Raw genomic sequence first — 107044 nt, forward strand, 5'->3', positions numbered from 1 at the left:
AGAGACCCAGAGAAGGGCCGCAGGCTGTTTCCCGGTTCCTCCTCTTTGAACACTCATCCCTGTTACCCTTCAGGGCCTGGAAATTACACAGCGTCCTCTTCTCAGGGAGTGGATTGTGCCTGGATGGGGGGGAGTGTCAAGAGGTCACAGAGGTGACGGGAATGGTACGTCATTCAGACTGGGAAGTGGCCCTTTCCCCACCTCCAGTAAACAACTGGAGCCGCCCTCTGTGTTGCCTTGGCTGCCATGGGACAGAGAGGGGAACACCCTAATCCGGGGACACCCTTCCTGCCACCTTGCCATGCTATATTTAGGCTGAGGGAGGGGTGCCTGATGACCCCCACAAGGCAGGTGTCGGCTTTCTTTCTAAAAATAGCTCAGAGAAGGGGAGCAGAGTCCCAGGATGGAGGTGTGGTAGGGTGAAGGCCCAGCCACCCATAGGACCGTCCCGGACTAGCTAGCTCCTATCTCATCTCTTAAGGGCTCTCTCCGAGGCCCTGTCCCTCCCCGGGTCCCCTCCCCTTCTGTTGGGATGTCTGCCCCTCTGTCTTCTCTGCCCAGGTCTTTGTTCCCCATCCCTAGGTCTTTGCCAGCCTCTTTCCCTTAGTTTCTGTCCTTTTCCCTCTATTTCTGTGGCTTCTCCTCCCCTCTGCATCTGAATCATTTCAGTTTCTCTAGACAGGTCACCCTGTTCTTAAAACATTTTTGTCCCCGAGTCCTTTAATACCTTGAATTTTTCTTGACTGAGCTCAGGACAAGACCCTCTCCCCAGTCCCCACCCAGGAAATTCCAGGAGACAGGACTCTGTAGGAGAGCCCCCCACATCCACTGTCTCTGAGGCGTCGGGCCTTATCGCTGCCCAAGCCCAGCTGGTTAATGTCTGGCGGGGAGCTCCTGGGAAAGTGGGGGTGAGAGCAGAGGGTGGGAATCTGTCCCCAGATTGACACCGAATTGGCAAAAGACTGCATAGGATCTCAGGCCCATCTCCTGGGTGTGAGGGAGGAGGGCTGGGGCCTGGACCTCTGGATCTGAGCGGGGAGGGGCTGGAGGGCCGGTACCCCTGGATCTGAGGGAGGGCCTGAAAGAGGAGGGCCTGGACCCTGGATCCGAGGGAGGAGAACTGGGTCTAGACACACGAATCTGAGGGAGGAAGGCTGGGATCCAGGACCCTTGGTCTGAGGGAGGAGGGCTGGGGTTGGTACCCCGGGGTCTGGAGCGGGGGCGGGGGCCTGGTCTCCCGGGTCTGAGGGAGGAGGGGCTGGGCCCCGACTCCTGGGACCGCGGTGCGGGGGCTGCGCGAGCCAGGCCGGGCTTCCGAGGTCCCGGCACGCGCGTGCAAGGCGGGATCCCCCGCCCCTCCTCCGCCGTCGGGCGCCGCCCCGCCCCCGCCCCGACCCAGGCCCTCCCGAGCGCGAGCCGCGCGGAGCCGGCGGCCAGCGGGCGTCCCTGCAGCCAGCGAGCCGGAGGAGGAGCCGCCGCCGCACCCGGGGCAGCCGGGGAGCCGAGGAGGGCGCACCAGGTAAGAGCCTCGCGCCTCCTCCTCCGGGATCCCGGCGTCCGGGTCGCCCTGCCCTCGGGTAGGGAGGGGCGGGGGCGGGGCGGGGCCGGGAGGGCGGGGCTTGGCGGAGGAAACTGAGGCACGAGGAAAGTGTCCCAGACGCCGAGCTGGTTGCCCCAGTCGCGACTCGGTCCGCGTCCCCAGCCCTAATCTCCTGGGGGAAGAGACAGGGACCCTGTTCGCACTTTTTTGTACCCGGAGGTTCTAAACTCTAGAACTCCGGGGTTGGAGGAGTGGCAGGCTGGGGCTTAGGAGGCGCCTGGACTCCTTGGTCCGAAGGAGGCAGCTGGGGACCAGGACGCTTAGTCTGAGGGTGGAGACAGCTGGGGACACACTCCCGGTCCTGGTTGGATCAACCTGCGCTCTTTTTCACACCCCAACCTTCCCATCTCCCCGTCTCCCAGCCAGGGCAGGCAGCCACTCCAGGTATGTGCAGTAGAAGTCTTGGGCGGGCCCTGGCCTGTCCCGTGAGGAGGGAACATTCCAGGAAGCAGCCTCGGGGACCCAGGGCTTCTTGAGTGTGGGCCCTCAGGACCTGGGTGTCCAGGCCAGGCCAGCCCCGCCCCCGCCCTGTCTGGGAGATGAATGGGAGGAGGGGAGATGTAATCTTTTCCAGTCTCCTTCATCTGCAGCCTCTCCCCTCCCCTCTTCTCCCCCATCTGCTTCCCATCCTGCCAGAAGCCATCACCTGGGCAGGGAGGGGGGATCTGGGAAGGGGCCTGGCGTTCACTGTCTGGGAAGGGGGTGCTCAGGGGCTCAAGCCCCTCCCCCACCTGCCTATATAATCTGTCTGTCCCCTTCTTCCCTCAGGTGGTTGCCCCCTCCCTCTCCTGAGATGTCAGGAAGGAGGGGGCCACCTGTGTCCTCCACAGGGTCCCCCAGCCCCGGAGCCTCAAGGTGGAGGAGGTGTTGACAGGTCTGGCAAACACCTGCTGCTTCCCAGATTTCTCCAGGCTTCCAGAATGTTGTAGACAAACAGCTATAACCACACCCCACCAGCCTCTCCCAGCCCAAGGTCAGTTTCATACTCAGGAAAAATGAGGACAGACATGAGATGGGAAGTTAGTGGTAATTTGGGGCTGAAAATGGGACTCCCTAGGATTCCAAATTCCAGGTTTCAAAGTTTTGGACTGTCCTCCAAGCTACAGGACTTAGGATTCCTGGGGGTTTTAGAGGCAGGAGGGCCAAGTGGAGTTGCTCAGAGTTCAAACCCCACCTCTGCCATTACTGGCTGTGAGACCTGGTGCAAGTCAATAACTTCTCTGAGCCTGCATTTCCCCATTTGATTGGCTATGAAGTAAAAGTAATTGAATAATTATTATTAATTTACAAGTTGGGCGTTACCCAAGTCTGAGAACATAGGGTTCCCCTAGGGCTTTCCTAGTTCTAGTATATAATCCCCCTGTGGTTCCCACCTTCCGCTCCTTGGAGATCTCTACCTCTTCTCTAACCCCAGCCTCCCTCTGTCTGTCCTCAGGTGCCCGAGAGATGCTCCCCCACCCCTCCTACTCCCTCCCCATCCTCCTGCTCTTCTTCCTCCCCAGTGTCCCAGCGGAGCTCCATCCTCCACCCTCAACACTGCCCCCATTTCTGGCCCCTGAGTGGGACCTTCTGTCTCCCCGAGTAGCCCTGTCCAGGGTTGCCCCTGCTGGACCCCCTCTGCTCTTCCTACTGGAGGCTGGGGCCTTTGGGGAGCCAGCGGGTGCCCCAGCCAACCGCAGTCGGCGTGGGGTGAGCGAGAAGGCACCAGCAAGTCGACGGGGTGAGCTGGCTGTTTGTGACGCAGTGAGCGGCTGGGTGACAGACCGTCGGACAGCTGTGGACTTACGTGGGCGAGAGGTGGAGGTGCTAGGTGAGGTGCCTGCAGCTGGTGGCAGCCCCCTCCGGCAGTACTTCTTCGAGACACGTTGCAAGACTGATGGTGCTGGGGAAGATGGTCCTGGTGCAGGTGGAGGAAGCTGCCGGGGCGTGGACCGGAAGCACTGGGTGTCCGAGTGCAAGGCCAAGCAGTCTTATGTGCGGGCATTGACTTCTGATGCCCAGGGCCGTGTGGGCTGGCGATGGATACGAATTGACACTGCCTGCGTCTGCACACTACTCAGCCGGAATGGCCGGGCATAAGGCCCATGCCCAGAAACTGATCAGGCAAAGAAGAGATCTGGATGCTCAGGGACTTCAAGGATGGCCTGGCTGCTCTAAGGGCCTCAGTTTGGGAACTTAAGTGATCACAAAATCAAAGCTCTCTAATTTTAAGATCTCAGTCCATGCAGGATGTACAACTAAAGCAAATGGGGTTTCAAAGAATAAATAGGACTTCTCCTGAAGGAGCTTGAAAGGTAATCATGGAAATAACAATAATAGCCAATATTTACTGAGTGCTTACTGTTTAATCAGCCCCAATACATTACTGCTCAGATTGGTTCTCATGGATTTGACCATCAGAGGCCCTTGTTTTTTTTTTTAATAACTTTATTTTCATGTGGTGCTCAGGATAGAACCCAGTGGCTCACATGTGCTAGGTGCTCTACCACTGATCCACAACCCCAACCAGAGGCCCTTGGTTTTAAGTTGCTGACCTCTCAAGCTCAGAGGACATTGCCTTACCCACTCTGGAGAGAGGGACAAGGAAGGAATGTGTCAAGAAGTGGGTGGTAGCTGAGTAGAAACTGGAACATGCAAGCAACTAGCCAGAGGACCTTGAGAAACATGGTCTATGGAAGGCTTTTAATTATCTGGGAGCATACTTTCAAATGAGAACTCCTTCTTGGTCAGAGGGCAAATGTTGGCTTAAAAAGGGTATTCTGTTTTGAGGTAGTAGGCCAGCTGCCCATCACAGTGGGAGCACACACGGGGTTGTATCATAAGAGGAACTATCAGGATGATGCGGGATCCTCCAACCCTGGCTGGGGAGTTGGATTCAGGTTTCTAGCTCCACTTTCCTGTACCAACCTCTACCCCACATTGGAAATGGAATATGTCTTAAAGTTGTCTAACTTGAGTAGGCTCTGACAGTTGGCCTGCCCTCACCTGGGATAAGGGCTCAGTGGACACTGAGAGGCTTTGAGTAGGACCAGGAAAATCCAACAGTGTCTTCGAGGTCTGGATGGTATGCGGGGGGCGGTGGCAATGAACCCTGGGCCAGGCTGCAGAAGGCAGCCTCAGTTTTCCCTGTCTGAAGATAGAACTGGTGGATGAAATGATGGGGGGCTGAGGAGGCAAAAGCCTTGACCAATAGCTCATTTTAGTGAGGAGGTGACAAGGGAAGTCCCCACACTCTCAAAATGCCCATGTATTACCACTGCATTGTCCCACACCTGTGTACATGTGTAGGCACTCACATGCATGCATGCATGCGCGCCCCCGCGCGCACACACACCCCCCCACACACCCACAAATTAGGTCCAGCTTTGTGCTAAGGACCTAGATAGCCCTGCCCCCCTCCATGGCCTGAGACTAGCCCCTGGACAGGACAGGGTTTGCTGCCTGTTTCTACATCTCCTTGATTCCTCTCTTTTTTGTCATCTCCCTCTGTCTCTCTAATTTCCTGTGTCTCTAGTCTCTTAGTAGCACATGCTTTCCCACCCCCCTTTTCCCCTCAAGTATTTCCCTGTGGATTTCTCTTGGGGTCTCTTCTCTGCGCTCCCTCCTCCTATACCCAGGTGGAAGTTTTCAGCCAAATCAAAGGCAGGCAGGATGGCTGGCGGCGCCGCTGCTCCTTCAGCACACATGGGTGGAGGGGAGCGACCCTGCGGTCTGGAATTCGTTACTCCGAGGTGGGCAGGCCTGGCAGAGGGGGAGGCATCTGGAGGGTTTGAACCCTATAGGAAAGGGGGTATTTCTGAAGGATTCCTTGATGTGCTAAGAGGTCTCTCTTTCCTCCTGCTTCTCTTGAGTCTGCTTTTTGGCGTCTGCCTCCCTTCTCCCCCTCCGAAACTCTCCGATCTCCTTCTCTCCTCCCCCCCCCCCCCGCCTCCGCCCCCTTCCCTCGTTTGGCCCGCCCCTCCCCTTCCCTCTCCCCCAGTCTCCACACCCTCCCCGTGTATCGGTTTCTATGCCCCTATTTGGGGCCCTGTCCACCTTTCTCAAAGTCTCTGTCTCTATCCCAAGTGTCTCCATCGATCCAGGAGCCGGCTGGTCCTTCATTGGCTGGGTTCAGGGTGGGCGGATTCTGTCACCTGGCAACAGCAACAACAAGCCAGCTCCAGCTAGGCCGCCGGCTGGGGGGTGGGACCATGGCGAGTAGGACCCTAGCCCTGCGCTATGGCCCCCCGTGGTCTCCCATTTCTGGAACCGAGGTGCCTGGATCCTGGCCGGATTGGCATCTAACCAGCAGTGGCGTTGCCCACCACATTATCCCCTCCGCGCCCTTTCCCCCGCCCTCTGTACAGGTGAGAGGACCATAGACGGGCTTAATGATACAGAGACCTGGGTGCTGAGAGAAAAGGGGATTGGGGGTTTGGACCCCTGGCTGTCGGAGGAGGGTCCTGGAGTCCTGGGCCTGAGAGAGAAGGGGTCCGGGAACCTGGATGCTGAAGGGACCACGGGCTGAAGGAACTGGGACAGGGGGCAGGGCGGACTCCTGAGTCTTTTTGGCTCATTTGCTGCGCCTTCTCCTCAGTCCACGGTCGCTGAGCCCCTACCCCCCGCCGCAAGGCATCATTTACACATCTGGGATTTCGACGAAGTCATCAGCAGATGGGAGACGACCTACAGTTCGGCCCATGTGCCCAAAAGCCTGGGTGGGCCCTACGCTCAGCCCAAAGCCCCAGAGCCTGCGGACCCCATGCGTACACTAGGGATTAAGACCTTAGGAGAAAAAGTAAGGTTCTGGGATTCTGGAGTCCATAGGAGGATAGGGTTGGGGACCACAATGGAGTCCCCTGTCCTCACCTTGGTTCTCTGGGTCACCTTCGTGCAGCTCAGACACCGAGGCTGGCGCCTCCCCTTGATCACAAAACACCACAGCAGCGAGACCAAGGCACAGTACAGGGGTTGGCCCAGCCAGGACCAGCGCGTCGTCTCCTACGTCGGGCCCCAGCCCTTGGAGCTGGCAGACCACCATCGCGGGGGCCCTTCCCAGGTAGCGTAGTGGCAGACGGTGCTGGTGCTACCACGCAGAGTTTGGAGCCTCTGGGGCAGGGTCGGAGGGGCTCTGAGGTTAGGGAGCAGGCTAGGGAATCCTGGGGCTGAGCCAAAAGGAATTTTGCTTTTCTGGCATGGTTAAAGGATGTAGAGCCAAAAACGGGATACAGAGGCTGGGGCGGGGCTTGGGCCTTTTGAGGCGGAGCCTAAAGGTGGTAGGGACGGCGAGGCTGGTGCAGAGCTAAATAGAAGCCTTAGGCTGGTGAGACCGGACCAGGTGGCTCTCTGTCCCTGGGGACGAGACTAGAGTATTCTGAGACCGGGTAGGGATGGGAGGTGAGATTAGGTTTAGCTGGCGAGGAAAAGGTAAAGTGGAATTGTTGCCTAAAATACTGCTGAGTTCCAGTAACAGAACCAAAAATGTTTGGTAGTGGAACTGGGGGGAAGGTATGTTTTACTTTGTTGTGGCTGCGGGTTTGGATTTAAATTCCTTGACTAGTAAGAAGTGTTTGGATTGGAGCAGGAGGGCTCATAAAGGTTCTGAATTAAGGAGCGAAGCTAAAGTAGTCTGGTGTGGGATTGGTCGGGAGGAATTCTGATCTAGGGCACAGTAGTAGGGCCTGGTCCAGCAGGGATGTTGAGACGGAAGAGCCTGTACCCCGGGCTTGGAACCGGGTACTTGGCATCTTTCTTGCCCATCCCCCACCCAATCTCCCTCAGGCCCTAATTCCCTGGACGAAGAGCTCTGAGCTGGCTGGCCGGCCTTTCGCAATATCCGACAAGGGAGTCCTGGACCACAATCAGCTCTATCTGACCACCTCTGCCCGAGACTTCCGCTTCTACACTAAGTGAGCCCACGTCCTTGCTAGGAACCACCCTGCAGCACATCCCTGTAGATGCCGGTGGGAGCCCAGTCCTCTTTTCTAACTCAACCTTCAACTCTTGCACACTCAAGAACCGAAGTTCGGACCCTAGCCTCTACCTCCATTAGCATCTAGGTGTTCTTAACTTGGTAGGTTAGGAAGCCTGCAGAGAGCTCGTGAGAGGGCTTTGGATTTGGGGGCGGGGTCCTGATGGCTTAGGGTGGAGCTTCTTTCGGTATTTGAGCCCCCAGATATTCCTTCCCAAGGATGAGAAAACACCAATTTCCAGGCCCTTAAGTACCTCAACGACCCAGGAATCCGGATTCCATGTCTCCGGGTCCCCTTCCTAAAGCTTCTACAAACGTGTCCCTCCCTCGAAAAGCAGAAAGTTCAGGTCTGCGGTCTCCTTCGGATCAGAGGTTTGAAGCTCAGCCTGGTCCCAAGGATGCAGCCCTCCCCATGCTGCCTCCCTCCCACAGGAAGGAGCTGTCCGGATACCCCTGCAAAGACACGCTGACCTACTGGAAGTTCCAGATGCCTCAGGTCCAGGGCCACGGCTCGCAGCGGACACAGTTTTCTCGCTTCTCACTGCCGCCCGGACCACCGCGGGCCCGCTTGCCCCACGTGCGCCCGGGGACTCCAGCCGTGCCGCACCGCGGGGCCCTGACTCTGGCTCAGGAGTCCTACAGCCCCCCGGCGCACCCACTTCACCGGCTTGACCGCTTCTGCCCAGTGGAGGCGCCTTGGGGTGGCCCCCACTGGAAGCCCTTGCCCGGCATCTACAGCGTGCCTAAAGCCTACCGCACCGAGAACTCTCGCTATGGCAGTTTGAAACCAGAGTTAGTCTGAGCTGGCCGGGCCAGTCCAGTCCCCGAACCCACCTGCTAAACTGTGAGGTGGAGCCAAGCTTAGGAGCCCCACCCATTAGGTGGGGCCGAGCCAGACACGCCCACTCCTTTTGGGACTCCAGGAAACTTGTATTGAAGCTGAGCAAAAGGGACAAGTCCTCTGTAGAAGAGGGGGTGGGTCCTAATGTAGTCGGATGAGTTAAATAACCTAAATCACACTCGTTTCTGGGGCCTTAACCTCTGAGAATGTGGGTGTGGGGGAGATGCTCAGCACAGAAATTTAGAAGCTTTCTTTGCATAGAATCTAATACTGAAGCTCCCCAACCCACTCCTGTAGGACTCTACCAGGGGAACCCTGTCTTTCAGCCTGTCCCAGTGCAGCAGAGTTGTGGCTTCAGCCAAGAACCTCTGGCTTAGAGTCTACAGCCTTCCTCCTGTGATGGGCCCAGGGATATTTTTTTGGGGGGCGGGGGTACGGGGAATTAAACTCAGGGGCATCCAACCACTGAGCCACATTCCCAGCCCTGTTTTGTATTTTATTTAGAGACAGGGTCACACTGAGTTCTTAGTGCCTCACTTTTGCTGAGGCTGGTGATTCTCCTGTCTCAGCCTAAAGAGCCCCCTGGATTAACAGGCATGCACAACCACACCCAGCTGGCCCACTTCTTGTGCTTCCAACAGGGACTAGGCTCAGGTCTGAGTCTGTGCCTTCACCATCACTGTGGTGACTCACCCCTGCAACCAGAGTCACCAAGGGGAGGAGCAGAGCACTCCTGTGCTTCCCTGACCTTGTCTGTCTCTCGCCCCCAGGGGGATTAGTGTCCAGGTTACCCCAGCTTGCTGCCACTGCTTAGTGGCCTTGCCGCCCCCACAACCTACAGGTATAAAGCCAGGTAGAGGAAGTAGGGGAGGCATCAAGAATGGAGATGCTCCAGGTAAGATTGTAGGGCCCTTGGGCACCTCCCAACTCCACCCAGGCCACAGTTGGCATAGAGGGAGTCTTGTGACCTGTGAAGGAAGCCTCTTTCTAGCAGGGTGACAACCAGCAGGCTTCCTGCAGGAGGGAAGTGGGTGGAGCACACCTGAGGGTAGGTATCTTAACAACTGGGGCATCTGGGGTCCCTTGGGATGTGGGGTGGACCCTGAGGGCCTGTGTCAGGGATAGAGGATCAAAGCAGAGAATGTTCTGAATGGAGACACTGGGCAGGACCCCTGGTCCTGAATGTGTGTGTTCAGGAGACTGGAGGGCAAGGGCTGAGGTCTCAGGCTGGGCCTGAGGCACTGGCCTTGTCCCAGGGGTTGCTGCTGTGGCTGCTGCTGAGCATGAGTGGGGTGTGGGCCTCTAGGGGGCCACTTCGGCCATTGTGTCGGCCTATCAACGCCACCCTGGCTGCTGAGCACGAGGCCTGCCCAGTCTGCATCACCTTCACCACCAGCATCTGTGCTGGCTACTGCCCCAGCATGGTGAGCTACCCAGCAGGCAGGACAGCACTTCTGGCCTGAGGAGGGGGCTGCCACTTCAGTTGCACACCCACACAAGACTGGAGGTGGCAGCAGGGTGGATGGATGGTCTGGCATCTGGGGCAGGGGGACGGGAGTTAGTGCTGGGTGTGTGGAAAGGTGGTGGGTGATTTCATGGTCATCTGAGACCAAGACTTGATGCCAAGCAGATGCTCATTGCCGCCCACATTCTGCCCCCAGGTTCGGGTACTGCCAGCTGCCTTGCCACCTGTGCCCCAGCCAGTGTGCACCTACCGTGAGCTGCGCTTCTCCTCCATCCGGCTCCCTGGCTGCCCGCCTGGTGTGGACCCCATAGTTTCCTTCCCAGTGGCCCTCAGCTGCCACTGTGGGCCCTGTCGCCTCAGCAGTTCTGACTGCGGAGGTCCCAGAGCTCAACCCTTGGCCTGTGACCTTCCCCAACTTCCAGGCCTCCTCTTCCTCTAAGGGCCTCCCCTCCCAACTCACTGCCCACCCCAGCTTCTGGAGCCCACCCGTGCTCCAGTCCTCCCCACCCAATAAAGGCTTCTCAATCTGCACTCCGTAGGTGTCCTTCTGTGGGCTCAGGGCGGCACACACACAGCACACCTTGGGTTCAGTTTTAAAACCATTTTATACAAAGTCACAGTGTCAGAACTCTGGTAGAAAACAGGGCGGGTACAGAGGCGGCATCCAGCTCAGGAGGTATCCATGGTTTCACCTTCTGTGGGGAGAAGGGAAGGAAGCCACCTGGTCAGTGTGGCCTGGAGACAGGGCCTGAGTTCTCCCACCAAGCTCCCCATGCTGCCCATCAAGAGCGACAGTGGGAGCACTGGGCATAGACTAGGGACACTCACTGAGCTCATTGAAGAGGAAGGCATCCTGGTACTCCTTCATGTACTGCGTGGAGCGGGACTCGTCCAGGAAGAGTGAGTAGACCCGCTTAATGTCGTCTACCTGCACCTCTGTGCCCTAAAAATGGAGGGCAAGTCCTCAGTGGGCCTTCCCCAAGAGGCCCAGGGCACACAGACCCCAGCTCAAGCCACTGCCACATCCCAGGCAACAGAGGCTGGCAGACAAGGGAGAGGATCCTGGGTCAGATCTCCTGGGTTCAAATCCGGCCTCATCCACCTTTTGATGAGCAGACCTGCCTCTCTGTCCTTCAAATTCTTCCTCTGTGAGATGAACTTAGGATCTACTTATAATTAGTATTTACTGAGCACCTACTATGTGCCTGGACAAGAGATAAAGAAACAAACACTAAGTGGGGCTGGGGATATAGCTCAGTTAGTACAGTGCCTGCCTTGCGTACATAAGGCCCTAGGTTCAATCCCCAGCTCTGCCAAAAAAAATAAAAAGAAAAATGAAATAAGCAAACACTAAGGCACTAAGGATAAAAGTTCCCTGCCTTTGAAAACATATACTCTGGGACTTAATATAAGTCCCCACTGAAAGCCCTTGAGGAGTGGGTCATTCATTCAATCTGGCCCCTGCTGGCTGACTCAGCTGGCTGACCTTGCGTTTCCGGCACACCAGGCTAGCAGCTGTGATGAGCTGGATAGCATAGCGCAGGGAAGTCTCCAATCCGATACGGGTTAGCACTGTATAGGCGTCTTCGCTCATCTCCACGTCTTCCTCTTCACACCTGCAGGCGGGTGGGCAGGGGACAGACACTCAGCCAGAGCTGGGCCTCTGACTGCAGGATCCCCCTGGCTCTTCACCCTTGGGGTACAAGTAGAGCATGAATCTCAGAACCACAGGTTGCTGAAGCTAGAAGAGCCACTGAGGCAGGGTGGGCCTGGACCTCCTGACCCTCAATCTAAGGCTTTCTTCCCCATATCAGTCACCAGTACCTCCTCTGGGTCAGATGTCACTGCCAGGATGCCCCACTTAGACTTCTCTCCACAGGCCCAGGCAGGCCCCGCCCAACCTTACTAAAACAGGGAGGGCACGGGGCCACCCAACTTACCGAATGCGGAGGATCTGCTTTGTGTCCTTCTCACTGTAGGGAGAGGTGGAGACGATAAGCAGCCGGTCCAGTAGGTCAATGGGGATGCCATGGGGGCTCTGGTAGCTGGTACCCCGGATCCTGGGGAAGACAGCAGGAAGGGCTGTCAGGTGATGTTCCCAGAACCCAGCTTTCTGTTCCCATTTCTCAAAATATTCCTACCTACCTATCCATCACAGCCCACTCTGTGGACTAAATACCACGTAACCTTCAGCTCCTCGCTTACATCACCTCCTCACTGCACAGCCTTCCCCAGCTGCGTCAATCCCCCGAGCACCCTCCTCAGCTGATCCTAGGTATCTACACCAGGGATTACTGGATCAAGGTCCCACTTCCTGCTCCACACAAAGCTCCAGAAAGAAAAGGACCATGCTATCTTGTTCCCTGCTACACCTGGGAAAGTACAGGCCTGGCTCATGATAAGTGACAGGAAATAAGGCAATTCTCAATACTCATGGCAGCTGCATTGTAAAGTCACTGGTAACATACAGAGCCACTGCTCCTGAGGAAAAAGGCAGGGTTAGGTCCCTGTGAGCCCTGGTCACCACACTATCACCAACCAATCATCACCAAGTCTCCGTGAGAACATGCTGTGGACCTCTCACACTGAGCTCCTAGCCAGCAGCACTGCCACTCATGTCTGCTTGAGGCCCAGTGCATACCTGCAAGGCTCATCCCAGCCTTCCCGTGCTTACGAACACTAAGTGCACCTTAGCACTAAGCTCGAGGGACTTTTTAACTGAAATCACCAAACCAAGCACAAAGTGACAAACATGGCACTAAATTGTTCAGGAAAATGGCACTGGTTTACAACATGGGAGCTGAAACAAGCAGGCAGAGTGACACCCAGCAGCTTTGGCTGAGATTGTGGCATCAGGAGGTTTTAATTTGCCACTCTGTGCACACCTGTGACAGCAAGTGGACCCTGAAAAATTGATTTGGGGATTATAGATAAGTGTTAGCAAGCAAACAGATGCATGCGTTGGGACTGTAGCTCAGTGGTAGAGCGCTTGCCTTGCTCATGTGAAGTACTGGATTCGATCCTCAGCACCACATAAAAATAAATAAAGATATTGTGTCCATCTACCACTTAAAAAAAATTAAAAGAAACAAAAAAATAGATTCATAAACACGGAATCTGCAAACTGGTCAGCATCCTCCCAATGCCCCGGAGGGTTTCAAACCCTGATCTGCAGCTACTGCAAACACAGGGCTCAGAGCACCTCTTCAGGCTCTGATACAATTAGATGCATCACCATAACAAGTCACTGCTGGTCTGGTCTGCAAATTGAGGTTGAGCTGATATCTACCTTCTGATTTTCTTTTGGAGTTAGAAATGGAATCTGGGGCCTTGCACACACTTAGCATATGTACAGCACTGAGCTAATTCCCAGCTTCCTCCTGAACTTCTCTGAAGGTTCAAGAAGTCCATCCAGGAATAGAGCCAGATAAAGCTGCCACTGCCTTGTGCAGCTGTGTCTCCCACTTCCCTTAGTGATACCACGCCCATATCCAGCTTCAGCTGGGCATGTGGCACTGGAGACAACACTCCCTGGGCTCCCTTGCAGCCAGGCACAGCCAGGCACAGCCAGGCACCCAAGCATGGAAGTGCTGGTACAGCCTCCAGACCAAATTCTCTTTCTTGCAGGCTGCCTGCTCGCCTCCTCCGTTCCTATTCCTGTGATTCCAAAGGTGGATGAGGTGGAGAGCAGAGCCAGCTGGGACCACAGTAGAATGCCAGTAACACCTTAGGGTAGAGGGTTTTACCCAAACGTTGTACCCTGTGTGTCTCAGGAATATTCCACAACTTCTTTAGGTAAAAAACAATACTAAGAATTTTGATGACTAAGTATTTAACTCTAAGTCACTTAATTGATTATAGAGGTTTATGCAGCATCTAAGGTATCACTGTTCTCCCCAAATTTAAAAAGCCCTTGGAGTACCCCAGTGAATGACCTGCAGCACTGGGCTATCTCTGCATGCAGCCCGGGAACTGAAGCCTAAGGGCTACAGGAGCAGCAAGGCCTCCTTGTGGGGCAGAGCTGCCTGTGGCCCTGAACCATGGCCTAACTAGAAGGAAAAGTTCACCTTTCATGTGTGACCACTGTGGTACTGAGGGCCACTGTGCTGCCTCCCTGAGACTACTCCCGCCTAGAGCACCCTGTCACCAACATAAGCATCTGCAAGCACTCACCTTGTGATGCCACGGTTGGTAGCCATGATAAGGACAGGCGCCATGTCACTCTCCAGGGCCCGGTTGAGGAAGGAGAAGCTCTCAATGTCCAGCATGTGTACCTCATCGATGAATAGCACCTGGAAGCCATTGGGCACGTGTCACACTCACCATCTGTTCACCATACCTGCCCAGGACCCTGGCCACTGCTCCGGCCACTCACCCCAGGGATGATCTCTGCCTTGCCTTCCTCACGCCACTCAGCCACCTTGGCATTGATCTGCTCACGGACTTCTGACTTGATCTCCCCTGTGTCACCTGCAGGAGACAGGTGGCATCATGGAAATCAGAGGAGACAGGTCCAAGGCTGACGGGTGGGCAAATAGAAAAAGATGGATGCCAGGGATGGACGAAGGTGAGAAAGACCAAGGTGGTAAAACAACCAAAGAACCAGGAAGTCTGAAATAGCACCAGTGAGGAAGGAAAGAGGACAGGGTCTGCCCATTTCATACCCCCTGAGAGAGGGACTTGGATGGCAATAACGGAGAAGAACGAACCAAACTCATTGAGAAAGAACAGCAGACAGCTAGTAGGGGCCGAAGGAGAGAAAGTCAAGGAGCAGAGGTGTCTGAGGAAAGATGCTGACCTGAGAAGAGAGCCAGGAAGCCCTGGGTGCGGGAGTTGATGACATCGATCTCATGCAGGGACACAGTGTGCACCACCTCTTTGCGTTTCTGGAGCTCTCCATCTGGGCACTGCACAAACTTGGTCTACAGGGCAAGGGTGGGGTGTGAGGGCAGAGAAGGGCATGGTGGGGGTCGTCTAAGGGAGACTAGGTCCTTGAAGAGTACTGATGGTTATGGGGTTCCCAAAGCTTTGGACACCATGGGCAGCCTGGGGCAATGCAGAGCTACAGTACTAGGCTGAGAGGTCCCAGCTACCCTAGGGTTAAGGGAACACCCAGGAGTACCAAAGGGATACAAGGTCAGGATGACAGCAGGGCTCCATGGGCTAAGGAGTGGGAGAGGAGAAGGAAACATCCGAGGGCCCCATTTGCACCTGGGAGCCCATGGCGTCATAGTCACGGGCACGTGTGAAGGAGCGACCCAGCTTGGAGATCTTGCCTGTGGCCTTGTCGATGGTGATCACATCCCTGCACCAGGAAGAACAGGAGTGAGGAAAGGAAAGGACCTAAACTTCCCCCCAAACTCCAGCTACTCAGTGCAGTCTCCAGCTGCTCACCCGGCCTGGACTTTGTCCTTGGTCAGTGACTCAATCATCTTGGTGCCCAGGTCGTAGATAGTTTCCATCTCTGTGGTCTTGAGGGTCAGCTTGCCCACCTTGGAACCCTGAGAAAGTGACAAGCCAGGGAAAGGGCTCAGAGGACTCTGATGTCACCATGAAGCTCCCTGCTCCTACTCCATTCACTATTTACCCAGCTCCAAACTAACTGGGCAGGCAGCTTTTGGGGAGAGGGATGTACCCACTGCCTTGACATGGGGACACACAGGTCTGAGCTCGCCATGCAGAACCCTTTTGATATGTACAGCTCACTGTATGTTAATTACAATTCAACGAAGCTGCTCATAAATACAATAAACATAAGTTACTGAAACCAGTACCACAGGCCTAAAGTGGATCATAAGCTAATGTTCACTTCTCAACTCAAAAAAGGGTGTCTTGATTTTGGTTCTTTTCAGATGCGGTCTCATTATGTTGCCCAAGCTAGTAGCAAACTTGTGAGCTCAAGTGATCCTCCAGCGGCATCCTGAGCAGCTGGGACTATAGGTGTGCCCAAGCCGGCTGGGAAAAAACCAGCTAAACAAAAAGGAGAAAAGAGAAATTTCACACCTCCTCCCCACAAGATAAGCTCAGTTAACACTGTCCCATCTTTCCCCAGGGATCCGGACTATCTCTGCAGTTTGGAATTAAGCTGCAAGCCTTTTGTAGGGACATGAGGCAGGATTAAAGGGGCCAGGATTAAAGGAGGGAATAAAAAGGAGTTCTGGGCTTACTTGTACACCGCCCCCCCCCCGCCCCCGCAGTGCTGGGGGTGGAAGCCAGGACCTCAAAAACCTCAAACCCGGGCCAGTGGCATCACCGCACTTCGCCCTCGACCACTGGGTTGACATTTTTCATGGGGAAGATACATCTGTGGACTTCTTTTATGACAAAAATCTGGTTTAAAGATTTATCTTGGAAATAGCTTTCCCCATATTTAAATATTTTGCCATATTTTTACCATTCAAAATTTAATTGGTAATACATGGAACTAATTTTAAAGGACTGTTTGTAGTTATTAAAACTGCAAGTTAATATAGTGATGTGTTTTAAGTCTCCATTAAAAATGAGGAGCATATGAAAAAAGAAGAGGATGTACATACAAAACCGAAGACAAAGGTGACCAAGGATTAGGTCAATGGCTTAAAGTATATTTGAAGTTTTCTTTTCCTAAGCATTTTATTAGCAGTAGAGACTTAATATAAAAGATAACCACAAAAACAGATGAACGTCAAAAACATCAGATAGAGTGGAAGCAGCCAGACACAAAGGGCCACAAACTGAACATGTCCATTTCCACGAAATGCCCAGAACAGGCAGTCCAGAGACAGGAGGCAGACCAATGGCTGCCAGGGCTGAGGGACAGGGAGAATGAGGACCCAATGCTTAGGGGACAGGTTCCTTTTAGGACTGTGGAAAAGCTCTAGAACTAGATGGAGGTGATGACAGTGTGAATGTACTAAGTGCCTCTGAATTTCCACTCTAAAATGGCTAATTTTGCATTTTGTGATTTTATCTCAAAAAAAAAAAAAAAAAAAAAGGAGAGAGAGAAAACCACAGGCAGGACAAACCATAACATCTAAGAACTCCCAGCTAGGTGCTGAAGACTCTTTTAAAAATATTGCAAGAAGGGCTGGGGATGTGGCTCAAGCGGTAGCGCGCTTGCCTGGCATGCGTGAAGCCGGGTTCGATCCTCAGCACCACATACAAAGATGTCGTGCCTGCCGAAAACTAAAAAATAAATATTAAAAAAAAAAATGCTGCAAGAAGCAAATACAGAGAAGGATGGCCACCTCTGTGGCAGCCTCGGTGACGGAAGGGTTCTGATGGGCTAGCAAATTTAAGTTTTTTCTTAGGAGTGGTTATAGGGTATTTGTTTCACAATGATTTATTAGAATTCACACTTTTTAAAACATGTTTCTTTATACATGTTTTATTTATAACAGAAAATTTTTAGTTTAAAGAAAAGGGAGTGAACCACCTCTGTCTCAGAGGCTAGATGGGCACACCTTTGGGCACTAAGCTGTTTAAATCCCACAGAGCAGGTTTTAAAGCCTAACTGGTAGAAGTGAACTGTGAGAAAATTCCAGAACTCCTCTCTCATCGTTCCACTAGCCCAGTCTTCACAGCTCACCAGGTCCCTGGACAAGGGATAAACCACGGCCAATTCAGCCGGTACTTGAATAGCTTTGACCTGTAGCTAGAATTTTCTATGGAATTCTGATCTCTGTACAGACCTGACAACCCTGCCCTCCAACCCCGGGGTGGAGGCGACCTCAGCCAGGAACACACTCGCAGACTCACCGTCCCTGTGGCTGGCCGATCAATCTGGATCTCCACCACCTCCCCTTCGATGATCTCAGTCTCCTCCCTGGCCAGAGAGCAGATCTGAGGGCTCAGTCCAACACTTGGGCCCTCAGAAATCACCAGCTCCCACAGGCACTTGGGCAAAGGACAGCACCATAAATGGGTTGTCCCTTGGCCACTGGGAGCTGGGACAACCCTCCCACCCTGACAAAGGGCCCAGCACTCACTTGATGCGAACACCAATAGACCGGCGGAAGGCCTGTGTCAGCGCCTCTGTCTTGCTCATTTCCAGGGAGAAGATCTCACTGCCAGCGATAGCTGTGAACGGGGTGTCCGGGCCCAGTGCCTGGGCCATGCCTGGGGGGAAGCAGGCGGGTAGGCAGGTGGCTTCTGGCACCAGGTCCCCCACATCTCCTCTGTGGCAAGTCTCTCCAGGGTCCACTTATTTGGGAAGCCACCCCTTCCACCTGCCACATTTCCCTTCCCCTTCTAATAGGGTCAAGAGCTTCTTCCATCTTATGCTACTTCTACCATAGCACACATCACCTAGAATGGGGCCATGTTAAAGCGACCTCCTTAGATTGGAAGCTCCCTTAAGTCCAAGCCTTGGAGCTATGGGTCCTCAAGGTCTAGTCAAGGCCAGGCACACCAGGACAGCTGAGTGACTCCTGCCTTTTCCTAACTGAAATCCTGGTTATCTGGATTCTCACTGCCTAGCTCCACAGTCTGAGCGCAGGTGGAATTGAATCAAAGAAAAGCGGGTCAAAGCAAGCCTAATAGAGCAGGTGGAGGCGCACTACAGTAACCCTGGCTGCTTGAGAGACCAAGATAGGAGGATCACAAGTTAAAGTCTGGCCTGAACAACTTAAGTAAGACTCTGCCTCAAAATAAGAAACAAAAAGGACTGGAGGCTGAGATAACTGAGTGGGTTTTTTGTTTGTTTGTTTTGGTACTAAGAATTGAACCCGGGGGTGCTTTACTACTGAGCTGCATCCCCAGTTCTTCTTTTACTTTTTGAGACAGGGTCTTGCTAAACTGCTGAGTCTCAATAAGATGCCCAGGCTGGCTTTAAATTCGCAGTCCTCCTTTCTCAGCCTCCCAAGTCCCTGGGATGACACGCATGCACCCCATGCCTGGCTGAGTAGGTTCTGAAGGATGAGGTTCAACAAAATGAGATGGCTACTGAGTAAAGAGATCATGAATCATTAGTGGGCTGCTATAGGGACTGCTAACTGTCTATTCAACGACCATCTTCCTTTTCTTCCTCAGTTCTAGAATCCTCATTAAGGCAACAATAATCCAAATTCAAAAATCTAAAAATTAAACTTCCTTAATGGCTCAGTCTCCTTTGCAGCAGAGGGTGACCATAGGACCAATTTCTAGTCAAAAGTACATGGGATTTCTAAGAAAGCTGCCTCAAGGGAGTTAACTGTAGGAAGGTACACCTTCATACAATTCTTTTTCTTCCTCTGCTTGGGGAATAGCTGGGAAGGCTGGAGCATAGGTAGCCTTCTTAGAACACGAGGTAACTTTAACACACAAGCAAGTACAGAGAATGTTGAGGTAGGAAGATAGAAGACCTCATGGAACTGCTCAAGAAGTCCTAAATGGCTACTTCAGGGCCTTCTATGTGAAAGAATGAACCCTGGATGTTTAAGCCACTGTGATTTTGGGTTGTCCATCAAATGCAGCTGAACCTGTCCCTGACTTACATAGGAGGAATTATTTCACAGAGATCAGGAAAACTGCCCCATGAGACCTTTTTTAAAATTTTTTTCCTTTAAAAAATTTTTTTTCTTAGTTGTTGATAGATCTTTATTTTATTTATTTATACGTGGTGCTGAGAATCAAACCCAGTGCCTCACACATGCCAGGCAAGTGCGCTACCGCTGAGCCACAGTCCCAGCCCCGCATGAAGCCTCTTACCCATGGCAATGGCTGTCTTCCCAGTTCCCGGCTGGCCGGCAATGAGGACCGCCCGCCCAGCAATCTTCCCTTCTCGGATCATCTCCAGCACCACTCCGGCTGCCCGCCTGGCTGCCAGTTGACCCACCATGCCCTGGGAAGCCTGTAGGTGGGAGGTGAGAGCGTGTGAGGTGACTTCCTACTGGGTCGCCACTGCATTTCTACTACATCCTGGTTAGTGAAATGAAAGCAGATGTTGGTGCCTGGGACTTCTGAAAAAAGAAAAATGGGGTTGTGGCTCACTGGTAGAGCACTTGCCTTGGAAGTGTGAGGCACTGGGTTCGATTCTCAGCACCATATATAAATAAAAAATAAAGGTTCATCAACAATTGAAAAAAAAAAGAAAAGAAAGACGTTTTCTCTACTCTAACTTAATAAAACTCCATGTGTGGCTGGGCACAGTGGCGCACACTTGTAATCCCAGAGGCTTGGGAGGCTAAGACAGGAGAATTGCAAGTTCAAAGCCAGCCTCAGCAACTGCGAGGCACTAAGAAACTCAGTGAGACCCTGTCTCTAAATAAATAAAATACAAAATAGGGCTGGGAATGTGACTCAGTGGTTGAGTACTCCTGAGTTCAATCCCCAGTACTCCCCAAAAAAACCCCCCATGTGTGATTGAATTTTATAAATATGTATTTAAAATCTTGAAAGACCAGAACACAGAACCTAACATCCCCAGAGCCCTGTTGCCCACTGCCCAAGGCAGTGATGAAGCAGCCCTCATACCCCAGTCCCCTTTGCTCTACCTGCCGTGGCTCCAAGGCATCATCCAGCCCCAGTCCCCGGATGTGGGAGTGAGCACCTGTATGTAGAGGCATAATCAGGAGACATGGTTACTGGCCAGCTTATGAGAACGCTTGGTGTGAGGTGAGGGGCTTCCCTCCAACCTCTGATATTCTTTTTGATCAAAAAGGGGACCCAAATCTCCACCCCACTAAGAGGATGGATGAACATAAATGCTCAATTAACTGGAGCTGCTTCTAGGATACACTGTGGTTGGACTAAAATCACTGAGTCCTGGTATAGCACATAATCAGCTCAAGAACCCAACCATGAGGGTGAACAATTATAATTACTTGGTATTTATGGCTGACTATAGCACTCGCAGTAGTTTCATTCCACATAACCCTGAGAAACAAGAGCTCCGGCTACTATCACCCAGGGAGCACTTCTGGAGATCAATGACAATAGCCCCAGGCCCTCCCACACAGGGGTGGTTGGAGTGAACACAGAGGTGTCAAGTTCTATACCCCAGACCACACAGCCAGTGAGAGTGAAGACAGAACTCCAGTGCTTCACACCAGAATAGGGCCCAGCAAACTACAGCCTATGGGCTTTGCAAATAAAGTTTTATTGGAACATAGTTACACTGACACATTCACCAACTATGCTGCTTTTGCACTGTGGAAGTGTTGAGTAAGTTTCATCAAAGATTTTTCATTTAGCCCTTTAAGAAAAGATTTGCCAACCGCTGTGGTAGACTATAAGCATTAAACCGAAGCTACAAGGTGGTGCTAGTCTTCACCAGGTCCTCAGCTCCCAGCAAGACCTGGTCCTTTGATGGGTAAAGTACTCTTGATACCTACACAAGTGCTTCATACAGATTATCTTATTGAATTTTATGTTTACCAAGGTGAACTATCTTAGCTCCATTTTGCAGACAAGGAAACTGAGGCACGGAGAGATGAAGTCCCTAGCCACAAGCTCAGAAGTGGCAGAAGTTGAGCTCAGACTCTAGCAATAAGCTTCCAGAAGCCAAGCTCAGAGCCATAATCCCTTCCTGCCTTTCTCAGAGGCTCTGAATGAATGAGTTCAGTTTCTTTCCTCCAAAAGAAGTCCATCTAGGGGCTGTACTTTGCTAGCCACTGTGCCTCAACTTTCTGCTCCTGGACCTGGCTGTTTGCTGTGTGAGGTGGGCCAGTTACGTGGAGACTCTGAGATTCAGTGAGCTCAGCTAAAAACAGGACAACAGATCATTATGCACCTCCTGGGTTATTGAGAAGATTCCAAAGCACAGAGGCTCATGCAATTGAGGTTGTCTGCTGAGCCTCTGCTCTGGAAACCCCGTGCTCGGACACAGGGAGGAATGAGCCAGACCTGGGCCCAACCCTCAAGGAGCACAGGCCCTGGTGTGTTCTTGGTGTGTGAGGCACATGGCTCAGGATCAACCCCAGAAAGCTACCAGTGGAGGGCCTCTTTTACGACTTCCAGGCAGGTACACCCAGGAGCCCACTGAGTAGCCAAGCATTAGCAACATAACCTGGGTTGGGGCCCCGTGTGGCCACCTATCTGACCCCACTCTGGAACTCAGGATCCTCCCTTAATGGACAGGAGCAGGACATGTGGCAGGCAGGGTCTAGGTCCTGTTCCTGAGCTCAATCACTCACCAATGCGCTCGATCCTCGTCACATCACGGATCTCTGGGACTTTGGTTGTGGCCGCCTGGGGGTGTAGGAAGTTGTTAGGAAGGAAACTTATAGTCCCAGCTTTCTTCAGCTCCTCCTCTGTCCCTCCCTCCTGCCTCCCAGCAGAAACACCCCTTTGTTCCTTTACCTCATAGATAGGCATCAGACCAAACACCAGTCATTCTCACCCTTGAGCTGTCACCAACCAGTAGGTGACTGACCCCACCTACACTGTTGAGTCCAAGAAGACAAGGACTGTCTGTCTCATTCACAGCTCTGTTCTCAGGGCCTATTATACATTCGGACCCCAGGAATTATCTGATGAATGAATGAAGTCGTCTCCATCCCCACTAATCATGCAGACGCCAGTGCAGAGCAGGCTCAGAGCTGGAGGTGATCTGGCCCCAGCTGACTGACCAGCACCCCTGTCCCATGATGTCCCAGCTCTCTGCCATCAGACTTTGCACATGCTGGTTCTCAGTCCAGCCGCCTATTCTCTCCCCCTACCTCCCATTGAATAAGATCAAGTATTACCCTCTAAGGGATGCCCTTCCTGACGACTGCCATTGCTGGACTAGTTTAAGGGCCTCTGGGTGCTCAGAAAGATGAAAGGACCTTGCTTGGGAATCCAATCACCCACTCACCCTATGTAAGCTCTCACTCATGAGGAAGACTCTTGGATCAATGTTTTAGACTCCACTGGATGTGAGTCCATGAAGGGCAGAGCCCACACCTCTCCTGTTCACCTCAGGCCTCAATGTTTGTGGCCTGAAGTATACCTCATTGAGCTCATGTAAAACCATGTATGATGGGCTGGGAAATAGCTCAGTGGCAAGAACACTTGCCCAGCACACATGAGGCCCCTGAGTTTAATCCCCAGCACTGCAAACAAAAAACAAAACAAACAAAAAAGAAAAACATGAGGCCTCCTGTGTCTCCAGTTTGAGAAACCAGCAACATCCTTTCTCATTCGGGGTGACATGGCTCACCCGGGACAATTCAAGACTCCCTGGAGAGCCACACAAAAAAACGTACATGAATGCTCATGGTAGCATTATTCACAACAGCCAAAAGGCAGACAGAATCCAAATGTCCATCAACTAATGAATGAAAAAAATATGGTCTACCCACAACAGAATACTATTCATTTATAAACAGGAACGATGTTTCAATACCTGCTATGATATTGATGAATTCTGAAAATACGTTAAATGAATGAAGTTCCCACAGAAAAGACCACATGTCGTAGTCAGAATAGGCAAATCCATAGAGTAGATCAGTGGTTTCCTAGGGCCAGCGTGGGAGGTACAAGAAGATCAGAGGGTGCTCAGAAAGAAGTAAGGGGTTCTTATTTAGAATGACGAAAATGTTCTAAAATTGATTGTGGAGATGGTTGCACAATTCTATCAATACACTAAAAGCCACAGCATAGTCTACTCCAAATGTGTGAATTGTATGCTATATGAACTATATCTCAATAAAGATGTTTAAAAAAAAGAAACTCAGGTGGTAGACCCATGATTGTCTGTTATATTATTTTCTGACACTTAAGGCTATTTCATAATTTCCAATAAGGAAAAGGAAGACTAAGTAGCCAGCATCCAACCCAGCCTGTCAGCACCTGCCCCAACTCCTTCCTTTCCACAGCTCTTCTCTTTTCCCACCAGAGACGGCAGACAGACATTATCTAGAGGAAGCTTCCTCTCTCAGGAACCCTGGGTTGAGGCTTCCTGACCACATGGTCATAAGCCTTCTTCCTTGCTACGTGATCTTTCCTACCTACTTTCTCCTCTAGCAGGTTGCAACCCAGGAGCATGAGACACACTCCCTATCCTCTCCCCAAGCTCCTACCAGAAGCCTGGGAACACCCCTCACCCAAACACACAGATCCTTTATGGGGGTTGTGAGGGGAAGACATGGATCTAGGAATGCTAAACTTTGCTGTCCTGATATAAACAGACCTCTTGAGAGAACCTGCTCCCTACAAGGTCTTTTCCTTTCACTATAAGCTTCTATACCCTGCTGCCTGCTGGCCCCAGTGGGATCCAAGATCATTTAGAAACTCAGGACTAGAATTGGGTGTGTTGGCGCATGTTTGTAATCCCAGTGACTCGGGAGGCTGAAGTTGTAGGTCCAAAAGTTTGAGACCAGCCTGGGCAACTTACTTCTCAAAATAAATAAAAAGGGCTGGGGATGTTGCTTTAGTGGTAGAAAAACCTCTGGGTTCAATCCCTGATACCAAAAAAAGGACTCAATCCCCAGCACTACACACACACACACACACACACACACACACACACACACACACATTAAAAAAAAAAAAAAGCCTAGTACCAAAACAAATACAATCACCAGTACTGGGCTAGGGTGTAGTTCAGAGGTAGAATACTTACCCAACAGGCCCTGGCTTTGATCCCAAGAATGCCCCCCAACACATACACACATGAAACTAACTCAGTAATCACCATCCAGTATTTCATCCGCAGGATTTCACTGTCCTTTCCTTCTTCCCTATGGACCTTCTCCTCCTTGCCATAGTAACAGCAACACACTTAACACACTCCCCTGCCCTTCCTTAATCTTGATTGGGGGTCACCACAGGAACTGAGGCATCTGGAAGCCAAGCCTAACCCCCAAGTTCAAGCCGTATTATTTCATCACTCAGTTGTTTCTCAGCTCCTTGGGGTTCACATGTTCACCAAAACATTCCAGTAACAGTTTATTGAGCATTCACACAGAAACAAGTCCTGTATGACTTGCTGGAAAACAGCCAAAACGGTTCCATGGAAAGATCTCAACCTCTGGGATCTTCCCCACGGACACACTTTTGGATCTCAACACTCGACCTGCCAATGACCCGCTGAATGAGTTCATGCTCACAAGGACATAGGACAGGTCCTCTTCTGCTCGTCCCCCTCCGAACACAAGGGCCACTCGCACCACAAATGGATTGGAACCCAAGATAACACAACCCTCAGCAGACACCGGGGCAAGAGACTGCAGAACCGGCCCTGATTGTGCCCAGAGGATCCTGGGAATTGGAGTTCCCACACGATGGGGGTCAGATCTGAGATTAAGTGTATCCCAACCTATTCTTTTCTCACTCCTTCAGACCCAGGAGCTTGAGAACTCGGCTGCTTCCTCCCTCTGACCCAGGGGTCCAGGCCCAGTCCTCCTCCCTCAGACGGAGTCCCAGAATCCAGACTCCAGCCCATCTCCCTCAGACCCGGGGGTCCAGGCCCAGCCCTCCTCCCTCAGACCAGGGTTCCGGGCCTCCCTGAGACTCGAGAGTGTGGGTTCGTGTCTCCCCTCTTCCACGCGCCAACACTTACCACGGTTGCCATGATGCTCACCAACCGCTACTGCCTTAGCGGAAACGGAAACGTGATCGGAGCGAGGGGTTTGGACGCTCTAGGCTAGCAAGTCCTCCAAAGGTCTCGATGGTTCCTCTTAAGTAAGTAAACTCCGCTCGGAGGGCGGGACGGCACTGTCAGGGCCCGCCCATCAAGCGAGGCTGAACCGTAAGCCGGGTGTCCGGAACTCCGGGGTCCCTCCCAACATCTCCTTGCTCCGCCTCCTCTACCCACCCACTTCTTGCAGAGGCCGATTGCAAAATTCTTCACACCGCTTTTAGCAACCACACGTCCTCCACGCTCCGGTTCCTCTTTATCCCACCCTTTTCCTCCCCACTTTAGGGCCTCCAGCTTCAGATTGACAGATCTAAAAGCCAATCGTTTCCATTCAGCGCAGCGACAAGCCCCTCCCCATGGAGCTCGCATCCACAGTTACAGCAGTGGAGGCGCTGAACGAACCTGATCCGCTCCACCAATCAGGAGACGCGGAAGCCCCCGCCCCCCGGGTGCGGGCCAATGGCGCTGACTGGGGGCGGGCACCGCCTCCTGGTGGCCGCAAGGTTTCACTGCAGGGCCACCACTAAGCTCAGTGACGCCGCGACCGCCTCCTGCCCAGGTCAGAACGCTGCCGGGCGGGGGTGCGGTCGTGCAATAGGAAGCTGGACGCGTTGCAAGCTTCCCGTCCGACACCCGCTACCCGGCCCCTCACTCTACCTAGTGCATTCCCTGGACACCTCCGGGGTCCCACCTGTGGTCCTCTGAGACCCCTTCTGGGCCAGCCATGCCTCTAAGTCGCACTTTGTCCATGTCCTCACTGCCAGGACTGGAGGATTGGGAGGATGAGTTCGACCTGGAGAACACGGTGCTCTTCGAGGTGGCCTGGGAGGTGGCCAACAAGGGTGAGCACATCAGGCTTCCGGGCCCTTGACTAGAAGGGCGATTGGGGATGGGGGCCCGAAACTCTGACTTGGGGGGGGGGCAGAACTACATGGGGGACTCTTGGGTTCTGGGCAAGGCGCCTATGACTCCTGTGTCCTTGGGGAGGGGCTGGAGTATGTCTCCTAGGCCCAGCGAGAGAAAGTGAAGAGAGACTTAAGATGGAAGGAGGCTTCCAGGTCCTAACTGTGTCTCAGAGGAGAAGGCACTAAAATGAAAGCTTCCTGTATCTGGAGGAAGGCTTCCCAAAGACCAGAGATCTGGGTCCTGAACAGGGAAGGAGTGGCTGGGGGGATGGGACTTCTGCATGCAAACCTGGGGAGCAGCTAGATTTCAGACCCATGGCCTTGGAGAAAGTGTTCTCTGGGTATAATTCTGGATTGGAGAGAGAGCCACTAGGAGATAGGATGCATGGTTTGTTGTGGGAGCATCTGGGAACCTGGCCACTTGAGAATAAAGATGGGCAGGGGTTGGAGACCCTAATTCTTAGGTGCTAAGGTGGGAGGGAGTTAGGGGCCTGAATACCTGGGCTTTGAAAGAATCTGGGGCCTGATACATGGGTTCCTAGGAGTAGTGGAACCCATGGCCTTGGACACATGCGTACTGGGATGGGGAAGGCTGGAAGTCCTAAGTTGGTCAGGGGCTGGGCTCTAGGATGGGAGTGGCTGGGAGCCTGCTTTTCTCTGTCCTTGGCTTCCAAGAGCCTGAGCTTCTACCTTGGGAGAAAGCTGAGGCTGGAATCTCCAGAAGCTAGGCAGTCTCAGTTTCACTCCTCAGAAGAGTGGGGTCTGAGGTTTGCTTTGCTGGGGCTTGGAGAAAAAGGGACAGGGCCTCCCAGCATGAGAGGGGGCTTATGGACATAGATCCATGTATTGGTAGGGCCTGGGCTCCAGGAGGTGAGGATGCCCCTAGGGGGCCCAGACTCCTGGGTTTGCGATGGGATCATGAGGACCAGCTGCATGCCTATGTCCCCAGTCAGGGAGGAGGGACTGGGAGACAGATCTGCAGGGCTCTTGGGGGATAGGGAATGAAAGTTCAGGCTTCTCTTAAGTAACTGGAAAGGTGAATAGGGTAATGAAAAAGGGTTCTTCCCACTGTGTCTTGAAGCTGACCAAGAATCTAAACCCAGCTCCTGAAAGCCAGGAGCCCACAAACTTGGGTCCCAGTGATTCTCAGCCTCTGCCATCCTCAAGCTCCTAGACCCTAATTCCCTCAGACCCAGGAGTCTAGCTCAAGGCCCCTCCTCCTCAGTGTCCTGATCCCAGCACCCTTCTCCTTAGACCCAGGAGGACTACCCTCTCGCCCCCTTTCCCCTTGATCCAAGCCTCCAACCCTTATTCCCTCTCCTCTGACTCCAAAGTATGGGCTCCCAGACCCCTCTTGCTCTGAGCTGGAGATCTGGGGTCCCACCCCCACCCCAGGTCCCAGACCTATAGACCACAGCTGGGGCCTGCCCTCATGCACTTGGGCCCACAGTGGGGGGCATCTACACGGTGCTCCAGACGAAGGCGAAGGTGACAGGGGATGAGTGGGGCGACAACTACTACCTGGTGGGACCGTACACGGAGCAGGGTGTGAGGACCCAGGTGGAGCTGCTGGAGCCCCCAACCCCGGCCCTGAAGAGGACGCTGGACTCCATGAACAGCAAGGGCTGCAAGGTGGGACATGGCATGGCTGAGGGCAGGAGCCCAGGGCCCTCCCCCAGGGTATAAGCAGAGGATGGAGAAGGAAGGGGCAGGGAGTGGAGAGCGGGAGGCACGGACAGCCAGGCTGATAGGCAGATCAGGATCCCGTGAAGTCCAAGCTGGTGGATCGAGGGTGTTGGTGAATGGATAGACAGATCAATTCAATAAGCCAAGATCCAACAGACCAGATAGAGAAAGAAAGCTAGACAGAAATTCAGCCAGAGGGAGCCCAGGGGAGGTCAGTTTGGGCTAAGGCAAGTGTGCTGGAGCAAGAACCTGGAAGTTGAAGTTCAAAGTCAGCCTCTGCTTGCTGCCTGGTGTGACCTTTGCTAATGAATGTGCTAATAGCATCTACCTTGTAGGGGTGCTGGGAGGGTGAAAAGTTAATAACCATAATGTCTTTGGCATGGTTCCTGCATGAAGGTGGCCCTCTGGTATGAACTATTATCATCATTATAACCACCACTGCCATCATCGTGACTTATAAATAGCCAACCTGGACAGCGAGGTAGACAGGCCGACAAGGGAGAGAGAGGTACACCTTCTAGGTATAGGAGAGAGGCTGCTGGATGCTTCAGAGAGAAAGATAGAATATTGATTAAGAAAGGAGAGGCAGGCAGATAGACCCAGGGGGCAGAGTCTGAGATGAGTAAATCCAGAGACTAAAGAGAGAGCGGGGAAGTTCCAGGGCCCTAAGTTGAAGACCAAAAGCGAGGCGGCTTCCATTCAGAAGCCCGTGAGGCAGCTGTCAGAAGGGACAGACAGGCGGGAGGCTGGGAGGCAGAGGTACAGTGGTTCCTCCACTCTTTAGTCTCTGTTTGGGGTGGGGTCTGGAGCCCAGTCAGGCAGGATTGTGTCCCTAAAGGACCCCAGCACAGCCCAGTCCCTCCTCCAGGGTAGTTGCTCCTAAGAATAGCCCCCCCAGCAAAAGGGCAGACAACAGCTGGGAGGAGGAGGGGCGTCCCAGGGAGGCTCCTGGCAGGGAAAAGCCAGGTTGGCGTTGTTGGGGGAGGATGATTCCTCATCCACTGGCTGGAGGTGTGGCAGCAGGCCCAGAACCAAGGCCACGGTCTCAAGAAAAATGTGGAAGGGCTGAAATGAGACAGCAAGACTCAGAAACATGGAGTGGGTAGAAAAATTCAGCCTTGGGGCAGAGAAAGAGGACAGGCAGGGCTAGAAATGTGGCTGCAGACTACAAAGTGGGCCTGTGGACAGAGAGAAGAAGTAATAGGTGGCAAATATATGGTGAAAGGGACAGAAACAAGGCAGGGAGGTGGGGTGGAGGTGGCGACAAGAACAGTAAGCAAAGCTTCCAGTGGAAGGAAGTAGTCACAGACAGAAGACAATGGGAGAAAGCACCAGGGTGATTGGTAAGAGAAATGTGGCAGCAGACCCCGAAACAAGGTGGCAGGTAGAGGAAACAAGGCAGCGGGGGCAGAGTCCTGAAGTGAAAGGAGGGAGTGGGGTGGGAGAATGGTAGCAGTTACAGAATCTAACCAAGGGTCCAGGAAATTTTGGAACAGAGGTGGCAAAAGAGTATGGTGGAAATAATTCACAGCAAACAGAAATAAGGCAACGAACGGGTGAGAAGTCAGCAGCAAATACAAAGGATGAGAGAACTGGGCTTGTGCCAGCAGATAGAAGAACTGCAAAAGCCCTGAGCTTTCCTGTACCCCATCCCAGGTGTATTTTGGACGCTGGCTGATCGAGGGGGGGCCCCTGGTGGTGCTCCTGGACGTGGGGGCCTCAGCTTGGGCCCTGGAACGCTGGAAGGGAGAGCTCTGGGACACCTGCAACATCGGGGTGCCCTGGTATGACCGCGAGGCCAATGATGCCGTCCTCTTTGGCTTCCTCACTACCTGGTTCCTGGGTGAGGTAGGCCCCACTACTGACCCCGGCTCATGCGGTTCCACCCACGCCCAAAACTACAATGACCATCAGCCCCTGGGCAGAGAATTGGCTTCTCCAGAGGCATTCTGGGAATTGTAGGGTTTGGGGTGTGTTTGTTTGTTTGTTTGTTTGTTTTGTAGTGCTGGGGATTGAACCCAGGGCCTTGTACATACAAGGCAAGCACTCTACCAACTGAACTGTATCCCCAACCCCTGTAGGTTCTTGAATCTAAGAATTAACTTTGACCTGTGGGGACATAGACATCCAGGGGCCCAGCCTCTTTCCTCAGAGACCCAAATTGCCAATCCTAGCGGCATTTACTCCAGTTTTCTCAGTAAGGGCTGGCCCTTAGGAGTTCTGGGAGTTGTAGTTCTCTAATCCAGTACTGTCAAAACTGAAGTACTCAGATGAGGACCTGGATGCTTATGGCTCCCCAGCCCACCTAAGAACCAGTAATCCTGGTTCTGTCTCCTGTCTAGTATTAAAAGCCTTAAGAAACTCAATTTCCCATGCCCAGGGACAAATAATTTAGGATCTGCCTACCTAAGGCATTCTGAGAGTTATAATCCTTTTGTTACTGTTGGGTGCTCATCCTTGATTGAGATAAGGGGTCTCCAGGAGTTGTGCCTAGAACTTGGAACACTAGAACTTTATTCTTCCTAATTCAGCCTTGTCAACCTTATAAACTGGCAAAAAAAAAAAAAAAAAGGAAAAAGAAAAAAGAAAAAAAAAAACCCAGCCCCCATCAGTCTCTGGGGGATGAGGCCAGCTGGTCTGACTGCCTTGAAGCTTGTAATTCCTTGTCCTGTAGGGATTGCAACCCACTCTGTGCGGTAGTGGTACTGGAGTTACCTTTCCCTTGCTTTTTTGTCCACGTTGGGAACTGCCAACTCCTTTCGTGATATACACAGAGACACAGTGACCCTATCCCTCTTGCCCCACAGTTCCTGGCCCAGAATGAGGAGAAGCCACATGTGGTTGCCCACTTCCATGAGTGGTTGGCAGGCATTGGGCTCTGCCTGTGTCGTGCCCGGCGGCTGCCCGTAGCCACCATCTTCACCACCCATGCCACTCTGCTGGGGCGCTACCTGTGTGCTGGTGCTGTGGACTTCTACAACAACCTGGAGAATGTGAGCTGGGGGTGTGACAGCAGGTGGGGACTGCAGGTATCTCAGGATGGCCCGAAGCTCTAAGAAGCCCAAGGGGATCAAGCTTCTTCCTCTCCCAGAACCTGAGTCCAAGTCCCCAGATCCCTCCTCCCTTAGACCCAGGAGTTCAGGTGCCAGCCCCACCCCCAAACCCCAGGACCCTGGAGTCTTAGACCTCAATCCTGTGCCTAACTTTCCTAGCCCATCTTCCTTCTTTTCCTGCCCAGTTCAACGTGGATAAGGAAGCAGGTGAGAGGCAAATCTATCACCGCTACTGCATGGAACGGGCAGCAGCCCATTGTGCTCATGTCTTCACTACTGTGTCTCAGATCACCGCCATCGAGGCTCAGCACCTTCTCAAGAGGAAACCAGGTAGGGCCTGGGTTGGGGTCCCTAGACATGAATGAGGTAGGCGACTCTCAATGCCAAGGCCAGTACCACTTTTAACAAAGAACTGAGAACTACAACTCCCAGAAGGCCTTGGGATTGGGGTGATGATATGTAAATGAAGCTGTCGGGCTCTGTATGCCCCAGAAGCTGGTGGGAGCTGTAGTGTCTCTGATAGTAATTTCTGAAATGATAAAATTCACCAATTGGCTTCTGAAAGGAAATGCAGGGTTAGTAGACTTCGTTTTGGGAAAAAAATTAAGTTGGAACTGAGCTTTCTTCCCAGATCTTAGTATCCATTCTCAATGAGTATGGAGTGAGAACTTCCATTCTCAGAAGGCCTTTGTCTGCCTAGCTCCACATGTTCCTGAAATTTTGTCCCAGGAGCTGATGGGGGTTGTAATTTTTCATTGACATGCTTTAATTTCTGAGGAGAGGAGATGGCTGGGTCCCTGAAAGATTTTTGAAGGTTGAGAGCGTATCCTGGAAGAAGCAAGCCATTGGGATACTGAATTATTCCCATTTCAGGGTGGGATAAGGAAAAAAAAAAAACCAAAAAACCTACAACTCCTAAGTATTAAAAAAAAAAAGAAAGAAAGAAAAAGAAAAGGAGGCTTTCATTTATTCATCCAAAGACATTAATCTGAATGAAAACAAATGAAGAAATGAAACATGGGACCTTCTCCCCTAATCCCAGATATTGTGACTCCCAACGGACTGAATGTGAAGAAATTCTCCGCCATGCATGAGTTCCAGAACCTCCATGCTCAGAGCAAAGCTCGGATCCAGGAGTTTGTACGAGGCCATTTTTATGGGTATGTGGGCAGGTACCTAGGTCTTAAGAGAACAGGAGCTAGGGTCAAGACTCCTGGATCTGAGGAATCCTGGGGCAGCTAGTTCCTGAGTTCTAGAACAATGGGCTGAGTCCTGTAGGGATTGCAACCCACTCTGTGCGGTAGTGGTAATGGAGTTACCTTTCCCCTGCTTTTTTCCCATCTTGGGGACTTAAAGGAGCTCCCTATCTAAAGCAAAAAACAGCCACATCTCCCAGGAGGCCATGGTGCTTCTGCATTGGTTAAAAAATTCTTTTCAGCCAGGTGCCTTAGCACATGCCTGTAATCCCAATGGCTCAGGAGGCTAACACAGGAAGATCACATGTTTGAGGACAGCCTCAGCAGCTTAGTGAGACCCTATCTTAAAATAAAAATAAAAGAGCCAGGTGCAGTAACATACATCTGTAATCCCAATGACTCAGGAGGCTGAGGCAGGAGGATCATGAGTTCAAAACCAGCCTCAACAACAGCGAGGCACTAAGCAACTCAGTGAGACCCTGTCATTAAATGAAATGTAAAAAATGGCTGAGGAGGTGGCTCAGTGGCTGAGTGGCCCTGAGTTCAATCCCTGGTACCCCACCAAAAATTAATTAAAGTAAAAGAGGGCTGGAATACAGGCACTGTGGTGCATGCTTGTAATCCCAGTGGTTTGGGAAGCCAGTGCAGGAGGATTACAAGTTCAAAACCAGCCTCAGCTACTTAGTGAGGCCCTAAGTAACTCAGCCAGACCCTGTCTCAAAATAAAAAATTAAAACGGCTGGGATGTGGCTCAGTGGTAGAGTACCTGGGTTCAGTCCTAGTACTAGGAAAAAAAAATTGCCTTTGCTCCTGTAGCTTCTGGGGTTTGCATGTTCAAGAACAGGACTAGAGGGTGAGAGTCCTGGGCTTTATCCTGCTATATGACTTCTCTAGGCACCTGGACTTCAACTTGGACAAGACCTTGTATTTCTTTATTGCCGGCCGCTACGAATTCTCTAACAAGGGGGCTGACGTCTTCCTGGAGGCATTGGCCCGGCTCAACTATCTGCTCAGAGTAAGGCCCCAGCTATGAGGGTGCAAAGGGAGGATGCGAAAATGATTAGAGAACAGAGACCAGGCAGATGGGCTTAGGGAAACCCATGTTGGGGGAAGCAGGGTGTAGAGACCCAGAAAGATCAAAGGCTCAGTGGGGACAATGTCCCTGTCCTGTAATTCTTAGCAGGAAGAGGCACGGAGGGTTGTAGAGGTGCTAGGGAGTGTGATCCCAGCCTTCCTCCTTTTCCTCATCTCAGGTGAATGGCAGTGAGCAGACAGTGGTCGCCTTCTTCATCATGCCAGCTCGGACCAACAACTTCAACGTGGAAACCCTCAAGGGCCAAGCCGTGCGCAAACAGCTTTGGTCAGCAGCCCTCTCTGCTGGGGAGCCCTGTCAGCTTCACTCCAAGCCCTGAACTTTAGGCCCAGTGTTTCTCCGGGAGTCTTAGTTTTGTTCTCTGTAACATGATCAACTTGCCCCACCAGTTACTAGTGAAGTCACTGCTTAAGACACCTCCAGGGAGCAGTGACTCACACCTGTAATCCCAGCAGCTCAGGAGGCTGAGGCAGGAGGATGATCATAAGTTCAAAGCCAGCCTCAGCAACTTAGGAAGGCCCTAAGCAACTCAAGTGAGACCCTGTCTCTAGATAAAATATTAAAAAGGGCTGGGGAGGTGGCTCAGTGGTTAAGTTCACTGGATTCAATCCCTAGTATAAGGGAAAAAATCTTCCAACTCAGAAAGAATAAGAAGTCATGGGATGCAAGAGTGTAACAGCATGAGCAGGGCACTGATATCAACCCGGCAAGGTTCCGCTCATACCACTGACCCTCACTGGCTTTGTGAATCCAGGCAAACCACTATCCCTCCCTGAGCCTGTTTCCTCCTCTGTAAACCCATTCATTCATTCACTGGCCATCAGATATTCACTAAGCATCTACAGGGTGCCAGGCCCTGTTCCTGCCAGTGACAGGGAACATAAGCTGTGAGCAACAGAGATGAAATCTCTGCCCTTATGGGGATCGTGTTCTAGAAAATCCTATGGAAAGTGTGCTATCAAAACAGTAAAGCAGGGGCTGGGGATACAGCTCAGTTGGTAGAGTACTTGCTTTGCATGCACAAGGCCCTGGGTTCAATCCCCGGCACCACAAAAACAAAACAAAAAACAGTAAAACAGGACTGGAATATGAAACAGGGTTGTGAGGACAGATGACACAGACTTTGCCACTGGGCAGAGACGATAAGCCTGTGTGTGTCTGGGGAACTGCATTTCAGGCATGGGAACAGCGAGTGCAAAGGCTCTGAGGACCTTTGAGAAATGGCAAGGAGGCCAGGGAGGCTGGAGCAGCATATCCTAGGGAGGCAGAGCTATCCAGTGGGGCTCTGTGCTGGCTTTGTTTGTGTGCCTGAACATACCTTTCTTAGAATCTTCTTCTTCTTTTTTTTTTTTTTTTATAAAATGGGGCTTAGCATTGCCTCCTCCAGGCAAGTACAAGTCCTAATAATAGCTGACATTTCTGGAAGGCTCAGAGTGTGCTGGGCACTGTGCACTTTTTGTCTTGACCTCCTCAAGTCTTCATTGCTAACCTCTGAGGTTGGTTCTATATTTATCCTCATCTGATAGATGAGTCACTGAAGTCAGAGAGGAAAGGCCACCTGTCCCTGGCCACACAGCTGATACAGGGCATAAGGAACCCGAGCCTTCCGGGGCCTGTTCCCTGGTCCCCATCCTCCATCCTGGAGCCCCAGGGCATGGCTTTTCTGCCCAGACTTCAGTTTCCCCCCTGCCCCTAAAGCCTGACAATAAATGGTCTCTGGTGCTATCTGATGTTGTTACTCTGCTCCTTCCAGGGACACTGCCAACACAGTGAAGGAGAAATTCGGGAGGAAGCTTTATGAATCCTTATTGGTGTGAGTACCAGGTCCTTGCTTTGTATCCCTCAGGGCCCTGACCCCATCTTGTCACCTCATTCCCATGTGCATGTCCCCACTCACCTTTCAGGGGGAGCCTCCCAGACATGAACAAGATGCTTGACAAGGAAGACTTCACCATGATGAAGAGGGCCATCTTCGCCACACAGGTATGGTCTGGACCCCTGAGCAGAGAGAGCCATTTTCCAGCAGCCCTGAAGGCCTTTTGCCATGTTATTTCTGACCGCGGAGATTGCCGGGAGTTCTTCTTTCTTCAGTGATTCTTTATTGAGGGATCAATTCTGAGGTCCACAGAAAGGTGTGAGGTGACAGGTAGAACTTCAATTCCCAGAGGCACTTTGGGAAGGCTATTTTCCTGTGACTTATTCTGCAGGGCGAGGAGCAGTTGGGAGTTGTGGGGTTTGTTTTAGTTTTGACTTCTGGGAATTGTGGTTCCTTTGGGCTCCTGTTAGGGATGAGGAGGGGATTCTCATAAGAAAACTACAATTCCTGTGGTTAGTGGATGAAGGGTAAAAGGGACATTCAGAGAGTCAAGATGGCTGCAGAAGAGAAATTACAACTGCCAGCTGCCTGTGGGCCTTACTGCATATGGTCTCCCCCTCTGTCCCTAGACATTGCTGGGAGTGGTGGTTTTGTTGGGCCTCTTTGGGATGGATCCCAGAGATCAGCTAAAACCCCTAGCATTCCCTGAAGAACATTGAAAGCTCAGGAACCACTGTTTCTTATCCCATTGTCTATAGCTTAGTCCCCACACACCCCCAAGAGTTGTATCTTCTTTCATACATGAACTTGATGGAATTAGGTGGATGGAAAACCCTGGAGAGCGTTATCAGTTACAAAATGAGAACTACAACTCCCAGCATCCCCTGGAACTTTTCTGCAACCTGGATTTCCCTCACCACAGAGGATTCTGGGAGTTAGAGTTCTTTAATTCCTAGAGTCAAGGGATTTTGATACCTGTGGTTAGGGTTAGTGAGTCTGGGGACTGGAACCTAGACAGTTACATTACACAAACAGATATGAACTGCTTTTGGCCAAATTATAATTTCCAATGTCCTTAAGGTAGCACACCTTACTCAGACATTGTTGCTTACAGAGGGATGCTGGGAGTTGTAGTTTGTTGGGGCCTCTGGAGTCAGTAAGCTGAAGGTGAGTAGAAACTTTAAATGAGACATTATTCAACAGTTGCAAAGAATTATCCATCCCAGCAACCTCTGGGGCTTCCTAGTCATTCTGACTTCTTTTTGATGCTGTGACTTCTGGGAATTGGGGTTCCTTTGGGCTCCTGTTAGGGATGAGGAGGGGATTCTCATAAGAAAACTACAACTCCCAGCTGTCCCAGAAGTTTGCTACATTATTGACACAGTCTTTGTCCCCATTGACTGGGAAAGTTATATTTCAGTTTCTTTTAACGTCAGAGCCAAGAGCACAGAACCAGATAGTGATAACTCTCCATAGTCCCTGGGCATATTGAGACTAACTCTGCCTCAAAAACAGCTGGGAATCACAGTTCTTTTGACTCATGGTAGTTAAGGAAAGACTCTTTACAGATAGAACCAAGAAGGAACCTACAAGTCTCTTGGGTGTGTTACCCCATGGCCTGCTGGACATTGTGGTTTCCTTGGATCCCTGGGGTCAACATGGCCCATAGAGAAGTAGGAAGCCCTCTGTTCCTTCCCTGATCCTCGCCCCCCTTGTGGCCTCTACAGCGGCAGTCTTTTCCCCCTGTGTGCACCCACAATATGCTGGACGACTCTTCGGACCCCATCCTGACCACCATCCGCCGAATTGGCCTCTTCAACAGTAGTGCCGACAGGGTGAAGGTGAAGGCACTATCTAGGGGTGGGTTTGCAGGGGGAGGGGGTTGCACCCCAGTTGTCAAACTCCCAGTCGTCTAGTTTATCAAAGGCATCACTGTGTTTAGAAAAAACCCCTGGCTTCTGAGGCAAACAGACTTAGGTTTAAATCTTTGTCTTGTCAACCACTTGCTCTGTGGCTTTGGACAAGTGTTTTACCCACTCTGGGTTCCCAGGAAGTATTTACATAAGATGCTTGGGCTAAGCCCTTCTTTTTCACTGCCAGGTGATTTTTCACCCAGAATTCCTCTCCTCCACAAGCCCCCTGCTCCCTGTGGATTATGAGGAGTTTGTCCGAGGCTGCCACCTTGGGGTCTTCCCTTCCTACTATGAGCCCTGGGGCTACACACCCGGTGAGTGCGGCAGGTAGTGGGCAGCATAGTTCTGGGGTCTTGTTCAGATCTGGCATGATCTTGGAGAAAGGCACCAGCCCTCTCTGAACTCATTCCCCTCCTTTGCAAAACAGGAACAATGGTAACAGTCTGTTCTGCTACAGCATGATTTTTCGTAATGCAGTAGTTCATGTGACTCAAAACTAGATGACAATGTTAGTTTCAAGTGGATGTCACTGCTCTGATTTCCCCCAATATGCCAAATAACAGCACTGAGTCACAACTGACTAACAACTAAGTGCAGTACAGTTTTCTCCTGAGTTGCCTGTTTTTCCAGCTTATGGAGGTTTTAGGAACACTTCTACATAAGAATTACAATACTCCTCAAATATATTAAGGTTGAGTTGTCAAACAAGGCATAGTAAGTGCTCTGCACAAGAGATATTAACAGTGAGAAACCTTTTACTGCTGTCAAAACAGACTATAAAGCTGCTGCCTATAATCCCAGTGGCTCAGGGGGCTGAGGCAGGAGGATGGCAAGTTCAAAGGCAGCCTCAGCAACTTAGGCTCTAAGCAACTTAGTGAGACCCTGTCTCTAAATAAAATATATGTGGCTCAATGGTAGAGCACCCCTGGGTTCAATCCCCAATACCAAAAAAAAAAAAAAAAAAAGAAGAAGAAGAAGAAGAAAAAAGAAAAGAAAGAAAATGATGGACTTTTGTCTAGAGTAAGTGTTCAATAAATCTTCATCTCTCAACTTAAGACTTTTCTGCATTCTGAGTCCTTGAGGCAAAAGAATTCCTTTTTCTGCGTTTCAGCTTCTGCACTGAGAAGCCGAGAGAGTATAGCCTACTGCCCAGCGCCCTTGTGCGGGTTCTGTGACTAGGCACTTGGTTTGGACGCCGGTAGAGGGCGCCATTGAGGCTTTTATTGCAATTGAGAGGGTAGGCGTGAGAGGGAAGCTAAGTGGACCTTTCTCACATCTTCTTGCAGCTGAGTGCACCGTTATGGGCATCCCCAGTATCTCTACCAACCTCTCCGGCTTCGGCTGCTTCATGGAAGAGCACATTGCAGATCCCTCAGCTTACGGTCAGCACCCAGGTCCCTGAGGATTAGAGAAGAGTGATGGAGAATTAGGATTTCTGGATCCCGGGCAGGAGGGAATGTGAACTCTTGGGTCCCCGGGGGAGGAGGGGTCCTAGTGTCACAGAATCCCACCTCTGTGGCACACACCTGTAATCCCAGCAGCTAGGGAGGCTGAGGCAGCAGGACTGTGAGTTCAAAGTCAGCCCCAGCAACTTAGTGAGACCCTTTCTCTTAAGGAGGGGGGGGCGGGAATACACACACACACACACACACACACTGGAGAAGATATGATTCAGTGGTTAAGAGCCTCTGAGTACAATCCCCAGTACAAGAAACGAAACAAAATAACAACAAAAACCCTGCCCTGGCCTCTGCAGGCATCTACATCCTGGACCGTAGGTTCCGAAGTCTGGACGATTCCTGTTCGCAGCTCACCTCCTTCCTCTACAGCTTCTGCCAGCAGAGCCGGCGACAGCGCATCATCCAACGGAATCGCACGGAACGTCTCTCTGACCTTCTGGATTGGAAATACCTAGGCCGGGTATGACCCCCCACACACACACACACCCTTTCCCTAAACACAGCTTTCCTTCTTTTCTAGTTGAATCAACCTCTCCTGACTTGATTCTTGGGTACTGCAGCCTCAAAAAGTTGGTGCAGGTGGTAGGATCTCCTACTCCTGCTTCTGACAATTGATGCCCCTTTAAGAAATTCGGGGCTGGGTTGTGGCTCAGTGGTAGAGCACTTGCCTAGCATGTGGGTTCGATTCTCAGCCCCGCATATAAATAAATGAATAAAATAAAGGTCCATCAACAACTAAAAATATATAAAAGAAAAAAAGACATTTGGGCTGGGGATGTAGCTCAGTGGTAGTGGAGTGTGTGCCTAGCTTGAGCAAGGCTCTGGGTTCAATCCCCCCACTTCAAAGAGAGACAGAGGGGTGGGGAGGGAAAGGAGAGGAAGGGGAAAGAGGGGGGAAAAAAAGAAAAAAATAAAGTCAGCCTAAGCAATTTAGCGAGACTCTGTCTCAAAATAAAAAATGAAGAGGGGCTGGGGATGTAGCATAGTGGCAGAGCGCCCCTGCGTTCAAGCCCCGGTACAGAATTTAAAATAATAATAATAATAATAATAATAATGAGCTTCAGGAGGAAGAACCTGGGTTCGGAGTCCCATTTGCATAGGGGTGTGGCCAAGCCAGAAAGATGGATATTTGCATAGAAGCATACTGGAAGGTGCGGACAAGTGTTCATCTACATTAAAAGGTGTCAGGATCTGCCAGGGGCGGGGTCTGGCTCCTGCGTCTCTTGACACCTCCTCCCCTTCTTTACCCCAAGTACTATATGTCTGCACGCCACATGGCGCTGGCCAAGGCCTTCCCAGATCACTTCACCTACGAACCCCACGAGGCGGATGCGGTGAGTGGATCCATGCTTTCTGCTGAGCCTGGAGCTGGAGAGCTGGGCCGGGAGGGGCTGGGGGTGGGGTGTCTTTCTGGGGCCTCTGCTCACTCTGGTCTGTTGTGCCCACACTCATGGGTATGCAGACCCAGGGGTACCGCTACCCACGGCCAGCCTCGGTGCCGCCATCGCCGTCACTATCACGACACTCAAGCCCACACCAGAGTGAGGATGAAGAAGAACCTCGAGACGGGCCCCTTGAGGAAGAGCGTTACGATGAGGATGAGGAGGCTGCTAAAGACCGCCGCAACATCCGCGCACCCGAGTGGCCTCGCCGGGCCTCCTGCACCTCCTCTACGGGCGGGAGCAAGCGCAGCAACTCAGTGGACACTGCGCCCTCCAGCTCAATCAGCACGCCCAGTGAACCCCTCAGCCCTGCCAGCTCACTGGGTGAGGAGCGCAACTAAGCCTCCACTCCACGCTCCCTGCCTGTCCTGTGTCCCTCCTCCGAGGAGTGGATGCAGGGGGCGTTGTTTCTGAACCCCACTCCAGATCCTGAGTGGTGTCCACCCTATGTGTGGACCACAGCCCAGTCCCTTCTGCCATACACTCCAGCCCCTCCAGCTCCATCCTCGGAGTCCCCACACTCCAAAATCCACAATGCTGTGCCTTTCTTGGGTTTCAGGATGCATTATCTGTACCCTGGAGTCCCTCAGGCTTGAGCTGGGTCCCAGAGCCTGGAATCTGCCATTATTCTGCCATGGTGCCAGAGGTTTTAGGAAAACTGGCCAGTTGCTTTCCAGGCCAAGTCTCCTAGTGCCCTTTGTGGCTTGCAAATTTTACAGCATACAGAGCATGCCATGCTCAGGCCTGGCCTGAGGACCACCAAGTGCTGTAAACAATATGGTATCCCTGCTAATGGGACCCTTTCAGGGACTTAAGGTAACTGAAAGCCAACTGTCCTCCATTTCAGCTCAGAACTTGGCTTCAGGGTGGACTCATGCTCTAGCCCTCTCTGGTGTCCAGTTCTGCCTCCACCCCTGCTCCTGTCAACCCCCACACTTTGGCCAAGCCAGGGATGGCAGAACCGCTCGGTTGGTTCCTCATTCTTTCTAGAGCACATGCTGATGTGGTCTAGATACCTTTCTGCCTTTCTGGTCTTTCCTGGACCAGATCCCACTCCTTCCCTGAGTCTGAGCTCTCCTCCGTGTATAGAGATTCTTTCTCTCCCCTCCAGAGAATCCCTCTGCTGAGCATAACCCTTACCCCCAGCTGCCCCAACTGCTCAGCCCACCATGAAACCACTGGGTTCTAGGTCCCCAGCTGCTGAATCTGGAGCCTTACCACTGTGCTGCATCCTGGTCCCTTTCCCCTGATCTATAACTGAGCCCACTGGGTTCTAGAAGCCCCACATTTACCTCAAGGCACTTCCATCCCCAAGCTGTGCCCTGCCCCCAGCTTTGGTGAAAGGGAGGGGCCCCTCACGTGTGCTGTGCTGTGTCTGAAGCACTACTTGGTTTGCAGTTGGGAGGGGGAAGCTGGAAGGGTGTGATTAGAGTGTGTCCAGAGATGAAAAAAATACATCTGTATTTAAGAATTCCAAGTATGGTCAGTCATCAGCACTTGGTAGACCTCACTCCTGACTCCCCCAGACCTCATGATCTTAGTCCCTGCTCTGCCCTCCTCCTTGGTCGCTTATCTCATGCTGTTGTAGCAATTTGGATTGCTGTTCTGAGATTCCAGTGTTGTTCAAGGAAGGCACATCTGACTGCTTAGCTGGGACTTAATTTGCAAGTGGCACAAATGGCAAGTGATCTTTGGCATGAAGGGGCTCTGTGACAGAAGATCCACAGGGCAGCCATGAGAACCATTCAGTTCTTTAAATTAAATCAAATATGGTTTATTAATAATACTGATCAGAGGCAAGTGTTCAATGGCCAAGTGTGTGGTCCATGGCTGTCCTAGTGGTCATCACAGATGGATGGATTGGCTTCGCATGTTTCCAGGACTCTGTGGTTTCTGTACTTTGGCCTCATTGTCCTCTGGATGGCTCTATTTAAAAACAAACTTCTTTTTTGTTCTAATCTTCACTAGGCCATATGTGCATCTCTGAGCCAATCACCTCTCGGGAAACTAGAAAACTCCAGTTGCTTTGGATTTGGATATGTCAGCATCTTTCCCGATAGCCTCTGTTACAGTCATGCAATTCCCTTCTCCCTCACGAGTGGCCTTGAAAGTGTGATGACAGCAGATAAAATACCACCCACTTAAGATGCCTCTTCTACCATGAAGGGTGGCAGAACTGACACAGCAGTTTTGTGGCTTGGCCCCAGCAAATGCCAAGTCCTCTTTTAAGCTTCTTCAGTTCCCACTTGGATAAGTGGACCCAAGTCTCACATTCTATATCAGTGCTGAGTCCGAAACCCCTAGCTCAACCTTTTAAGTATCATGTGTATCCAGCTGCTCAGATTCATCTGATAATTCTTATGTGTGCGGCCTTTTGGTTTTATTATCTCCAAGGGGTAGAAAATAGCCTTTGGAGATCACACCCAGGTAATGGCCTTAATTTGCCCATATAAAGGGGTCAATAAATACTTGTCTCCTATTTTTTTTTTAATCAGGGATTAAACCCAGGGGCCTTAACCACTGAGCCACATTCCCAGCCCTTTTTATTTTTTGATACAGAGTCTCAAAAAGTTGCTTGCAGCCTTGCTAAATTGCTAAGACTGACCTCAAACTTGTGATCCTCCTACTTCAGCCTCATTGGGATTTGTCTTCAATTTTTAAGATCTTGGTCTGATACCTAACCTCTATTACTCATTGAACAGAGCCATTCCAGGAACTGGGGGTATAGCTCAGAGGTAGAATTCATATCTAGGAGTGCCAGACACTAGAAAAAAGGCTGACTGAAGCAGTGCAGGCCAGTAATCCCAGCAACTCCTAGTTTGATTCAAGCCTGGAGGACTCAGCAAGACCCTATGTCCAATTCCTACTACGACACATGGTCAGGTGGCAGAGTTCTAGTAGTGTCTGCTTCCAGCTACCAACCCCAGGTCTGTATGTTAAGACTCCTTGGAGGCTGGCTTCACCTTCTGGCAGGGGCAGTTAACATTGAGCCAGACAAACTGAGAAGCCTTGACTGCAACATACCCAACAAATGGAATCCTGCCTCAGAATAGATAAGAAAAACAAGTTGTGGTCAAGGCCCTTGTTTGTTTGTTTTTATCTATTCTGTTGAGAACAGACACACACAAAACCATCAGATGCTGGAAAAAGCTTTAATTTTTATTTGGTCCAAGGCTTGGGAGGGGCTCCATGGTGGTTAAAAAGCTGCCTAGGGGTTAGAGGGAGAGAGTCAGGCCAAAGCCCTGATGCCAGGAGATGCAAAGGAGCCCCATCAAAGGCCACTGTACTCCAGGGCCTCTAGTCATGCTTGAGGGTGAGTCTTTCAAAGAGATACTCGCCCAGGCCAGCCTGGGGGCCCGCCAGACGGTGGAGGTTAGTCAAGTGGTCCCCCATCTTCTTGATGAGCTTCACCTCCTCATCAAGGAAGTGGTTCTCCAGAAAGTCACAGAGCTAAGAGAGAGGACAGGAGAAATTAGAAGTCCAATTTCTGGAGGAGAGGGAGAGCTGCCTCTGCTAGCAAAGGCAGATGTGGGAACGGGGCTTGGGAGTTCTTTGCCCAGGCAAAAGACAGGGGAGGACTTACATGTGGGTCTGTGCGGGTAGAACCCAAGGCATGAAGATCCAAAATGGCTTGGTTCAGGTTCTTCTCCAGAGCCAAGGCAGCTTCCATGGCGTCCAGGGTGTTGCCCCACTCATCTTGAGAAGGTTTCTGAAGAGAAGACGAACATTTCAGATTGGCCACCCGCCCCTCACCCCCACTACAACTCCCAGCAGTTGTTGAGGATCAGGGATCTGGCCCACAGAGCTTGGCATTCATCACCCCCCGTTTCTAACAGCTACAGGTCCCCAAAACCTGGACCTAGACCCCAAGCGGCCGGTACCGTGGCGTCTGGGGAGTTCTCCGCGCCTCCCGGTCCTCGACAATAAACCCGCACAAGACCCAACTCAACCTCCCATAAGCCCCCACAACCCCTCAAAGGGCGCGCACGGCCTCCAGGGAGTTGGAGTCCGCTGTCCACACGCGGTATTTACCTGCACGTCCTGGAAGAGGGCGCGGCCGCCGCGCTGGTTTTGCATCTTGAGGAGACGCTCGGAGGCCTCGCGCTTTTCCTCAGCCAACTCGCGGAAGAAGTGGCCCACGCCCTCCAGAGCCACATCGTCACGGTCGAAATAGTAGCCCTGCGGGAAGACATGGGGAAAGCTAGGGTCGCCACGAGGCGACACTAGCCGTGGGGACTCCGCCCTCCGAGTTCCAGCGGAACAAAGAAGGCTGGCGCATGCGCAGAGGCCAGAGGTACGCAGTTAGGGGAAACTTGGGCCGACGGCACCCCGGGACCCCTCACCAGAGACCCTTACCAGAGAGAGGTAGGTGTAGGAGGCGCACAAATGCAAATTAACCAGGCGGTTGACGGCAGCCTCCACCTCGGTGGAATAATTCTGACGAATCTGGGAGGTCATGGTTGGTCGTCAAGAAGGAGCTAACCACAAAAAACGGAGTTGGCTGGTCCTGGAAGCAGGCTCTGGGCGAGCAGATGGTCCCGGAGATTGCAAATGGAGATCAGATTGGAAGGCGGTGGGAAGCTGGAAGAAAAGGGAGTCCCCGGCTCTGTTCCGTCCAAACACTGTTGAAGCAAGAAGCAGATCCGTGGGACCTCCAGGCTCGTTGGTTGAGGCTGCGGGCAGGGCGGCTTGTTTTATAGTGCGCTGGCGCCGGGAGGTGGGGCGTTTAGGGCGGGAGGTCCGCCAATCTGCGCGGGCGGGAGGCGGGGCCTGAAGGCCGGGCCTGACCAATGACAAGCAGATAGGAGTTTAGGCCCCCGCCCCGGGGTGGGGAAGTCACGCGCCTGGAGCGCCAGGCTGTTGTGAAATGGGGGGGGAGGGGATCCTGGGAAATAAAGGGCTTCAGAGGGTCTTTCAGGAAAGAGGGAGATGAATGAAGTGATGACTGAAGTCTTGGGGTGTCTCAAGAAACAAGTCGGCTTCTAAGGTTGTTTCTGAGAAAGTGGTTCTTTGTGGTGTCCTGAAGAGGGGGTACCTCAGAGGTACCAGGGTACCTCCAGTTGCCTGGGGTTTGCTCTGCACAACAAAGGGTCTCCAAGTTTGGAAGGCAGTGAGGTGGTATTTTGGGGACCCTGGGGATCTTTGAGAAATGGGGTGGGAAGTACCTGGAACCCTTGGATTTTCACTGGGAGGGTCACATTCATAATAGAAGTCGGTGTTGCTACCAAGCCCTCCAGGGGACTTTAAGCCCTTTAAGTGATCTGCAAGACGGGAAGGGCAGGGTTTTTGTTTTTGTTTTGTGGGGGTCGTGTGCGTGTGTGCGCGTGTGTGTGTTTCTGGAATCCTAACGGGCGTTTGGGAAAGGTGGAGCAACACGTGGAAGGCTGGCCAGCCCTCTGGAGTCCTGAGCAGACTGGGCCTCTTGGAGCCATTTCCCCGGGCGCAGTATCTGAATTGGGATTAGAGATATGGAGAGGAAGGAAATGACTTGCTCTTTGGGGGGGTCTCTTTGGGACTGGCTTTCCTTGGGGACTGTTCTACAGGGAACTCCAGAGGCTCTGAGCATTCGTTGCCCTGGAACAGTGTCTCTGAAGTTGTCCAAGAGTCTTCCCTGGCACCTGCTCCTTCAGTCACAAAGCACAGCCCTGGGTCCTGGAGGAACAAGGTCTGAGGACCCACAGACAGGGTGTCTATCTTTGGTCAAACATACTTTTTGAAGTGTGCCCGGTCCGTGTTGATAGGACTGGTTCATACCAGGAGTAGAGAACTTGACCAGAATGCAGGAGCCCTGGGAGCTGAAGCCACTTGGCGCGTGGGAGAGCGCTCAGGGCCTGCTTTGCAGTCCTGAAGCAGTAGAAGCAGCCCAGGCAGGGGAGCTGACATTGGGATCCCCAGATATGGGGGCCTGGCAGGTATCGGGTCCTCAAGGGGCGTCTGGGCGGGCGGCCAGGCGAGAGCAGTGCTGAGTCACGCTGAGCTCAGCGCGGGAAGGGGCTCCGCGGCGCACGGGGCGGGGCGGCTCGCTGACCTCATCCCCTCCGCGGGTTCCGGCCTTGTGCTTGTGACCCTCTTGGAAAGGCCTGGCAGAACCAGGTCCGGCATTCAACACCACACTGATGGAAACCTGCTGCGTATGTACTGTCTCAAGGTCTTATTCTGTTCTCTTGATGCTCTTTCCTGGGGATCCTGCTTGTGGTTACCTTGTCCTGTCTCTCTGGTTGGTGGCTGTCTTCCCTCATATCTTTCCCCTGACTTGGTGTCTATGGGGAGAATCAGGGGAGGGGCAGGTGCCCAGGGCGCCAGCTTGATTGCTGGTTACTCATTGACCGCATTCAGACCTCAGCCTGATGACCTTTAGCCTCTGGCAGGCCCAGGCGTGACACCTGCAAGGGGCCTCCAGGTGGAAGAGGGGCTGAAACAAAGGTGCTGGGAGGAAGACAGAAAACTTGGGGTTCAGATCTTGGGGTGGGGAGACAGAGACCCAGAATACTGACTCCCCTAGGGTGGGTCCCACTCTCCTTACTCCCCAGTGCCTCTGCTGTTATTTGATGGCCATACTGGGGATCGAACCCTGGGGCACTCTACCACTGAGCTAATCCCCACTTCTTTTTGAGATAGTAGTTCTCCCAAGTTGCTGAGGCTGGCCTCAAACCTACAATCCTCCTACCACAGCCTCCTGAGTTGCTAGGATCATAGGGTGCACCACCAAACCCCAAGTGAGGGTCCAACTTGTGTGCTACCTGGAAGTTGAGGACCAGGAGGGCCCAGGGAGTCACTGGGCCAGCCCCAGGCTCTGCTGCCTCAGCCTCAGTCTGTGTCAGCCAAGTCCCAGTCCCATGCACCTCCACAGCCATGCTTTAGAGGTCTGGGTTTCTCCCTTAAACCCCCATCTGTCTCCCAACCTCCAGCAGCTTTCCCACAATGCCCCAGAGTCCTCTGGTCCTTTGTCCCTTCCACCCTATTCTCCACTTCAGTAAACTGGCAACTTCCTGGGCTCCCAGTTGTGAAACCTCAGGCCAGGAGGAAGGCCCCCTTGTGCTCAGACCTTGACCAGCACTGGCCTGTCAGCACATACTTCACCCTGGGTCGCCACAGGCAGAATCATGGGGCAGCTTTGGTTCCTCTTAGGACTTCAGGCTCCTAGACAACAGGAACTGGGGGACTGACTCATCCCTAATCCAGATAGCACTGGGCACCCCCAGAGAAAGAAGAGAGTGGAGAACACGCAAGTCCCAGCACAGACACCTCCAGGACAGTGGCTAAAGGGTTAAGGAGGTCAGGCCGTTAGGCAGCCTGCACCCTGATGCCAGCCAGGAAGGCTGCTGGGCCAGTGATGTAGACACCAAAGTGTGGCCTGAAGGAAGTTTATTGTCCCCCACCTCCACCAGGCCACTTTTCCCCACCCCTCCCAATAATTACAAAAGTAAGAAAAATGCCTACATCCCCCAATCCCCATTCCTCCCCCCAAAATGCTATAATTTATGCAGAAAAGACAGTCCAAGGCAGCTGGTGGCCTCAACCCATCTTCTTCCAGATGGTGAGAGAGGCGGTGAGCACTCCGGCCACAAAGATGGTCACTGTCTGCCACGTGGGGGTCCCAAAGTAGGAGAGGAGGCCATCCTGGAGACAGAGACATCGCATCAGGAACTCAGCAAGGTCAACCTCTGGACCAGCATGTGGGCCGTGATGGAGACTGAGAACAGAGGGTATGAGTGGGGGCAAGAGCCTACCATGGGGGCTGGGGCTAGGGCTCAGCGGGAGAGCCCTCGCCTGGCACATTGAGGCACTGGGTTCAATCCTCAGCACCACATAAAAAGAAATAAATAAAAGTCATTGTGTCCATATACAACTAAAGAAAAAAAGATGGACGGTGGGTATTAAAGACCTTGGTCAAAGGATCATCAGTGAACTTGAGGGACTCCAGAGCAATGGGAAGGCACGAAAGCAAGAATCCAGTTACGGGCCACAGAGTGGTCAGCGGGTTCCAGAAGAACTGGACTGATCTACACGTAAAATGTTCTGGACCAGACCTGATGATGTGAAAAGGGGAAGGGAAGGGGTACCCTGGGGCAGGGGGCGGGCCCTCGGAAGGGCCTAAAGGTCCCAGAGGAGGGAGGTGTTGACAGGTGTCTCACCCAACCACCCTGATCTTGAATCCAGCCCAGTAGCCGCTCTCGGAGGAAGTCCAGCGTCCAGCCCATGATGGTTCTGATCAGCTCTGGCACCTTGGTACACAGGGCCTGCAGAGAGTAGAGTGGGTGTTAGGGACTAGCCCTGTCCCCAAGCCTTCTTTCTTTCTTTTCTTTTAAAGAGAGAGAGAGAAAATTTTAATATTTATTTTTTAGTTTTTCGGCGGACACAACATCTTTGTTTGTGGTGCTGAGAATCGAATCCGGGCCACACACATGCCAGGCGAGCATGCTACCGCTTGAGCCACATCCCCAGGCCCCCAGCCTTCTTTCTCAATTCTCTGTCTACCCTGGCAGCCTCTTCTCCCATAAAGTCAGTTTCATCAATTGTGAACTAGATTATATCACTGTCAACTATCCTGCTCATGAACCCTCTGTGGCTCCCCAGTGCCCTCAGGTTAAAGACTGAAAGACACAGCTAAGCCCACAAATCCCTGTATGAAGGGTCTAACTTGATCTCATTCCACTTTTTGGCTTTTCTGTGCCTCACTGACCACTAGCTTCCTTCCATTTTATTTACTTATATTTTTTGGTACTGGGGATTGAACCCAGGATCTTGTACATCTCAGGCACACGGGCAGCACTCTACCACATAGCTGCATCGGTAGCAATTTTTTTTTTTTTTTTTTGGTACTGGGGATTGAACTCAAGGAACTTGACCACTGAGCCTCATCCCTAGCCCTATTTTGTATTTTATTTAGAGACAGGGTCTCACTCAGTTGCTTAGATCCTCGATTTTGATGAAGATGGCTTTGAACTTGCAATTCTCCTGCCTCAGCTTCCCAGGCTTCTGGGTTACAGGCGTGCACCACTGCGCTGGCCAGGTGGTCCATTTTCACTTGCATCAAACACTTCCATTTCAGGACCCTTGCACATGCTGGTCTTTCTGACTAAACCAGGCTCAACCAGTGAATTCTCACCCCTCAAAACTCAGCAGGCAGGGAGGAGGGAGGAAAAAGGGAGGCAGCTGGGAATGAAATGGACTAAATTATGTTGTATGCATATAACTATATAACAAATCCCATTGATATGTATAATTATAATGCATCAATATACATTTTTAAAAATTAATAAAGTATTAAAAAAGAAAAACTCAGGCCAAATGTCACTTCCTGAGAGCTTTTTCAGACCAGGTCAGAACCCCCTCCCACCCACCACCCACCTGGCTCTATCCAGACCCAGGACATGTCCTCCACCTCCCTGAACCTCCCCTTCCCAGCCTTTATCTGGCTGCTTCTCTCCTGTTGTCCCCAGCTCCCAATGCAGCCCAGTATGATACCAACTGCTGTCCCCTTCATTTCCAGTATTCCGTCCCCATCAGCTCGATCTTGAAAACACATCAAGGCCTGGGTTCCGTCCCCAGTACTAATACACACACTTTAGAACGAACGCATGAGCCATATCATAAACAGCCAGGGTATATATTATATCTAATCTACAAATGGAAAAACTGAGACCTGCACTATACATAGATCCTAAATTGAGAATTGAGAAATTCTTTTGAAATAGAGAAACTATTTGGTTCAAGGATGCAGAATCTGTAATCTCAGCAGCTTGGGAGGCTGAGGCAAGAGGACCACAAGCTCAAAGCCAGTCTCAGCAATTTAGTAAGGCCCTAAGCAACTTAGCAAGAACCTGTCTCTAAACAAACATAAATAAATGAGGCTGGAGATGTGGCTCAGTGGTAGAGCACGCCTGGGTTCAGTCCCCAGTACCAAAAAAAAAAAAAAGAACATGAAATACACTTTCCCAGCTCCACAGCAAACACACACCTAGGGCCAGGGCAGTCACCTTCAGGGTACCATCTACCTACCAGTGCCCCTGCCTTGGCCTTATACCTTATAAGTCTTTTTTTTTTTTTTTTTCATTGTTTGAGGTGCAGGAAATTGAACCTCATATATGCTAAGCAATCTCTCTACCACTGGGCTATATATACTCCATCCACCATAATTCCTATTCCTCCCCCCTCCCCCAGTACGGGGGAGAGAACCCAGGAACTCTACCACTAAGCTTCATCCCCAGCATTTTTTGTTTTTTAAGAACGGTCTCACTAAGTTGCTGAGGCTGGCCTCAAACTTGTGATCCTCCTGCCTCAGCCACTGGAGTCTCTGGGATCACAGGAGTGTGCCACCATACCTGGCCTTAATTCCTTTTTTGACCCACAATGGCCAGGATAATTCACTGGGCTCCTCCTGCCAATATTTTATTATGAGACTCTTCATAGAAAAAAATTAAAAGAATTTCAGAGTGAGCAGCCAGATGGCAGCAACCTAGATCTTACAATTAACATTTTTGCTATACTTGCTTAGGATAACCTCTTAAATTTAAGAATCAGGTTTTCTCACTGCCTTATTTAAAACCGATCACTCCTTTGTCATTCAGAGTAAAGTTGTTTACAGTAGCCCACAAGACTGCACACAATCTGCCCCTGCCCAATTCCACCCTTGCTCCCACCTCACTATTCTAATAGCAGTGGCCTCCTTGCTACATTCAACATACCAGGCTCCGTCCTACCTCAGGGCCTTTGCTTATTGTTTCTTCTATCAGATGCGTCTTCTCCCTGATCTTTATATATCAAAGCATCCTTTTTGTCATTCCCACATTGGCTTCAATGACACCTGCTCTTGAAGGTCTTTCCTGGCTACTTCCCTCAATCACATCAGCCCACATTACTCTGCCTCATCATGTGTCATACAACCTGAGCTCCATGAAAGCAGGGACCCAGCTTACTTTGTTCAGGGCTGTGGCTGGGGGCTGAGTACAGGCCCAGCATACAGTAGGCATAATGCATTTTTCTTGAATGAATAAAAGGTACTCTCAAGTCACATTCATCTCTCTCCTTTCCCTCTGTGGTCACTAGGCCATGGCAGGGGTTGACCCCATGGTTCCCAGGTCCTCAAATCTGAGGTGAGCATTCCTGGACTCACTGCCGTGCAGCTGCCCACCTTGAGCACCAGTTTGCTGGCAAAGTAGAAAAGGGCGACAACCCGGCCCCAGTTGAAGTTGCCGTCAGCAAACATGTCAGCTGCCACTCGGAAAAAGACCTCTCGGGGGGAGTCTGTGTCCACAGCTGCAATCATCCTGCAGGAAAGAGGAGTATGGATGCTGGGGAGGCAGGATCTGGCAGAGGGTAGAAGTTACAGCATCCACCCCATACTGAAGGCAAGTAAACTGAGACTCCAGCCAGTCTGAAATGGAAAGCACAGGCACATGGGGGCTGGGGACGGAACAAGATGGAACATATAGGAAGGAAGGAAAAATGACTCCCTGAAGGAAGCTTTCAAGATGGAGTGAGTGGCAGGGAATGTCTGAGTTGAGTGGTGCAGCCGGGACTCTCAGTTCCTAAGGGGGAAACAAGGGTATGGGGCTGTGGTTCCTAGGTTATGCCACAGGGGGAGACCCTTAGCTCAACTCTGGGTCCCCAGGAGTCACACCTCTGAAGCTCCATGTTACTGTCTAGTTCATCACCGATGCGCTTCAGACACTCGCTCAGCTTCTTGGTGGAAGCATCCTGGGGCACCTGCTCCAAGGCCAGCTCTGATGTGTCCCCCCCCATCCGACCTGCTCGATCCTGGATGAAACTATAGGAAAATGGAGGGAGTGCAGAATCAGAATGGGGTGTCACTCCCCAAATCTGCTCCACAATAATCAGACCTCAAACTCACCCCTGAAGCAAAAGGGCCCCTGTCTTCATGATCTGCTCAGAGCTGGTGGGCCCTAGAGGAGAAAGGAGGGAAGAGGTGCCTGGACTCTTGGGTCCTAGGGGATCAGGACACTGGGATGGCTCACGGTCCCTGAGGGAGGGCAGAGCTGAGGGCCTGGACTCCTGGCAGATAAAGTGACTGGGAGACCAGCAAGTGAGTCTCTCAAAGGAGACTGGTAAGTAAGGAGCCTGGGCCTGTGTCCTACATTCTTCCGGGAGAGGAGGCGGGGGGAACACTCAGGGCATCCAGACCCCTAGCCTGAGGGGGCAGAAGTGAGACCCGTCCCTCCCGGCGGGCCAGAGGCAGGAAGTGGTGCCCGCGACAAGCCCGGGCCTGCCCGGGGGGCTTGGGCTCTAGGATCCGCAGGGTTTGGGGGATCCGAGAGCGCCAGGAAGGAAGAGATCGGGGCGCGGAGGCCAGCTAGCCGGGAAGCTCCGAGGAGGGAGGGGGCTGGAGGCTGGCAGCGCCCGATCCGGGAGTTTGTGTCCCCGAGTGCTAGGAGATCGCCTGGCCCCAGGGCGGCGGCAGGATCCCTGGCCAGCCGGCAATGGGACTCGCCCTCCTCCCCAGCCTGCATCCCGCCTCACCGCCTCCTCTGGGCTGCTCCCCGGACCCGTCCATCACCGCCACCGCCGCGGCCGCCTCTCGCCGGGTCCGCCCGGGCAGCCGCAGCGCGCTCTAGTCACGTGAGCTGCCCGATGAACGTGCGTCCTTCACGTGGCCGCCCCGCAAAATGGCCGCTGCCCCGCAGGGTGCTGGTCACGTGACGGCATGTATGGGGCGTGGCCTGTGTCACGTGGCTCGTCGGCACCGCCCATTAAGAGCTGGCCGTGGTACCGCTCCACTCGCCACCGTCGCCTGCATTGGTTCATTCAGGCAAGTTGCGGGGAGAGTTTGCGCCCCCCGCACCACAGAACAGCAAGTGCCAAGGTTCGGAGGCCGGAGTAGCGGGCATCCAGGCAGAAGTTGAAATGACTGAAGTCCTGCGAGTCCTTACGTCTTCTGTGAAAATTAAAGGAATATGAAGTTCAAAAAGTGGCCAAAACTGAAGGATGATAACAGATCTCGGGGTATGGGAAGATCAGACCTGCCCTCAGTCCATGCCCCTGGGTCTCTGCATAGGGTAGCTCACAACCTGGCAGCTGGCTTCTTCATCAAAGTGAACAAGTGAGTAAGAGAGAGGAAAAAGTCCAGGGAGGACCAAAGTCATTGTCTGTTATAACTGAACCGTGAAAGGAACACCCCCTCACTCATGCCTTCAAAGAACTATCTGTAGGCCTGGTGCACTCACACAGAAAGGGGGTTACACAAGGGACTGTACTCACTGCTACTAAGAAGTTAGACATTGCCTAGAGCACAGACTTAACCCTCAGAACCAAAAAACTTTAAAAACGAAGAGAGGAAACAATAGACAGTGTGCTATGTGGCTAGGATGTGATATTTAATAAATTAGGTATATTGTATGTGTGTGCTTGTGACACTGTGGATTGAACCCAGGGACATTCTGCCACTGAGCTACATCCCCAGTGCGTGTGTGTGTGTGTGTGTGTGTGTGAGAGAGAGAGAGAGGGGGGGGGGGTCTGACTAACTTATCCAAGCTGCCCTCGAACTCGTGGTCCTCCTTACTCAGCCTTTAGAGTAGTTGGGATTAAAGGCATCTTTGATGTGACTATGTGTGTGTGTCTGTGTGTATACACCAAACAAACTATTAAATATGGAACACTTCATGAATTTATGTGTCATCCTTGCAAAGGGGCCATGTTAATCTTCTCCATATTGTTCCAATTTTAGTACATGTGCTGCCAGAGCAAGTACCTGTCTCTTTTTTTTTTTTTTTAAGACATTTTTTGAGTTGTAGATGGATACGATACCTTCGTTTTATTTATTTATTTTTATGTGATGCTGAAGATTGAACCCATGCCTCACATGTGCTAGGCAAGCGCTTTATCACTGAGCTACAACCCCAGCCCCAACCCTTCTTTTTTTTTTTTTTTTAAGTTTTTTTTAGTTGTAGATGGACACAATACCTTTATTTATCTTTATGTGGTGCTGAGGCTTGAACCCGGGGCCTCACACATGCTAGGCGAGCGCTCTACCACTGAGCCACAACCCCAGCCCCTGTTTTTTTTTTTTTTTTTTAACAGTCCTGAGGATCATGTCAAGTTCAGTGTGTTTGACTTACAATATTTTCAATTTATGAGGACTTTATCAAATTGGAACCCCATTGTAAGCCGAGTAGCATCTGTATCTTAACCAGGGTAATTTATACACAGTATAAATTTATTGCTCATAATTCTGGAGGCTGGGAAGTCCAAGGTCCAAGTGCAAGTAGATTTATTGTCTGATGAGGGCTCCCTCTCTGCTTCAAAGATGGCACTTGCAAGACATGGTGGCACATTCCTATAATCCCAGCAGGAGGATCAAAGTTTGAGGCCAATGGCTGGGGATATGGCTCAGTGGTGAAGCACCCCTAGGTCCAATCCCCAGGACCAAAAAAGAAAAGAAAGGCACCTAGTTGCTGTATCCTCAAAGCAAAGGTCTTCCTCAAGCCTTTTTTTTTTTTGGGGGGGGGGGCGTACTGGATATTGAAGGGCACTTTAACCATTTAACACCCCTGCCCTTTTTATTATTTATTTATTTATTTAGGTGCTGAGGATCGAACCCAGGACCTCATGCCTGCGAGGCAAGCACTCTACCACAGAACTACGACCCCAGCCCCTTCTCCCAGTCCCCTTTCCCTTTTTGTATTTCGAGACAGGGTCTCACCAAGCTGCCAAGGCTGGCCTCAAACTTGTGATCCTCCTGCCTCAGCTTCCTGAGTCGCTGGGGTTACAGTGTGTGCCACCACCCCTCACTCTTTTTTCTTCTCTTTTCCTCAGGATTGACTGGCCGTGTAGCTTACTGTCACTGCCTCATCCCTTTGAGAGGATTGGACCACCGTCACCCATTCAGGAAAACTTCCAATTGCAAAATTCAAAAAACATTATCTATGAATGTATATCACTTTTGCACCATCATAAAATTGAAAGATCATAAGTTGAATCATTGTAAGTTGGAAGTTTTCTGTATTTTGTTTTAGAGCAGCCCAAATGAAATAAGATGCCAATCAAGAGACTCCCCATCAGAGTCTAGTTAGTACTAGTATCTCTCTTTTACTGATGAGCAAAGGAAGAAAGAAGCTGGAGGACAGTGGACCTTGGTATTCACACCCTGTCCCCTTCTAGAGGTCACTGGCTCCTACCCTCATACCTACACTTACCCAGCATCTCAGACAGTAAACGAACACTCAGGAAGGTGAGGAGATGAAGAAAGACAAGTCTGGCCTGATGCCAGACTGTCCTGAAGGTTTAGTTACCAAGAATCCCATCTTCCCTCCTGACCACGCTGTTGTTTTTCTGACATTTTAAAAATGAACAGCCTGGCCGGGCATGGTGGTGCAAGCCTGTAATCCCAGTGGCTTGGGAGGTTAAGGCAGGAGGATCAAAGCCAACCTCAGCAAAATCGAGGCACTAAGCAACTCATTGAAGACTCTGTCTCTAAATAAAATATAAAATGGGGCTGGGGATATAGCTCAGTGCCCCCGAGTTCAATCCCTGGTCCCAAAAAAAGAACAGCCTCGGCTGGGGTTGTGGCTCAGTGGTGGAGCTCCTGCCTAGCACTTGTGAGGCACTGGGTTGGATCCTCAGCATCACATATAAATAAGTGAATAAAATAGGGGTATTGTGTCCACCTACAACCAAAAATATTTTTTAAAAAATGAACAGCCTGACTCATACAAATGAATTTGAGGACATGCAATTACATGCAGGAAGAGCAGGAAGAACAAAAGCTTTTAGGGGCCCAGAAAGAGAATTATTTCTGGTGTGAAAAATCAAGTTGTTTTGTAAAAAAAAAAAAAAAAAAAAATCCCTCCAAAGGAGTGAAGGCCAAACTCCAGAGAGGCCATGAGAGCGTCTGCCCCAGAAGCTTGTGAGAAACGTGGCCTTGACCTCGCCTTCCTCTCCCAGCCCACATCATTCCACGCAAATTGTACTCTAGTGACCTTTGCTGGTGAGCTCTCCAGTTCCTGCCAAAACACTGCCAAGATCCAAGATGTCCACGGAAACTATTTATTTATTCAGGCCAGGAATCAGCATTTGTCTTGGGAGAAGGTGACTCCAATGATCTTCCTCACCTCCTGGAGGATCTCAGCCAGAAGCTCACTTTCTGCCAGAGGAAGGATGGGACTTTCCTTGAGGCCTGAGGAGAGAATGCAGTTAGGGACCCTCCAAAAGAAAACAAAAACGAAAAAGGATCATTCCCAGAGTCCCCCAAGGCACAGGCATGGTTTCCATAGGCGGGTGCCCCAGGGCATCCTGGGAAATGTAGTTCCAAACCGGCCACCTGCGCGTCTGAAGGTGGGTGGACAGGACCCAACCCCTTCTAGGCCTGGCCCCTGCGGTGGCCTCCGCATTCTTACCTTTGCGCAGGCACTCGCGGACGTGAATGGCCTCGTAGCTCATGCCTGACCCATTTTCAAAATTATACTTCTTTGGGTCTTGGGGCAGCGGGAACTCCTTATGCTCATCATTCACCACCAACTTTGTTGGACACCAGGATGGGAAAACCTGGGGGAAGATAGAAAATGGCTTGCCATCCTCTCCAACAGGGCTGCTAGGGACTTCCACCCTAGAGCACGCCAGGTGAGGCTCGGGGGCCTCCCTAAGGGCCCTGGTGACTGAGGGCATGCCGGGTCCATCCCAGGTGTGTGCCCTCCCCCCACCCCTTTCTGGTTGCCAGAGGTTTGTTCCTTAGGGGTGCCACTGTCACACTATAATCCTGTCTTCTCCCCAACAACAAACTTCTGTGCTTGCGGACAGGTGCTCCTTCTGAAGCCAGATTTAAAGAGAGGTAGTACAGTTAGGTAAATGGGGTCTAACATCGAGTAGGATAAACAAAATGGAGGCCATTATAGAGAGTGGAGCCCAGGAAAACAGAGCAGCACTTGGGGAAATTGAAATGTTCCTGTTCCCAAGGCTCAGAGCCCATCCTAAGGAAATGTTAATGAAGCAGCTCCCAGCAAACAAGGAGGTGCTAATCCAAAACCGCCCCAGGCCCTTCCTGCCCAGATTACTCCTCCAGCCCTTTTGTCCCACACCTTTTGGGCCTTCCCACCTACATTTCAACACTGCAAGATAACAGAACAAAGGACGGAAATGCATGCCACAGGGGGGAAGTCTTTTTTGCTGTCCTTAATAAAGCTTCTACTTTCCACTTGCCTCCACCTGCTTCTCTGGTGTTATGCTTCAGCATTGGGGAAGCAAGGACTCGCCACTGGTAAACAGCGGGTAACACTTAGGCCCAGTGAAGAGGCCTTATCTTCATATCTTTGTGAATCCCCTTAGCAGAAAGGGTGGTCAGACCATCCAGCACCTTCTCATTGACTAAGAGATCTCCTTTTTTTTTTTTTTTAGCCCAAAATGAAAATACAGAGGCATGGTTGAGGCCCCTCAGAAACACAGGACAAGGGTCAAGTTCTGTGGTCTGGCTTCTACAAATGGGATTTCTTTTCCTTTCTCTTCCTCCCCTTTCCTTTTCCTTCCTCCCTTTCCCACCTTATCTTCCTTCCTCCTTCCTCCCCTCTCCCCCTTCCTCTCTTCCCTGTGCTGGGGCTTCAACACAGGGCCTCGGGCAAGCTAGGTAAGCACTCTACCACACACACATTCCCAGCCCAAGAATAGGAGATTTTTCTGCAAGGAAACCCAGTGAAGTTGACCTTTGAAAACACCCAGAACCTGCCCTGGAGGCAATTCCAATCAATTGTCCTCTAAATATGGTTGATAAGAACTGGTTTCTTGCTGGGTGTGGTGGCACAACACTGTAATACCAGCAACTAGGGAGGCTGAAGCAGGAGGATTGCCAAGTTCAAGACTGATCTCTGCAGGGTCTCTCTCTCTCTCTCTCTCTCTCTCTCTCTCTCTCTTTCAATATTTATTTTTTAGTTTTAGGTGGACATAATATCTTTATTTTGTTTTTATGTGGTGCTGAGAATCGAACCCAGTGCCTCATGCATGCTAGGCAAGCACACTACCACTTGAGCCACATCCCCAGCCCCTCTCTCTCTTTTTTTAAAAAAATATTCTTTTAATTGTAGATGGACATGATACCTTTATTTTAATTACTTATTTTTATGTGGTGCTGAGGATTGAACCCAGTGCCTCACTTGTTCAAGGCAAACACCCTGCCACAACCCAGCCCAGCAGGGTCTCTCTTTAGTGAGAGAAACAAAAAGGGCTGGGGTTGGGACCCTGTCTCAAAAACAAACCAAACTGGGGATATAGCTCCATGAAAAAGTGCCCTGGGTTCAACTCCCAGGACCTAAAACAAAGTGATTTCTTGGAGCTGGGTGTGGCTCAGTGGTAGAGCTCATGCTTAGCATGTGTCAGGCCCTGGGTTCTTAGGACTAAGAACACTTGGCCCTCCAATAGGTTCACCCTCTGGAAAGACCTGATTGGCTCAAACCCCATCCTTTGGCTTGGAATTCAAGGAGGATGGGTTCCTTAGAAATGAGGTGAAAAATGGCTGGTTCAACTCCAGTTCCCCAGTTGCCCTTCCCGTCCTAATTGCCAGTGCTCGGGCCTGTTGGACCTCACCTGGGCCATGCCCTTGGTACCGTTCACGGAGGCCATGTTGGAGAGATCTGTGCTGATGCTACAGGTGAAGCTGCCATGGACCCCTCCTGGGTACTGAAGTAGCACTGAGACAGTGTCGTCCACACCTGGAGGGAAGTCACAGGGCTGAGTCTCGGGGTAAGACTGCATGGGCCTCCGATTCTGCTCCTGGAAACTTGGCCCAGAGACCTTGTTTCTTATTCAGCAGTGAACAAGAATGAAGTATGAAAATAGAGATGACCTTCAAAAAACACTATGCTGAAAGAACCAGACACACAATTCACATGTTGTGTGATTCCATTCACAAGATATGTCCCCAGTTGGCCAATCTGAAGATCTAGAAAGTAGAGTAGTGATCATTTATGACTGAGGAGGGAGGGGAGAACTGGGGAGGTACATTCAAGGGCTTGGGAAGGGTTGTGGGTTTCTTTGTTTTGTTTTTTGGTACCAGTGTTTGAATTCAGAGGTGCTGAACTACATCTCCAGCCCTTTTTATTTTGAGAACGGATCTCACTATGTTGTATAGGACCTCACTAAGTTGCTAAGGCTGGTTTCAAACTTTCGATCTTCCTGCCTCTGCCTCCTGAGCCACTGGGATTACAGGCATGCACCACCACAAAGAGCTTTAATTCTATTTTTTTTTTCCAGTACCTTTATTTTATTTATTTATTTTTATGTGGTGCTGAGGATGGAACCCAGTGCCTCACATGTGGTGGGCGAGCTCTCTATCACTGAGTCACAACCCCAGTTCTAATTCTATCTTGAGACAGCATTCACTAAGATTCCAGGCTGGCTTCCAACTGGCAATCCTCCTGCCTTGGCCTCAAGAGTAGCTTGGATTAGAAGTGTGGACCACCACCACCTGGCTAAATTTTTTTTTTAATTTTCTGTATTGGGGATTGAACTAGGGCCCAGTGCATGCCAACAAGCACTTTGCCACTGAGCTACATCTCTGGCCCTGAAATTATTTTTATTCTGTTTGTGTGTTTTCCCTATTTCTTGTTTGTTCCTTCATTCAGTGATTGCTATTGGAAGTCACTGTTTTGGAGCAGTTCTTTTTGCAGCAAGGACTTGCTGAGACAACTTCAAAAAATAATCACCATTTATATTTCTTCTTTCCTTCTTTTTAGTACTGGGGATTGAACCCAGGGGCACTTTACCACTGAGATATATTCCAGTACTTTTTTTTTTTTTTTTTGATTATTTAAAAAAAATTTTTTAGTTAGAGACACATACCTTTATTTCATTTTTTAATTTTTATGTGGTGCTCAGGATTGAACCCAGTGCCTCACATGTGCTAGGCAAGTGCTCTACCACTTAGCTACAATTCCAGCCCTTTATTTTTTATTTTGAAACAGAATCTCACTAAGTTGCTGAGGCTGGTCTTGAACTTAGGATCCTCCCGCCTCACCCTCCTGAGCTGCTGTCTTTACAGGTGGGTGCTACCACATCTGGCCCGTGGTTTATATTTCTTAACTGCTGACCATTTGCTGCAACAGTTACTTCATCAATTTCCACAATAACCCTATGATTGACACTCTACCAGTCAAATAATTAAGACTCAGAGACATTGAGGCACTTGTCCAAAATCACACAGTAAAGTCCCCAGTACAGAGCTCACCTGCTTCTCAACACTGATTTTCCCTGACTACACATGGGAAGGTCATCTAGCTGATTCTCATGGCCTGGGAGACTTGTTCCCCACTGGGGACTGCAGGGAGAAAGGCTCACTCCCACCGCCCACCATCAGGGAGTTTAGCGTGGACAATACCTGTTTCATGGAGCTTTCCGACTGCTGAAATCTTCTCTGGCTTCTGCCCTCCGAAGACCATGGAAATGAACTGGGAGCAGTAGATTCCGAGGTCCAGCAAACCGCCACCTGCCTGGGCCCAGTCTGTGGACCTGGGTACATGGAGGAGGTTTCTCCCGAATTCTATCCGAACCACTCGAAGGTCCCCTATAGTTCCCTGAGCCAAAACAGACCTCAGAGCTTCTATGGCAGGAAAAAAACGGGTCCAGATGGCCTGCAGATGACAGAGGGAAATGGCAGGGCACAGGAAAGGAAGGAGTGGGGTCAAGGCCCAGGAGTCGACTCCCCAGTTCTTTTCCCTCCTGGGCTCCAGTCTGGAGGAGGAACCCACTGCTCCCAGACTCCAAAGTAGGGATCCCTGCCCTCCAAACCTGCCTCTGTCTGTCCTTGTTCTTCCTCTCTGGGACCACCATCCCTGTTGAATTGTGTCCCCTGCCCTGTTCATGTATCAAATTCTCAACTCCCCAGAACCTCTGAGATGGATTGTATTTTGGGGATAGAGTTTGTTTTTTCGGTGCTGGGGATCGAACCCAGGGCCTTGTGCATGCAAGGCAAACACTCTACCAACTGAGCTATATCTCCAGCCCTTGTTTGTTGTTTTTGAGATGGGGCCTCCCTGTATTGCTCAGACTGGTCTCAGACTCCTGGCCTCAAGCCATCCTCCCACCTCAGCCTCCTGAGTAGCTGGGACTGTGGAAGCACAAACCTCTGGGTTTTTAGAGTGATATCTACATTAATATGAAGTCATTAGGGTGGATCATAATCAATATGACGGGAGTCCTTATGAGAGGAGGAAATGAAGACAGATATACACAGAAGGAAGGCCATGTGAAGACAGGAGAAGCTGCCATCTGTATGTAGGCCAAGGACAGAGACCTGGGAAGAAGCAGATCCCGCCTAAACTTTGATCTCAGACTTTTGGCCTCTGGAATTGTGAGAAATACATTTCTGTTGTTTAAACAACCTCGTTCATGGGAGTTGGGTATGACAGCCCCAGCAAACCAATATACCCAGTCTGTCCCTGATGCTGGTTCACCCTCCACATGGCCCCGAGGCAGCCAGGGCCCCACCCCTTTGAAAAACAGGACCCCTGAAACTTAAGGAAGGAAATTCTCTCAGGGGAGATGGAGACAGCCAGATTAGATCCAGCTTAAGGGGTTAACAGACACGAGAAAATTAGGAGTTAAGAAGTGCACCAGTCTTCAAGCCTGTGGATAACAGCATCAGGAAATAGAGAGTGGGAAGTCAGCTCCACCTTCTGAGACCACGCAGTCACCAAGAAAGACACCAAGAAAGACAGATCACTAAAACCAAACCCACTGAGACAGGACAACAGTCTGCCCTGTTCTGAACATAATGTCAGGGACTCTTCCAGATGACAAGGGGCAAATTCCAGGTGGTAAGGGGGCAAACACATGCATAGAATAGTCACTGACGTCACCCACAGTCACTTTTATTTCAGCAGCATAATGAAAATCACACCCCAAGATGGTGATTGAAGGTGGTAATGAGACATAGGCAGCGTGAAGAAGCTTATCAAAGAAGAGCATGCTGCCATAAAAACCCTGCCTCCACCTGCCATGACATCAAGACACCAAGGCCCATGCCAGGCATGGTGGTGCACGCCTTCAATACTAGTAACTCAGGAGGCTGAGGCAGGAGGATTGCAAATTTGAGGCAGCCTCAGCAACTTAGCAAGACCCTGTCTCAAAATATAAAATAAGGGCTGGGGCTGTGGCTCAGTGGCAGAGCACTTGCCTCGCACATGTGAGGCACTGGGTTCCATTCTCAGCACCACATAAAAATAAATAAATATAGATATTGTGTTCATTTACAACTAAAAATTTTTTTTAAAATATACATAAAATAAAAGGGGCTGGGTATGTGGCTCAGGGATAGAGCACCCCTGGGATCAATCCGCAGTCCAACAAAAATTTTAAATATATATATATATATATATATATATTTTTTTTTTTTTTTTAAAGAATAAAGAGCTTTGTTCCTATCCTAGTTGTGCCCTCCTCTGATTCTTCTTACGGAAAGCACAAGAATCCACTAACTTGGTGACAGACCCAGAGGGATCTTTTCTTCTCTAAGAGCTGACTCTGTCTTACCCCTCCCTGCTCAATACCTTTCTGTGGTTGTCCACTGCCCAGTGACGGTTCCCCTTCATTTGGAGCATTTTATAGGAAAGATATCCTGCACATGCTTTGCATTATAAACCCTCCCAGCATTCCTGCTAGGTGGTTAACATTGTGTCCATTGCATTGACAAGAGAAAATTGAGGCTCTCGGGTCATATCCTTTGCTTTAGATCACACAGTAACTACAGATTTGGTGTTGTTAGGAACCATTATACTCCCCAGCATTGAAACAACTTCTGAGTGCTATATGGCACTGCTGGTACTGCCCACTGCCACTTAGCAACCATCTTAATTCCTGGCACTCTCTTGGACCCTTTAGATAGATAAATCTAATAAGAGCAAAGCAATGGTTGCTAAATGTTGAGGATTGGTAGAGGGTTTTTTGGCCCATCTCACCTTGATCCCTGGAAATCCACCAAAACTAAACCCTTTTTGAAAGACTGAAAAATGATTCACACAATCTAAGCAAGTCTTGCCATGTCTGCTAAGGGCCGAAAGCTGTGGCTCTCCCAGGGATAGATGTTGCCAGTAGAGTAAACTACACCCTGTTAAAAACGCACTGACCTGGGTCCATTTTTGTGACCGTCTTGACTGTCAGCAAACTCTTTCCTGTGTTCTTCCAAAAATGCCTACTTTCAACCACAGACATGTCTAGCGTCAGCAAGCAGCCCCCATCAGATGTTGACAGGGCCCCTCCACCCTCACCTCCATCAGGAACAGGCCCCGTGAGCGGGCCTCCGCCACCATCTCCCGAACTTCCGCGGCATTCACACCCATGGGCTTCTCGCACAGGACCGCTTTGCCGGCTCTCAGGCACAGCAACACCGCGGCCTTGTGCTGGGGATGCTGGGTGCCAATATAGGCCACTTCTAGGGTGAAAGGAAGGATCTCCTTTTTTAAGAGGTCAGCAGCCCTGCCCACACCATCCCTGAGGGGCCCTCCCACAATTTAGAGGTCCCGCCCGAGGTCCCTTTAGGAAGCAACTAAACAAATGCTGTCGCCTCTAACCATTCTCTAGCAGCAATCTATTTTCAGCCTTCTGAAATGATGGTAAGAAATCGAGAGTTCAAAGCCAGCCTCAATAACTTAGCGAGGCGCTAGGCAACTCAGTGAGACCCTGTCTCTAAATAAAATACAAAAATGGGCTGGGGATGTGGCTCAGTGGTAAGTGCCCTAGTTCAATCCCCAGTATCAAAAAAGAAAGAAAGAAGGTGGGAAAAAAAAAAAAGAAACAAAGAAAAAAAATTGCTGCGTCCTCACCACGCCAGCAGGAGGTAGATATTATTATTTTTGCACGATTTCTAACTGCGTAAACTGAGAAAGGTAAGCATAACCGGAAAAACGAGAATTCTGGCAACCTGACTCCAGAGCCAGGCTGCATCCACTATGAGATCTCGCCTTTTGATCCAGAACAATCCAGAACATTAGACACCCTGGTCGCAGGGTCCTGCTCCTCTGTTCCCCCCCCCACCCCGCGCTGCCTTTTTATTTTGAAGAGATGAGGATCCAGCCCAGGCTGATCTCAAACTCCTGGGATCAAGCAATTCTTCCTCAGCCTTCTGAGGAGCTGGGACTGCAGGTGCGTGACTCACAGGGTCTATTTAAGCTTTCGCCACTCACCCACATTCGGGTCCTTCGCCAGTTCTTCATAGGAGCCATAGGCCTTGGGGATGTCATGCTTCAGGGCAAACTCCTTCGCCCGGCTCAGGTCGCGGGCAGCCACCGCCACCACCTGGAAGGGTGCCAGGGTCAGACTGCAGGGGTGGGACAGGCGAGGAAGACGGGTGACAGAGGAAACGCCGGGTTGGGAGAGAAGACTTCCTCCAAGAGATGCAGTCGTGGGGAAGGATGTGACGGGGGCTGGACCCTCGGGCCCTGGGAAAGAGAGCTCTTGGGAAAACCGTAGCTTCTCTTAACAGTAGTTCAGATCAAGACCCTCCCAAACCTCAAGCACCTGGGGAGGTCACAAGGCAGAGGTGGAGAAGGAGCCAGCAGAGGAGCAGCGGTAGTTGACGCCTTGGGAACCCAGAAACCTGGGATCCTTCCTCCCCGCCCTCAGCCCCTGGAGTCCGCCCTTCCCCGTCGCCTCTTTCCCAGGACTCCGCGGGGAGGCAGACCTGGTGCTCGGAGCGAGGCAGCGCGCACAGCGTGGTCGTGAAGTCGTTGGAAATAAGGCCGGCTGACACAATGCCCCAACGGAGCGCCATCCTTCACGTCTCCGGGTCGCGCAGTCCCCGGTCCTGCGGGCGGCTCCCGCGGGTGTTAAAGGACGGAGGCTCCGCCCACCAGGGGGCGAGTCTCTGCCGACCCAGCCTTAGCTCCAACGCCGCTTCTCATTGGCCTCAAGTCCCAAAGCGAAAGGGGCGGGCATTTGGATCTAGCGTCCCATTGGAAGAGCGCTTTACGTTCTGTTTCCAAATTGCCGCTTCAAAGTCTTGCGCTCTGGACTTTATTGCGCTCTGGACTTTGTCGCGACTTTGCCTCCTTGACTGCTTTTGTGTGTTTGTGCGCGCGGAGCTGGGGATGCGACCCAAGCGCTCCACGGCTGCATCCCCAGCCGCTCTGTGCTGAGTAAGCCTTGGTAGGAGAGAGAGAGAGGGGGGGGGGGAGGGAGAGGAGAGGAATAGTGATTTCTAGATCTGGAGAGCCCTCCGTAGGCAGGCCGCCGGCATTGCTTTCCTTTCCTTCCTCCTCCTAATGTCTCACCACAGACCTGAGAGCCCTGGTAAGTTTTTTGCGGGTTTCCCAGCAGGAGGGGAAGACCTGCTAACTGGCTGCCTCCAGAGGGCCTCATAGGGTCTATTTAAGCTCTCGCCACTCACCCACATTCGGGTCCTTCGCCAACCTGGTTTAGAAACCAGGCTGTTCTCCTCCTCGTCCTCCTGGGCCGAGGTTTGAAGTCCGGGCTTGTGCGTGCTAGGCAAGCGTTCTACCCCTGGGCCACCCCATCCCCACCCCAGCCCAGTGGTGCCCGGGCAGTGGAGTAGGTTTTGGAGAAATCAAAGAAAGTAACTGCAGACAGCTTGGGAGACGGAGAACTGGGGCAAGTCTGGAAGAGATGAGCGGCTGCTCATCCAGAGGGGACAGGCCGACAGCGCCTCCATCTGTCATGGTGTTTTGTCCAGTGGCCGCAGGCATGGAGGTGACATGTGCTTTCCACAACAACCCTCAATAACGTGTCCATCCTCACTCAGAGAGGGGGAGAGAGAGAGAGAGAGAGAGAGAGAGAGAGAGAGAGAGAGAGAGAGAGAGTGTGTGTGTGTGTGTGTGTGTGTGTATTAGAATATATATCTATTCTATTAGTTATCCATGACAGCAGAATGCATTTTGATACATCATACATAAATGGAGTATAACTTCTCATTCCTCTGGTTGCACATGATGTAGAGTTACCAGGTCATGTAATCATATATGCACATAGGATAATGATGTCTGATTCATTCTACTATCATTTCTACCTCCATGCCCCCTCCTCTCCCCTCACTCCCCTCTGTTCAATCCAAAGTACCTCCATTCCCACGTTCCCTCTTGTGAATTAGCAACGCATATGAGAGAAAACATTTGACCTTTGGTTCTTTGGGATTAGCTTGTTTCCCTCAGCATGATATTCTCCAGTTCCTGCCATTTGCCTGCAAATGCCACAATTTCATTCTTCTTTAAGACTGAGTAATATTCCATTGTATATATATACACAACGGAATATTACCTTATCCATTCATTTGTTGAAGGGCCTGTAGGTTGGTTTCATAGTTTAACTATTGTGAATTGAGCTGCTATAAATATTGATGTGCCTGCATCACTGTAGTATACTGATTTTAAGTCCTTTGGTATAAACCTAGGAGTGGGGTGACTGGGTCAAATGGCAGTTCCATTTTCCTAGGAATCTCAGAGAGGGGTTTTACACCTGAGGCTGCAGAAGCAGTGACTTATCAGCATCAGCTTATTTAGTTTGTTTGTGTGACCAGCATCCCAAGGAGCAACGGTCACAGTGTACAGGCAAGAAAGTAACTTTCTTCAGATAACTCTGACTTGCCCTAGTTTCCAGGGTGCGCAAGAGAAAGTCATGGTCTCCCTTCTAGATAGCATGTATCTGGACTTTCCCACCCAGGCTTGCTCTCATTGTTTCCTTAACTTGGCTATTTTGGGAACAGAAAGGGGGTGTTCAGGACATGGTGTTTTACTGTCTCCCTTTTCTTTAGGAATGATACATTTTTCAATGCTTTTTTTCCCCCACAAATGATATTTTATTTATTTTTTATTGTTGGTTGTTCAAAACATTACATAGTTCTTGATATATCATATTTTACACTTTGATTCAAGTGGGTTATGAACTCCCATTTTTACCCTGTATTCAGATTGCAGAATCACATCAGTTACACCTCCATTGATTTACATATTGCCATACTCGTGCACAAATGATATTTTAAACTTATGATGGGCTCCTATGGATGTAACCTCATTGTAAGTCAAAGAGCATTTATACTTATATAAATAATGACTTAATTAGAACTTGAATTGACTGTGTTGGGCTGGGTTATTTTACAGTAGCAAACAGTCCCTTGAATCTCATGGATTATTTTTTACCCAAGGCTGCATGCCCAGGGAAGGCGGCCGGGCTCTGTCAGCAAAGGGACTCAGGTATGCAGGCTGCCACGTGCGTGCTCTGCTAATCTGTCACAAGGAAGAATTGTGGCCAACATGTGCTGGATCTAAAAACCTTTGGCTCCAAGAAAACTTTAGGCTCATTATTTTTTTTCCCAGTATGAGGATTGAACCCAGGAAAGTTCTACCACTGAGTTATGTCCCCAGCCCTTTTTATTTTATTTAGAGATTGGCTCTTCCAAGTTGCCCAGGCTGACCTCAAACTTGTGATCCTCCTGCCTCAGCCTTCCAAATATCTAGGATCAAAGGCATACACCTTGCACCTGGCGAGAATGGGACTATTACCAGACACGTTATGGTAATGGATGTGGGAGGGCACTAGAAAATTATGATTTTAAAATAATTTTTTAAAAAGGTGGTGGGTGGGCGCTGGGGCGGTGGTTCAGCGGCAGCGCACTTGCCTGGCATGTGTGAGGCAGTGGGTTTGATTCTCGGCACCGCCTATAAACAAATACATAAAATAAAGATGTATCAACAATTAAAAAAACAAAGGTAGTAGGTGAGCGTGATGGAAGATGGGGCCAAAAAGTAGAGGGGAGACATCATGCAGTGGTGGGAGGATGCTCCGTGGGGGGCAGTGGGGACAAGCAGCTCCATTAACATCACTCATTCATTTTGTAAACATTTGATGCTGGACTTGGCCCCACACCGGGAAACACTGGGGATCCAGGGTGAGAGGATGCAGAGGCAGCCACCACGCACAGAGCCAGCCCAGGATGGTGGCTGTCACTGAAGAGAACCCAGGCGTGGTGGAAGCCCCAGAGGTGAGGAGGGAGCTACACCAGCCTGAAGTGTGGGCAGGGGCTCCATTTGTCTCACAGAGTGACACATTTAGATATGGACCTGTCTTGTTTTGTCCCTCCTCCAGCAGGATTCAGGCCCAGTGAGGGCAGACTCTGGTTTGTTCAGTGCTGTGTCCCAGACAGTGCCTGGTTCATCTTGAGGGTTCCATGAATGGATGGATGGAGGGATGGATGGATGGAGGGATGGATGGATGGAGGGATGGATGGATGGTTGGGGTCCTGCCCAGAGTTTCCTGTAGAGAGTGCAGATGATTCTCCTTCACAACGCAGGGGCAAGCATGACTCTCACATCCTTTCCTCCCCTTTTCTTCCTCTCTGTTTTATTTTTTTCTTGTTATTTATTTACTTATTTTTGGTACCAGGGATTGAATTCAGAGGTGCTTAACTACTGAGCCACATCACCAGCCCTTTATTGCTTTTTTTTTTTATTTTTTGAGACAGCATCTGGCTAAGTAATGAAGGGCCTCATTGAGTTATTGAGGCTGGGTTTGAAGTCACAGTCCTCCTGCCTCAGCCTTCGCAGTTGCTGGGATTACAGACATGCACCACCATGCCCATCTCTTTTTCTAAAACCCTTTGCCAATTATCCTGGATTACCTGCCAGGCTCAGTGTAATTACAGGAGTTCTTGTGGGTACTCAGTAGGGTCAGAGAAGAAGGGGGGATAGTCCCAGTGCACACTGGGCGTGGTGGTGCTTGCCTGGTCTGTAATCACAGAGACTGGACTTGAGAGGCGGAGGCAGGAGGATCACAAGTTCTAGGTCAGCCTCAGCAATTTAGGAAAACCCAGACCTTGGCTGTAACCCAGCGGCAGAGTGCTTGCCTTGATTGAGTGAGGCAACTCAACCCCCACTGCCGAAAAAAAAAAAAAAATGAATGTCCACACAGAAACTGCCAACGATGTAGGGGGCGGGCAGCAGGGCCTGGCAAAGATCATAGATCACCTTTACTCATTAGCTCATTTGTTCGCCTGGATTCTTGGAGTGCAAATTCAGTGCCAAAAAAGAACATTGCGTAATGCTTGAGGGCTTTGGGTCCAGCCTGCCTGGGTTCTAATGGGCTCTGCCTCTTACTAGCTGTGGGACCTTGAGGGCAAGAGCCTCAGCTTCCCTGATTTACTTTATCTGCAAAATGGGCTCAGCGATGCGTTGTTGTGGGTCTGGGGTTGTGGCTCAGTGGCAGGGAGCTTGCCTAGCACATGGGGGCACTGCGTTCAATCCTCAACACCACACACACACACACACAAAATGCACAAATCAAATAAAAACTTAAGATCATGGGTTGTTGTGAAGATGAAATGGATCCTGTTATAATGTGTAATGTGCCGGGGACAGCACCTGCCGCCTCCTATGTGCTGAGGAAGTGTGAGCTGCTGCTAGATGTCAGTGTGTATTCATCTCTGCAGCTGCGACGACCCTCCTGGTAGGAGTAGTAGTCACATTAAGAGAATTCTGAAGCTGGTCACAATGGCGCGTGCGTGTAATCCGTAATCCCAGTTTGGGAGGCTCAGACAGAGGGATTGGAAGTTCAAAGCCAGCCTTAGCAACTTAGCGAGGACCTAAGGAACTCAGGAAGACCCTGTCTCTAAATAAAATATTAGGTAAAGAGTCCCTGGGTTCAATTCCGTGTGTGTGTGTGTGTGTGTGTGTGTGTGTGTGTGTGTGTGTGAGAGAGAGAGAGAGAGAGAGAGAGAGAGAGAGAGAGAAGGAGGATGTCACCAGCCGTCCATGGGCTGTGTGTGTGAACTGTTGCGCACAGTAGCCAAGTGAGGGGAAAGGCCAGGCTCTGCAGACCCCCTGTCAGGGAGAGATGGCCGGATGCAGGTGCGCCTGCCTCCCCCCAGCTCTGCCTGAGATCCCACACAGCACCTGAGATGGGCCTGACTTGCCAAGATGTCAGTCAGTCTGCTGACTCCACCCTCGAAAATTTATCCTTCTCTGATGTCCCCGCTATTAAATAAAGGACACTTGGGCTCAGGCTGTCTTTTTCCAGCGCCCTCCTCCCAGCGTGGAAGCTGATATTGAAGGTCAAAGAGCCGTCCTGCCTGCCCCCCATTAGAAAATTATATCTGTGTCGTGTGATGTTTCGCCGCCTTCTTAGCTTACAGTTGCCTCCTGTTTAAACCCAGTCTGTCTGGGCTGTGCTCGAGGCTGCCCTCCAGGACCTCCAGGGTGCCCTGGGGGAGAGCTTAAGAGGATCTTGGTCTCGATGTGCTGGTACTTATCATGGGAAATGCACAGAAGAGGCGGGGGCAAAGGTGAGGCAGGAGAGGACGAAGGTGAGCTGAAACCGAGACTGGGGTCTTAGGGTACAGAGGAGTTGACCGGGCAGGAAAAGGAGGAGGGACAGGAGGCTGTGGGGGATGGTGGGGCCAAGATGAGCCCTAAGGTCAGGTCTGGTGAGGGGTGGCTGACCCCATTGCTCTGAGATGGGAGACTGGGAGGAGCAGTGGAGAGGAAGACAGTGGCTAATTCCATTTTCCGTTGCTATAACTGAATACCAAAGACTGGGTCACTTGTAGAGAATAGAGTTTCCTTGCTGGATGTGGTGGTGGCACATGCCTATAATCCCAGAGACTCAGGAGGATTGCAAGTTCAAGGCCAGCCTCAGCAACTTAGTGAGGCCCTAAGCAACTCAGTGAGACACTGTCCCTAAAAAAATTAAAAAAAAAAATTTAAAAAAACCAAAAAAACGGGCTGGGGATGTAGCTTATGGTAGAGTGCCCTGGATTCAACCCCAGTACCCATAGATAGATGGAGGTTTACTTAGCTCATGGTTCTGGAGGCTGGCAAAGTGACCAGTACGGAGCCCACCTCTGTTCTATTCTGGTCAGGGCTTTCTTCCTGTATCATAACATGGCAGAGGCCATCTCATGGCGAAAAAAACAGCAAGAGAGGCTGAGAGAGGTCACCTTTATTTATTTATATTTTTTTATGGTCCTGGGGAGCTAACTTGGGGCCTCACACATGATAGGCAAGCCTCCACCTCTGAGCTACACCTCAGCACAGAGCCAGCTTTTAAAACAGACACACTGTAGCCCGTTACTCCATGAATCCTTGAATCAATGCCCTCGCTCATTAATCAAATTCACACACTAACCCCCGGCTCCGCCTCATGGCTCAATGACCTCTCAAAGGTCCCAGGTCTCAAATGCCATTAATGTTCGACTTTGGGGATTGTTTCCAACACTTGAAATTTTGGGGACAGGCCAAGGCAAGGTGGCTCACCCTCAGAGCCGCCCACCCTCCCTCTTTCCTGAGTTGAACCCAGGGGAATCCAACGACTGAGCCACATGCCCAGGCCTTACATTGTATTTAGAGACAGAGTCTCACTGAGGCTGGCTTTGAACTTGCGATCCTCCTGCCCTGGCCTCATGTTTAGATTCTTTTCTTTGATGGAGTCAAGGACCTGGAAGGTTTGAGTAGGGGTCTCCTCTGTCTCCTCGGGACCTCTTCTAGTGACAAAAGTAAAAAATGATAATCTGGTTTGGAACCTCACAGAAGCTGGAGTGTTTGGGGTTGGGACTGAATATCAACAGAGCAAAGGGTGGGAGGAGTGCAGAGGAAAGACAAGGTCAAGGGGCAGGAGAGGCCTCCAGTGCCTACAGCTTCCAGCAGGCAGGTGCCACCAAGGACTGAACACAAGGCCTCGGGCTTAACAGGTGAGCAGGGACTCAACAGGTTAGAGAGGCTCAGCCCAGGACTCGGAATACGAGGTAGGTGAGGAGACAGGTGGGCAAGAACATGGTGTGTTTTAAAGGTTGAAGACTCAGAAAGGAGGCAGGAAATCAGAGGCCCAGAGAGGGAAATATTTGTTTTTTTCCGTCTGCTGTGACTACATACTTAGTGGCTTAAAATGACACAAACTTATTCTCCCACAGTTCTGGAGGTCAGGAACCCAAAATGGGCCTCCGTGGGCTAAAATAAAAATGTCTGCAGGGCCAGACACAGCAGCACACTTTGGTGATCCCAGTGACTCTGGAGGATGAGGCAGGAGGATTGCAAGGATTGCCAGCCTCAGCAATTTAGCAAGACTCCCAGCAACTTAGCAAGACCCTGTCTCAAACAAACAAAAATTTTAAAAAGGACTGGGGATGTAGCTCAGTGGTGAAGCATTCCTGGGTTCAAGCTTCAGTATCTGCTATCCCCAAAAATGTAGGCAGGGCTGGTTCCTTCTGGAGGCTCTGCGGGGAGTGTTAGTCTTCTGTCACCGTGACAACACCCAAGATCATCAATTCTTAAGGAGGGAAGGTTTATTTTGGCTCATGGTTTCAGTCTATGGTCACTTGACCTTGTTGCTTTGGGCCTGTGGTGACCTGTGGTGACATAGTACATCATGGGTGGGAGCACAGGGCAGAAGCGACTCACCTCATGGAAGTCAGGAAGCAAAAAGAGAGGGGAGAGGCAGGGTCCTGATACCTCCTTCAAGGGCACACCCCAATGGCCTATCTTTCTCCCATTAGGCCCCACCCTTTAAAGGGCCCACCACTCTGGATAGCACCACAGACTGACAACTAAATCATGGAAGACAGGATTTGTTTTCTTGCCTTCTCCAGCCTCTAGAAGCTGCCTATATTCTTGGCTCATGGTCCTCCTCACCCTGAGGAGTTCCGTTGTCACATCTCCTCCCACTGTTTACCCTCACCTCCCTCCAATAGAGACCCTTCAGATTCTATGGGGCTCACCAGGAGAATCCAGAACCATCTCAACTCAAGACCTTTATGTCATCTGCAGAGTCCCTTTTGCCCCTAAGGTCACACAGGCACAGGTTCTGCAGATTAGGATACGAAGACCACGGGGGAGCTATTATTCTGATACTCCAGAGGGAGTTTTAAATGTCTGCTTTATTGTAATCGACTGTGGTGAAGCCAACACAGTCGTGGACCACTGCCACTGAAGAGAGTGGGCTAGATTCCCAAGGGGGATGCACCACACCAAGGGCCACAGAGGGAGCCCCAGGCAGAGCCAGAACCCAGGAAAACCTGAGCAAGAGCTTCCACTGCATCTCTGCAGGATGCACTGGTGGGCCGGGAGAGCAGGTGTAGGCTGGGCAAGTTTGGATAACTGCAGCAAGCTCTGGGGGAAGGCAGCGTCTTGATTTCTTCGGCACTTGGCCTTGGGATGACCAGGGCAGGGGAGCATGGGCCTGGAATGTAAGAGCCCCTGAGAAAGGCGAGTGGGTGTGAGCTCTGAAATGGTTGGACTCACATGAAACAGGGAGCACAGATGTTCTTGGACATACTTGTGGGACAGGACAGTCCAAGGGGAGAGTCATCATTTATAAACCTGTGTTCAGGGGCCAGGGTGGGGTAGGTAGTTCAGTTGTAGAGCACTTGCCTGGCCTGTGCCAGACCCTGGGTTTCATCCCCAGCACCCCAACAAAACAAAACACCAAACAGGTGAACTTCACTGTAAACAACAAAAGCAACGGATGCGGACAATCCCAGCTAGTCAGGAGGTTAAGGCAGGAGGGTGGCAAGTTGGAGGTCATCCTGGGCAACTCAGAGACCCTGTCTCTAAATAAAATGGGATGTAGCTCAGTGGTAGAGTGCTTGCTTTTGATTTTTTGGGGTGCTGGAGTCTCACATGTGTTAACTAAGCGCTCTACCGTAAGGTTACACATTTAGCCCATCAATAATGGTGGAGACACATCAATAATGTCTATTTTAAGCCAAAAGATGCTGGTGGTTAGCCAGGCGCAGTAGTATAGGCCTGTAATCCCAGCAGCTCAGGAGGCTGGGGCAGGAGGATTGAGTTCAAAGCCAGCTTCAGCAACTCGGCGAGACCCTGTCTCTAAAAAAAATATTAAAAGGGGGAAAAAAAAAAAAAGATAACTGGCTCTTGCCTGTTTTAAACTAAAATAAAATGCATGGAACTACAATAAAATCAGGTGCTCCTACTAGACTTTTATTTAAATAGAATTTTAGGGCTGCAGATGTAGCTCGGTGGTACAGCCTTTGCCTAGCATGTTTGAGACTATTGAGTTCCATCTCCAACACCCAAACAAAACAAAAAACAGAATTTAATCTAAACAAATATTCTCTTTCTTTTTAATAGATCCCAATTTGGTTCCAGTATACTGTCCCCATTCCAGGTGAGGAGAATCACTACTTGTAGATGCCATCTTGGTGGACCCATGGCATTCACTTGTGCCTCAGGGCCAATGGGACATAAGGAGAGAGGTACCCGGAGCAGGAGCTTTAGGGACAGATTTCTCTCCCACTTACAATGCTCAGGACAGGAAGGGTGTGGCCCCTTCATTTGCCAGATGTTGGTACAGATATATGTGACATCAGAGCAGCTGCAGCTACTTTGGGGCCATGAGGGAGTTCCCCAATGGGGGATGGGAGAACCTGGTTCCCTGACAACCCTGAGGCCTTCCCACCCTGGGACTTCTTTCATGGGGTAAGACTGTGTATGTGTGTGTGTTGGTCTCTGTATTTTAATTTTTAAGCTCAGGTTTGTGTTTTCTCTCCTTGTGACTGAAGGGGTCCCTTGGGAAACCGGTAAACTTGATGCCAGGACTGTGTCTCTCAGGAATGATACCTGACTATGAAAGGAAGAGGACTGAGGCGGGTGACGTGCGGGGGCAATTTCAGAGGGAATGGTGCATACACATGGACAAAGAAGCACGTTTGTTCCACAGGGTGCACTGAGGGGTCTGGAACACAGCGCAGGCCGAGAATCCCTATGAGACGAGGACTGAAGGGTGGGCAGGGCCAACCTTCAGGGCCTCCCAGGTGAGGGTCCCAGCTAAGGGGCTGGGACCTGGTCCTGGGGTGGGGCCAGCTCCAAATACCTCCCAGGGCAGCGTGGAGCGGGGCTGGGGGCCAAGAGGTCAGGGAGGAGGCTGGGGATGAGGTGGCTGGAAGCCAGGGTCCCAGGGAGAGTCCAGACTCTCAGTCCAGAGCTGACCAGCTATGCTGAGGGCCCTCCTGTCCCTCGGCATCCAGCCACACAGAGGACACTGAAGCACTGCTGGTTCCACCCAAAGTAGGGACAAGGTCTTGAGGGACCACCCAAGCTCCCAGAAACCAGAAGCAGCTGGGTCCAGAGTAGCAGGTAGGATTTCGGGCAGCTGTGGGGACACAGGAAGCCTGAGCAGCCTCAGCCACCATCTGGGAAGGCAGGCACAGAGCCAGTGCTCCTGGGAGCAAGCAGGGGCTTCCGCAAATTCAGCTGACCCAGTGGGTACCCGATTGGACACGTGAAGTGGTCTTGGGAAGGGACCCAAGGATGCCCCGGGGAAGGGACAGGAAGAAAGAACCACAGACTCAGAAGCTAGGAAGCTGAGACCTGCAATATGGCAGATGTAGGGCCTGAGAAGCAATGCGTGAAATGCCACCCTGTCCCCCTCCTCCTGGAGGCCATGTGAGCTGCTGACCCCGGAGAAGGCTGACTGAGACACTTCATCCAGCTGCTGTCGGCTGTCACATAGGAACTAGGAGGGCTGCAGCCCCTGAGGGATCATAGGTGCTGGGAATCCAGCTGGGGCACCTCGGGGGGCTGTCCAGGAACCTTCTTTTCAGAAGTATCAACATCCTTCTGGTCACCAGCTGGAGCTGGGACAGGGACATCACCTGGAAATGGAGGAGGCAACCAAGTCTTAACCCAGGAGTCCCAGCTCTCCTCCCTCAGGAGTCCAGGCTCAGTCCCTCCTCCCTGGGCCCAGGACTCACCTGTGTCGGGGTGGAACTTGAGCTCTCCTTCGGGGCTGGCGGGGGGTGTGTTACGGGCCTCCTGCTCCTGCTTCCTTTGCTCCATGTGCAGAATGGCCTGCAGGAGGGTGACCACAAGGAGGTCATGACACTGGCATTCCAAGTGGCACAGGCCTCAGTCCCCAAACTGGCCTCAGTCCACGGCAACCTGTTAAGTGGTCTTGGGCTAGTCCCCTTTCCATAGGCCTCAGTTTTTCTCCATCACTGAGAGGTAGGCTTAATCCTCATTAAGAATCCAGTTCTCTTCTGCCATGGCTTGAGTCCTGCCTTGGGACAGCCAAGCCCTCGCCGAATCCTTCGCTTTCCTCCCTGGCCTTTCCCCCTCTCACATTCCCACTGCCCTCATCTAACATGGCAGGCACAGTACAGCCAGGAAACAACTGCCCTTACTTAAGATGGCAGCTGAGGCCTACCAGTAATTAACATGGTGAACACAGGCCTTCCCAGCCTCTGGGCACCCATGTGGACAAGGACAGGAGCCACCAAAGACCCAGAGGATGGGCCCAGCTTTCCCAGCCAGTCACCTGCTGCAGCTCTCTCTTCTGGGCTTCCAGGTGGCCCTGAGACCGCCCTAGGGCCTCTGCCTCCTGGCTGAGGCGCTGGGCCTTGGCATTCAGCTCTGCCTCCCGGGCGGCCAGCTCCTCCTCGAAACGCCTCAGCTCTTCCTCTGTGTAGGCTGGGTGCATCTCCACTGTCTACAGGGCCCAAGACAAGGGCCATGAATGGGGGCAACTCCAGCGGTGGCCCACCCATGTTGGAGAGGGCTCTGCCAAAGGAGGTTTAGAGAAGGCTGGGAGGCGGTGGCCGGGCGCGTGGGCAAAAGAGACCTAGGCGGGGGTACAGGATGGGATAAAGGGCTAGGGAGAAGGGAGAACAGACCGAGAAATATGGGACACAGACCCAGAGAGAGGGGACAAAGACGCAGAGTATGAGAAGTAGCTAGTCCTTGAAAGAAAAGTTAGGACTGGGAAAACAAACTATTTAGGCTCCAGATTGTTCCCAGTGTCCTTACCTCCCATCCCTCCCCAGTGTCCCCATACTCCTTCCTCTGTGTGGATGCAAGGAACTCCTCCAGGGTCACTAGCCGGTCCTGGTTCGTGTCCACCTGGGGAACCAGAACAGGGTAAGGGCCAAGAGCTGAGGCCACTGCCCTCCCTGGCCCATGTCCCTCCTCTCACATGCTTCATCACATGCTCCCGCATGCGCAGCCGCTCCTCCTCCATCTCCCGCATGTCGTCCTCCTCATTCTTCGGGTCATACACCTTCTCCAGCTGCAGAGTTGTGTGAGAATTGGGAAGTCATGAGAGGTCCAAGGTAACCCTCCTTCAGATACACCCAAACAACTTCAACTCCCAGCAGGCCTTGGGGCTCCCTGATACTCCTGGCAGCCTCTCATTGCCTTAGAGGCTGCTGGGAGTTGTAGTCTTCCCTTAACTCCCACCCAGGAGGACTGAAGGGGACCAGAAGGAGCCCTGAGAGGACATGTGGCTGATGTGGATGTCCCCTCTGCCCACAGCTTTAGGACACTCACCTCCTTGGTGAACAGGGCCTCTAGCTCCTGCTCATCCAGGACACCATCACTGTTGATATCTGAGGGGGAGAAGACAGCGAGGTGTCTAGTGGGTGGAGAACAGGGTGGTCTGATTCCCAAGGGACAAACTGGTAAAGAAATTTGGGGCTGATGTGGGGTGTATTGTCAGGGGACAGGTAATGAGGGGTCTCTGGCAGTGGAATGGTGGCCTGCAGGCTTCAGCACCCCTGCTGGCCCATTGCCAGGACGGCCCATTCCCTCACAACCAGGGTCCCAAGAATGGAGGCGAGTTGAGCTCACTGTCACACGGGACTCTCTCTGTACCTAGGACCCAGTATTTCAGGGATAGGTCAGCTCCTTTGACCAGGATCTGGGGGGTACAGGGACCTCTGCCTCCCAGGGAACCGGGCCAGTGCTGACTCCAGGTGCCAGGGGATTCACCCCGCTGCAGGGCTCAGGCGGCCACACTCTCTGTCTCCGCCTCTCCCTTTTCTGCTCACTCCTGATCATCAACCTGTTCCTGCCCAGGTGACCCAGAACCCTAATCTTGCAAATCCAATGCTTTTGTATTGTCCTTGACTCTTCCCTGGGTTTCCAGAATGTCCTTGAGTCCTTTCAGGCTGACCCAAGTCTCCGGCTCTTTTTTTTTTTTTTTTTTTTTGGTGGTGCTGGGGACTGAAGCCAGGGCCTTGGGCATGTGAGTCAAGCTCTCTACCAACTGAGGAATGTCCCCAGCACATCCAGGTTAATCCTTTTGCTGACCTCTACATATCTGTGCACCCCAGGGCTCTGGCTTGGGGGCCACTTCTTTACCCACACTGGATCTGTGCTATCTAATGTGGGAGTCGCCAGCCACATGGGCTATTTAAATTTAAAATATTAAGATTTAATAAGGGCTGGGGATGTGGCTCAAGCGGGAATGCGCTCGCCTGGCATGCGCGGGGCGCTGGGTTCGATCCTCAGCACCACATAAAATAAAAATAAAGATGTTATGTCCACCGAAAACTGAAAAATAAGTATTAAAAAATTCTCTCTCTCTCTTTTCTTAAAAAAAAAAGATTTAATAAGAGGGTTGTAGCTTGGCTCAGTGGCAGAGCACTTGCCTAGCATGTGTGAGGCACTGGGTTTGATCCTCAGCACCACATAAAAATTTAAAAAATAAAATAAAGGTATTGTGTCCATCTACAACTAAAAATATCTTTAAAAAAATTTAATAAGATTTAGGGCTGGGGATACAGCTCAGTGGGAGAGCACCTCTGTGTTCAAGCCCCAGTACCTAAAAACAAAAGATTCAATAAGATTTGAACTTCAGTTTATCAGTCCCACTTGGTACATGGCAAGACTCAATAGCCGTAGGCGGCTGGTGGCTGTCATACTGGACAGGCAAACACAGGACATCTTCCATCACAGAGTTCTACTGGCCAGGACCTTCCCTAGATGGGCTCTTCTGGTTACTCAGATTTCAGAGTCATCCAATAATGGCCTCCACTCTTGAACACACAACTGTCTACAATCCCTCTCCACCTGGATTGTAACAGACATTCTAATTTAACCCGAGCAGACCCACCTTCCCTAGCAATCACATCCGTTCCGTCCCGTGTCTGGAAGGGAACTGGAAGGTTTCTCAAAGTTGCTTGGGACAAACACCTTGGAGCTACCCTTGACCCTCTAACAGCTAATCCAATCCTTTCAGCTGACTTTCAAGGTGATTCCAGACTCTAAGCACTTCTCCTTACTTCCCATATTCTAGCTGCCAGTATTTTACCCTCCTCACTGAACTCTTGACTTTGGCCCTTGTCCCTATAGTCTGAGCTCAACACAGTACCCAGGTGGATAATAAAATCCAAGTTCCTTTCCTTGCCACAGGGTCCCTGGTGGCTGCTACTGCCCCTGCAATCACTCTTCTTCATGCATTCTGCTCCCACAGCCTGGAAACCCAAAAGTTCATTCTTCCTTATGTGCACTTGCTTTTCCCCACCTAAAATGTTCTTCCCTCATACTAGTAGGAAATAGACCAGAGACCCTGTGCCTAATAGAATAAAAAGTAGGCCCAACTCTTCATCATGTCAGCTCAGGCCTGATTTCCTTAACAAGACTCCTACTAAAGTGCAAGAAATAAATTCAAGAATCAATAAATGTGATGGATTCAAGCGGAAAAGCTTCCTAGCAAAATAATAATAATAATAATAATAATAACAACATGAAGACAGAGCCTATAGGATAGGAGAAAATCTTCACTACATGCACATCAGATAGAGCAAAAATCTCCTATATGAAGAACTTAAAAAACTTTAACACCAAAAACAACAACAACAACAACAACAAAATCAATAAATGGGCTAAAGATCTGAGCAGACACTCCACAGAAAATACACAATCGATCAACAAATACATGAAAAAATGTTCAAATCTCTGGCCATTAAAGAAATGCAAATCAAAACTATCCCTAAATTTCATCTCACTCTAGTCACAATGGCAATTATCAACAATACAAGCATCAATAAGTGTTGGTGAGGATGTGGGCGGAAAAGTACACTCATTGATTTCTGGTGGGACTGCAAATTGGTGCAACTACTCTGGAAAGCAGTGTGGAGATTCCTTAGAAAACCTGGAATGGAATCACCATTTGACCCAGCTATCCCACTCCGCAGTCTATACCGAAAGGACTTAAAATCAGCATACTCTTGGTGAAGGCGATCCCCCACTCACTGTCTTGACAGGTCACAGTGAGAAAAAGTGCTGGCAAAGCAATGCTGGTTGGTGGGAAACCGAAACCATGAGACCCTTTTTTATGTAACTGGGACTTTTCATTTTCATGCTCATGTTTCTGACAGGAGGCAGGAGTATGCTAAATGCCAAACAAATTAAATTTCAGATGGCTAGAACATAACAGGTAGTTCATGCCTTGGAGGCCGTTCTACCATCCCTCAGCATATCAAGGACAAAGTAGAAGGCTGTTCTTCTATCTCAGCACATTATGGACAAACCTGACAATGGACAATAATCATCCTCTGAAAGGTCATGAGAATCTTAGGCACCACACTGATTATATCAACTAGAACCCAAGCCCATATTTCCAGCCTCTTAGAAAATCTAATCATGGGGCTGGGGATGTGGCTCAAGCGGTAGCGCGCTCGCCTAGCATGCGTGCGGCCCGGGTTCGATCCTCAGCAGCACCACATACCAACAAAGATGTTGTGTCCGCCGAGAACTAAGAAAAGAATAAATAAATGTTAAAATTCTCTCTCTCTCTCTCTTTCTCTGTCCCCCTCTCTCTCACTCTTTTAAAAAAAAAAAAAAAAAAAAAAATCTAATCATTATGCTTATTTTACAAAGTTCACCACATGTAGTCTCATTCTTGATTGAGGAAAGTTATATTATACACTTGGGAAAGTTAAAACATATAAAGATATATTCTTCTCTTTTTATAAACCCTTTTTTACTTTACATAGGGATATATGATAAGCATAGTTAATATTGGTGGAAAGTGGATTGATGTTTAGAACTTACTTTCTATTGAGAAAGACTATAAAGACATGAGAACTAGTGCACCTTGACTGAGGAACAAAGAAACTCTGAGAAAGCAGCTCAACCAGTTTTATGAGAATAAATTTAGGAATTATTTAAAATAGCTTTATAAGATACAGTTTTAGAATAATGTTAGAAATATTATTTTATTTAGTTTCTTAAGTTTAGAAATTCTTAAGTTTTTAGTTGTATGGGTTTCTGATATGTTTTAAGAATGATTTATAAACTTTAGGATGTTTTAAGTATAAGATTTAAGGGGACTTTTTTAGATGGGCATTTTAGATTAGAAATAAAGTACAAGTGTACTTTAAACTTAAAGGTTAATGATTGGTTAGGAGACTTAGAGTCTGGTTATGTAGTTTGGCATTAGTTAATAAGAAAATAGCATATCTTGGGGCTGGGGATGTGGCTCAAGCGGTAACGGCGCTTGCCTGGCATGCGTGCGGCCCGGGTTCGATCCTCAGCACCACATAAAAACAACGATGTTGTGTCCGCCAATAACTAAAAAATAAACATTAAAAAAATTCTCTCTCTCTAAAAAAAAAAAAGTGCTCTCTTGAGCTGGGCCACCCAATCCAGCAGCTACTAGTCACATGGGGCAACCTCAATTGGTATCAAGTGCCATGAAAAAATAAGTAAAATAAGCCAGTCACAAAAAAGGCAAATTCGGGATGATTCCAGTCAGATGAGGAACCTAGAACATCAAAGAGACTCACAGAGACAGAGAGCAGGAGCCTGGCTGCCAGGGCTGGAGTGAGGGCTAAACAGGCCGCTGTTTGATGGGTACAGAATTTCAGCTTTGCCAGATGAAAAGATTCCCAGGAACTGGTTGCACAACAATGTAAATATACTTCATGCTACTGAACTGTATGTACATTTAAAAATGATTAACATGGTAAATTAGTATGGTGAAAAAAATTTTTTTTTTTTGTCCTGGAGATTAAACCCAGGGATACTTCACCACTGAGCTACATCCCCAGCCCTTTTGATTTTTTTTATTTTGAGACAGGGTCTCAGTAAGTTGCCCAGGCTGGCTTTGTGATCATCCTGCCTCAGCCTCCTAAATCACTGGGATTACCAGTATGTTACCAGTATGTGCCACCATGCCTAGCCAAAAAAATAAACAAAACAAAACAAAACAAAACAAAACAAAAAACCCTTTTCAAATTAAAAGATTTCATTTATGAAAACTGAAAAAAAACAAAAATTCAGTCCTTCCATCAGTAGTCCAACTGCTCGGTAGCCACGTGGACTGCTGGCCAACATGCTTGACAGCACAGCTGTGGGTCTCCTAAGAAAGTTCTACTGGGATACTGCTCATTTCACCTGATACAAGTTATCTACAGAGGCTACTGAGGTCCCTTAACCCAGCTGTCTTCTCTCCATCTCCTGAGACTCTTGCAGAACTCATTTCCGTGATTCTGAGATACCTTTTCCTCTTGTGCATTTTATCATCCCTAAAGTTGAGACGTGTCTTATGGACATTATTTCAGTTTAATTGGTGTCTGTAAAACCCTAGTTTGCCTCTCACTCAACTGTCACGAGTCACTCAAATACAGTGTGATCTGTCAAGTGGCTGTGATGGGAGGAACCCGGACTCGTTCAGTGTTATCCACAGGGTCTTAACCAAGCGTGGTGCTCACCAGGGAGCCTAGTCGATATCTGCCACATGAAGAAACCAGGTCCTGCCAAGCTCTGCTGATGAGCTACAGCCTCTGGGGCCAGGACCCAGGCACACCTGAGGGAGTCTGGCAACCCAGGCCCTGTTCTCAGAGGAAGAGCAATGTGCTGCTGATCCGCCACAGAGATGCGACTCTCTAGGGTCTGGGGGCCTGGTTAGTAAGGAGCAGCCCAGCCTAGGTGACAGGACTCCCAGAGAGGATCAGGGCTTCTGGGCTGCTGGGGGAGGGCCACCCAGGCCTGGTCTGGGATGTTCCAAAATAGAGGCACAGCCCTTCCAGGGAAGATCCTACCGCTAGCAAGAGGGAGGGCCAGGGCCTTTGGGTCAACCAGGGGGGATGGGTTCAGGCCTCTCAGGTCGGATGAAGCCCCACTGGAATGGGAGACCCCTCTTGGCATTCAGGCTGGGTCAGAGACTCCAGGTGCAGCCCGCGTCTGGGACACCCTCCCCACCTTACCATGCAGTATGAAGAAGGTCTTGGGGTTAAACCTGTTGGGGTCCAGTCCGTCCAGCTCCTCCCATACCTCCTTCAGCTGGGCTTGGCTGCCCTGTGGAGGGGAGGGGACAGGAAGCAGCTCATGAGCAAGGACTCTGGGTGTCATGGGTAAGAACTAGAGAACTCCTTACCCCACCCAATCAACACTCCCCCCAAGCAAAAAGCAAATCAGGAAAACTACAATTCCCAGCAGCCCCGAGGACGGCTGGATACAGGCTCAGGGCTCTTGGAGGTTATAGTCCTTCAAGGACTCCACAGCCCCATGGCGCTCTGGGAGCCGCCTTACAGGCACGTTGACTTTGGGGTGCTCCCGGTGCCGCCGCTGCTGCTCTTCCAGCTTCCTCTCCGCCTCCTTCCGCTGCTCTTCACCCAGTGACTCCAGGTAGCGGCGCCTCTCATGCTCCTTGAGCATCTCGTAGCGTTTGAACTCCTCGTGATGGGCGGCGTCATACTGGGCAAGGTCCCGGGTGGCCTGTGCCAAGAGAAGGTGACTTACCTCTCACCAGAATCTAGCCTCGGAGGGACAGGCCCTTGCTGGGAACCTGGCCAGGAGCGGCTCCAACTTCCACCTGTGCCAAGACTCATGACCTGATCTCACTCTCTGGCTCTCTGCTCCTGCCCTAGAATGCACTCGGCTCTGTTTGTTCAGAAGAGAGTACACAGTTGTGCAACAGTAACTTTGATCTGCCTCTTTCTAGTCCTCTACCATCTTGAGTTCTTGGAGAAAATAAGTGAGGCACAACATGCTAGGTGGACCTGATACGGAAAGCAGCGTAGCTGGATGGTCAACAACAGGAGGTCCTTCATTATTCTGCCCAGGGTTCAAATTCAGGGTCTACTGTGTGATCAAATCTCACTAGCTATATCTTTTTTTTTTTTTTTATCAGAGATTGAGCCACACAGGGGCATTTAACCACGGAACCCCCTCCCCAGCCCCTTTATTATTTTATTTTGAGAAAGGGTCTTACTGAGTTACTTGGGGCCTTGCTAAGTTGCTGAGGCTGGCTTTGAAATTGCAATCTTCCTGCCTCAGCCTCCTGAGCCTCTGGGATTACAGGCATGCACCACCGTGCCTGGCAAATTTGTGTTGTTTTAAGCCACCAAGTCTCATGACTTGTTGTTACAGTAGCTCCAAGAAACACCCTGTGAGACTCCGTTGATGTCTAACCCACAGAACTCTAAGCCTAGTACATGCAAGGTCCTGGGTTCGATCTTCAGCACCACATAAAAATAAATAAATAAAATAAAGATATTCTTTCCAACTACAACTAAAAAATAAATATTAAAAAAAAAAGGTGGGGGCTGGGGTTATGGCTCAGTGGCAGAGTGCTTGCCTAGCACGTGTGGGGCACTGGGTTCGATCCTCACACCACATAAAAATAAACAAATAAAATAAAATAAAGGTATTGTATTCCATCTACAACTAAAAAAAATTAAAAAAAAAAAAAAGAAAGAAAGAAAGATGGGGACTTGGGTTGTGGCTCAATGGTAGAGCGCTTGCCTGGCATGTGTGAAGCACTGGGTTCAATTATTACCACCATAAATAAATAAATGAACGTTAATTGACAAATATATATACATACATACAAATATATATAATATATATGTAAAAGAAAGAAAAAAGAAGGTAATGAATCATGCTATTTTAAGCTACTAAGTTTATGACCATTTGTTATAGCAGCAAGAGGAAACTAAACATAGCTACTGTGTGTGGACAGACTGCACAGAGGGATTCTCAACCTGGATAGCTGTACCTCTAGGGGACAGTTGTTAATGTCAGGAAACATTTTAGCTTGTCACAACTAGGGGAGATCTATACGCATCTATTCAGAGGAGTCTAGGGCTGCTGCAAACAGCCCACAATGCTCAGGACAGGCCCCAACACACAGCTATAGGTGGTGGAGGGCAGAAGCAGAGATCCCCGTGAAAGAGCTTCTATGACTTGAGAAGGACGGGGGAGAGACAGTGGGACTACAGAGAAGTGGACAGTTTCTGGAATGTTTCAGAAATAAGTGGAAAGAAAATTTTCAGGCAATTTGGGGGAGTAACTCAGTGGCACAGCATTTGCCTACTGTGTAAAGTCCTGAGTCTGAACCCAGCGCTGCAAAAAACACAACCCATGGATCAGTGAAATGTCTATAAATTATCCTTATGACCACTAGGTGGAGCACAAGAGGAGCCAGAAAAGCGGGCCTGAGCCTGGCAGGTCCAGACAGAGGAGCAGGATCTCCCCTGGGAGAAGGTCCATGAGAGGGGAGCGGCCAGGGTGGGCCAGGCAGCCTCTGCCACTCCCAAGGCCTCTCCTTGGCCTTCCCCATAAGATAGGGCTGTGGACCTCACTTTTTAGGTGCAGACTCTTGGTTCCTATGGCCACTGTAACAGGGCACTGCTGCTTTTATTTGGTACTGGGCCTGGAACCCAGGGGCACTCTACCACTGAGCTACATGCCCAGCCCTTTTGATTTCTTGCCAAGTTGCCCAGCCTAGCCTCAACCTTGCAGTCCTCCTGCCTATGCCACCAGAGTCGCTGGGATTACATGAGTGAGCGCCACCAGGAATTGCCACAACTTAATGACTTAAAGTGATACAAACTGATCTCTTTACCCTGGAGGCCAGGTGTGAAATTAGTTTCACTAGGTGGAAATGAAGGTGTTGGTGGGACAGGTTCCCTCTACAGTTCCTAAGGGAGAATCCTCTTCACTTCTCCGGCTTCTAGAGCTGGTTCTGTGGCCTGTGGACCCTTCCCCATCGCAAAGCCAGTGCTGTGGCATCTGGCCCAGGTGTCCCTCTGCCTTCTGTTTCTATTTTTTCTTTTTGTGGCGCAAGGGATGGAACCCAGGGCCTCATGTGTGCCAGGCAAACTCTCTACCACTGAGCCACGCGGTGCCCAGCCCGGCCTTCGGTTTCTGTGATCGGATCTGCCTCTGCTTCCCGAGGCCCACCTGGGTGACGCAGGATCACGGCCTCATCTCAAGGTCCTTCATTAATCACACCTTCCAAAGTCCCTTTGGCCATGTCAGGTAAAAGTCACGGGTTCTGGGCTTAGGACATGGACATCTTGGGAGGGCACCGTTGGGCCTGCCACGAGGTCACAGAGAGGACAGCCCCTACCCCAAACCACACAGGAAGGACAAGGCCAGGGGGCAGTAGAGCGAGGCCTGAGGGAGGCGAAGCCCACCCCCCTGCCAGCTTCCCACGTGCCCTTCAGCTCGGCCCCTCCGTACCGTCTGGATCAGCAGCTCCAGGTCTCGGGCCTCAAACGTGTGCTGGTTCTGCGGGTCCAGGTGTTCAAACTGCTTCAGGAGATTCAGGTGATCCACCTGCACATCTGGATGAAGGAAGATTCAAAACAATCCATGGATTCAGGTGAGGTGGCACACGCCCGTCATCCCAGCTACGTGCGAGCAGGGCTGAGGCAGGAGGATCTGGAGTTCAAAGCCAGCCTCAGCAAAAGCAAGAGGCTAAGCAACTCAGTGAGACCTTGTCTCTAATAAAAAACACAAAGGGCTGGGGATGTGGCTCAGTGGTCGAGAGCCCCTGAGTTCAATCCCTGGTACCAAAAAAAAAAAAAAAAAAAAAAAAGGTTGGGGATGTGGCTCAGTCCATGAGGTCCTGGGGTAAGTCCCTCGTATAGCAAAAAACAAAAAAATAAAACAAACAGGACATCTTTTCTTTCAGAAACCCCATCTTTGGCCAGGCGTGCTCTAAGGGAAGTGACAGAGAGTGCAGGGAACAAAGAGGACCATCAACTGGGCCTAGGGCCATCAGGGTGGGCATCCTGGAGGAGGTGATCCCATCATTGAGTCTGATGCTTAAAATGACAATAACTATGATGATGATCGACACATACAGAGCGCTGACCACCTGCCAGGCCCTGCTCTACGCACATAAACTATGTAAGTCACTGACTTTTCATGACAAACTGATGAGGGGGGGTTCTAGGCTTATCACCATTTTATAGATGTGAAAACTGAGGCCCAGAGAGAGGATGTGACTGCGGACACAGCAGGAAACAGTCAATCTGTCCCTGGGCATACATTTAGCCTAGAAAGACGAAGAGCAGGTGGCCGTGGAATGACCACATGACCAGAGAGGACACTAACAAATGAGGGGAGGTTCTTGTGAGCAGGGCAGCCAGGGCATGTTGGTGATGGGGCTGAAGTAACACTCCCAGTGAGTCCAAAGCTCAGCCATGCAAAGAGTTCTAGGAAAGAATGTCCCGGAGAGGGGGCTGAACAGGCAAAGGTCCTAAGGTGAGAAAAGCCCATCACTCTCCATCATTTACCAAAGACGCTGGTGCAAGAAAGGCCGGCGGGGGGAGAGGGGGGGGCACGTCAATGGGGGTGGGAGGGGGTGGCGGGGGCAGGCCTGGCCCCCCAGCAGAATTGGGACCAGGAACTTGGGGAGCCTCCGTGCTGGGATGGAACCCAGGGCCTGCTGCACACTGAATGAGCGTCCCCAGCCCCCACGGCACGTGCTGAACCAGGGGGCAGCACTGGAACTGGGGGTCACACGAGGCTAAATAACTGTGTCCCAAAAGTTAGCCAGGTCCTAATCCCCGGAACCTGTAGATGGGGATACTCCCGATCATCAGCGGGAGCCCTAAACGTCACCCCGGCTCCTCTGAGAGGCCCGCAGAAGGCGATGCGCGGCAGGCTCTGCGACGGCGGAAGGGGCTGTGGCCGAGAAATGCAACCCTGAAGCCGCAAAGGGCAAGGGGGTCCCCTGAGAGCCCCCAGGGCCTTGCTCAACCTGAACCCCCGTCCAGGGAGACCGGTTTCCAGCTTCTCGTCTCCAGGACGGTAAGACAAGGCCCTGTCTCAAAGTAAAAAAATACAAAGGGCTGCTTCAAGTCCCCACGTGCTATGGTCTGTACATCTCTGTCCCCAAATTCATAAGCTGAAACTCCCAGTGAGAGGGTTGAGGAGGGGCCTCGAGGGCTGTGTCCCTGTGAAAGAGGTCTGGGGAGCCTGGTGGCCCTTCCGCTACATCAAGGACACAGCAGTGCCACCTGTGAGGCAGGAGCCCTCAGCAGACGTCGTCGGGCTGTGGGTGCCTTGATCTCGGACTCCCCAGCCCCCAGCTCTGCGAGAAATAAATTGACACATGAAAGAAAGCCGTGGTACTTCCCAGAGTGGTCGCGGGCATCTAATGCCTGTTAGCTGGCTCCCAGGGGCCACTCTGTGGAAATCAGGGCCCAGGGACCAGCCCCAGGAGGAGAGGACGGCAGCCGGACCCGGGACAGCAAAGGAGAAGAGGAATGGGCAGATTTGGGCTTTTTTTCCTTTTGGCCCTGGGATTGAACCCAGGGGTGCTCTTCCACCGAGCCACGTCCCCAGCCCTTTTTATTTTTTACTTTGAGACAGGGCCTTGCTGAGTTGCTGAGGCTGGCCTCAAACCTGCAAACCCCCTGCCTCACTGCAATTACAGGCCTGCGCCGCTGCACCAGCACCAGGTTTGGGACATGCTTTTTAAGAAAAAAATGCACAGCACCACTACAACGCTTGGCACACAGGAATGCTGGCAGCAGCCAACACACAGGACGGATTTCTCTTCTTAGAGATAAGGGACCTCTGAATTTACTGCAACCCTTAAGCAGCAGGCCAGACGGACGGTAGGAACGGCACCACCACAGGTTCCAGACCATGCCCGTCCGTCTGTTCACCTTACAGACCCCACACCCAGCCCAGGGCCAGCCCACAGGAGGGCTCAGCACCTTTGGTCCATAGGTAGAAGGAGTCGGATGACGGACAGCAAAGCAAAGCCTCCCGTCTACCCGGCATCCCCGTCAATGGCCAGGGTCCCCGAGCTGCGCCATCAGCACCTCACAGGGTGTCAGGAGATGAAAGGAGAAGCTGCAGGGGAACCTCAGTAAAGGTGGCACCTTCCTACACCAAGGAAGCACTGGGATGAGACCTGCCCCGGGAGACACCAGGACATGTCACAAAGCCACGGGGAGGAAGACAGCATGGTTCACGTGCCCAAAAGGAACAAGCACCCCATCTGTCCATCAGCTGGTGAGGGGCCAAACGAAATATCCAGAAAATCAACATTATCCAACCCTAAATAGGGATGGGACCACGCAGGTGACACTGCTGCAGAGGGACAGAAGCCAGATACAAAGAGCCACATAGGTACAACTTTACTCAGTGCTTCCTGTCCCCAAACACCCGCTCCCTTGTCAGACTGGACAGAGTCCAGAAGAGGCGAATCCTCAGAGGCAGGAAGCCAGGGAGCAGCAGTCAGGGGAGAGGAGGGAGGTGGAGCTCAAGGAACTGGGTGATGAAAATATTCCAAAAGTGACTGGCAATTGTTGCCACATACCCGAGAATAACTGCATGGCACGTGCGTCCTATTTCAACAGAGGAATTTAAAAAGAAAGAGCACGGGGCTGGGGCTAAGTGGAAGAGCGCTTGCCTGGTATATGTAAAGCCCTGGGTTCGATTCCAGGCATCACATTAAAAATAAATAAATGAAATAAAGGTACAGTGTCCATCCTCAACTAAAAATATCAAAGTGAGAAAGAAAAGAGCGAGCGCGGTCCAGGCACATACCGCAGCAAACCCTGTGTGGCATCGGGACACAGGAGGGGATCTTGGAATCTAAGCTGGCCCAGGGCGTTAAGAAATTCTTGTTATTATTTTTAAAAAGCTGAATAAATAAACTATGAAATACAGCCCCAGTCCTTCTGCCATGTAAGGACCCAGTAAAAAGCGCCACCCATGAAGCCCAGGGCGGCTCCCACCTGACCTCAGATCTGCTGCCGCCTCGAGCTCAGACTTCTCAGCCTCCAGAATGGGGAGCATCAAGTTATTCCACTTGCTAAAAGTACGTGCGTTCCCAGAGGCTCCGGAGGCTGAGGCAGGAGGATCGAGAATTCAAAGCCAGCCTCAGCAAAAGTGAATGCTAAGCAGCTCAGCGAGACCTGTCTCTAAATGAAATGCAAAATAGGGCTGGGGATGGGGCTCAGAGGTCGAGTGCCCCCCGAGTTCAATCCCTAGTACCACCACCCACCCGCCCCCGCTGCAAAAAAAAAAAAAATGTGTGTGTGTGTGTGTGTGTGTGTGTCTGATATACACACTAAGAAATTAGAATCTTTCTAGTGGGGAGGACAAAGAAATAAACTAGTATGACTGGGGTGCAGCTCAGCGGTCGGGTGCTTGCCTAGCCTGCGCAAAGCCCTGGTTCCATCCCCAGAATCACAGAACGCATTAAATGACCACGATTTAAAAAAAAAAGAAGAATAAAATTGTGAAATGGAAAACAAACGAAGGGCTGTTAGCGTCAATCATGCCAGGGAGGAAGGCGTGCAATCTCTATGCACATTTCACAGAGGGGTGAGGCCCCTCACCCACCCCGCCCGCCTGTGCTCACTGGTCTCCTGCTCTGCATCCATCTTGGCTTTGAGCAGCATCCGCAGCCGTGACACCTCCTGTCGCTTGAGCTCATCCAGCTTGGTGCGGACGTGGTGGCTGACGAAGTCCAGCTCTCGGCTCAGCTTCCCACTCTGCCAGGAGGGACACAGTCAGGCTGGGTGCCCAGAGACAGCGCAATGGACAGCCTCGTCCTCTGCTCTCTCTAGGGTCTAACCCTAACCGTCCCTGGCTCACAGCTGGTCCCCAGAGCCCAGGCAGGGGACCAGGTCCCAGCCTTTCAGCCTGACATGAGGCCCTCACTACCTCTGAGAACGCAGCTCCCATCGCATATTAAACCCTGTTTGGTTCCAGGAGCACTCACTGGGCATGGGCACCCACATTCACAAGGCTACTTTCCACCATAGGACCTTTGTACATGCTATCCCTGCTGCTGGGATACTCCTCCATCTCCCCTACCTAAGCCTAACCTGATCCTCACTGTCACTGTCCTTCAAAACCCAAGCACATGGCACCTCTCTCAGCTAAGAGTCCCCACGCTGTGCTGAGTACAGTGCTTCTTTGGACTACCACTGTCATCAAACTTGATCCTCAGCATCAGAGACGACCCTGCCCCTCTTTTGCTCACAGGACTCCGCCGTGCTCCCCATGACACTCAAGGCCCTAAAGTCTCCTGTCTAAGTCAGTCCCAAGGAGCCAACAGCATGGGGCTGGGGATGTGGCTCAAGCAGTAGCGCGCTCGCCTGGCATGCGTGCGGCCCGGGTTTGATCCTCAGCACCACGTACAAACAAAGATCTTGTGTCTCTGCCAAAAAACTAACTAAATAAATAAATTCTCTCTCTCCCTCCCTCTCTACTCTCTTAAAAAAAAAAAAAAAAAAAAAAAAAAAAAGCCAACAGCAAATAGCTCAAGGCAACAGAAAGCTCCTTCCCACAAGCATTTCCTCTTATCTGAAACCACATCCGAAATTCCACACCACAGACATTCCCACTGGGACTCAACTTTACTCAGGGCCTTCTGTCCCCAAACACCTGCTCCCTTGTCAGCCTGGACAGAGTCCGTTTGGAGCTTCCCCAGGCCCTCTGTGATTGATCAGTCCCCTTGAGTCTCCAGTAGCGTACCTTGTGACTCATGCCCACAGCTGTTGCAGACACTGCAGGACAAGGTGACCACAGCAGCCGTCATAGCTACAGCAATCCGCTGTGCCTGCTATGTCCACCCTCTAACCCAGACCACAGCCCCACTTACAGATGTACAAACTGAGGCCCAGAAAGAGAAGCAACATGCCCAAGGCCCCTCAGATGGAAGGCCAGTTTCCAGCCTAATGACCGCATTGGAGTCAGGTCCCATAGGACCATGAGTCCAGGAACGTGAGTTCAAATCCCAGCCCTGATGCTACCCCCCCCCACACACACACACACTGTGAGGCAGCACACCCTTCTCCCGGATCTCAAAACTGGGGCCGAGCTGGGCACCAGTGTGCATGCCTCAGGAGGCTGAGGCAGGAGGATGGTCAGTTCAAAACCAGCCTCAGCAGTTTAGTGAGGTCCTAAGCAACTCACGAGACCCTGTCTCTAAATAAAATATGAAAAAGGACTGGGATGTGGATGTGGCTCAGTGGTTAAGTGCTCCTGGGTTCAATCCCTGGTGCCGATAAACAAACAAGCAGATAAATAAACAACAACGAAATCCAAAAAAATTGGGGCCAAAATCACTGCCACCACAATGACGACTGGCATTTATGGCCAGGTCAGTACTTGTGGGGCTATTGCTGATTCTCGTGGACTTTGTTCCTGCAGGGAAACTGTCGCGTAAGCCTGGCCATTTCCACAGAGGGAAACCAAGACAGAGATGTGGCCATCTGCCTGGGACAAGAAAAGGGGGGGTAGAGGTTGAACCTGGAAGAGAACTATTCAAGAACGTGACTGACTGGCCACTCTGATGTCACCTGGACACAGGCGGCTTCCTGGGTCTGTTCCCTGGGCTGGGTACTGGAAGGGCTGGGCTGAGTGATTGTCCCGCATTAGGGTCCAACTGGATGGGGACAGAGGCAGTTCCGGGAGAGCCTGGAGGCTTCCGGGAGGACCAGGGCCCCTTCCCAATCCGCCTCAGTCCTTGGGACCCCTCCTGGGCCAAGGTGTCGGGGCAACTCTGGGCTGAACACGTTCCAACGTGCGCTGGAATTGTGGGAGCTGGGACGGGGTCAGGCAGCTCCATCTTCCCACAGGGAACTTCTTGGGGCGGCCGCCTGGGGTGGGCTAGAGAGGGGCTGCTGTGGCGCTGGGCTCACCAGTCCAGGGGTGAACAAGCACTGCTACCAGGGCCTCAGTGTCCCCCTCTGGGAAATGGGGACAGACACGGCTCCTTTGGAGGCTGAAGAAGAGCATGGGCAAGAGATCCCAGCACCTCCGTTCTTGACTCCTTCCTCTGTAGAAGGCACCACGCTCAGGACTCCAAGGAGCCAACCCCAGGGGCACTCGCCCCTCTACGTCTCTCCTCCTCTCCCAGATAATCTGGCACCTCGAGGTGGCTTCCATCATTATCCCCATTTTATAGGTGAAAAAACCGAGGGACAGGAAAGTGAGGTCCCGCACCAGGTCAATGGTAGAGACAAGCCTGGAGGGCTGCCCATCGGCCGCCGGCTTCCTCACACATCCCAGGGGTTCCCAGACCCTGCCCAGCTATGGTCCATGAGAAGCACCCCCTTTCTCCTTGAGTTTCACTGCCCAGAACCTGGGCAGAGCTGGAGCCCCCCGGCCCCTGGGGGGCCCAGTGCTGCTCTACGAGCACAGACCCCTCGCCTCGTACCTTGATGTCCTCCGCATTGGCTGCCTGCAGCTTCTCCCGGAAGTGCCCATCTGTCTCTAGCACGTTGATGACCTCCTGTAGGTACCGATGGTAGTAGAGGCCTGTGTCCTGAGACAACAAGGTCAGCCATATCAGCCCAGTCTCTCCCCTCCCTGGTTCCTCCCCTCAGACAGGAACTCAGCCCCACTCCAGAGTGGCCGCTGGGCAACCCAGGGACCTGCCACACAGAGCATGAGGCAGACTTCACAGAATAAGGGCTCCGGGGCCAGCAGACCTGGGTTCCAACCCTCACCAGGTGTGTAACCACAGGCCAGCTGCATGACCCACTGGGCCACAGTCTTCACTCTTCCCAGGTCTGCAGTGGAGATGAATGGAAGTCTTTCAGATGTGCACCCAGCCCAGCGGCAGCCTACAGAGCGGGTGTCTACAGGGATGTGTCTTTGTTGCAAAGCAAGGAAACGTGCTATCGTTCATTCACCCACACCTTCATTCATTGATTCCTTCATTCATTCATCCACTCACTCTTCAACAAGCACTGACAGAAGCCCTACCATGGGCCAGGCACTGGTCTAGGAGGGATGGCAAGTGACAAGACAGAGATTGCTGGCCTCCTGTCTTACCCCTGAGCCTCACTCTTTCTATTTATAAAAGGGACAATATAGTCTTCCCTCAGCATGGATGGTAGATTGGTTCCAGAACCCCAATACATATCAGACTCCATAATGCTCAAGTCCCTTACGTAAAAGGACAATTTGCATATAACCTACATGTACCTTCTTATATCCATTATTTATGTATTTATTTTGCGGTGTGGGGGTGGAACCCAGGGGCTCATGCATAGAGGCTGCTCTACCACTCTGCTACATCCTCAGCCCACATTACTGAGGTATTAGCCTCTATTCTATTAGCCTTGGAATAAAAAAATAAATTCTCAGCTGGTTCAGTGGTGCACACCCATAATCCCATCTAGACTGAGGCAGGAGGATCACAAGTTCAAACCCATTCTGGGTAACTTGTCTCAAAATAAACAACAGAAAGTGTTGGAATGTAGTTCAGTGGTAGAGCAGCCCTGGGTTCAATCCTTTAAAAAAGAAGAAGAAAAAGAAGAAATTCTCTACCATGGTCCACAAGATGCTACATGATCTGACCCTTGTGCCAGCCCACGGGTCTCCAGGTCCCTCAAAGCACTCTGCTCCCTCCCACCACACAGACTTTGCCCAGGCTGTTCCCTCCCCCGCATTCACTTCCTTTCTTGCCCTTGATCTAGCATTCTTCCCTCCCCCCCTCACCTATCCTGCCATCCCGGATCATCACTCTATCACCTGGGGCCCTTCCCTCTGTCTTCTATCTCTCAGTGAGTGGGGCTGGTCCCTGAGGGCAGGGGTCTTAAATAGCTGGTTCTAGTGACCAGCACCTTCTGGTTCAGAGAAGATGCTCAAGAGAATGAACAAAGAAAAAGAGACTCAAAGGTGTCCTTCTCTGTTTGCAAAGATTTCACAGAACAGAGGCCTAACATGCTGGGCAAGGACCTGCCACGCAAGAGTGTGATATGAACCATCCCAAGATGCAACGATCTGTCTATTTTCAGGCCACACAAATCAGGGTGTTGGATCTTTAAAGTTCCAACTCTCCTAAGAGCAAAGGTTTCATCCTTGAAAAACACCCATTGGAATTAACAAGCAGTTTATATATGCCCTTTTTAATTTAAACTACACCTCCATGAGCTCCACAAAAATAAGAAAACCCCAGCTAATTAGCATGGTATTGCTCGTGGAGCTATTGAGAAATACACTTCTTTCTCCTCAACCCCCAAATTCCTTCTTCGGTGGGGAGGATCTTAAGGTTTAAGTGGGGAGAGATGCTGACATTTTACTTAAAATCCGACTTGATTTCCATATCTCTAAGTCAGGGACCCCCAGTTTTTCACCAAGTCATATCCCCAGGTACTGCAAAAATGGCAGGTAAATGACAAGCCACAACCGTGCGGCATGGAGTCTCTGGAGCATTCACCAGGCGGGCAGGGGTCAGAGGGGCTGTGCGCGCGGGCGCGGGGATTGTGCCACAGCAAACCTCTGGCCAGAGAGCAGGGCAGGGCTACTCACCGGGCTCTCGGTCGCGGGGCTCTCCTTCTCGGGCACCCCCCGCTCCAGGGGCACCGCCAGCACGGCACGCAGCAGCAGCAGCAGCGACGGCAGGAGGAAGAGGACTCCGTGGGGCCAAGTGGGAGGCATGGCGGCAGGGTCTGTGGAAAGGGAAGAGGAGCCGAGAGGTGGATCATCAATGAACGTCCCAAGCCGGCCTCTTCCCCGATCCGGGAACGCAACCCCAGGGCGCCGCCCCCACCTCCAAGAAGCAAGCGATTCCGCTTGGTTACAGTGACCCAGGATACCAGGCCTCTAGTCTTCCCTTCCTCCAACCCCGGAGTCCGGGTCCTCAGTCCCGGGAGTCCCGGCTCCCGGCACCCGCTCCTCTGACTCAGCTCCAGGATCTTGACCTCCGCCTCCCCGAGCCCCTCAGCCCCCCAGCCTCCTCTTTTCCCAGGATCTACGAGTACCAGCTCTCGGCCCACCGACCTCCAGGACTCAGTGCTCCGGCCCAGTGGCCCACACCCTCCCCAGCAGCCCGATCTGGAACCCCAGACCCTCACCTCGCTCCACCGCAGAGGGCGTCTTCCCGGGCCAGGACCTCCGGTGCGTTTCTGGTGATTTCCCTCCTAGGTCACGCCCACTTTCCCGCAGAAAATCCGCCCCAGGAGCTTGATTGGTCCACGCTAGCTCCGGACTCGTGCGCCCTCGTCTAGAGGCCCCACCCCTTGCCGAAGCCGCTCCCCTATTCTGGAAAGTCTCAGCTCCTTCCTCACAAGCTCCGCCTCTTAACGCAATATTTCCTGCCTCGTAGGCCACCGGAGCGAAGACCTAAAAAGAGAACTACAAATCCCGGCAGGGCCAGGAGGAAAAAAAAAAAGAAATATATATGAGTCTACTTCCGCGGATATCTTGGCCTCACGGGAATTGTAGTTTTCCCATTTCTGTTCGCCCACAAGGACTTGCAAATTATAGCTCAGAAGCAATTGCACAGTTCCCCTGACAAGTTTCTTGACAAGTGAGCTCTGTAGAGCGAGACTGTGAAGCGGCCCCTCTGGGGCCCTTTAAGAAACAGCTGTATGGCGTTCCAATTCAGAATGCCTGGAGCAGGGTTGCCTGGCAGCAGAGGTGACCCTGGGTCATTGCTTTGTTGAAAGTGGAGCACGGGGGACCAGGGACCAGGAGGGCAGGAACTAAGGCAGGGCTTAGTGAGAATCCCCCTCACTCTCATCCCTTTTTCTTACCCTGCCTACTTCCCAGAGACTCAGAGATTAGATCCCCAACCCCTCAAGAGAGGGTCAGGTAGGTTTAAAGTGTGGCCACAGGGGGTGAGCACTGGGGCCTAAATGGGAACAGCTCCCCAAGCAGGAGGGAGGAGTGGGTGTCTCCAGGTTCTCAGGAAGGTGGACTCTGAGGGTCTGGGACCACGGGAGGTCAGCTGTTTGGGCCCAGAGCCTTGATATCTGGTTGCAGGAAAGACTTAAGTACTGGGGGAGAAAGAATTGGGTTTCTGAGTTCCTAATGATGATAAAGCTGGAATCAGACTACTGGGTCTCAGTCAGGGATGCTGCAATTTGGGCTGTCTAGGTCCAGGAGAGAAATTAAGGTTTTGGATTAGGTGTTGGAGGGCAGCCTCCATTGGGATGTTAGATCTGGGGCCTGACTTTGTGTCTTGCTTCTCCAGAATGTCTCAGGAGAATGACACTTGGAAAAAAGAGTGAGTGGGGACACTAAACGGGCAGTGGTGGGGTGGAGGTGAAAGCGGAAACTTAAAGCTTGATTGTGCCCCCTATACATTCTCTCTCGCTCTCTCTTGCTCTCTTGCTCTCGTTCTCTCTCTCTCAGCTTGGCCTCATAACCATGTTTAGAGGCTCAGTACCATCAGTCTTGCAGGAAGGGGCTGGGGACTTGGACTCCTGGGTCCCAGAGGGAGGGAGCTACTGGTGAAGACTCATGGGTCTGAAATAGGAGGGACAGGAACCTGGACTCCCGGGTCCTGAGACAACAAGAGTCTGGGATCTCTACTCCTGGATTCTAGATGGTCCGGTTCAGAACTTGTGGAGCAGTGCCAGGTTCTGCACCTTCTGTGACCTCACATGTGCTCAGAACCCAAGTTGGGCAGGGCAGGATAGAAGGGAAGAGCTCTTGGGCAAGGGAGGTGCCCTGCTTGCTGTCACCACAGGCCTATATTTCTCTCAGGACCCTGGGGGATGAACTTGCTGCTCTACGGCTTCAGAAGCTGGAACAGCAGGTACCAATGCCCGGGAATCTTGCCACCCCTACTCTTCCATCTTCCAGACTTCCTCAGAAGCCCCATGCCCAACACTTGCTGGGCCCAGGATCACAGTGGTCTCTCTGAATCTCAAGTTTAGAGACTTCTGGGTCCCTGATAATTTGCCCAGGCCTACAGAACCCTTTGCTCCAGGAAATGAGAAAATAAGAATTCAGGAAGCAAACCCTGTTGATGAAACTCCTCAATTTTCTAAGGACCAAGAATTCCAGAGGGCAGGAGAACTTACTGGGTCTTGAGGGAGGAGGTGGTTGGATGCTAAGATTTTTGGATTCGAGGGAGGAGTTGAAGGGTTGAGGGCCTGGGCACCTGGCACCCAGTGGAGAAGGGGGTTCATGGATTCTCCCACTGGGCTTCGCTTGGTCCTGTCTTGCCCCCACGCACCCCCCTCTCGTGTACCTGCAGTGGCGACTGTTTGAGAAGAAGCAACGACGGAAACGCCAGGAGCCCCTCATGGTTCAGGCCAATCCTGATGCTTCCATGAGGCTCCGGCGACTGCGGCGGCGAGAGGAGCACTTCCTGAGTGACACCGGTAAGGAAAGGCTCCAGGGGCTCAGTGGGGGAGTTGGTCTAGAGGGATTTTTGAGATCTGGACGAGGCTTAATGGGGTCAAGGGGTAGAGCCTGGTAGAACCTCTGGACAAAGCTCAGGAGAGCTGAGAACTGGCCAGTGAGACCGAGTGGGCAGGGAGGGCGTGATGCACCTGCAGAGGGGGCCAAGAGAATCGGGTGATGGGGCTTAGTCTGGAGAGTATGGATGGAGGGCTTCCAGGCTTGTGTTATTGATTGATTGATTTAGCAGTACTGGAGAATGAACCCAGGGTTGCGCCCTTGCCAGGTACGCACTGTGCCACTGAACGACCTCCACCCGGGATTTGGGTAGAGAGGAAGAGAAACTGTGAGGGCCTGGCATAGGATTGTTTAGGCATGGAGTCCATGACAAATAAGTAGCCCAGCTGTGCTTTTGCTTGAGCCTTGGGATGAAGTTAGAGTTCTCACGCCCTCTTAAGGGTTGGGGTGATCAGTGAATGGCCCGATGTCTAGGGAGACCAGTTAGGATGTAAATCTGCACTAAGGCCCATTTTAATGGGCCTCCCTGCACCTTCTCCCAGGCATTGGGAACCCTTTTCTCCAAGAGAATATGCCAGAGGCCCATCTGCGTTTGGGTGCCCACAGTGTCCCAGTTACCATGAACTGTGGTGGAGATGGCATCGGCGAGCACAGGCCCCTGGTGTCACTGGCAGAAGCAGGTACCCTCAAGTCCTCAGACCACCTCGACTCCAGAACTCTGCTCTCTGACCAACCCAGGAGGCAGAGACCCCAAGCCTGGCTCTTCAGGATCTCAACCCCCACCTCCCTCACACCCAGGAATTCAGTCCTAACCATCCTCCTTCATCACCCAAGGATCCATCCCCAGCTCTTCCTTCCCCAAAAATAGATTCAGAAATCCTGCTCTCCAGTCTTACTTCCTCCCTGTCTTTGTTCCCAGACAGTTCCGATCCAGAGTTGGAGGAAGTCTTCGTGGAAGATTTTCCCGAATCCCTTCCATCCTATAGAGAAAGGTTTCTGGGAACTTGTCGCAGGGGTTGGCTAGCCCCACGACGGCCTGGTAATTTTAAGAATATGTTTGTAAAGTCTGGCTTTCAGGTCCATGGGGCAAATCATCCCCTTTATTTGATAACATTTTTAATGAATAATGATGTCATTCACTTATGTCAAGTTTACAATACCACGGGTTTTAGTATCGTCAGAGTTGTGCAACCATCACTACAATTTTGGAACATATTCATGACCCCAAAACAAAACCCTATACCCCTTAGCAGTCACTCTTCTTTTATTTCCCCTAAAACAATCCCTAATCTACTTTTTTTTAGTGCTGGGGATTGAACCCAGGGCCTTGTGCATGGGAGGCAAGCACTCTGCCAACTGAGCTATATCCCCAGCCCCCTAATCTACTTTCTATCTCTTTAGATTTGCTTATTCGGGAGGTTTTTTATGAATAGAATAATATAATATATGGTCTTTTGTGTCTGGTTTCTTTAACTTAGCAAGTTTTTAAGTGTCATCCATGTGTAGTCCATTGTCAGACTTTTAATCCTTTTATTCTAATGGCAGCCAACAATTTCATTGACAGGATTTTCAATTAGCATCCCAACCTCTCCACTCCATCTTTTTTTTTTTTTGGCATCAGGGATTGATCCCAGTGGTGCTTTTCCACTGAGCCACATCCTCAGCCCTTTTAAATACTTTATTTGAAGACAGGGTCTTGCTGAGTTGCTTAGAGCCTTGCTAAATAGCTGAGGCTGGTTTTGAACTCATGATCCTCCTGCCTCAGCCTCCTTAGCCACCAGGATTACAGGCGTATACCACGATGCCCAGGTCTCCACCCCATTTTAATTCCTCCATCTCTCTGATGCTGTCTTTGATACAAGGGAAAGGGAGAACTCTGAGGTTGGGAGTGAAGCTCAGTGGTAGAGCCCTCATCTAGCATGCACAAGGCCCTAGGCTCCATTCCCAGCATTGGAGAGAAAGAGAACTCGAATTCATCCTTGTCTTTGGGACCAGGACAGTCAGACACTCCTCAGCCTTTGTAAATCCCCAGGTACATAGAGAAGGAAGAGGCTGTGAGGGAGAAGGGTAGAGGCGGAGTGAGAAACCTGGAGTTCGGGCCTTAGCTAGCACTGATGACCTTGTCCCAAACTCCAGGACCCAGTCTTCCTGAGCTCAGTCTCTGGCTTCTTCTACCACTTAGGGGCCAGTTCAGAAGACCAGAATGAACTCCAGGATGTCCAAGATGAATATGGGGCACCCAATCTGGCACAAACCCCTGGAATGGATGGTGACGGGGGACATGGAGGCTTGGCATTCTTCAAGGTGTGAGGAGGCGCAGCCTTTAAGGATTTAGGAAGAGGTGGGGGATAGCCATCTGGGTAGGGTGGGGATAAAGTTCTGCTGTCCAATCAAAGGCCTTTTTCTCCCCTTTCCCTTGTGGACAGAACTATCCACAAGGCTGTTGTGATCAAGTTAGTGGAGGCTTTGTGTGTGCTAGAGAATTCTAGAGGATTTAAGTCAAACTGGATGATTTGACTTGATGTGGGCATGACTGTTAAAATGGAGCACCTGCAGATGGGCAGGTGGAGGGGGTGGGCAGCTTTCGCCTGTAATCTCAGCTACTCCAGAGGCTGAGGCAGAAGGGTGGCCAAGTTCTTGGCCAGCTTGGGCAACTCAGTGAGACCCTGTCGCGAAATACAAAAAATACAAAGGGCTCAGGATGTAGCTCAGTGGTAGAACACAACTGGATTCAAGGTGGGCGGTGGTTGTGGGGAATGCAGCTGCCGCTGATGAAAAGGCACGGCCTGAGAGAGCGGAGCAGCGATACACAAGGGCCAGTAGGCACCACTTTGGGTGGCGCAAATGCAGAAGATGCTTTCACTTGGTTAGATCCTGCTCATATTATGTGTCTAGGTAAGTATGGGTTTCAGCTGAATGGGCAGTGCTATCAAAAGGATTTTTTTTTTAATTTTATTTTATGTATTTATTTATATGTGGTGCTGCTAGTGCCTCAGATATGCTAGGCAAGCGGTCTACCACTGAGCTACATCCCAACCCCTCAAAAGGATTCTCCGATCAGAATCTGTAGATGGAGTGGGCGTGGTAATGGGAAAAGCTAATAGAGTTAGCCAATCAACAGATGTTTAGGGTTTGGCTGGGTGGGTTGGCTGAGATGCTTGACCAAAAAGCAGAAGTCCTGAGCTGGAGAGGGCGTAACCTTGAGCTGGACAGCCAATCAGCTCTTTGTCAAGGCTGGGCTCCACTCTCCCTCGATTTTGAATTTGGCTGGTGAGCCAGGGAGAAGACCTGGAAGAAAAGCAAGAGGAGTTGGAATCTGCAGGGGCGAGCTCCGCAGCTGCCACCAAGGAGGTGTCCGCGGTCCCGGAAAGCGTGAGCTGTACAGCCAGCTGCTTCGTGGAGGGCGTGGCTGGCTTGCTACCCCGTACCCCAGGCTTTCCTGGCCTTCTGCTGGGAGAAGACTTGGAGACCTACGTCCTGCGGCCAGCGCAGCGGGGCCACATGGTGCAATGCTGCATCAGCCGCGACAAGCATGGCGTAGACAAGGGCTTGTTCCCCATTTACTTCCTCTACCTGGAGGCAGAGAACGGCCGGAAGGTGCGGTCCACCCCTTGGGGGCCCTTTTGCCCCACAGGCAGGGTAGAAAGCCCTGCCTCCCATGGGCAAGTCCCCTCCTTTCTGAGCAAGATCAGGTCATCAGAAAGAAAGGACATGTCAACTCCCACCAAGCCCCGGCCTCCCAGCACCAAAATCCTTTCCTTACAGCGCACAGTCACATAGACGCTACCAATCCTATAACCAAGTCAGGCCCACTCCAGAGTTGGGCCTGCTTTTTCAAATCAAACCATACTTTCTCAGGATCCGAAGGTTTATTGGTCCCTTCTTTGGGTTTACCCAATCCTGGGATAAACCCTTCCCCTTCATAGATTTCCCATTCTAGAGCCAAGACGGGCTCCTTTCAATCTAGTCAGTCCCATCTAGTGTGGCCTCTTTTTCCTTTGGCTACAATATTTCTCCCAGAATGAGCCTTTTTCCTTTCTTAGAGCCAAACCTGCTTTTCCTGGATGAAATGTCTTCCAGAGTCCTGTTCCAAGAGTCCTTCCCTATTCTCCAAAGCCAAGCCCTACCTGAGCTCAGCCTCAGCCCAGTATCCACTGGCAAAGGAAAAGGAGGAGATATTAAGATATAAAGCCCCCCTTCAGGACCTAGCTGATCGGTTTATTTCAATGAGAATCTCTCCCAGCAAGCTCATTACTCTCTCCTCTGCAACGAGACATGGCATTTCCTTGTCTTTGGACTCCTCTGTCTCTAGCCAGACACCAGAAATCCATTCTGATGGGTTCTCCTTTCATCCACAGCACTTCCTCCTGGCTGGGCGAAAAAGAAAAAGGAGCAAAACTTCTAATTATCTAATTTCCCTGGACCCTGAAGATCTGTCTCGGGATGGGGACAGCTTTGTTGGCAAAGTCAGGTGGGCAGAGCCCAAATGTATTGTGAAAACAAGGTGGTACAGAGCCTGGGAAAGGAAGGGGCCTACACTTCCCAGTAGGCCGTAGGGCACAAGTTCCACCTGCCTTAGGGCATGATGGGTTTATAGACTGGATTTTGTGTATGTGTGTTTGTGTGTCATTTTTGTTTCTGTTGGTCGTGGGGGTTGAACCCAGGGGTACTTTACCACTGAACTACATCCCTAGTCCTCCTTTAGTTCTTGATGGGCCTTTCAACCCTAGCCCCCCAGTCCCTTTTATTTTTATTGCTTTATTTTATTCTTGGTACGAGGGATTAAAACCAGGGTTGCTTAACTACTAAGTTACATCCCAAAACTTTTTATTGTTTTGAGACAGGGTCTTTGCTAAGTTGCTTAAGGCCTTGCTAAGTTGTTGCTTGCAATCTTCCTGCCTCAGCCTCCCCAGTCAGTAGATTACAGGCATGCTCCACCACACTTAACTGAGTTTTGTAGTTCTTCAGGTTGTATATCCAGGTGTTTTGGAAAAGAAAAGCAAAAAGTTTTGAATAGTATGATGCACAGGCTAGTGTTTAAGACAAATTCCTTCTTGAGAGGCCAGGGCTGGAACCCTTAAGTTTCTATGGGTAAAGAGATCTAGAATGTGTGAGATTTTGAATACCAGAGGGAAAAGGGTCCCTTCTTTTTTCAGTAGTGGAGATTGAACCCAGGGATGCTTTGCTGCATGCCCAGCCCTTTTTATTTTTTTATTTTGAGACAGAATCTCACTAAGTTGCTCAGGCTGGCCTCAAATTAGTGATCCTCCTGCTTTAGGCTTCCAAGTCACTAGGAAACAGGATGCACCATTGCACCCAGCATGGAAGAGGGTTCCTCTAAAGGGCCAAAGCAGAAGGCTAAACACATGACTCACCAAAGGAAGAGAGGGCTAGGACCATGGATACAGGGAACATGATTCTTACCTAGAGGACTGATTTGGGAAAGTACTTACAGCCAAAGAGTAACAATTTTTATTTTTTATATTTTTTTACTTTTATTCTGCCAACTGCCCTTTGGGAGCAGATCTAATGTATTGGGCACCAAGTTCATCATCTTTGACAATGGGACAAGTCCCGACCGGAAGCATTTGGTACCAGACACTGACCGGCTCAGAGAGGAGCTGGGAGTTGTATATTATGTGAGTGTGTATTTTCCTCCTGGAGAGGAAAGAAGAGAGGGAAAGAGGGAGGGGAGGAGACAGAGAATGAATTAATAAGGGGTGGGACAAGAGGGATGGGAAGAAGAAGCCAGGCTAACTGGAATGTAATACTCCCAGGAGACTAATGTTTTGGGATTCCGGGGGCCTCGGAAAATGACTGTGATTATCCCAGGAACCGACAGCCAGGGCAAAAGAATCAGCATCCAGCCACAAAAAGTGAGTCTTCAATGTCGGGAATCTTGGGCCAGAGTCCTGTTCCATGAGTCCTTCCCTATTCTCTGGGGGGCCATCCTTGCAGGTAAGGTGAAGCCTCTGGAGGACTTTGCCAGACATCCGTCTCAAGGAGTAAAGACTAGAGATTCAAGAATTCTGGATCGGGAAGAAAAAAGGTGGCTGGTGGTAAGTTAACAGACCATGCCCCCCTACTTTTCCTTCAAGGAACAAGAGTCGCTAATGAATCGCCTCCAACGGGGGTCCGGCCAGGGGCTGGTCCTGCTGCAAAACAAAGCCCCATCCTGGAGCGACGAGAGCGGCGCCTACGTGCTCAACTTCCACGGTCGAGTCACTCGGGCTTCTGTCAAGAACTTCCAGATCGTGCACCCTGAAGACCGTGAGCTCCTGGGAAGGGCTTACCTGGGCCAGGGAGCATGGGAACTACTACTCCCATCAGCACTTGAGCGCCTTTTCCGCGGGGCTGACTCCTTGCCATTGCAAGGCCTATTGGGAACTGTAGTTTACACCGCCCTCGGAGGGTTTTCCCATTTAATAAGCTTCTTAGGAGTCGTGATTCCTGAAGCCCTGAGGCTGGGACATGAGGCGGGTCTGGTTAAGGCTGAGTTTTTGACTTTCTCCTTAGCGGACTACCTGGTTCTTCAATTTGGCCGCGTGGCCCCAGATATGTTCACTATGGACTTCCGGTTCCCGCTTTGTCCGCTCCAAGCCTTCGCTATCTGCTTGTCCAGTTTCGATGGGAAGCTGGCATGTGAGTAACTCAATAAAATACCATCCCTTCACAGTCTTCTGTGCCTGTGAGTTTAGAGAAAGCATCCCAACATGCCTCCTCCTGCTTGTGTGTGTGTGTGTGCGGGGTGGGGATTGAACTCAGAGCTGCTTTACCACTGAGCTACATCCCCAGTCCTTTTTATTTTTTTATTTTGAGACATGGCCTTGTTAAGTTACTGTGGCTGCCTTTGAACCTGCAATCCTCCTGCTTCAGCCTCCTGTGTAGCTGGGATTACAGGCGTGAGCCACCACCCCAGCACCAATACTTATTAGATACTGCCTGCCTGTTCCGGCCTGTGCTCTAGGGAGTGGGCTGTGTAGTAGCACCTATTCCTGCCAGGCTCACAGTCATCATGAGAGAAGGACCGTAACCAAAAAAGCAAAAGTTCAGAAAAGCTTATACAGCCGCAATCTGTTAGTTCAGAGCAGGGCAACTCTAAAAAAGTGCCACTCATACTACATGTGCAGAGTCAGGATAAACTAGCTAAGGGGCCTGGTGGGAACATTACGCAGCAGGCAGAGCTCCCCAAAGGCCTTGAAGGTGGACTTGGGGGACTGAAAGCTTTAATTTGGCAAGAACCTAGGGATCCAGTAGACAGGGGGAAGGTAGAAGGCTGGACCTTTGGTCCACCCTTGTTTTAACTGGACAGATCCTGTGAGCTCAGAGAAGGGTTCTAAGCTGTTGATATAAACTTGTTTGGGTAATTAAAAATATGAATAGTGAGCGTGAGCTCACTTTAACAACGGTGAAGGTTCCTACAATCCCGTATGACATGTAAAATCCCATAAAGTGTATAAAATTGTTAGATATGTTGCCCTTCGCACACAGGGCTTATAAATATGAAATCAGGCAATGGAAAGTTTTGAGGAACACAGTTAGAGAATGTAAAGGCCATAGAGAATTAATTGGACCTTAACACAACAGGGAGGCACAGATAACTGAAGCTTAACTTTTTCTTCTTTGGGATTGGTGAGTCAAGCCTCCAGCCCTCTTGGGGAGATGACTGCCCAAGTTTAAATAAATTTAGGCAGTTGCCAAAGAAAATCTACAAAACCCACCAGTCCTTCATACTTATCCCTCCAAATCAGGCACCCAGGAAGATACTGTCAGTACACACACAGAGACATTGCTCACTACAAATCAAAAAGCTTTATTCCTTAAATAAACCAACACTTTAAAAAAGTTAATAAATAACATGCAACCATTTGGTCTTAGCCACGCCTCCCAGTGAGATTCAGGCTAAGAGCTGGTGCTTCCAAAGAAGGGGTATGAGGGGGTGTGGCCATAGCCTGACTCAAGGGCGTGGCCTGAGCCGGAGCCTCCGAGGAGATCAAGGGGAAAAATAAGGTCTGGGTAGAGGCAGGTAAGGGGGTAAGAGAACTGGGTGCATTCCCAAGGCGTGCCCAGGCTCTTGCCCGGGAGGCAGGGGTAAGGCAGGGACCTAGCTTTTCCTGGGCCTGGGCGATGCGGCGGGCAAAGCGACTCCGATCCCGAGCGAACTGTTCCCAGGGGCCCCGGCGGGCAGCCTGGGCCGGGCCTGCCCAGACAGCCAGGAAATGCACGGTGACCTTCTCAGAGAAGCGCACCTGAGGACAGAGAGACAAAGATACATGGAGACACAAGGTTCCAAACAGAATCAAGGAAAAATCAGCTGCACAAAAATGCTTGCTATTTGCCTAGTCACCTGCCTGTCAGACTTCCAAATGACTCACTGGAGAAAGATGGCGTTCTGGGGCTGCCTCCTCCTCCCACTGGGGCCCCAGCCTCTTACAGAGGATTGCAAGATGATGTGCATAGTCCTCCCAGAAGAGTTCCTATGCAATCTGCTGCAATGTTCCTGGGACCCAGGAGTCCTGGCCTCCAGCCCTTCCCCACTAGACAAGAGTTCCAGCTCCTAGCCTTCTCCTCCCTCCAAATAAAAAAAGATCTGGGCCCTCAGCACCCACCTTTCTGGATTTTGGGGGAGTTTCAGGGTCTGGATCCTGGGTGAGGGTCTGTGACAACCTGAGTCGTCTTTGTAGTCTGAGGGGCAGCTTAGGAGCAGTCCAGGGAGGTGGTGGTTTCTCTCCAGGTAGGTAGAAGGCCACTCTGAAGGGGCTGGTCTCAGAGTCTCCCCATTTCCCTTCAGCTTCCTCTTCCTCTGTCTCCTTTCCTGGTTGATATAGCCAGCCCCTGAGGTGGGCACTCTGGGCCTGAAGGGAGGGGTGCTGGCCCCAGGCAGCTGCTCCACAGTCCTCTCCTTTGTCCTCACTCTGCTCACACTCATCTTCCTCCTCTGTGTCCTCCCCAGGACGATATACCCAGGCCTTCAGGAGGGCACTGGTAGCGGGGGTGGGAGAGGAAGCCTCAGCTTCTCCTTCCTCCTCAGTTGATTCCCAGTCACTGTCCTCATCTTCCTCTGTGT

At 51.1% G+C, this 107044-nt stretch overlaps 11 protein-coding genes and 1 non-coding gene across 18 annotated transcripts in view; 5 read left to right on the plus strand and 7 right to left on the minus strand.

Annotated features, from left to right (window-relative positions):
* The first annotated feature begins 1340 nt into the window (after positions 1-1340).
* Ntf4 (neurotrophin 4) lies at positions 1341-3988 on the plus strand. Its single transcript, XM_078033253.1, has 3 exons — positions 1341-1519; positions 2369-2573; positions 3036-3988. The coding sequence occupies exon 3, from the start codon at positions 3047-3049 to the stop codon at positions 3677-3679; it is 633 nt and encodes a 210-aa protein (XP_077889379.1). The 5' UTR covers positions 1341-1519; positions 2369-2573; positions 3036-3046; the 3' UTR covers positions 3680-3988.
* Positions 3989-5659: 1671 nt separating this feature from the next.
* Saxo3 (stabilizer of axonemal microtubules 3) lies at positions 5660-9514 on the plus strand. The gene is made up of 5 exons (XM_040279757.2): positions 5660-5946; positions 6177-6377; positions 6477-6638; positions 7361-7488; positions 7983-9514. Exons 1-5 carry the CDS (start codon positions 5791-5793, stop codon positions 8350-8352), a joined length of 1017 nt encoding a protein of 338 aa, XP_040135691.2. The 5' UTR covers positions 5660-5790; the 3' UTR covers positions 8353-9514.
* On the plus strand, positions 8988-10387 carry Lhb (luteinizing hormone subunit beta). The gene is made up of 3 exons (XM_078033332.1): positions 8988-9045; positions 9499-9815; positions 10053-10387. The coding sequence occupies exons 1-3, from the start codon at positions 8988-8990 to the stop codon at positions 10293-10295; spliced, it is 618 nt and encodes a 205-aa protein (XP_077889458.1). The 3' UTR covers positions 10296-10387.
* Positions 10388-10442: 55 nt separating this feature from the next.
* Positions 10443-25662, minus strand: Ruvbl2 (RuvB like AAA ATPase 2). The gene is made up of 15 exons (XM_005336653.5): positions 25299-25662; positions 21949-22003; positions 20308-20363; positions 19523-19664; positions 17824-17953; positions 17594-17660; positions 15251-15357; positions 15068-15161; positions 14655-14778; positions 14232-14326; positions 14030-14148; positions 11797-11916; positions 11343-11472; positions 10685-10799; positions 10443-10551 (listed from the first exon to the last, which is right to left on the minus strand). Exons 1-15 carry the CDS (start codon positions 25308-25310, stop codon positions 10526-10528), a joined length of 1392 nt encoding a protein of 463 aa, XP_005336710.1. The 5' UTR covers positions 25311-25662; the 3' UTR covers positions 10443-10525.
* Positions 25663-25883: 221 nt separating this feature from the next.
* On the plus strand, positions 25884-42408 carry Gys1 (glycogen synthase 1). Of its 3 annotated transcripts, XM_078031676.1 has the most exons (17): positions 25884-26218; positions 27732-27913; positions 29624-29815; positions 30775-30960; positions 31206-31350; positions 32063-32180; positions 33111-33231; positions 33470-33576; positions 35063-35122; positions 35214-35292; positions 36853-36966; positions 37226-37352; positions 38325-38420; positions 38795-38958; positions 39752-39832; positions 39961-40264; positions 41909-42408. In XM_078031676.1, exons 1-17 carry the CDS (start codon positions 26101-26103, stop codon positions 41998-42000), a joined length of 2286 nt encoding a protein of 761 aa, XP_077887802.1. In that variant the 5' UTR covers positions 25884-26100; the 3' UTR covers positions 42001-42408. The 3 variants fall into 3 exon arrangements, with proteins under 3 accessions (XP_077887802.1, XP_077887803.1, XP_077887804.1); XM_078031677.1 differs by lacking the exon at positions 41909-42408 and having other exon boundaries at positions 39961-41417; XM_078031678.1 differs by lacking the exons at positions 27732-27913; positions 29624-29815.
* A 670-nt stretch (positions 42409-43078) lies between these two features.
* Ftl (ferritin light chain) lies at positions 43079-44628 on the minus strand. The gene is made up of 4 exons (XM_005336652.5): positions 44297-44628; positions 43973-44119; positions 43524-43649; positions 43079-43390 (listed from the first exon to the last, which is right to left on the minus strand). Exons 1-4 carry the CDS (start codon positions 44396-44398, stop codon positions 43238-43240), a joined length of 528 nt encoding a protein of 175 aa, XP_005336709.2. The 5' UTR covers positions 44399-44628; the 3' UTR covers positions 43079-43237.
* Positions 44629-47288: 2660 nt separating this feature from the next.
* Positions 47289-52576, minus strand: Bax (BCL2 associated X, apoptosis regulator). Of its 2 annotated transcripts, XM_005336649.4 has the most exons (6): positions 52421-52576; positions 51795-51846; positions 51564-51710; positions 51075-51210; positions 48076-48180; positions 47289-47560 (listed from the first exon to the last, which is right to left on the minus strand). In XM_005336649.4, the coding sequence occupies exons 1-6, from the start codon at positions 52452-52454 to the stop codon at positions 47456-47458; spliced, it is 579 nt and encodes a 192-aa protein (XP_005336706.1). In that variant the 5' UTR covers positions 52455-52576; the 3' UTR covers positions 47289-47455. The 2 variants fall into 2 exon arrangements, with proteins under 2 accessions (XP_005336706.1, XP_077887805.1); XM_078031679.1 differs by lacking the exon at positions 51795-51846 and having other exon boundaries at positions 52421-52570.
* A 965-nt stretch (positions 52577-53541) lies between these two features.
* LOC144371135 (U6 spliceosomal RNA) lies at positions 53542-53648 on the minus strand. Its single transcript, XR_013431241.1, has one exon. It is a non-coding gene; the product is annotated as a U6 spliceosomal RNA (small nuclear RNA).
* A 2280-nt stretch (positions 53649-55928) lies between these two features.
* Positions 55929-64731, minus strand: Dhdh (dihydrodiol dehydrogenase). The gene is made up of 7 exons (XM_005336648.5): positions 64554-64731; positions 64057-64168; positions 63142-63305; positions 60255-60507; positions 58466-58590; positions 56293-56440; positions 55929-56072 (listed from the first exon to the last, which is right to left on the minus strand). Exons 1-7 carry the CDS (start codon positions 64641-64643, stop codon positions 55963-55965), a joined length of 1002 nt encoding a protein of 333 aa, XP_005336705.2. The 5' UTR covers positions 64644-64731; the 3' UTR covers positions 55929-55962.
* A 9054-nt stretch (positions 64732-73785) lies between these two features.
* On the minus strand, positions 73786-95818 carry Nucb1 (nucleobindin 1). 3 transcript variants are annotated; one of them, XM_078031682.1, is made up of 13 exons: positions 95682-95818; positions 95137-95276; positions 93035-93142; positions 90227-90359; positions 86077-86180; positions 83140-83325; positions 82815-82905; positions 77149-77207; positions 76796-76888; positions 76630-76722; positions 76142-76312; positions 75579-75675; positions 73786-75479 (listed from the first exon to the last, which is right to left on the minus strand). In XM_078031682.1, the coding sequence occupies exons 2-13, from the start codon at positions 95263-95265 to the stop codon at positions 75367-75369; spliced, it is 1377 nt and encodes a 458-aa protein (XP_077887808.1). In that variant the 5' UTR covers positions 95266-95276; positions 95682-95818; the 3' UTR covers positions 73786-75366. The 3 variants fall into 3 exon arrangements, with proteins under 3 accessions (XP_077887808.1, XP_077887809.1, XP_077887810.1); XM_078031683.1 differs by lacking the exon at positions 95682-95818 and adding an exon at positions 95608-95677; XM_078031684.1 differs by having other exon boundaries at positions 75443-75504.
* A 31-nt stretch (positions 95819-95849) lies between these two features.
* On the plus strand, positions 95850-104652 carry Tulp2 (TUB like protein 2). Of its 2 annotated transcripts, XM_040278864.2 has the most exons (13): positions 95850-96420; positions 96803-96835; positions 97318-97369; positions 97814-97940; positions 98520-98657; positions 98897-99016; positions 100160-100281; positions 101257-101574; positions 102336-102448; positions 103502-103616; positions 103755-103853; positions 104076-104247; positions 104494-104652. In XM_040278864.2, exons 2-13 carry the CDS (start codon positions 96804-96806, stop codon positions 104625-104627), a joined length of 1542 nt encoding a protein of 513 aa, XP_040134798.2. In that variant the 5' UTR covers positions 95850-96420; position 96803; the 3' UTR covers positions 104628-104652. The 2 variants fall into 2 exon arrangements, with proteins under 2 accessions (XP_040134798.2, XP_077887807.1); XM_078031681.1 differs by having other exon boundaries at positions 104076-104652.
* A 1118-nt stretch (positions 104653-105770) lies between these two features.
* Positions 105771-107044, minus strand: part of Ppp1r15a (protein phosphatase 1 regulatory subunit 15A) — a 3574-nt gene continuing 2300 nt past the window's right edge. Inside the window, exons 2-3 of the mRNA XM_078031680.1 lie at positions 106587-107044; positions 105771-106226 (exon numbers count right to left, since the gene is read on the minus strand). The exon at positions 106587-107044 is cut by the window's right edge and continues 1237 nt beyond it. Of these exons, the coding sequence (XP_077887806.1) occupies positions 105852-106226; positions 106587-107044 (833 nt within the window). The 3' untranslated portion in view covers positions 105771-105851. The remainder of the gene's footprint in view (positions 106227-106586) is intronic.

This window comes from Ictidomys tridecemlineatus, chromosome 15 (genome assembly GCF_052094955.1).
Source record: "Ictidomys tridecemlineatus isolate mIctTri1 chromosome 15, mIctTri1.hap1, whole genome shotgun sequence".
Classification (NCBI taxonomy): domain Eukaryota; kingdom Metazoa; phylum Chordata; class Mammalia; order Rodentia; family Sciuridae; genus Ictidomys; species Ictidomys tridecemlineatus.

Coding starts and splice junctions, on each gene's coding strand:
- Ntf4 (XM_078033253.1), top strand. CDS start 3,047: ATGCTCCCCCACCCCTCCTACTCCCTCCCCATCCTCCTGCTCTTCTTC.
- Saxo3 (XM_040279757.2), top strand. CDS start 5,791: ATGGCGAGTAGGACCCTAGCCCTGCGCTATGGCCCCCCGTGGTCTCCC. Junction 5,947..6,176: donor TTCCCCCGCCCTCTGTACAG/GTGAGAGGACCA, acceptor CCTTCTCCTCAG/TCCACGGTCGCTGAGCCCCT. Junction 7,489..7,982: donor GACTTCCGCTTCTACACTAA/GTGAGCCCACGT, acceptor TCCCTCCCACAG/GAAGGAGCTGTCCGGATACC.
- Lhb (XM_078033332.1), top strand. CDS start 8,988: ATGCACAACCACACCCAGCTGGCCCACTTCTTGTGCTTCCAACAGGGA. Junction 9,046..9,498: donor CCAACAGGGACTAGGCTCAG/GTCTGAGTCTGT, acceptor GTGGACCCTGAG/GGCCTGTGTCAGGGATAGAG. Junction 9,816..10,052: donor CTGGCTACTGCCCCAGCATG/GTGAGCTACCCA, acceptor TTCTGCCCCCAG/GTTCGGGTACTGCCAGCTGC.
- Ruvbl2 (XM_005336653.5), bottom strand. Junction 20,364..21,948: donor GACGAGGATCGAGCGCATTG/GTGAGTGATTGA, acceptor CTCTACATACAG/GTGCTCACTCCCACATCCGG. Junction 17,661..17,823: donor TCTATTGGTGTTCGCATCAA/GTGAGTGCTGGG, acceptor CTCTCTGGCCAG/GGAGGAGACTGAGATCATCG.
- Gys1 (XM_078031676.1), top strand. CDS start 26,101: ATGCCTCTAAGTCGCACTTTGTCCATGTCCTCACTGCCAGGACTGGAG. Junction 26,219..27,731: donor CTGGGAGGTGGCCAACAAGG/GTGAGCACATCA, acceptor TTGGGCCCACAG/TGGGGGGCATCTACACGGTG. Junction 32,181..33,110: donor GTACGAGGCCATTTTTATGG/GTATGTGGGCAG, acceptor TGACTTCTCTAG/GCACCTGGACTTCAACTTGG.
- Ftl (XM_005336652.5), bottom strand. CDS start 44,398: ATGACCTCCCAGATTCGTCAGAATTATTCCACCGAGGTGGAGGCTGCC. Junction 44,120..44,296: donor CCTACACCTACCTCTCTCTG/GTAAGGGTCTCT, acceptor GTCTTCCCGCAG/GGCTACTATTTCGACCGTGA. Junction 43,650..43,972: donor CCCTCTTCCAGGACGTGCAG/GTAAATACCGCG, acceptor TCTTCTCTTCAG/AAACCTTCTCAAGATGAGTG.
- Bax (XM_005336649.4), bottom strand. CDS start 52,454: ATGGACGGGTCCGGGGAGCAGCCCAGAGGAGGCG. Junction 51,211..51,563: donor AGTAACATGGAGCTTCAGAG/GTGTGACTCCTG, acceptor TCTTTCCTGCAG/GATGATTGCAGCTGTGGACA. Junction 47,561..48,075: donor TTCAAGATCAGGGTGGTTGG/GTGAGACACCTG, acceptor CTCTGTCTCCAG/GATGGCCTCCTCTCCTACTT.
- Dhdh (XM_005336648.5), bottom strand. CDS start 64,643: ATGGCGCTCCGTTGGGGCATTGTGTCAGCCGGCCTTATTTCCAACGAC. Junction 56,441..58,465: donor GTACCAAGGGCATGGCCCAG/GTGAGGTCCAAC, acceptor ATCTTCCCCCAG/GTTTTCCCATCCTGGTGTCC. Junction 56,073..56,292: donor CCGCGAGTGCCTGCGCAAAG/GTAAGAATGCGG, acceptor TTCTCTCCTCAG/GCCTCAAGGAAAGTCCCATC.
- Nucb1 (XM_078031682.1), bottom strand. CDS start 95,265: ATGCCTCCCACTTGGCCCCACGGAGTCCTCTTCCTCCTGCCGTCGCTG. Junction 86,181..90,226: donor GGATGCAGAGCAGGAGACCA/GTGAGCACAGGC, acceptor TCCTTCATCCAG/ATGTGCAGGTGGATCACCTG. Junction 76,723..76,795: donor GGGAGCATGTGATGAAGCAT/GTGAGAGGAGGG, acceptor CTGGTTCCCCAG/GTGGACACGAACCAGGACCG.
- Tulp2 (XM_078031681.1), top strand. CDS start 96,804: ATGTCTCAGGAGAATGACACTTGGAAAAAAGA. Junction 98,658..98,896: donor GGTGTCACTGGCAGAAGCAG/GTACCCTCAAGT, acceptor CTTTGTTCCCAG/ACAGTTCCGATCCAGAGTTG. Junction 102,449..103,501: donor AGCTTTGTTGGCAAAGTCAG/GTGGGCAGAGCC, acceptor CTTTGGGAGCAG/ATCTAATGTATTGGGCACCA.